The sequence below is a fragment of the Zingiber officinale genome, chromosome 5B (assembly GCF_018446385.1).
Source record: "Zingiber officinale cultivar Zhangliang chromosome 5B, Zo_v1.1, whole genome shotgun sequence".
In the NCBI taxonomy this organism is placed as follows: Eukaryota; Viridiplantae; Streptophyta; class Magnoliopsida; order Zingiberales; family Zingiberaceae; genus Zingiber; species Zingiber officinale.
The window spans coordinates 54,126,213-54,270,391 of record NC_055995.1 but is presented as its reverse complement, the minus strand read 5'-3'; the positions used below and the strand labels follow the sequence as shown (position 1 = coordinate 54,270,391).

The 144,179-nt window shown below is 37.3% G+C and overlaps 1 protein-coding gene and 1 long non-coding RNA gene across 2 annotated transcripts; one reads left to right on the top strand and one right to left on the bottom strand.

The window, feature by feature from the left end:
- Window positions 1-49,754: 49,754 nt before the first annotated feature.
- Window positions 49,755-94,170, top strand: LOC121984407 (enhancer of rudimentary homolog). The gene is made up of 4 exons (XM_042537321.1): window positions 49,755-49,905; window positions 92,288-92,381; window positions 93,585-93,705; window positions 93,777-94,170. Exons 1-4 carry the CDS (start codon window positions 49,816-49,818, stop codon window positions 93,868-93,870), a joined length of 399 nt encoding a protein of 132 aa, XP_042393255.1. The 5' UTR covers window positions 49,755-49,815; the 3' UTR covers window positions 93,871-94,170.
- Window positions 94,171-120,072: 25,902 nt separating this feature from the next.
- On the bottom strand, window positions 120,073-120,546 carry LOC121987406. Its single transcript, XR_006113565.1, has 3 exons — window positions 120,515-120,546; window positions 120,262-120,347; window positions 120,073-120,130 (listed from the first exon to the last, which is right to left on the bottom strand). It is a non-coding gene; the product is annotated as an uncharacterized LOC121987406 (long non-coding RNA).
- Between the last annotated feature and the right edge of the window lie 23,633 nt (window positions 120,547-144,179).

The window sequence follows — 144,179 nt, the reverse complement described above, 5'->3', positions numbered from 1 at the left end:
GCAAGGGAGCGCTTCCAAGGATGCCACGCTTCAAGGATAAGCACTCTCCTCTCTCTACTTCTTTGTATTGGGTTGTAGTTTGCTTCTTTCTTCATCTTTGGTTGTATTTCCTTTGCTATGGAGTAGATTTCTAGATCTAGGATATAGGAAGTAGTTGTGATGTGATTGGGATGTATGAACTATGTTTTTGGACATTTTTCTATGCAATGAAGTATTTATATCATCATCTATATGTGTTGTGCCCTGTATGTATTTGACGAAATGTGTGTGAGGTCAATTCATGTAGATGTAGGGTTTAGATCACAAGAAGAGCCTTGGAATGTAAGATCATAGGAGCTTGTGACAGAAGGTATCCCTTACTTTCTATGACATTTTCTTGAAACGGGGATCAACTCTCTACTAGAAAAACTAATTAGAGTTTAGAGGGTTCTCCCAAAATAATGTTAGGAAGTGATCTTTGTAATGTAGGAACGTAGGACAGTGGGCCCTTGTGACAGAAGGATGATCCCTATAATCGGACTTCCTAAATTACCTCTTCTACTTAATTGCATTAATCTACCATTAGGAAGTGATCTGTGTAATTTAGAAGCGTAGGACCGTGGACCCTTGTGTGAGAAGGATGATCCCTATAATCGGACTTCCTAAATTGCCTCTTCTACTTAATGGCAGTAGAACTTGGGTAAACTCTTCAGTGCGATCTTCGCTGGATAGTACCGAACTTTAGTTAGAACTCCTACACAAGTGTAAGCATGGAGTTAGGTGGATGAATAATGCATAAGGACATTAACTAGCATCACAACAAAATCGAAATCCTAGTATCTATCCATCCCCAAACCTAACTCTCCCTCTTTCTCTACTCTTTACATTCTCTCTTTTCTTCACTCTCTCTTTTCAAATTAACTTTTGATTGTCTAGATAATTCACCGTGCAAAGTTAACTAGTGCTTAATCAACAGTCCCTATGGATTCAATATCTTTTGCATTACTGATGATGTAATCATGCACTTGCGGTGACGTAACACTCTGCATATATATAGATATGTCTGTGAAGTCCTTATTACAGCACGAGTGCAAGTTTCCTTTGGCTTGAGGTATACAAGTCATCTTGGTCATAGAGAGTTATACTTTGACATCTTAAGCAAGTATCTCATTGAAGTATGGACCTGGGATGATTGGGTATAAGTTAAAGTGCCTGAAGGTGTTTGGATAGCCCACAAAGGAGTCACCGCTTCTTGCGAGGAGATGTATACCCTATGGTCACTCGTTAGGATTATTACTCAAAGTCTTTGGTCAAAGCATCACATGTTAAGAGTGCGAGACTCTTGTACACATGTATGAGTAATTTGAATCCATAGAACGAGGAAGTATTACTTAGGCTAAGTGTGATGTAGTCAGCCTAGTGAGGACAAGACACATAAATCATGTCCTGAACCAACTGGGTATAAGATGAGTGAAAAGAATAAGGCACGACTCACTGTAGCTGCGAAGGGTTTAGAATTAATTCTAATATCAACTATAATTTTCCGACTAATTGGAGATCATGATGTACTACTATGTGGCATTTATGATCATTCTATAATTAAGTAGTTAATTATGGATAGCCAAGATAAACCGGGAACCTATTGGGTCACACGAACTAATAAGTCTCTAAAAGACGTAAAATAAGTTAAAGAATAGGATTCTTAGATCAAGAGATAAATGTTTGGTTGGATCATACATAAGATAAATATGGAAATATTTGTCGCAATGGAAGCGCGGATGGGCCACATCTCTTATGAAAGAGTTGGACCATATTTGGTTTAATCATGAATTAGTCATGAACCAACTTAGTTTAGTTATGATCCAAACCAAGGGGTTAATAGGCTAATTTTTTGTTAAGGGATAATCGGTTGGATTTAGGCTTTCTAATCCAACTCATTAATGAGGGTTATATATTGATATGGTTGAAAGAAAATTATATACAATTTTTCATTAGTTAGCTTGATAAGGTTTAGAAACCTTAACCCAACTTTTCTCAACTCTCCCTTCTCTCTTCCCACCGCCAACAACAAGAGGAAACCCCTCTTATTGTCGTGACCACCATGTTGGTGCTACTCGAAATTCCGTTCTGTTTCCCTTGTCCAAAAATTTGTACAAGCACAGAACTTTTCCTAGCAACCCATGTGTTTTTCAAAAGTTAAACTTGGATTGCAAATAAAACTTAACATTATTAATCCAAGTTCAACCCATGTGTTCATCAAAAGTTAAACCATATTACAGAAGTTGATTAAATATCTATTTCAAGGATTGGCTTCCAGGTCGTTGGCGAGGCACTCAGCCTTCTTGGGTATAGGATCATCCACCACTTCCTAGTCAAAACCTTTCAAAAAAATTGAATATTTAAACTCCTTACAGTAAACCCTAGGTTAAACTATAGAGACCTTAATCAAAGCACGAGATCGCTAGCCTCTTGTGTTGGTAGTTCAGGATCCATACAAAGGAAAAATAAACTAGTACACAATGTAAACAATTAACTAGTTATACCTTTCTTCATAGCTTAAAGACCTCTTGATCTTCTGCTGTATTCCTCTCCTCCTCTTGGACGTCGTGTGGGCGACAATCTACCAAGACACAAAAACCACCCGATCCCTTCTTTCTTCCAAGACTTTCGGCCACCAAGGGATCAAAGCTAGAAACACTACCTCTTGTTCTTCTTTCTTCCTTACAACCCGCCGGCCACAAGATGGTTGAAGCCTCTTGATACCACTGGCCTTAGGTGAGAAAGCAAGGGGAGAATAAGAATATGAGGGGGTTGGCCACAAGGAGAATAGAAGAGGAATAGAAATTATGTAGATGATGCTTATTTCTAAGGCACCATCTATCCTCTTTTATAATCATTGGTAATGGCTAAAAAGGAAATATTTTAACAACAATTAAAATCTCTCTTTTAAATTTCCTATTGTGGATGGCTACAAAAGGAAAGTTTTAAAATTGAAAATCCCTCTTTCAAATATTGTAGATGATTACAAAAAGGAAAGATTTTTAAAATTAAAACCTCTCTTTTAAATCTTGGCTACAAAAAAGGAAAGTTTTAACAAAAATAAAATCTCTCTTTTAAACCATTGCAGATGGCTACAAAAAGGAAAGATTTTTAAAATTAAAACTCTCTTTTAAAACCATGTGGATGGCTTCAAAAAAGGAAAGTTTTTAAAATTTAAAATCTCTCTTTTAAAACATTGTAGATGGCTACAAAAAGAAAGATTTAAAAAATTAAAACCCCACTTTAAACCCATCTTGGTCGGCCCCTTGCTTAGCCACCAAGCAAGGGGTCGCCAACCCCTTGCTTGGGCACCAAGCAAGCATGTGGCCGGCCATAAGGATGACTTGGGTGGATGCGAGGCTTTATACATAGAGGCTACAACAGGGACCTAGAGGAGGAATTGATTTTGGCCTCCTAATGAGCTTGAGCTTCCTGTGTTCGACCCGAACACTCAACTGAAGTTCATCAATAATAACTCATACCACTAAAGAGTTATTATTGAACTACCGCACCAATCCCATATTACATTATGGGCTCCTTCTTATCATGAGTATGTTAATCTCCTTGTGTTTAAGATATCGAATGTTCATTAATTAAATGAGTTACTGACAACTCATTTAATTAACATCTAGCTCTAAGAGTAGCACCACTCAACTTCATTGTCATGTCGGAACTAAGTCCACCTGCAGGGTTTACATGACAATCCTTATGAGCTCCTTAAGGGGGCATTATCATCCTAATAAATAGGACATAGTTTTCTTCTATAATCAACAACACACCATATAAATAATATTATTTCCCAACTTATCGGCCCTATTAATTTAAGGAATAAATCTCACCCTTTGATAAATTAAAGAAATAAATACTAAGTATATGTGCTTGTTATTATATCGGGATTAAGAGTACGCACATCCATAATAACAGAGGTTCTGTTCTTTTATGCAGTCAGTATAAAAGGAACAACCTCAAATGGTCCTGCTCTATACACACATAGTGTACTAGTGTAATTTTATAGTCAAGATAAATTAGTACCAAATTACACTACAATCATTCCAATGGTTTGTCCCAATCCATCTTGGTTGTGAGTTTCTATTTATAATTTATAAGAAACTGATAACATGATCTTCTGTGTGACACCACACACCTTGTTATCTACAATATAAATTAAATGGATAACTGCATTTAACTAAATGCAGACATTTGACCAATGTGATTCTCAATTCAAAATAAATGTTTATACAAAAAGCTAGGCTTTTAGTAGACATTCTAACAATCTCCCACTTATACTAAAAGACTATGCTGTCATATATGCTGCCATACATCTTATCTCCATCCCCTCAACATGCCCATCAAAAGCTCTCGTCGGAAGGGCCTTAGTGAAAGTATCTGCTAGGTTATCTTCTGATGAAATCTTGGCGATAACAACTTCTCCTCGCTTTATGAAGTCTCGTATCAGGTGGTACTTGCGCTCAATGTGTTTACTTGCCTTATGGGCTCGTGGTTCCTTCGAGTTTGCTACTACACCACTATTATCACAATAAATTATGATAATTTTGGGCAAACTAGGATTCACATCTAAGTCCATCAAGAAGTTTCTGAGCTATACAGCTTCTTTGGCTGTCTCAGAGGCTGCCACATACTCAGCTTCCATGGTGGAGTCTGAAACGCATTTCTGTTTAACACTCCTCTATGCTATAGCTCTACCTCCCAAAGTAAACATATACCCTGAGGTCGACTTACTATTGTCCCTATCTGATTGGAAGTCTAAATTCGTGTAATCCACAGGGAGCAAATCATCTGCCTGGTAAACTAGTATATAATCTCTAGTCCTTTTCAGGTACTTCAATATATGCTTTACGGCAGTCCAAGGTTACTTTGATATCTGCTAATCATGCCTACGGCAAAATAGATATCCGGTCTCGTACATAGCATCGCATACATTAGGCTTCCTACAGCCGAAGCATAAGGAACTGCCTTCATGTCCCTTATTTCCTTTGATTTTTAGGAGACGTCTCTTTAGATAAAGGTACTCCATGTCGAAAAGGTACAAAATCTTTCTTGGAGTTTTGCATGCTAAAACGAGCTAGAATAGTATCGATGTATGAAGCTTGGAATAAGCACAGCATTCTTTTCTTGCGATCCCTTATTACTTTGATCCCAAGAATATGCCCACATTGTAACGCCCCGCCCCTTCCTGCTTAAGCTGACGGGGGTTACTTATCTTTTCTTCTTAAAACAGCGGAAGCCTTATCTATAGTATAATTTTTTTCTTTAAAACTTTTTCTTTACTTTTCAAACCATCATCACTAACTATCTATCATATGAGCCACATAACATACAACAACAACAACAACCAAGCCTTTTCCCACTAAGTGGGGTCGGCTGTATGAATCCTTTTACGCCATTGAGCTCTATCTCCTATTATATCATCATCTATATTTAAATAAATTTTATCTTGTTTTATTGTTGCTAACCAAGTCCCTAATGAGCATTTATTGGTCGTCTAAGTACATATCCGTACCATCTTAAACGTGTCTCTCTGAGTTTTTCCTCAATAGATGCAACTCCTACTTTCTCTCTAATGCTCTCATTTCTTATTTTGTCCATCCTCGTATGTCCACACATCCACCTTAACATCCTCATCTCTGCAACTCTCTATAGAACTTACCTTTAAGTAGAGGTACTACGTCACAAACACGGCCTCATTTCACCCATCCTTGTATTCTATGTAGACATCTCTAATCCCTCCATAAAATGATCCTAAATAGTCAAATCTCTCTAACAACTCGTCATCTCCTATCTAAACAATTGTTTCATTACTTCTAATATTGCTAAACTTAAATTCCATATATGTTGTCTTTAATCTACTAAGCCTAAAACCTTTCAATTCTAGTGTTTACCCCAGATTCTAGAGCATTTACCTTCACTGTCTCATCTACAATAAGACTTAGAGCTGATCCTGATGTAACCTATCTTTATTGAAAAGTTCAATATATGTTACCTACCTCTCTTTCTAAATTTCCTATAATTTCTCTTGGGACTCTATCTACCTTCTAAGTCAATGAATACCATGTGTAGATCTTGTTTTCTCGATATTTTTCAATTAATGAACCCAATTGATTTTACTATGGTCTCCTTCCTTAATCTTTTTCTATTACTTTTTCCCAAAGTTTCATAGTATGACTCATTAGTTTAATACCTATAGTTTGCAATTTTGTATTCTTATATAAGGAACTAAGTTATCCTCCATTGATCGACATTTTTCTTTCAATATCATGTTAAATAATTTGTAAGTCATTCAATACCTTGTTTAAGCACTTCCATACTCTATATATCGTCCAATTTCCATTGTTCTCATTTAAAGCTTGTTTTACTTTTTCTCAAATTAAAATTTCGATGCTCATTTGACCTAATTAAATTACCTGTTAAGTTGGTAAACCTTCATTAAAAGTTGATGAAAATACCTCTTCCAGCTCTTTATTTCTACTAATACCTATTACATTCATCTTTAATACATTTTATTTGGCTAAGATCTCTTGTTTTCTTTCTCTCTTTAGCTATTCTATAAATATCTTTTCCTTCTTTTTTGATATAAGCGTTCAAAAGTTTCATTTTTTGCTTCACTCACTACTTTCTTAGCTTCTTTCTTGGTTATTGTATATTTTTTTTAAGTTTTCTCGTTCTTACAAATATATAATTCCTTATAAGCTATTCGTTTTTCCTTCACTTTCTCTTGTACTTTCTCATTCCACCACCAAGATTCTTTACTTAGTGGTGCATGTCCCTTTGACTCACCGAGTACACTCTTAGCTACTATTTTCAACTTTGATACCATCTTATCCCATGTTGTATTAGAATCATCGTATATTTCACCTAATGCTTGTACTTCTACCTTCTCCTTAAATATATTTTGTTTCCCATCCTTTAACTTCCACCACTTAATTCTAGGAATTGTATATATTTTCTTTCTATTGATACTATGTTTGAGGCGTATATCCAACACTACTACCCTATATTGGGTAGTTAAGCTTTCTCCAGGGATGACTTTGCAATCTTTACAAATCTTTTTATCATTCTTCCTAACCATAAGAAAGTCAATTTGCGATTTATTATTCCCACTTTTGAATGTGACTAAGTGTTCTTCTCTTTTCTTAAAAAACGTATTAGCTAATATAAGGTCATATGCTATCGCAAAATCTAATATAGTTTTCCTTCCTCATTGCCAAACCCATAACTCCATGTACTCTCATATTCCTCATTTTTTACTCCGACATACCCATTTAGATCACCTCCTATTAAAATCCTTTCATTTGGTGGAATATTTTGTAATATTTCATCTAAGTCCTCCCAAAACCTTAATTTGGTAGCTTCATCTAATCCTACTTGTGGTGCATATACGCTAATTATGTTCATAGTTTCTTTCGCCACTATTATCTTAAGAGTTATAATTCTATCCCCTTTTCTAACTACTCCTACAACTTCATCCTTTAACAAACTATCTACAATAATACCCACTCCATTTCTTGTTTTACTTTTTCCAGTGTACCATAACTTAAAACCCGAGTTCTCTATCATCTTTGCCTTCTCACCTGTCCATTTTGTCTCTTGTACACATAAAATATTAATTTTTCTCCTAATCATCATATCTACTACCTCCATTGATTTACCAGTGAGAGTTCCTATATTCCATGTTCCAAATCTTAGATTATTAGTTTTCCTATCATATTTGTTCTTATCTAACCTATGGTGTGAGAACTCTTGCCTATTTAACACTACACCCAAGTTCTCATGGAGATGTAGCGGTCCTTGCTGAGACGTTACAGTCGGAATAGTTTAATGGATTCATTCATGAAATTTTGCCATAGTTTGGGACCGGCCATGACTGGTCATCATGGGCGGAGTTAGCCACATAACATGCTTAACATAAATTTAAATCATAATACTAAAGAGCATGATGAAATGTCATGGAGTCATAAAAGAACGACATAAACATAATTCTTATTAACTAGAAGCAGGTCTTTCTTTTTAGCCGAGTCACTACTACACACGTCCTTCTTGTCCCCTCCATTCTTTGCCCTTATCTGTGGTACAAGGAAAGTAAGCTGTGAGCACACAAGGCTCAATAAGATCCTTTCCTACTCACAAAAACCGTATAACATAACTAAATCTCCAAGGCATACAGCATAAAGACAACTCATCATATCATGTATAGAAGCATCATATCATAACATAATCGTAAGGTATCATGGCATATCATAACATGCATCCTAGCATAACATAATCATAATCATAGCATATCATAACATGATCATAAAGTTAATCCTAGCATAGCATAACATAATCATAAGCATTATGGCATATCATGATATAATCATAAAGTGCATCCTAGCATAACATAATCATGATCATAGCATATCATAACATAATCATAAAGTTCATCCTAACATAACATGTCATAATCATAAGCATCATGGTATATCATAACATAATCATAAAGTGTTATGCGAGATGATTTTCAAAAACATGATTCATGCAACAATATATACAACATGTCCTTTGAAAACTTATTACATACATACTTAAACATAATCATAACATGATTAGGGCCCCGGCTTGTACCACATACATAAATGCTAGGTCCAAGGTAGCAAGTCTTGAACCCTACAAGGCATACATACTAGGCTCGTTTCTTAGTCCATCGACCTAGGGGCACTTAGGAGCCCATCCCTAACGAGGCCCGTTTCTTAGTCCATCGACCCTGGGGCGCTTATGGAGCCCACCCTTGGTACAAGCCATATAAAGTAAAGTAGCATGTCATACATATCATGGTTCTTAATATTTCTTGTACATCTTATTTCTTATCATATCATACCATACAGAATTTGGGCACACAGCACATCATAAATATATGCATAGTTTGGGCACACAGCTCATCATAAATAGCATGCATAATTTGGGCACACAGCTCATCATAATAATACACAGCATAGCATAAGGATTACCATCGTACATAGGTCATAAGTGTACATAATTAAACATAGAAGCATAGCAAGCTCTTACCACATCATAAAACATTGCATGTGAGATACATGGGAATCATATTTAGATTTCTAACCCTAATGTCATATAGTGGCCGAAACATATAGTTGGGATTTAGGTAAAAACAACACATACAAGCATGTGAAGCCTAAACCAATATCATATCATATACCATAAGGAAACATCATGAGCATGTTTAGGTAGGGTTCTAGGTTTCTTAAGCTTATAAACTTATCATGGCCGAATCTTACCAAGCATTACATTGGGTTAAAATCATCATTCAATCATGTGAATCCCTAAACCAATTTCATAGCAAATATTACAAGGAACATCATGAGCATAATTAGGTTAGGTTCCAAGTTTCCTAAGCCCTTAAACTTGTTGTGGCCGAAACCCTTAAGGCTTGGAACTAGGTTCTAAGTGTCATAAAAGCATGGAAACCCTAAACCAATTTCAGAGCAATTATTATAAGGAACATCATGAGCATAATTAGGTTAGGTTCTAAGTTTCCTAGGCCTTTAAACATGTTGTGGCCGAAACTTGCAAGGCTTGAATCTAGGGTTTAAGTGTCATAAAAGCATGAGAACCCTAAACAAATTTCATAGTAATTATTTCAAGGAACAACATGAGCATAATTAGGTTAGATTCTAAGTTTCCTAGGCCCTTAAACATGTTGTGGCCGAGACATGTAAGACTTAAAGCTAGGGTTCAAGTGTCATAAAAGCATGGGAACCCTAAACAAATTCCATAGCAATTATTTCAAGGAACAACATGAGCATGATTAGGTTAGATTCTAAGTTTCCTAGGCCCTTAAACATGTTGTGGCCGAGACTTGTAAGACTTAAAGCTAGGGTTCAAGTGTCATAAAAGCATGGGAACCCTAAACAAATTGCATAGCAATTATTTCAAGGAACAACATGAGCATGTCATATAAATTTCATAACTTGTCTTAAGGAGGATCATGGCATGATTAGTTTAGGTTTAATAATTTTTCTAGGCCCCTAATCCTATCATGGCTGAATACATATAAGCATGGAATGAAGTTTAATCATCATATAGGCATGAGCATATCATGTTAACAACTTCCTCATCATGAGGCACATATCATAAAAAAAATAAGAAACATGCTTGGTTTAGGTCTTAACTTACCTATTTCCTTTATTCATGTTTGGCCGAGAGTCTAGGGGTATAACTCTAAGTTCTAACCAAACATTCTAGCATATGAACATTAGATAAATCCCTACCATAAGATATATGTTACAAGAAACATATTGAGCATGTCAAAATTTAGGTCTTTACATTTCCTAGGTCCTTTTTAGTCTTGTCTTGGCCGAAAATTTCATAAAGGTATCCTAGGTTTTTAGGCAACCAAATCTCATAAAAAAAAATACAAAAGCTATTGTACCACAGGTGAGGGAAACTTACATCCTTTCGCTTGTGGTTTTTCTTAAGGAAAAAGGTATCCTAAGTACCAAGGAAGAAGAGAGCTTCTTCTTCTTGTACCTCCTTTTGCTTCTCTTGCTTGGAAGGGAGGGATCTTGAAGGCTTCTTCTCTAAACTTAGTTTTCTTGGAGAGGAACTTAGCTTAGCTTTCGGAATAAGGAGAGGGAAGGGCTCTTGGTTTCGGTGAGAATGAAGAAGGAGAAGGAAGGAGGAAGAAAAAGATTTAATCTCTTGTTTTTTTTTTTCTTCTCCCAATCCAATTTATTCCTATGTAAATGAAGCATGTCTTCATTCATTCCCTCAACTCCTATTTTCCCTCACTCCTTTAATTCCCACGAAAATAGAGAGAGGAAGGGAAGTAGGCAATTCATCTTTTGCTTGCTTCTTTTCTTAACCAAGAGGAAGAGAAGGTAAGCAACTTGGTTTTCTCTTGCTCTTTTGCTTAGTTTTCTTTTATTTTCTTCTCATCTTTAACTAAATTTTCATCCCTTCCTATCCATATATTACTCATTATTCTAGTGGTCATCATACATCAATTTATCTCCATTATTTGTGGGAGGTTCAAGGTTCAATCCTTGACCTCACCTCTTCTTATTCTATTTTTTGTTTCTATTTTCCCTTTTTTCTCTATTCTTTTTATTTCTATGCTTCAAAAGAAAATGATACCCATATCCTTATCTTATAATTTCGTGGGTGTTACACACATTCTCCCAAATCCTTCATATCAAACTGCTTAGACAACTATACCCTTACGCTGACAACACTTTAACATTGTTGTCAATGAGTAAAATGTCATCTACGTATAGTACAAGAAATACCACCACATTTTCGTCACTCTTCTTGTATACACAAGACTCATCTAGACACTGAATAAATCCATAAGACTGGATCACTTCATCAAACCGGATGTTCCAAGATCTTGAAGCTTGCTTCAATCCATAGATAGACCGATTGAGCTTACATACAAGATGCTCTTTGCCCTTCGCAATGAATCCCTCTGGTTGCTTCATATGGATATTTTTTTCAAGACTTCCATTAAGGAAAGCTGTCTTGACATCTATTTGACAAATCTCATAATCCATATGAGTGGCAATAGATAAAAGAATTCGGATAGCTTAAGCATGGCTACCGGTGAAAAGGTTTCCTTATAATCGATTTCCTCTTTCTGAGTATACCCTTTTGCAACAAGCTTGCTTTGAAGGTTTCCACCTTCCCGGCTATCCCTCTTTTTCTTTTTTAGACTCATTTACATCCAATGGTTTTTACACCATTTGGTGGTTCTACAAGCTCCCAGACCTGATTAGAGTACATAGATTCTATTTCAGAGTTCATTGCACTTTGCCAAGATGCTGCATCTTTATCTTGGAGTGCTTCATCATATGTCCAGGGATCTGGTTCATGTTCACCAGGGATCAAGTCCGAAGATTCTTCCAAAAACATGAATTTATCAGGTTACTGAACAACCCTCCCACTACGACAAGGCACTACTTGTAATTGTGCATCATTTGTGACACGTGTTGCAGTTTCTTGTGGTATCTCATCTTGTACCATTGGTACTAAAGTAGACGTGTCTTCTCTTATTTCCTCAAGAATAATTTTACTCATGGGTTTGTGGTTAATTACATAATTCTCTTCTAAAAATCAAGCATTGGTGCTAACAATGATCTTCTGATCTTTAGGACTATAAAATAAACCACCTTTCGTTCCTTTAGGATAACCCACAAACAAGCGAACTTCTATACGTGATTCCAACTTATCAGTGTCTCCCTTCAACACATGTTTTGGACTACTCTAAATCTGAATATGTTTCAGACTAGGCTTACGCCCATTCCAGAATTTTGTGGGAGTAGAGGTTACTACTTAGAAGGTACCAAGTTCAGAATGTACACTACCATTTCCAGAGCATATTTCCAAAATGAATTTGGTAATTCTGAATAACTCATCATTAATCTAACCATTTCCATAAGAGTCATATTCCTTTATTTTACCACACCATTTTGTTGGGGTGTACCAGGTGCAGACAGTTGGGATTGAATCCCGGCCTCTGATAAGTAACTCCTAAACTCTCCTAAGAGGTACTCGTCATCATGATCAGACTGTAGTGTCTTGATACCTTTACCATGACATTTCTCCACATCAGCGTTCTATTTTTTGAACTTATCAAAGTACTCAGACTTGTGGCGCATCAAGTAAATGTACCCGTGTCTCAAATAGTCGTCTATAAAAGAGAAAATATTCAAAACCACCTCTTGCTTGGATAGTCATAGGTCCACACAAATCAAAATGAACTCATTCCAATACATCTTTGGCTCTATACCCCTTGGCCTTAAAAGGTCTCTTGGTTATTTTTCCTTCTAAACAAGATTCGCAGATTGAAAATTTTCCCACCACTAATGAACCCAAAGGTCCATCGGCTATTAGCCTTTGAATCCTACTCAAGTTAATATAACCAAGCCTTAGATGCCAAAAATATGTTTGGTTTATTTTCGAAGGTTGCTTTCTCTTATTAGAATTAGAAGATGTGTTATTAATTTCCATTTGTTGTATCATGGGAGTTATTGGATTTAGAGTATACAAATTGTCAACCATCGTACCAGAACAGATAACTACCCTATTTTTCTTGACAACTACTTTGTCATCAAAAGAAATAGAATATCCATCCGTAAATAGTTTAGAAACTGAAATTAAGTTCTTTCTAAAACATGGTACATAAAGACAATTTCTCAAAATCAATATTTTATTTCTATCAAAAGATAAATAAACTCTCCCACTACAACAGCCGCCACTTTTGTAGCATTGCCCATGTAGACGGTAATTTTCCCTTCATGTAGTCGTCGAGTTTCCTGGAACCCTTGTAATGAATTACAGATATGATCAGTGGCTCTCGTATCTACACACCAGGTACCGGTAGATAACACCACTAAACATGTTTCAACCACTAGAGAATAAGATATACCTTTATTGTTCTCTTTTCTGCAAGGACAGTCCACTTTCCAATGTCCAGACTACTTGCATGTGAAGCACTTGCCCTTTGGCTTCTTCACACCTGCATGCGGCCCAGTTCCTAGAGATCGATTCACTTTCTTTGCTGAACCAACTTGTTTCTTTGTCTTCTTTCTGTCTTTCGACTTAGAAGCAGAAACATTTTCAGCAATGTGAATTTGAAAACTTTGATGAAATAGCTCTTTTGCTGCTTGAAGTTCTGTCAAAAGTTCTGCTAACGAATAAACGCTTTTGTTCATGCTGTAGTTCAGGCGGAACTGCTTAAAACTTTTAGGCAGTGTTTGGAGAATGATATCGACCTGGGTTTTCCCATCGATTTCTGCTCCAAGGACTTCCATCTCATTCAAAAGAGCCATCATTTTGAGGATATGATTCCTTACGGGTGTCCCCTCAATCATGATGGTCATCATCAAGTTTCTCATAGCCTCCTGCCTAGCAGCCCGATTATGGTATTTGAGAGTTCCTTGAGATTGTGTATCATGTCATAAGCAATAGACATGGCCTGATGTTGATGTTGCAGCACATTTGACATAGAAGCTAAAATATAACACCACGCCATCTCATCTGCCCTGCCCCATTTCTTATGATACTCAATCTCCTCTTCACTAGAATCGCTATTGGCAGGCTTTGACAGATCTCAAAAAGTATGAACTTGTAACCTTCAGCAGTTAAGACAATGTCCAAGTTTCGTTTCCAATCAATGTAATTGGGACCAGTAAGTTTGTTTTCTTTCAATATAACAGCAAGAGGATTGAAAGTCATTTGAAATCCTAAGAATCACAAAATATTTGATCAAAACTTTAGAATTTAAAATAATATTGATTCCTCAAACAATATCATTTAAATTCACCAACACCTCAAAACATCGTGAATTTTGTATGTCACGATAGTGTGGACGTATACAAATTCAAACATTTGTAAGAGGGAGGTTTACCCATTAATTTTATTATCTTGTTAACCTGACTTTATGATAAATAAAATTAATAGTTGATTTTTCTTCGATCACACAAATAATAGCAGTAACTCCGATGGGGAGGATACTATTAAATGCGCCTAAGTGTATACCATTACTTGATACTTAGTCCATTAAATAGGATTGTGCCCCTTCAGATGGAGAAGATCACACAAACCTAAATAATTTCCTATAATCATCCATAAAGGGAGTTTGATCTAGTGATCCGCAAACAAACTCATCCGATGTGGAGGAAGACACTCAAAGCCAACGTGCAAGTTTGAATGCACCACTTACAAACCAGTAATGGAGACCGTGGAATTTAAATAATTCCTCTCTCACTTAGTTATTTAAAACAAGGAATTTTAACATGCACACACACACACACGGCACATATAAACAGCATAAAAGGCAATAAATCTGAAAATTAATTTTTCAACTATTATGGTCTCATCCATAGCTGTCCTCCGTGTGCCACTAACCCTAGCCACCGCCAACGGGTCATGTTGTCGCGTCTATCTTGCTTCCTTTTCCGTTGTGCCTCTGGTCCTCAAATAACACCACGTCTCGCAAGGATACGATCCGTGACAAAAATAAAATTTTATATTTATCGATCATATATTCCACAAGGGAATGTACATGTAATCTAAATTGAACAAAATGTAAAATCCTAAAACTAATATAGCTTCTGTTGTATTTAATATTTAATAATTACAATCATGCACACACATAAAATGCCCTCGACATGCCCGAGGGTCCAAATCACACACAAACACAATAGGGTCATAATAGTTGGAACTAGGATGCCTGCAACCACAAAGTTAATCTATTTGCATATCCTACTATTATCCTGCCTAAATTTATGTATGAAAAGTGCATAATTTAACTGAAAATCAAACACACAGAGGCAGAAAACTAGCTCTGATACCAATTGTTGGTGCTACTCGGAATTCTGTTCTGTTTCCCCTGTACAAAAATTTATACAAGCATAGAACTTTTCCTAGCAACCCATGTGTTTTTCGGAAGTTAAACTTGGATTGCAAACAAAACTTAACATTATTAATCCAAGTTCAACCCTGTGTTCATCAGAAGTTAAATCATATTACAGAAGTTGATTATATATCTATTTCAAGGATTGACTTCCAGGTAGTTGGCGAGGCACTCGACCTTCTTGGGTATGGGATTATCCACCACTTCCTAGTCAAAGCCTTTCAAAAAAAATTGAGTATTTAAACTCCTTACAGTAAACTCTAGGTTAAACTACAAAGACCTCAATCAAAGCATAAGATCGCTAGCCTCTTGTGTTGGTAGTTCAGGATCCATACAAAGGAAAAATAAACTAGTACACAATGTAAACAATTAACTAGTTATACCTTTATTCATAGCTTAAAGACCTCTTGATCTTCTGCTGTATTCCTCTCCTCCTCTTGGACGTCGTGTGGGCGACGATCTACCAAAACACAAAAACCACCCAAGCCCTTCTTTATTCCAAGACTTTCGGCCACCAAGGGATCAAAACTAGGAGCGCCACCTCTTGTTCTTCTTTCTTCCTTGCAACCCGCCAGCCACAAGATGGTTGAAGCCTCTTGATGCCACCGGCCTTAGGTGAGAAAGCAAGGGGAGAATAAGAATATGAGGGGGTCGGCCACAAGGAGAATAGAAGAGTAATAGAAATTGTGTAGATGATTCTTATTTCTAAGGCACCATCTATCCTCTTTTATAATCCTTGGTAATGGCTAAAAAGGAAATATTTTAACAACAATTAAAATCTCTCTTTTAAATTTCCTATTGTGGATAGCTACAAAAGGAAAGTTTTAAAATTAAAAATCCCTCTTTTAAACATTGTAGATGACTACAAAAAGGAAAGATTTTTAAAATTAAAACTCTCTTTTAAAACCATGTGGATGGCTTCAAAAAAGGAAAGTTTTTAAAATTTAAAATCTCTCTTTTAAAATATTGTAGATAGATACAAAAAGAAAGATTTAAAAAATTAAAAATCCACTTTTAAACTCATCTTGGTCGGCCCCTTGCTTGGGAACCAAGCAAAGGGTGGCCAGCCCCTTGCTTGGGCACCAAGCAAGGATATGGCCTACCATAAAGATGACTTGGGTGGATGTGAGGCTTTATACATAGAGGTTACAACAGGGACCTAGAGGAGGAATTGGTTTTGGCCTCCTGATGAGCTTGAGCTTCCTGTGTTTGACCCGAACACCCAACTCAAGTTCATCAATAATAACTCATATCACTAAAGAATTATTATTGAACTACCGCACCAATCCCATATTACATTATGAGCTCCTTCTTATCATGAGTGCATTAATCTCCCTATGTTTAAGATATCAAATATTCATTAATTAATGAGTTACTAACCACTTGATGGAGTCAAAGAAAGAGAGCAACAAGCTAACGATATGGATCATGGTCAACCCACTCTAGATGTTAATGATGATCCATTATGCATCAATGTAGGCCCAATTACAAGGGCTAAGACTAGAAAGATGAAGGAAGCACTTAATGTACTAATTGAAGATGTGAAAGCCAAAGCTATCATTGAAGAAGGTTTGACCAAGAGCAAGTCATTCGGCATAGTCAACCTAATTCAAGCCTTAGATGAGCTTAATTAGCACTCAAGTCTCATGTCTATGTAATAGGGATATGTAGGCTTAATTTAGACTCAATTTCTACTTTTATTTGGGTTATAATAAAACCATAAGCTTAAAATGGCTAAGTAGTCTACATAGGCCTTTACTAAATGGGCTTTCTTTTGACCTTTTAGGGTTTTTTGGTCACCTTATAGCTATAAATAAAGGGGGTGATGGCCACACATGTATCTGTGACATATTTTTCAATCTAAAATACGGTGAGGTTCTCGCTTGTTGGTTCTTCATTGAACTTGAACTTATCAAGGCCTCTCTCTGTGGCGTTCAAATACTTATCAACCTCAATCCCAAGGTTGTGGCGTCTTCCATCTCGTATACCAAGGTTCGTGCTTTTCTAAGCATTGGGTCGAGGTTTCTTCATCCATCTTATCATCTTTAGACCTTCCTTCTTTCTGTTTTAAATTCGTTGTGGGTTCTTGAGATATCTTTCTCGTTGGGTTCACATCATTTGGTATCAGAGCTTTGGTTTTTCTAAATCGATTTGGTTATCCTTTTGTTTTTGGTGCTTGAAACTTTATCTATTTGTTCAAAATTATCTGCTTATCATTATCATCTCGATCTTAGTGAGTTTTATTCATCTTGGTGCTATCAAATTATTTTCGGCAAAAAAAAAAAGAGGCCAAAATTCAAAAACAATATATATATATATATATATATATATAGTCAAAAAAAGGCCTAAATTAAAAAAAAAATAGAAAAAAAAGGTGAGTGTAGAGCATTGTTATTTCTATACTTACACTTTCTAATTCTGCATTTCCTTTAAAGTTTTGCCTATTATATTTGCACTTTCCAATTCCGCATTTCCTTTAAAATTTTGCCTAGTATATTTGCACTTTCCAATTCTGCATTTCCTATAAAATTTTGCCTAGTATATTTGCACTTTCCAATTCCGCATTTCCTTTAAAGTTTTGCCTAGTATACTATCACTTTCCAATTCCGCATTTCCTTTAAAGTTTTGTCTAGATTTAATTCTGCACCTGTCTAGATTAAGTTCTGGCAAATTCCTTTTTAGTTCTTATTTTAAATATCTTTATCTTTTAGTCCCGCATTTGTTAGTTAGAGCCCTAGAGCCAATCATTTGATGATTGTATGGACTCATGTATATCATATTCATGTATATATATTAAGGCATTTGGTTTTTGGTTATTATGCTTATTTGTATTAGTGCCAGATAAAATAAGTATAGTAACGTCCTAGAGTAGAAAGGTTCTTACCTATATCAATCGATTGGTTGAATCGATAGTGAGATGATATAGGGAACACTACTCTAAATCATTCCTAGTCGAGTATTAACATTCAGGGACAATGTTAATACAATAAGACTATAATGTAGGTCAGCTCGATGACTTGATCTCACAAGTCATGGATATAGAGATATCAAGCTGACACATGGGTATGCATTAGAGAATGTATACTGAATGACCCGCCATGAGAAAGTATCATGGATCGTTATATGAGTGTCATATACTTTCTCATGTGGCTATTAGTATGACTATTAGTCCTTTGACCTGAAGTCACCATGGATCCCTACATAAGGAGTTATGTACTTTGGTTTCGTCAAACGTCACCCGTAACAGGGTGGACTATAAAGGCGATTACTGGTATGTAATAAATTATGCAGAGGGATGTGAGTGATGTAGATGGGATCTATCCCTCCCATATGACAGGAGCGACATCAATATTCTTGATAGAGTTAGACCACGAAGTGCATGGCCATGCCCAAATGAGTCAACATGAGATGTTGAGCTCATTTGATCGAGTGAGTCTACTTGGAGTTCAAGATTTAGATTGATTAGAGGATAACACGGTCTATGCCTCACATTGATCAATCTAGATGTCAAGGATAGAAGGACATTTGTCACATATTTTGTGAGGAGTCACAATTGGTAGTCACAAGGTGATGTCGGATCTCGACATTCTTGTAACTTGGGTAGTAATGATGTGTTGCTAGATACCGCTCATTACTTATGCTCCTAAATGGGTTTAGGGCATTGCCAACGTTACAAGAACCTATAGGGTCACACACTAAGGACAATTAGATGGAGATTTGGTTCATATGATGAACCAAGAGGATTAGATTCATTTGATGAATCATATTGGATTAAGAGTAATCCAAATTGGGCTAATTGAGTTGGACTCAAGTTGATTCATGTATTCAATGAGTCTAATTTAGATTATGACTCATTAAATCAACTTAATTTAATGAATTAGATTCATTATATTAAGTTGGCTTGAATCATATGGTTGGATTAGATCAACCATGAGAGAGATTTGATCAAGTTTGACTTGATTTGAGAGGAAGAGAAAAAGTCATGTTTGACTTGACTTTTTGCCACATCACTAGTGAGTTGGCAAGATGTGGTCCAATAGGATTGCTCCACATCATCAATGTGTGCCACCTCATGGAGGTTACAAGCCTCCATAGCATTTAATGTGGCCGACCCACATTAAATGAGGAGGTTACACTTGTTGCCATGTCATTTAGTGAGGTGGCAAGATGTGGACCAATAGTGTTGATCCACATCATCCTAGAGTGCCACCTCATGGGGGTTACAACTCTTAATGGTCTCCACATTAATTGGAATTAATGTGGGGGTTTTACACCTCCTAGAGTGGCCGGCCACTTGATGGCTAAGGGGTTTTTTGATTTTCCTCTCATTGATTCATTCACTCTTCTTCTCCCTTGGGTGCTCACTCCTCTCCTTCTCCCATTCCTTGGCCGAACACTCCATTGGTGCTAGCACACCTTGTGTTTTGGTCATCTCCTTCTACTTGTGTCCGTGTGGATACATATAGAGGTTGTCTACTTTGACAACTAGAGATCCGGCGACATCTTGGACAAGCGGGAACGCGAAGGGCTTCGCTACAAGGGTAATGATCTTAACTTTAGTGTAGATCTAAAGTTTTTACAAACTCGTACAAGAAAAGGTTTTTTCGAAAATTTTGTTTACGAATCTTTGCACGAGATTCATGGCTTTGGGTGACTCGGGGTTTCCACGACGCGAAAAAGCGGTTTTCGCGGCCCGAAGAACCCAACAGCATTCTCATAAGTTTTGCCTAGATTAAATTCTGGCAAATTTCCTTTCTGAACTTAATTTAAGTTTTCAATTCTACAATTTGAATTCTTCTATCAATTCATTTCTTTTATCCTATACCTTTGGGATTTTCAATCAGTCAATGATCGTTTACAAGGAATTGTCATAATTCTAAGTTCTTTAAAGAGCTAACATTGGCGAGTTGAGTGATTGAGTGACAACAGATTACATTAATGGCGACAAGTGGAGAAGAAGCAAGACCTAGAGAAACACTTGAACAACGTGCCTTGAGACAACACTTGGAACGCATGGAAATCAGATTCAATCAAATCCTCGACAGATTTGAGAGACAAGATGTTGTAATTACTGAATTGTAAAATAGCCAAGCTGGTATAGTTCCTACACGAAGTTCGAGGCAATATAATCGTAAAGACAACAATGATGAAGATGATGGCATTTCTGAGGACATTGATGATAGAGCTTCTAGTGGCAAATCTCGTGGTATCAGAATTGGTGGTAGAAGGGGAAGGAGGAGTCATTATGTTGATAGAAACTTGGGAAATATCAAAATGAAGATTCCTTTTTTCAAGGCAAAGTGATCCAGACGCATATTTGGAGTGGGGAAAAGAAAGTAAAATTAGTATTTGATTATCACAACTACTCTAAAGAGAAGAAGGTAAAACTTGCTGCCATTGAATTTATTGATTATGCTATTATTTGGTGGGACCAAGTTATTCTAAACAGGAGAAGCAATAACGAGAGACCTGTTGGCACTTGGGAAGAGATGAAATCAATTATGAGAAAGAGGTTCATTCCATCACATTACTATCGAGATTTGTACCAACGGCTACAAAGTCTAACCCAAGGATCCAGGACTGTGGAGGAATACCATAAAGAGATGGAAATTGCCATGATTCAAGCCAATGTGGAGGAGGACCAAGAAGCAACCATGGCAAGATTTTTACAAGGTTTGAATTCAAAAATTGTAAATATAATAGAGTTGCAACATTATGTGGAGCTAGAAGATATGGTGCATATGTCCATGAAAGTTGAAAGACAACTCAAAAGGAAGGGCTCAATCAAGCATGGCCAAAGTTCTAATTCATCCACTTGGAAATCTAGTTGGAACAAAAGAGATGATAAAGTTGCATCAAAAAATAAGACTGAGTTTTTAAAGAATAAAGATGCTAATTCTCCATTGGTTAAAGGTAAAGAACCTATCCAATCTTCAAGAAATAGAGATATTAAATGCTTTAAGTGTTTGGGAAGAGGACATATTGCTTCACAATGTCCAAACAAAAGAAGTATGCTTTTGAAAGAAAATGGTGGTATTGAAACTGAGAGTGAGTCTGAAGATGATAATGCCTTGCCACCATTGATGGAAAGTGATGTAGAAGAGTATGTTGTTGAAGGGGAAGCCCTTGTCACTAGGCGTGCTCTAAATGTGCAAGTGAAGAAAGAAGATGAAGAACAACAAGACATCGTATTTCATACCCATTGCCACATCAAAGACAAGGTATATAGTATGATTATAGATGGAGGAAGTTGCACTAATGTTGCTAGTACTATCTTGGTTGAGAAATTATGCTTACCTACCACTAAACATCCTAGACCTTATAAACTACAATGGTTGAATGATTGCGGGGAGGTTAAGGTCACTAAGCAAGTGTTGGTTTCATTATCCATTTGTAGGTATCATGATGATGTTCTTTGTGATGTAGTACCAATGCATGCAAGTCATTTGCTTTTAGGTAGACTATGGCAATTTGATAGGAGGGTCATGCATGATGGGTTCACAAATAAATATTCTTTTAAGATGCATGGTAAACTTGTAACTCTTGTACCATTAACTCCTAAGCAAGTATATAAAGATCAATTGAGGATAAAAAATGAGAGTGAAAAAGAAAAGATTGTGCGAGGAAAAAAAATAGAAAAGAAAAGGAGTGTGAGAAAAGAAAAAGTGAGGATGAGAGGAGTAAAAAAATGAATGAAAAAGAAACAAAAAATCTAGAGAGTAAAAAAGGGAGCTTTTAAGCAAAAGAAAGAGAGGTTAAGAGAGTTTTTTATTCTCAACAGTCGATGATTGTACTTTTGTACAAAGAGGCTTATTTCAACACTAATAACCTTAACTCTTCTTTGCCTAGTGTTGTTAAATCTCTTTTGCAGGAATTTGATAATGTCTTTCCGGAAGAAGTTCCTAATGGATTGCCGCCACTTAGGGGAATAGAGCACCAGATTGACTTCATCCCAGGAGCAGTCGTTCCTAATCGACCAGCCTATAGGTGCAACCCTATGGAGATGAAGGAGCTTCAAAAGCAAGTTGAAGAGTTGATGTGAAAAGGGTATGTTCGAGAAAGTTTGAGTCCTTGTGCAGTTCCTGTTTTGATTGTGCCTAAGAAGGATGGAACTTGGAGAATGTGCGTTGATTGCAGGGCTATCAACAAAATTACGGTAAAGTATCATCATCCTATTCCTAGATTAGATGATATGCTAGATGAACTATATGGTTCTTGTATTTTCTCTAAAATTGATTTGAAGTCTGGCTATCATCAAATTCGTATGCGTGAGGGAGATGAATGGAAAACTGCTTTTAAGACTAGGTATGGTTTGTACGAATGGTTAGTCATGCCATTTGGGCTAACTAATGCACCTAGTACTTTCATGAGATTAATGAACTATATTTTGCGTGCTTATATTGGGAACTTTGTTGTAGTATATTTTGATGACATCTTGATTTATAGTAAGAATTTAGATGAGCATGTCAACTATTTACAAAAAGTTCTACATGTTTTGTGAAATGAAAAATTGTATGCTAACCTTCAAAAATGTTATTTTTGCACTAGTCAGACAGAGTTTCTTGGTTGTATTGTTAGTGCTAAGGGAATAGCAGTTGATGAAGAAAAGGTTAAGGCAATTCGTGAGTGGACAACACCAAAAATGATAACTGAGGTACGTAGCTTTCACGGGTTGGCAAGTTTCTACAGAAGGTTTGTTAAAAATTTTAGTTCTATAGCTGCACCCTTGACTGAAGTTATTAAAAAAGAATATTGGGTTCCGTTGGGATAGTGAACAAGTTACAACTTTCAACTTACTTAAGAGAAGCTAAGTTTGGCACCATTACTTGCATTACCTAACTTTGCTAAAACTTTTGAAATTGAGTGTGATGCATCAAGAATAGGTATTGGAGCTGTGCTAATACAAGGAGGTCGACCCCTTGCTTATTTTAGTGAGAAACTCAGCAGAGCATCTTTGAATTATCCAACTTATGACAAGGAGATGTATGCATTGGTGAGGGTTTTAGAGACTTGGCAGCATTACTTGTGGCCCAAAGAATTTGTTATTCACACTGATCATGAATCGTTGAAGCATTTGAAGAGCCAAAGTAAGTTGAATAGGTGTCATACAAAATGGGTAGAATTCATTGAATCATTCCCTTAAGTGATCAAGTATAAACAAGGTATGGAAAACATTGTTGTCGATGCTTTATCTCGAAAGTATACCTTGATCTCTACTTTAAACACTAAATTGTTAGGATTTGAATACATTAAAGATCTATATTATAATGATTTTGATTTTGGAAATGTGTTTGAAGTTTGTGAGCATGCTGCTTTTGGGAAGTTTTATAGGCATGAGGGGTTTCTTTTTAGAGTGAATAGGTTGTGTGTGCCTAATTATTCATTAAGGGAATTATTAATCCAAAAATCTCATGGTGGGGACTAATGGGATATTTTGGAGTAAGAAAAACTCTAGAAGTGTTGGTAGAGCATTTCTTTTGGTCACACATGAAACAAGATGTAGTAATTTTGTGAGAGGTGTATTACATGTAGGCAAGTAAAATCTAGATCTTTACCTCATGGACTATATACACCTTTACTAATTCCTAGTGAACCTTGGGTTGATATTTCTATGGACTTTGTTTTAGGACTACCAAGGTCCAAACGAGGTATGGATTCTATTTTTGTGGTTGTGGACAAATTTTCTAAAATGACTCATTTTATTCCTTATAGGAAAACAGATGATGATAACCATCTTGCTGATCTATTTTTTAGGGAGATCATGCGACTTCATGGAGTACCGAGGAGAATAATTTCAGAGAGTGATGCAAAGTTCCTAAGCTACTTTTGGAAGACACTATGGGGAAAATTGGGAACAAAGCTTTTGTTTTCTACAACTTGTCATCCACAAACAGATGGACAAACTGAGGTAGTAAATCGAACTTTATCTACTTTATTGAGAGCTATCATTCAAAAGAATTTAAAAGGTTGGCAAGATTGTTTACCACATGTTGAATTTGCTTATAATAGATCTGTGCATTCTACTACTAATTTTTCACCTTTTGAAGTGGTATATGGGTTCAACCCTTTAACTCCTTTAGATTTGTCACCTTTGCCTGTCTCTGAGAGTGCCAGGTTAGATGGTACCAGAAAAGATGAGTTTGTGAGGCAACTGTATGAAAAAGTTCGATTGCAAATTGAAAAGAGAACTGAACAATATGTTACGCAAGCCAACAGGGGACGAAAGAAAGTGATCTTTGAACCCGGAGATTGGGTTTGGGTTCATATGAGGAAGGAAAGATTCCCTACTAAACATCGTACTAAGTTGCATCCACACGGAGATGGTCCATTTCAAGTCATTTCTAGAATCAATGATAATGCATACAAGCTTGACTTACCAGGTGAGTATAATGTGAGTGTTACATTTAATGCTTCTGATCTTTCTTCCTTTGATGTGGGTGATCAAGATTCGAGGACGAATCCTTTTTGGGAAAGGGGGAATGATGGAGTCAAAGAAAGAGAGCAACAAGCTAACGATATGGATCATGGTCAACCCACTCTAGATGTTAATGATGATCCATTATGCATCAATGGAGGCCCAATTACAAGGGCTAAGACTAGAAAGATGAAGGAAGCACTTAATATACTAATTGAAGATGTGAAGGCCAAAGCTACCATTGAAGAAGGTTTGACCAAGAGCAAGTCATTTGGCATAGTCAAGCTAATTCAAGCCTTAGATGAGCTTAATTAGCACTTAAGTCTCATGTCTATGTAGTAGGGATATGTAGGCTTAATTTAGACTCAATTTCTACTTTTATTTGGGTTGTAATAAAGCCATAAGCTTAAAATGGCTAAGTAATCTACATATGTCTTTATTAAATGGGCTTTCTTTTGGCCTTTTAGGGTTTTTTGGTCACCTTATAGTTATAAATAAAGGGGGTGACAGTCACACATGTATCTTTGACATATTTTTCAATCTAAAGCACGCTTCATTGAACTTGAACTTATCAAGGCATCTCTTTGTGGCGTTCAAAGACTTATCAACCTCAATCCCAAGGTTGTGGCGTCTTCCATCTCGTATACCAAGGTTCATGCTTTTCTAAGCATTGGGTCGAGGTTTCTTTCATCCATCTTATCGTCTTTAGACCTTCCTTCTTTCTGTTTTCAATTCGTTGTGGGTTCTTGAGATATCTTTCTCATTAGGTTCACATCACAACTCACTTAATTAACATCTAGCTGCAAGAACCACTCAACTTCATTGTCATGTCGGAACTATGTCCACCTGCAGGGTTTACATGACAATTCTTATAAGCTCCTCAAGAGGACATCATCATCCTAATAAATAGGACACAATTTCCTTCTATAATCAATAACACACCATATAAATAATATTATTTCTCAACTTATCGACCCTATTGATTTAACAAATAAATCTCACCCTTTGATAAATTAAGGAAATCAATACTATATACATGTGCTTGTTATTATATCGGGATTAAGAGTACGTGCATCCATAATAACAGAAGTTTTATTCTTTTATGCAGTCAGTATAAAAGGAACAATCTCAAATGGTCCTGCTCTATATACACATAGTGTACTAGTGTAATTTTATAGTCAAGATAAATTAGTACCAAATTACACTACAACCATTCCAATGGTTTGTCCCAATCCATCTTGGTTGTGAGCTTCTATTTATAATCCATAGTGTGTCCCAATCCACACACTATGTTATCTACAATATAAATTAAATGGGCAACTACATTTAACTAAATGCAGACATTTGACCAATGTGATTCTCATTTCAAAATAAATATTTATACAAAAAGCTAGGCTTTTAGTATACATTCTAACACACTACAAGGGAGAAATCTCTTCCTTGTGTGCTTCTCTTCCTCTTCTTCTTGATCCTTCTTCTTCGCTCATGGCTAGTTACTTCCGAAGGAGAGGTTTATACTCAAGGAGTTGTCTTGAGGAGCTTGGCATAGATACTAATAGAGATGAGGTTCAATAACGTCGCTACGGTTGATGCCCTTCTCGTTACAAGTTATCCGTAAGATACACCTAGCATAAATTTACTTTCTATAAAAATTTAATTATGCCATCATGTTTGGCATGTTGTATCCTTGTATACGTGTGGTGCGTGTGATGTAATAATTTAGGAATTATTATTATTTTATTTTCCTCTATGTATGTTTATGAAACGTGTTTTAGCACACACCACATCGGGCATATCCCAACACGACTGACCCTTATCTGGTTGATCTAGTATAAAGAGGTTTATAAGGCTAAGTATCTTTAAACCCGCCCGATCTTTAACCACCCGATCTTTACCCGGCCGAATGTACACATAGAGCCTTATGTTTGACTGACCCTTATCCAACCAATCTAGTATAAATATTTTTAGAAGGCTTAAGTGTCTAAAGCTAGGTCAGTCTTTACTGCGGTTGGGCTCCTTTAAACCCGGCCAGCCATTTACTAACCGAGCATATTATTTCTTTAGTTTCAACGTAAAGTCCTAGCATCCTTATCCGATCGAGTTTGTAACTAGTCGGCCTTATCCGAGCATCCTGCTTTAGAGTCATGTGAGAATGACCCGAGAACTTTGAAGTTGGGTGATCAACAAAACCAAGCGCAGAATGTTCCTTTACCCTTACTTTGACCGCCACATCACCTTGATTTTGATCGCCATGTCATCTTCTAAATATGCTTGATATAACACGTATCATCATCCAATAGATTTTCCCTTCATTAATTTCATCTCGGTAATTCTTCATGTAATGGGAATCACATTTGGTATAGTTTCATGAATTATATTCTTATTGTGCATTACTATTAACCAATATTTTACAATGGTATATTTAAAAATAAGAAGCCTTATTTTCTGACTGGATACTTGAATCCCTAAAGTACAGGGATGGAAGGACTTTTTAACAGATTAGTTGCTTCGTCCTCTAAATTTGTGGTTGGGAAATATGAAACTGCTTTGTTATGTCTAAGCATGCCATAGTCATTTTGGCTATCCTAAGAAAGCTTTGGAGGTAATCTCTTTAAAGTCATCATCCTTTTCTTATTTAAACTTAATGTCATTACTTTTACTGGACATCATTCTTCTTATAACAAATGATTTGTTTATTTAACAACTTCCCAATATTGGTATTTTGCATCCAACTTTTTTCTCTATAAGCTTCTTTTTATGCTCAACATAAATATATTTCACTTGTGATTTTGAAAAATTGTTGATTTAGTGGATTCATTTTTTATTTCTGGGCTGCTATTTGAAACTATTATAATGGGTTAAAATGGTAAAAGGGTTATTACTGGTATTGATATTTAAGGGCATGTCTACTTGAGGGGAAGGGATCTCAGTAGAGGGAAAGGAAAGGGGAAAAGCGTCATCTCTCTTATCTACTCTACTAGAAGAAGACACGGTAAAAGCAAGGGAAGGGGGCGTTTGAAGCTTCTTTCCTCTCCATCTTAAAAAGGATGGAAGAAGGGAGGATGAGAGAAAAAGACTGGATTTAACTGTCTATGTCTTGGTGTTGATAAAATGAGAGAGGTTATTTTGTCAATTTTTATCTCATTTTCTCGTATTTCCTTTCTTTTCATGTAGACAAACCTTCTCCTTCTCTTTTCACCACCACTTTTCCTTTCTTTCCCTACTTTGTTCACTCAAGTAGACACACTTTATGATTGTCAATTTAGATTTGTGTAATATTTGTGTAGATTATGATTGGTCTATAACCCTTATTGCAGAGACATGCATATGTCACTGAGTTTAGATGCAAACTTGTTAACTGTTTGATGTGCATAACCAATGAAAACAAGTGTAAGGGGTCCATCATGCCACAACTTCAAAAGATTTGACCACATTAAGCCTTTAGCAATATATCCTTATAAAAAAATATTTGCATATATTTGGAATTGATATGGTGACCATAGGATATTTTTTTGTTCTTTGAAATGGATAAGAAGTATGACGTTATATAATATATATTTTTTTTTGTAGAATGGAAAGCCTTTCCAATCCTTTCTTAATAATTGAAATTTGACTTAAATTTATGACTTTGGATATCTATGAATTTTCTAGTTAAGATTTTCCTGAATTGTTCACTAAAGGATGGTTAATTCGTTGTCTTTGTATATCTCTGACCTTGAATTTGATTTCTTATTTCTCAAATGTTTATAGGCTTACTTTGGCCTTTTTGATAGCCATAGAGGTAAGAGAGCTGCTGAATTTGCTTTGGAAAAGATGAGAGAGTATATTGTAGGCGAAGTGTTGTCGAGCAATAGAGAAGGCTTCAACGATGTAGATTGAGCTATTTGGGATGGATACTTGAAAATTGATTCAGAGTTCCTGAAGGAAGGAATAGATGGGGGGCTTTCCTGTGTCACTGCTTTGCTTAGAGGTGGCATTTTGGTAGTGTCCAATGCTAGTGATTATTGTGTTATATTATACCGCTCTGGTAGAGTAGAGGCCCTTACATCTGATCATTGCCCTTCTCGTGAAGATGAAAGGCAACGAATTGCAAGCATCATAATACTATCTGTAAATTTTTGTTTAGATTTGTTCTTCTAGTTGTTTTATAATATCTTTAGAAAATACTTTTGAAGTAATTACTCAAAAGTAATATTGTATTAGCCTAAATTAGGAAGGTTATTCCAAACAACATTATTATAATAACAATCTGAATTCAAAGATAAGGGGCTTATGTATATTGTGAACTTGTATTTATTTTATTATCTATTGTTGAATTTCAATTCTTTCTCTCTAATATCCAACATTTAACACATTGACATTTGGCAAAATGGAAAAGACTAGTGTGTTAGTTTGACATTTTGTAGTATAATAAATTTTCTAAGACTCGTCATATCATTTGTAAATTGGCATTTACTTTTTTCTTCTTGGTGATAAATTGTACTGGTAGATCTATCCAGTTGGTAATAAATTATACTAGTAATAAACTTCTCGACTCATTGCCAATAGAAATTTAAGTTTTTCCCTTCAATTAGATCATGACAATGTTTCATTTTCCCTTCTTTGTGTAGGTTATGTATTTTTATATTACTAAAATTTCTATATTATTCTGGCAGTTAAGTTGAATAATATAGTGAGATACATGTGAAAAAAAAATATTTTTTTATATATTTATAATTCAGAGGATAACATATTTTGTGTATTAGTGCATAATAGATACAAAACTCATGATTACATATAATAAATATTATGAATAGTTGTTGCTTCTTAAGTTCCTTAGGTTGAAGCACGGTTAAAATAAAGAAGGGTCTCGATGTAGAGGAAGATCACTGGAGATTGGTATAGGCATTGACATGTACCATCAGTCTATTTTCAGTAAATATCTGCTTGCACTTAAAAATCCAAAAGATGAAGAGGATTTGTAAACTTGTAGGATTGTATATAATTGCGTGTGTGTGTGTGATACCAATATTTTTATGCTTCTTCTTAGAAGTTTCGTTGGAAGTAAATAACAGTAAATAGTAAATAGTAAATAGTAATAGTGAACACTAACGTAAAAAGTATAGTAGTAGTGAATTGCGGAATTACAATAAATGACAACAATAATGTAATAATGTAGTAACTGTAATGATGTTGTACTATTTTTACTCTCTTTTTTTTATGCTTACTCTACTTTCTGTTCTTGTTTGTTTTCCAGGGAGCCTCACCTGTTCAGGATCTCACCGTTTAATCAGTGCCCCGGCTTATGCGTAAGATTTTGGGTTAAGGATACCCTTCTTACTTAGTCCGCACAAGTCTTATATGATTTTGGTTATTCCTAATACAGTTATCGTTTACCTATTGGTTACTAGGATAAGGACTGCGGAAAAGAACCCAGAAAAGATAGGCAGAATATCTTATTTTTACTAAACTCAATTTGTCATCATAAAAGAAACCATAGATCTTATTTAGCGGAGAATTTTACAGGGAATTGCAAACAGAAAACTGAAAACAATTACATATTTTTACATAAAGACAACTTACAAAAGAAAACTTATAAACACACTTGAGCACACTTGAAGACTACTTGGGGAATTTGGACAGTTGAGATGGCAGTGGAAGGAGTGGATGCCCCGAAAGGAGAGGTTTGAGGGCCTTTTATAGGCAGAGGAGAGAGTGTTTGCTTGGGGAAGAAGAAAAACAGGGAGAGAAGAGAAGAGAGGGGCCGAGAAAGAAGAGGCTTGGTGGAGAACAGGTGGAAAGCAAAAGGAGGTTTAGTGGGGGACAGATGGTTGCATTTTGGTTGGGTGGACATGCTGTTGGAGGAATGGAAAAAAATGTCATGGATGACGTTTTTAGTAGATGTTGCTGTTGGTATTGTGTGAATGGGAAAAGATGTCATAGATGACGTCTTTAGGGGGAATGTTGTCATTTAAGTCTCCATTAGGTTGTCTAGGTTATTGCCACTTGTCAAGTCCAAAGAGGGAGTTTGTGAACTTCCGGCTAAGTCTGGCTGCATACTTCTGTAGAGTGCTGCTCTGTATGCTCTAGCAGAGAAGACTGAGTTGGCTAGTCGCTTCTATCAGTATCTTTCAGTTTTTCTTTGATAATGTTATAGCAAAGTTGTATGTTGTGTTTTAAAGGAGAAAGGGAAGAATCTGGTGCCCATATCTTTTGGCCAGTAGATTTTTTCAGTGTAAGTTTCTCTGACTAGGAAGTAATTGTCTGGATCTGTCAAACGGTCTCAAACCCAATTAGTTCCTTGTACTGATGCTCTCCAATGCTTTGGTTGATCTCCAATAGTAAGAGGAGCTTCCCAATTAAGATTTGGGCCAGAAGGATAATCTTCAAGTTATGTCTGAATACCTCCAACTTTATTTATGTCAATTTTAACCAGATGTTTAGCTGGTTCAATGTTAAGGTCAAGCCATTCAGGTGGAGAGCTGTCAAAAGTACATATAACAAATGTTTCCTCTTCTTCTAGAGCCAGAGAAATAATAGTACCAAACTTTTTAGGAAAATCTTTGACAAAATTTGGATCATGTATCCAAACTTTATAAAGCAGTCCATAATCCATTAGAAGAAAAGGAGAAGCCTTCCTTTGTAAGAGGTTTCTTTATACTTCTCATAGTTCAGGTTAATCTTACGGAAGGAATATAACAGCTGGCATGGACATCCATATTTAGCACAGTTTTCACAGGTTGGGCCAATATTTTTACATTTGAGTTTTGGGCCAAATTCTACTTCATAGACAATAGTTATCCCAGGAGGAGGATTTTTATGGAAGGCCTTTAAGGCTTCACATAATTCAATAAAGGTTTGTAATGTAGACTGTTCTGCTAAGTTTCGAATGTAAGAGTTGATGTCTTCTGGTATGGTATTGGGCAAGCTCAATATATGAGTTGCTGATGTTCTTTGAGCAAAGGTTGTAGCAACTTGTTCTTTTAATTGGGTCAGTGTTAAATAGTTAGGTCGTTGTGACTTTTTGTCTATTAATGCTGTAAAAGAGGAAGAAGACCTATGAGTTCCTTCAATAATTTGTGCATATATAGGAATCTCTTCAGTTTGTGAGCTGGTCGGGTTTGTCATCATGGTTATTGTTTTTAATAAACTACTAATAAAAATATTAGCACCAAGTTGGGCTCTGGCAGCATTAAAAGTCTCCTCAAGTGAATAGTACCCTTTAAAGAAAGAATGTTCTAGGCCTTGTATGGCCATATTTGTTTCTTCCCAGGTTGCATATACCCTAGCTTATGCTCCAGAAAAGGCAACAAAACAAGAGAATTTCTTACCTGTTGGCTTTTGTATGGTTGTTAGAAAATAGTTTGTTAAAGCATTTATAACTGCTATCTTATGTCCAGAGCTGCCAGGAATAGTCTGAATGTGTCAAATGTTATCATAAGACAGTGTTGTATGTGGTCTAATTTGTCTCTGAATATAGAGCAGGATTGATCCTCTTGTTGTGTGAACTGTTGTAATTATTGAGTTCCAAATCTTAATGTTTTAGTAGCAAATGATGTATGTACCTTCCTGGTCTATCCATTACCTGAAAAATTTTAATGGAGTAAATGAGATAAAGTATCAGCTAAAGAATTGTTAATTCCCTTTATATGTTCCTAGTGAATGCGTAGACCTTTATTAAGAATGGTATTTGTGAATTTTAACCATCTTTTAGTACTTAATCCTTTTCTTAATCCTTTAGTTTGTTGGCTATACTTGACTATAGTTTCACAGTCTGTTCTAATAGTAATTTCTTGCTTATTGCAAATGAATAGTCTGAAGGCTTCTAGACAGTAAATAACTGCTAATATTTCAAAATCTAGTGAAGTTAAATGTCATTTTTCTTGAAATTTTCCAAAGGCATACCTGCATAAGGTTTATGTAGTTTTAGGGTCATATTTAGAAGTTTTTCTAAATAAAATGTCTCCCCGTCCTGTTTTACATCCATCTGTTTCAATAACTAAATAGTCAGAATCAAGTGGGAGTGTTAGCATGGGGATTATTTTTACTAACTATTTAATTTGTTGTACAAGTACTATATCTTGTTGATTAAAATATTTTTGGCCAGTTAAAGAGGTTTTATTGTATAAGGGGTCGCTAATTTTTCCTATATCTTTTAAATAAGGTCTTGCATAATTTAGGAGTCCTAAAAAAGCTCTTAAAGTTTTAGTATTGCTCATTTTATCTGGAAAAGAAAGGATTTTAGCAGAGATATGAGGTTGAAGGGCTATTTGTCCCTGACCTATCTCTGCTACTAGGAAATCAATATGAGTAGTTGTTATTATCATTTTCTTTCGAGAAATAATCAGACCATGTTTCTCAAATAGGTCAAAAATAATATGAAGATGAGCATAATGTTCTTGTTTAGTTTTAGAAAAAACTAGAATATCATCTATATATACACAGGTGAAGAAAGAAACATCTCGAAAGATGTCATCCATTTTCTTTTGAAATATTTGAGGGGCTACCTTAAGGCCAAAAGGCATAACAAGCCACTCAAAATGTCTTTCAGGGTAGGAAAAGGATGTCCATTCAATGGACTCAGGGTGCATTTTGACTTGCCAAAATCCTGATTTCATGTTAAATTTAGAGTGCCATTTTGAGTTTTGGATTTTATTTAAGAGTTGATCTTTATCAGAGATTTTATAACTATCTTCTTGACAATTATCATTAAGTCTCTTGTAGTTAAATATCATTCTACATTGGCCACGTTTTTGTTCTGAACCTATATATATATATATATATATATATATTAATGGTTTATTGTATATATGTTTGTAAGAAATGATTATTTAAAATGGGATGATATATATATATATATATATATATATGACAATGGTTTATATATATATATATATATATATATATATATATATATATAAAACGATTTATTGTTCTTTAGAATGTTGAAAAACAACAACAGTTAAATGTTTAAAGTAATAATATTTCAATACAAATGACAACGGTTAAAAAAATATTGTCTAAGATCCCAAAAAAATCATGAGAAATTCATGCGTTGAAAAAGATAGGGTATTTAAAGATAGCGGGTACAATCCGTTATCTTTGCACTTGAAATTAAATAGTTTTAAACCATTATTAAAGACCCAAAAAAACTCATTGTAAATTGACGTATTGAGAAAGATAGGGGCGCTCAAAGACAATGGTTAAAAACTTTTGTCTCTTCATTTGAAACACAATAATTTTTTACCGTTGTGTTTCAAGTTGAACCGTCATGTTTCAGGTAAGAAAACAATGGTTATTTCCTAAAATGACAATGGTTTTTAGCCGTTGTGTTTAAAGTAAAAAAGACAACCATTTTTAACTGTTCTCTTTGAGTGCTCCTTATCTTTCTCAACGCATCAATTAACAATGATTTTTTTATCTTTCAGAACAGTTTTTAACTGTTGTCTATTAATAATTTTGTTGTAGTGACCTTTAGTTGGACTACCACTTGAGCCAAAGTCATTGTGTTTAAAGTAAAAAAGTTTAATTGCAAACAAAAGGGCGGAGGCCACTCATTTCATTGAGCATAGAGGACTTCTACTTAGGTCACACTCAAATTACTTTATTATCATGCTCATTAATAAACCTATCTAATAGAGTTAGATTGATTATGATGCACTATACCAACTCATGAGTATAGATTGCAGGTTTTTGCTTGAGGACAAGCAAAGACTTAAGTTTGGGGGCGTGATATGCATATATTATATATACTTTTATGCATTATTTGATGCACATTTAATTATTTTTCTTGAGCATGATTTACATTATCACTCCCTATTTCATCATTGTATTAGCATAATTACTTTTTTGTTTAAAGATATGTTTTTTCCTTATTTTCATCGATAGGATGTTTTGGAGCGAAAAAGGAGCAAAAATGAATATTAGAACAGCTTTACAGGAAAAATACCAAACATGGCCATGCCCCTTGGCACAATTGTGTTCTTCTAGCTGACATAGTAGTGTCTCATGTGACACGACTGTCTCCCAAGAGCCATCCCCAAAACATTTCCAGAAGCATACATGATACGACCATGCCCAAAGGCATGATCGTGTCTTGCTCCAATAGGGCCAATACCGAGGGTGTGTCTTTTAACATGGCTCGTGCCTCATTTTTAGAACATCTCATAGCTTGGTCAATGCGAAAAGGTATGGTCGTGTCTCCTACTATAGCCTTCCACGAGTAGGTCTGCCCAAAAGACACTATAGGATCGTTGCGTTAGAAGGGGTGAATAGCTCTTGTGAATTTCACGTTCGTTTTAAAACTCGAGAATAATGGCAGTGGAAATAAAGATAGAAAAAAAGAAAGAGACAACGCTAACACACCAAGAGTTACCTGGTTCAGAGCTTGTGACGACTTCTACTCCAAGGCCCACACGTGATAGTGCTTTCGATGGACAACCACTAATCAAATGGAAGATTTGCAAGTATAATTTCAACTTAAATATATGCTATTTGAAATGAAAATAATACCAATGACTTGAAGAATGAAATCTTTAGTATCATCATCATCAGAGCAGCTTTTGGGTGTCATAGAAGCTTTATTGGAGCAGCATGTAGAAGCAGAAGATACTTAGAATGTTGTATTTGAGGTGTTGGTCGAATCTTCCTTTTATAGCCCACTCCGAGCACTTGGAACCTCCCCTGGGCACACCCCCCCCCCCCCATAGGGCTGACGTGGTGTGCTCTCGTTGAAACTCAATCCAGTAAAACTTATCCACCTCTCGCCGCCTAGACCACCTCCGGGCGCCTAGATCGTGGCGTAGCTTGACCAACCCGAGTGCGCCAACTCACCACTGAAGGTGCCTAATCGATTCAATCCCTGGAGCCCAAACCACTCCAGGGCGCCCGGAGTTCGGGCGCCTAGACCACTTTTTCCATCAACTCTTGTCCTGCAAAATAGAGTTAGTCCAGACAAGTTTTCTTGCAAAAAAAGAGTTAGTCCAATATATATATATATATATATATAGAATGATTTTGACAACCTCTAGTATGTCCGGTCCTGACTTTGAGTTTTATTGAAACTTAGGCCAAATTGACACCTACTATTCCCTCTTTGGAGAATGCATCCTCACATATTCTTCTCAGGAGAAATTATCTTTTACCAGGTCGGTCCTCCAGACCTTTAAATTTTTTACTTAGCATCTGAGATGTCAGGACTTCATACTAGATATCTGATCCTCGATCCGTCCAATCTTCCACCTGGTGTCCGTGACCTCCAAGATTTTCACTTGGCATCCTCGACTCTAGGATTTCATCCAATGTTCTCAATCTGCCAAGAGTTTGCCCAATCCCCCGGATCAGGACTTTATTGCCTAACCGTAGCTAAGACTTTCCACCTATCTATCCTCAACTAGGACTTTTCCTTTGTCTAAGATCACTTTGGACTTTCTTGTAAACTCAGTCACACTTATTAAACCACAAGACATCTTAACTTTTGACCCCTTAACTATTATCAAAATACAAGTTCAATCATCTGGCGCTCCCTGCACCAACAATCTCTCCTTTTTTTATTATAGCAACCTAGTTCAAAAGTTAAGTAAAACAATATAGCATTTCAAGGAAAAAATGTAGTAATTTAATACTAAAGCAATTTAAACACAAAAAACTTTTTAAGAATAAGTTTGAGTGTTAAATTAACATTTAAAGAAGTAACTTTTAAAGGAAGAAAAACAATCTTTTCAATTTAGCTTCTCCATAATTTATCACTCCCCCTTAACTTTCTCTCCTCCTTAACTTTTGACCATTCTCTCCCTCTTTTCCATTTATCAAAAACATATTAGGGAGAAAAATAATTTCTTAATTTCATAATTAAACCTTTTAATTTTTCAAATACTTAGTTTTTGTGACAAAGTTTAAACTTAAAAAAATTTATTCTTTGAAAAATACTTTGAAACAACCTCTACTTTTAAGATAGTAGAATTTTACTTTTAAAAAACTTTGAGAAGGAGAGTAAAAATTTCATGTAGGAAGTTTAACTAGAGTACTTAGTTTTTGAAAAAAAAAAAACTTACTTGAATAAACTAATTGAGTTTCAAACAAAACTATCTTTTGAAAATACTTAATATTTTTATAAAAACCTTGAAAAAGAACTTGACTTTTGAAAATACTTTATTTTTAAAAGATATCATTTTAAAGAAACTTAGTTGATGAAAAGACTTAGTATCTATGAAAAGATACTTAAAGATTTTAAAAAAAAACAAGTTTTTTAAACACTTAAATAATTTAAAGTAGAACTTGATTTTGTTTAGCTTTTAAAAATTTTGTTAAAAAAAACTTAGCTCTAAAAAAACTTAACTTTTGAAAAACATCTTTTTTCTTTTGTCCAAAAATTAAAAAAATAGACAAGACTGCCAGTATAAACCTAGGATCAAAGCATGAGTAATAAAAAAATATCTATTTTCCTAATTTTCCATCTCACCCTTCTAAGTTATTAAACATGTTAAACTTATGAATTTATATAAGATGGAGTGAAGTTAATTTTAATATTTGAAGTTAATTGAAGTTGATTTTAAGTTTAAATTTTGAAAATTATTAAGTTTGAGTTTGAAAAATATTTAAGTTTAAATTTTAAATTTTGGGAAAATAATTAAGTTTGAATAATTAAATTTGAATTTTAGTTTGAATAACTAAATTTAACTCTAAAAATTTAAGTTTGCAATTTGAATTTAAATTTGAAAATTAAAGTTTGAATAACTAAATTTGACTCTAAAAATTTAAGTTTAAAATTTGAATTTGAATTTGAAATTTTAATTTTTAATAATTAAATTTGAATTTAAGTTTGAATAATTAAACTTAAATTTTATTTTTAAATTAAATAAAATTTAAAAATTAATTAATATTTAAAAATTAATTAATATTTAAAAATTAATTAATATTTAAAAATAATTAAGATTTTGAAATTAATTAAAATTTAAAAATTAATTATGATTGAAAATTTAATTAATATTTAAAAATAATTAAGATTTTAAAATTAATTAAAATTTAAAAATTTAGTATGATATCAAAATTAATTAGCATATGAAAATAATTAAGATTTTGAAATTAATTAAAATTTAAAAGTTAATTTCAGAAGATTAAATTAAGTTTAATTTAATTAGGTTTAAGTTTGGTTAAATCTCATTAAGTTTAGGTTAAGTTTGATTAATTTAAATTATATTTATTTTAATTTAAAGATTAAGTTAGGTTTAAGCTTTAATTAACTTAAATCATCTCACCCTTTTTCTAGTTTGTCAATTAGGAAACTTTATCTGTTTTATGAGATAGTTAATTTTATATTTAATTTTGATTAAAATCTAAGCATTAATTTACATTTGAGTTAGACTAGAGTTTAATAGTTAATCAATTAAACATTCATTTCAATAATTAGCTTCCAAACTGTAGCGAGACACGAGATCTTCTTGGGTATTGGAGCAATAGCTACTTCTAGATAAAGCTTTTTAAAAAAATTAAATATTTAATTTTCTTTCTAAAAATCTTTGGTCTAACTAAATAAGTGTTGATCAAGTCTAAGTTCTTATCTATTCTAATCTAAGCATGAATAAGAAAAACTAGTAAATCAAGCATCAAACTAAATAAGTGTTTATCAAGTCTAAGTTTTTATCTATTCTAATCTAAGCATGAATAAGAAAAAGTAGTAAATCAAGCATCAATCAGGTTTATCTAATGAAAATGATCTTTCTATTGTCTCCCTCTGATCATAGCCTCGATGAGGTCTATCACGATAGTGGGTTTTATCCTTGGAGATTCAATATTGATCAAGTCTAACTTGATTAATCAAGTTACACTTAGGGACTCATACTTGGACTATTTTTCTATTTGGTGATTCACTAAGGATAAGCATGATTTGAATCGACAGTTGGCCATATATTAGAGTCCAGAAAGGTTGTATACGGTCTTTTATTTTTCAAGGATCAAATTAAGATTCTTGGAATCCAAAGTGAACCGTTCCAATGACTCCCTAAGTTTCTTAAATTGACTTTTTAAGATGGAATTTTCTTTCTCAAGTTGTTGGACTTGAGTTAAAGTTTCAGCTTGAACAGATTCAGTCAAGGACCTAAGGTTAGTCACTTCCTTAAGAGATGTTACCTTCTTTTGGAGTGACTTAACCCGGATGTTGGATTTTGTCAGTTTTTTAGATAAGTAAGAAACTAAATTCTATAATCTAATTATTGACAGACTTATAGTGGAATCATCTTTTGAGCTGGATTTAAATTTTGATTCAACTCCAATTTTTAACTCGGACTTGGTTTCGGCAACATAAGCTTGTACTAGTAGAGCAAGAAAGCTCGCTTGCTTGTGTTCTTTGTCGGAGTCTTCCAATTATTCGAACCATGTTGCTTTCAAAGCCTTCCTTCTTCTTTGCTTCAGGTTTAAGCATTCCAGCTTGTAATGTCCCTTCTTGTTACAGCCATAGCAGGTAACTTCATACTTGACCTTTATGTTCGATTGAGTCACCTTCTTTATTTCTCACTCAATGAAGCCCTTCTTCTTCTTGTATAATTTTTGTGCCAGTTTTACGAGCTCAGTGGTGATTTCATTGTCATCTTTTGAGTTTGATTCATCTTCAGACTCGAATTCGATCCAACGCTTGGTTTGAGTCTGAGCTCAACAGTGCATTAGTCTATTCGTGAAGTTTAAATTTAGAAAACAACTTGTCTAATTTAATTAAGAAAAGGTCCTTAGATACCTTATAGGTATTTACCATTGATATCCATAATGCATTCCTTGGAAAAGTGTTTAGCGCGTACCTGATGACATCGTGGTTCTCCACTTTTTGTCCAATCGCGTGGAGGTCATTCAGTAGATCTTGGATGTGAGCGTGTAACTAGCTCACCGACTCATCTTCCTGTATTTTAATGTTATATAATTTATTAAGAATTAAATCTCTCTTACTTACCTTTGTGTCGGAGGTCCCCTCGTGCAATTCGATGAGTTTTTCCCACAATTCTTTTGCGCTTGAAAAAGGGTCGTCTCAATTTAATTCTTCTTTGGTTTGTCCGCATTGGAGAGTACATGTCACTTTTACATCCGCCTCGATCTTCCTCTTTGTTGGTGTGGCTCACTTCTCGCAGGGGATGAGTACTCCATCTTCGGTGAAAAATGTGAATTTAGTTTGAATTATGATCCACATTTCCACTTGCATCTTCAAGTGGTACTCCATTCATCATTTCTAGTATCCGAAGTCCTCGCTAGAGAAAAGGGGCGGGCGTGTGATACTGTAACCTTCTTGATGGGACATTTTAGTGAAGATCTTGTAACTACAAAAATAATAAAACTTATTCCAAGACTTAGTCTTGGATCAATAGTGCGGTATAAAAGAGAAAAGATGAAAAAAGTGGCTTGATTGGTGTTGCACCAATTTCAAAAAAATGACGAATAGACAAATTTATTAGGAGAGGTTATTAGACTAATTCTGACTTATGGCAAAAATTTGAAAATGAAAAAAAGGTGTAAAAATTTTTTTTACCAAAAAATGGATGAAAAAACAATAATAAAGAATGCTCGAATGATAGTTATACCAATTCAGATTAACCCCTCTCTGATATCAATTGTAGGATCGTTGCACTAAACATGAATAGTGCTTGTGGCTTTCACGTTTGTTTTAAAACTCGAGAATAATGGTAGCGGAAATAAAGATAGAAAGAAAGAACGAGACAACGCAAACACTCAAAGAGTTACTTGGTTCGGAGTCTATGGTGACTCATACTCCAAGACCCGCAGGTGAGAGTGCTTTCGATGGGCAATCACTAAACAAACAGAAGATTTACAAGTACAATTTTAACTTAAATATATATAATTTGAAATGAAAATAATACCAACGACTTGAAGAATCAAATCTTTAGTGTCACCGTTGTCGGAGCATAAAACTTATCCATCTCCGAGCACCTGGACCACCTCCGAACGCCTGGACCATGGAGTAGCTCGACCAACCAGAGTGTGCTAGCTCACCACTGAAGGTGCTTGTTCGATTCAATCCCGAGCACTTGGACCACTCTCGGGCACCTGAACCACTCTCGGGCACCTGAACCACTTTTTCCAACAACTCTTTTCCTGTAAAATAGAGTTAATCTAGGTAAGTTTTTTTCTGAAAAAAAAGTTAAGTCCAGACAATAAATAATATATATAAAGTATGATTTTGACAGCCTCTAGTCTGTCCCGTCTTAATTTGAATTTCACTGAAACTCTAGGTTGAACTGATGCCTACTGTTCCCTCTTTAGGGAACGCATCCTCACCTACTTCTCTCAAAAGAAATTACTTTTTGCCAAACTAGTTCTCCAGACCGTCTGGACTTTTGCTCAGTGTCCGAGACGTTAGGGCTTTATGTTATACGTCTGGTCCCTGACACGTCCAGTATTTCACCTAGTGTCTGCGACCTTCAGAATTTTTATCTAGCATCCTTGACTCTAGGATTCGCCCAACATCCTCGACCCACTAAGACTTTGCCTAATCCCCCGGACCAAGACTTTATTGCCTAATCACAACTGGGACTTTCCACCCGCCTAACCTCAACTAAGACTTTTCTTTTACTTAACATCACTTAGAACTTTTCTGCAAACTCAGTCACACTTGTTAGATCACAAGACAACTTAACTTTTAACTCATATGCCATTATCAAAACACAAGTTCGATCGTCTGGTGCTCCCTGCACCAATAAGCATGACCATGCCTTCATCTCAACAGTAAGTTCCACATTAAGGTTGCATCATTGGACATGATCGTGGTTTCCTTTTGTAGGTTCCCACAGGCTGGCCATGCCAAAAGGTATGGTCGTGCCAAAAAGTATAGTCGTACCTTCCATCCGGTGACTTTCACACCACGGTTGTATCTTTTGGGCACAACTATGCCTCATCTATAGATGAAATTGTGACCAAAATGATGTTAAAATTGATCCAAAGCCTCCCACATGGCCAGACTATACTAAAAAGCTCAACCATGTAAAAAAAATACAGCCTTTCTCTTATGTCCAAGCAAGGTCGTGCCTTTTAGGCACGGTCGTGTTGAATCCCAGACTATACTGCAAACTAATTTTGAAATGACCATAATTTTCTACTTGATACAAACCATACCACCTATCAAAATGAAGATAACTTCAAGATTTAAAACTTTGGTTCAGAGGTCAAATAGAGAAAATCAGATCTAATGGTCAAAAAATCTATTTTGGCAGAGTCCTATAAATATGACAGATTTGCCCTACCTGACTCAAACTGCATACAAAACTTCGAAGAGCCATAACTTTCAGCTTATTGGATCTAACAGTCGAACCATCTTTTAAAATATAGATACTTTCAAGTTCTATAAGTTTGCTTTAGGGTGTAATCTAAGAAAACTAGGTTTAAGGGGTGAAAATTTGATTTTGGCCAAGCCCAACAAATAGGGCAGATCTGGAAAGTTTGAGGAAAGTATAAAAGGGTCAAGAAAACCCCTAATTGTCTCATCTTGTAGGGTTTTCTCCTTTAGGGGAAATCCTAGAGTAATCATCTTCATCCATCTTAACGACCCATCCACCTCCAGATCAAAAACTTCATCCAAGAAAATTGACAACACATTGATAAACATTCCTCTCTTCTCTATTTTTTATTTTGGATTGTAGAATGTTATGCTTCTTGTCTCTTGGATATAATTCCTTTGCCATGGAATAGATCCTCTGAATTCTAAGATGTATGGAGTAATTATGACATGATATTGATGTGTGAACTGTGTATTTGATCATTTCCTTATTTTATGATATGCTTATGACTTGTTTTATTGTGTTATGCTTTATTTGTGTTAGATGAAATGTGTGTATGGTGAATGCAAATGGATATGAAGGATTGGTCACCATGTAGAGGAGATGCTTTGGATCGTGTAACCAGGGGACCTTTAGTGACTCTGTAGTGTTTGAAAATTTTACTACTAAATCGCATACTCTAGTATTACTGTTAGTAGTAGTATTATGAATTTTATTCCATTAACATATTATTTGGTTTATTTAAATTGTTTAATGACGAGTTCTTTTAGAATTTTAATTTTGATGATACAAGACTCAAAAGGAGAGGACGGGAACACCGAGGTAAGGGCTATTTTTATAAAATGTATTCTTTATCTTACTTTTCTCGCCTTAGGAAATTTTAAAAAGTAGTGGGGGGAAATTTTAAAGATTTTAGAGTTAATTTCACCAATTAGTGCATAGAAGGGGATTAATGGCTAGGCTTTTGGCTAGCACTCTTATAATGATCGTTTTGCAACTTTATACATATTGTAAAAAAACCCTAAAACCACTTAGTCTCCTCTTATATAAATCTAATTGATCGACCATATCACATATGTACACAAAATCAGCCCATTTCAAAAATAAAGGGGGAAGGAGCCAACCCTAGAACCCTTGGCTGCCACCCCCCTAGGTTTTCTCCTTCAATTTTCAAGCTTCAAATTCAGAGATTCAGTGGTGTTAGTGTGTTCCCCAGCCTCCTTTGTCGCCTCGTGACATCATGGTTGTAAGTTATTCAAGTGAAGGCAGTACAAAGTTTTCTTGATGCACCATTCAACTATATGTATTGCATGTCATGATATATGCTTTCATTCTTTATTTTAGTCATAATATGATATTAAAGTTGATGTTTTATGATATTCCTTTCATATCAAGGTTGCCTAGGGTCCCCAAAAATATGCTGGTTCGAAGGGAAGGGATGTTGGCCGAATGGGTGTTGGTCGAATGGAGACTAGGGCAATAGAGAGGTGTAAATCGAAGGAGTTTGGGGCTGGTCACGAGGTGTTTTGGTTGAGTTCATGGATCCAGTTGTATGGTCAAGTCCATAAGATAGCCCATCGATTTAGGGTCATGTGGGTTCAAACGGGGAGCAATTTTGATTAGAAGTAAATAAGTTATGAATTTTACGGTCAGAACATGTGTTGGTTTGTTGCTTGTGCATGACCAGTGGATTTCTTTGAGTCACACAAACTGTTCTTGTGGGTCTGTACAATTTAGAGTCAAGTCCAAAAGATAGCCCATCGAGTTAGGGTCGCGTGGGTTCAAACGGGGAGCGATTTGAATTAGAAGTGAATAAGTTATGAATTTTACGGTCAGAACATGCGCTGGTTTGCTGCCTGTGCATGGCCAGTGGGTTTGTTTGAGTCGCACAGGCTATTCTCGTGGGTATGTATAATTAGGGTCAAGTTTAGAAGATAGCCCTTTGATCTAGGGTCGTGTGGGTTTAAACGAGGAGTGATTTGGATTAGTAATGAATTAGTTATGAATTTTACGGTCAGACCGCTCAAACTACGTCTCATCGGATCAGATTTGAGCAAGTCTAGTTTTGGGTTCCTAGGGCATCCGATTGACTTGAAATGATTGTTTTGATATTTTTAAGCATATTTTATAATGTCCTAATAGTTATTTCAATTTTTTACATTTATTAATTTGCATGAATTTTTTGAGCGAAAGAAAAGAAGAATTTTTTTGAGGCAAGAAAAGAGTTCTGAGGTTTGAGGTAAGGAAAATATTTTGAATTAGGTGATTTGATTGTGGTTGCTCTTTGACGAATATGGGGCTGAGAGACATCTTGGTTGGCCATATCAAATTGACGCGTAGTCGACTTCGGATAAGCACCTAGGGGCCCTGCACTTGACGGGCATAGATTCTAGATAAGGACTGGGATGCCATACCAACCTAGTACTATGGTTGGAGTAGCCATAGTCCGGTAGCTGATTTCATAAGAAAATTATTTGAGCAAGTCCATTCATACCTTTTTGTTCATGAACATTTACTTGAGTGCACTTAAATCATGTGTTTGTATATTTGTACTTGCTATTTATGAATTTTGTACTTGTTGAGTCTTTGGATTCACTATGGTTGATTGGTGCAGGTGAGCATGAGTCAGACGCCAAGAGGCAGGATTCTTGAGCATAACAAAAGCACTCAACCCAGTGAACTTTATGTTTTCCGCATGATTTTATATTGAGGTGTTGAGGGATGATTAAAAATAATAATAGTAATGCTGAAATTATTTGGGTCGCGAAAAGATACTTTTAATTGTTTGGAATGACAAAAATTATTCTTATGGGTTGTCGCATTATTTCGAGTTTTGACTATTTCATCTCTTAAATTTGATATTTATTGATTCGATGTTGTATCTTATAAAATATTTAATTCCTTGGCATTAAATTTATGATGCGATGTAACTTAAAATTTCATTTTTATCTTATTCACTATTCATATAAATACTGACATGAAAAAAAAAAATTAGGTTTCATAGTTGGTATTAGAGAAAGGTCTTGGTTTGGGTTGTGCCTATAGCTGGTTATATATTTAGTACTTGCTATTTATGAATTTTGTACTTGTTGAGTCTTTGGACTCACTATGGTTGATTGGTGCAGGTAAGAATGAGCGAGAGGCGAAGGGGCAGGATTCTTGAGCGGACTGCATTATAGTAAAATCACTCGACCTAATGACCTTTACGTTTTCTGCATGATTTTATATGAAGGTGTTGAGGGAGGATTAAAATAATAATAATAATAATAATAATAATAATGTTGAAATTATTCGGGTCACGGAAAGATACATTTAATTGTTTGAAATGACGAAAATTATTCTTATGGGTGGTCGCATTATTTCGAGTTTGGACTATTTCGTCTCTTAAATTTGATATTTATTAATTCAATGTTTTATCTTATAAAATATGTAATTCATTGGCATTAAATTCATGATACGATGTAACTTAAAATTTTATTTTTTATCCGAGTCACTATTCGCATGAATAATGATGTGAGTTTGGACTATCCGAGTCACTATTCTCTTTAACCAGACTTTCTAAAGTATCGTTTTAAAATGATGATCAATTCTCTACAAGGAATTAACTAATTAGGGTTTAATTAATTTTCATCAATTTAATATTAGGAAATGACCTATGTAATATAGACTGTATAACTGGGGGCCCTCATATGACAGGGGATATCCCTATAACTAGACTTTCTTCTATTCTCTTATACTTAGTAAAATTGAAGCTCAATGGTGTAAACACTCTAGTGCAATTTTGTGGGGTCATGTCAGTATTTGGTTAAAATCCCTACAAGAGTATAAACATGGAGGTAAGGAGATGAGCAATATATAAGGACATTAACTAGCATCATAATAAAATCGAAATTTTAGAATCATTCTCCAAATCCAACTTTATCTTTCGATTACTTGCCTTCTCTTCATCTTCTCTGCTCTAAGCCTTCTCTTAAGCCTCTCTCTTGCTCTCTCAACTCTCTCTCTCTTAATCTTGGTTCTCAATCTTTCACACAGCTTTTAATTATTTAAATAACTTATTTTATGAATTCTATTAGTACTTAATCAACAGTCCATATACATTAATATTTTTATTATTTGACGATTTAATACGGTGAGACAACAACACCCCACATGGATACATTAAATAAATAATACATATATTATATATTTATAATTTTAATGTTTTTTCGAACATAATTATTCATCGAACCAATTGAATAGGGAATCGAGATGGTTAACAGCTAATTAAAATTTATTTTAAGATAACTAATCACTTTTTTTTACCTTAGTTGATATAATAAAACATAGGATCGATCCTATCATATACAAAATGCATCATAAATTACCTGACCCTTAATAAAGCGACAATTTACCAAAAGACGTAGCTTGTATATTGTATTTATCAAAAGGCGTAGGGTAGTTTTGTTTATACCAAAAGGCGCAGATAAAAAAAAATTTAATTCCTAGTTTACCCCTCTGGCAACCTACCAACCTCCTCTTTTCAATCACCATTTTCCAAGCATCCAAGTCACAAATTGAATTGAAAATTATTTTGTGATTTGGATGCACGTCCTCTCACCGTCTTTCTCCCTCCATCCCTCTGCCTGGTCTTATAAACACGAAAGAAATATAAACCTCCTTCGCTTGTCATTCCTTCTCATACTGGTTGGCGGGATTGCAAAAGACCAGTTAGAGTTTAGGGATATTGCCGTAAGAGTTTCAAGGGGAGTCTAAAGGACAACAACAGTTAAGAACGTCAACATTGAAGGATAAACTTCTAGCAAGAGGAAATTAGTAAAAGAATACAGTTAAATGTTTAGCGATGTATGTATAGATTTATTACTGTAAAATAGGGTAGTGATACAAAAAAAAAATTACAGTTTAGTTGCAAAGGGTGATGACAAAAATCGTGTTTATGGTTTCATTGGATGTGTGGGGAATACATATCAACAATACCTGCAATATGATGTACTCCAATACTTAATCGATTTGTAAGGTGCTCCACTATGATGCTAGATTTTAGCTAGACCTTGCTTATGCATGTTAGGTTAATATGGTAGGTATCAAGACGTTGGGCTTGATATGCGATCATATCAGACCCACATTCTACCTTGATCAAAAGTTTTGTTTGATACCATATCTACCTTTTCTCCTCGCTCAACCCTTCACAGTGATTGGGAGTTTGCATAAATCCAATTACCCTTGGTCCATCAATGTGTTTTTACCAAAAGCCACTTATGAACCTAAACTTGTTTGATTACACCCATTTAACGTGTTGTTAGTTTCTATGGTTGTAAGGAGTTAAATTATGCTAACCATTTTTTTTATTTAGGCCTCTCATTCTCTTAGTGGTGGTCCTAGTTTACGAGAATTTTCTGCTTCAATGCGGGCCTGATATTGGATGATATCAGGTCTAACGTGATCTTTGGTTAAAACTTTGCTTTTACATCATATAGAACTTTTCCTCGCTCAACCCTTCCTGGTGGTTGGAAATATGCAAAATTACAAAAACCCTAGGCCCATATCAGTCGGATTGTGTCACAACTACTGATAAATTATGAAAATCTAATACGTACACCATATACTTAGTCTTTGATAAATTTGTATGTACAACAACACTCGATTATGTAGTTGCAAATCTACTAAATTAGTTTATAATTTATTTATCAGGGGCGATCATATAACTGAAGAAATTCTCTCTGAGATATGGAATACGCTTGATACAAATTCTTGCATTGGACATAGAGATAATGTAGGAGAATTATTCAGAATAAATATTCCATCGTCTTCGGAGTATAGTGGTGTACAAGCAGTAATTTCACATTTAATCTAAATAAAGAAGCAAGTATTCAAGAAGATGAGATTTTGAATCCTTGTACAACACTTGGTAATTACTTTGAGCCTACTTGGAGAGAGGAGGAAGGGCTCCAAAAACCATGCTTGATTCACCATCACAAGTCTTAACTATTCATACATGTCCACAAAATATTGTTAAATTTAACATCAATTATAAACTTACTACCAAAAGACTAGCAAAGTCCTTTAGATAAGGGAGGTTGGTGTTAGAATTTATTATCCGAGTTGATGAAAATATGCCCCCAATCTTAGGTAATTGTGGAGTCATAAATTCATGAATGACTTCAACCTAGTTAAATATAGCATGATTCTCAAAATCATCTACTATATCTATAAGACATAAATGACCTTATATGTACTAGAAGAAAATAAGACACAAACAAATATATACAAAATATATAATTTGTAAAATAATAAAACATCATCTTCTCCTTCAACGTGATTGACATAAAATTTAAGGAACTCCTCAATTCTTGATCTAGTAGCTTCTTTTTTGTTTGAGAAGTATGTTAGAAAGAGGTCACTGAATACTTTAGTTGAATTGATCAAAATCGAATCTCCTCATTCTGCAATACCAAGCAGAATGAAACGTCTCTTCTTGTGAAGGTAATCGGAACACCTGACCAAGTTAAATGATTAGTTAACTTCTACGAACATATACATAAGTATTGGGCACACCGTGGGCCTGATATGATCATATCAAGCCCACGTTAGACCTGATATGGAATCGTATCAGGTCCATGTTGGGCTTGATATGATATCATATCAGGCCTACATTAGGCCTGATTTAGCATCGTATCAGGCCTACGTTGGGCCTGATATGAGATCATATCAAACTCTTGTTTGACATAAAATCCCACTATCAGTGCCATCAACCGACTAAAATATTCACCTTTTCAAAATATTTTATTTTACTATACAACTACTTCGTGATTAAAATAGAAAATTAAAAATTGTACCTGAGAATCTAAAGGTTTGAGTACTTGAATCCCAATTTTGAAATATATTGGACAAAATACCACGGATATGTTGCATATCTTGTATATCTAAAAAAATACTAAAGAATGACTGTTTGATCAACGCTATATGTCGATCATGTAAAATTACAGATCCATGATGTCTTCATTTTTTTGTGAATGCTTGAAAAAAACTTTTAAAGTGACTTAAGACACTGTTCCAATGTATTTTCTGTCCAACATCAGCTGAACTCTACAATTTAGAAAAATTAAAATTTTTTAATCATACTAGTTGAGTTTTTCAAAATCACAGAGTTTCTAAAGTGATACCTTTACAGATAATTGAAGTGGAGAGGATAATACGCCCGATCTACTTTTTTGCACCATTATGAAAGGAGATAATTGACGGAAACCCTAAAACCCTTCATTGGAGCCTCGCAAATACTGTGGATTTTTAGATCGAAAAACTTGATGCCGCTTGAGAGAGACACGAAGATACTTACGTAGGGTTTCACTAGGGGGACGATTTCATCATAAAATTGGAGCTGCAATCAGAGAATTATGAAAAACACCCAGGCATGCACGAGTTGAGAGAGGAAGGGAGAAAAATAATCGCACGATTATTTTTAAATCAAAATGTTTTTTGTTACTTTCATTTCAGATCGCATAATACATAAATTTCGGATCGCATAATACAGAAAGGTTCCGAATGACGTTTATCCAAAAAGTGACTCGCGATGATTATAACAGCTGGCTATCTTTGATGTATTAAAAATTTAAAATCACAACCGGCGAGGAATCGGTTAATTCCCAGAATGTCTCGCGAGTTCAACGCAACTTGCGAATAATTAGCCCTAAACCCAACCCAATGGAATGCTCCGCTTGCCACCAAAAGAAACCCCTCTTCACTCTCAACTTCTCTTCTCCGAAGCAAAACTCTCTGATCGATCCGACTCGGAAATGGTGAGCAATCGTCTCCTTTTACCCCTTCGATATCGCAAATCATTGGTCGGTTGCTTTGTGGCGCCCTAGATTAGGTTTCCAGTGGCCCTTAGAGTTCTTTTTTTTTTCCTTCACTTTTGTTCCCTTACGTTTTATGATAACTTTGTGTTCTGGAAGCGGCATGAGCGTCTGATTCTGTTTCTTTTCTTGTGTGTGGGCGAAAAGGAGGATCTTTGAGTCCTTTTCTTCTTCCATTTGTTCGCAAATAGTAACATCGATTGCCACGAAGGGTTAGCTTTAATGACTGAGAAAAAAGAACTCGTAGTTATTTTCCCAGGTTGCTCTAGAAGGCGTCTAGTTTGGAGGCAGTTGTTTTCCCTTTACTCTGTCTGTGCGTTATAGAAGATTCTACTTCACTGGTATTTTAGTAGATGGATCTGTCTAGTACGTGTTATCTATCTGCATATTCTGTCGACTGGGTAAATAAGTAGCTTATGTAAAACTAACGTTCCTGTTCTTGCCTTATGAAATTTAGTTTTACTCGAATCATCTTCGGCAAAAGTATTTGATTAGCACAGATAACATCATTGCAGCATCTTTTTTGTCTGTGTGGCACAGCCAAAATGATTTTGATCTCAGTGTATCATAACTGCAGTAGCTAAGTAACAGATATTCTCCTACCATGCACCCTGAAATCCTAATGATCAAAATTATATATTCTGTATCATTGCCCTCTGAGGCTTATTTCTCATTAGTATGCCTTTTGACTGCTACTCTGCTCGTTTCTGCAGCCAATATATTTCACTTCTTTATCCATGTAAATTGGTTGTCATAAAAAAATTTACAAATTCAAAGTTTGAATTTAAAATCTCAGTAGCAATACCATCCATATACATTCAAAATCTTGTTTAACTGGAAAGATGAAGTGTCTTATCAAGATATCCAAACGTAATCCATGTCATGTGTGATCATTCATTTTCATCCTTTAGCTTGAGAAACTTCTATGCAAATAATTCTGTTGATGGGAAGGTGAAGTATGTTTTCTGATTTTTTTACTGCTTCCAGTAATAGCAACTGTGACATTAATGTTGGCAATGGATGTGATCTTTATGGTTTTTTTTTTGTGACAAATTACATTGGGCTTGAGAAGCAAGTAAACCTTGGTGATTTCAAGGATCACTTGTTAATTTAGTACTTTTAGAAGAGTACATATGACTCTAAGTTTCTTTTTTTCATTATAATTTGATTTAGGAAAAGGATTAAAGAGCTTAGTTTTGATATACACCGCATAATTTATTCTCATCACCTTGCATTTCTTAATGAAAGACCCATAGGAATATCCTATTTTTCATTATTCATATTCCACAACCACTAAATGATAACTCAATTCACACATATAGATTTACCCGCCTTGTAATCTTTTAAACTGTGGGACTAACTTAAGTGTAGACCTAAGTTAAGAAAACTTCGATGGATTACATGGTAGAAGAACACGGTTGAAGAAAAGATAAGATAAGAGGAAGATCATTCAAAATTTATACAATGTAATAGTAAATAAAATTTCTTGAGGTCAGAAGGGATTCTTCTTCATGCATTTATAACTTTCCTTTGTACTTTTGCATGTACTAATACATAACTGAAAGAGATCTTACGTTTAGGATTAACTACTTGTCCAATTAGCTTATGCCTTTCTTTAATTTTGAAGGTATTTCAAATAGAACATTAAATCAAATTAAGTCTAATAACTCCATGGTGATGTTAACTTATTTGAACCTAGGGTTGTTAATTAAGATATTGTTTGTGAAAACTTTGATACTGGCTCGTTAAGAGCTTGATTATGTTTGCTCAATCTAAAGAACACACATGGAATAAACAAGTTTTGACACTAGTGAGTTTGCCTTGATAACATTTATAGTATTTCATAAAAAGGTTATTTACAAATTGGTTTAGAGTTTGATTATGATTTGTCTAAAGCATGATAATAATTTGTCTAAAGCTTTATTATGATTTTGTTTCTTTCATTTTTATTAGGATATGCTATGTGGGAATTATTATAATGTGATGATGTTTTACCGAATTTAGAGTTCCAATTATCTATAATATGTTAAAAATGAGTAAGCATAGGTTTTTATTTATTAAATCAATAAAGGGCAATTCGGTGCACGAAGTTCCTATCAATGTGGGGTCTCGGGGAAGGGTTGAACTAATGTGTGCCCGCAAGTATATGTGCATCGTCAAGTAATAAAAATATCGATCCCATAAGACTGGATATAAGCACTAGAATCTAAGCACGACGAACTAGCTAACTATTGAAAGATTTTAGATTGCAAACACAAATGTAAAGGGAAGTATGCAGGAGAAAAAGAAAAAGAGAAAGAGTGTTGAGGAACTTGGTTTGGGAAGTGTTCTAGGGGTTCAGTTTCATTGTGATGCTAATCAATGTATCATGGATCACCTATCGCCCATCCGCTATTCCTATGCATTTGTAGGAAGTTAGATTCATTATCGGCTCTTCCTCGCGGAGGTCAAGCTGGAATGCTATCTTAATCCATATCCTATGCTACTAACTGGAAGTAAATTCTTATGAAATCTGGTAACGGGATACCCTTGTCACTAGAGTTCCTCGGTCATACAACACAAAAACATACTAACACTTAATAACATAGAGATAGAAATAATAATTATGTCCAATTCCCTACTTCCTGGTGGAGAATTATTTTTTTACAAAGCAATATCCCAGATGTTCGGAAACGGGATGCCTTTGTCACCAGGGCCCTCGGCCATACGATCTAGGGCATTCCCTCTACGGGATTAGCAATTTTACACAAACATTCAATCAAACATGAAAATTAAGCTCAAGCACATTACACATACATAAGATAAAGTAGATACAAGGCATAGTAATGACATATAGATAGGAAATTGGCAAATTCCTGAGTTTTACATCAATTTACATCACAATTACTTTCTTAATCCTAGAACAAGAGATGTACTCCATAACTAGGAGGAGAGAATCCAAAGGCATAAAGATTAAAATGACCCAAACTCGAAAAGAGATAGGGGAGAAGGCTTATCCTATACGAAGAGTGGTCTTCGGATCTAATCTAAGCTTCTTGAGTGATGAAAATGCTAAATTCAGCTTTGAATAACCCAAGAGAGTGCTGAAGAAGTCGAGATCTCGTCCAAGTTGGATCTCCCCAATGGGAGACCCTTCCTCTCCTTGAAAAGGGGAAGAACTCCCCTTAAATAGAGCTGGGCATGGGCCTGGCACAGCTCGTGCCACGGTCGTGTGGAATCCACACAACCACAGTCTGCCTGGGCTCTCGTTCGGTGGCACGGCCGTGTGGATTTCACACGGCTACAATCTTCTTCGACTCTGGAATTTTGCCATGTGGATTCCACACGGCTTCTACTTCGTCTCTGTTTCATTGACACGACCGTATGGATTCCACATGGCCGGGGCTTGCTTCATTGCTGTTTTGTGGCATCGTCGTGTGAATTCACACGGCTAGTGCTTTCTCCTCTTCTAGTATATGGCACGACCATGAGGATTCCACACGAAAGACCCTTTTTCTTCGTTTGTTCTCAGAGTCGTTTACAAGTGTCGTTTTCACTCCAAAAGTGCATCTTGTTAACAAGAAAATACACAAAGAGCAGATCTCCGACAAAGAAGAGTAATTATGCTGAAAATATGATAAGAGGTGTAAAAATGTATAAATCAAGTACAAATAAAGTACGTGAATATGCGTCAAAACATGTATAAAAATGTATATAGTCCATGCATATCATACCCCAGATTTAAATCTTTACTTGTCCTCAAGCAAAATGTCGCAATCTAAATTCATGTGCTCCATAATCCTTAATGCACTTGCCTAACTCTATCAACTAGTTTCATTTGTGAGCATGATTGTGGAGTAATCTAAGTATGATATAGGTATGAGTCCTTGTGCACAATGCAATAGGTGACCCAAACTTTTCAAGTTTCAATATATCATAGTCAAGTTGTCATCCAATTGAGTTCCTTATGTTCTTAGTGATAGACACTTACCTGCCACATATTTGGTTCATATTTCTTAGACTATATAAGGTCTCAAAGGACAATTCGGAATCAAGAGAAATATAACATTTATTTCCCCATTAACTTAACTCGGTCTCAAAAGGGTAAATTGTTAGTTTCCACTCACGACAACTATTTTTTTTATCCATTATTCAAATGATTTTATTTTATTTTATTTTTTTTTTAGTGCTTTATAAGTGAAGCACTAATCACATATGCAAATATAATGTAAATGTAGGGATTTTGATTTTTCCAAATGAGTTGTCATGATCCGAGATCATTCAGTAACCAAACTGTAATCGAAGAAATCACCATGGGAACTTAAGTACTAAATAATTCAGGGGAATCCTGACTATCCCAAAGTTATCTATTATTCACGCTTAAGTGAAGTGAAGGTAAGATCCTTAAGGTTAGGTCAAAATTCAAGTTTATCTCCTTAGGCTCCGTTTGGTAGGGGTGATAAGATTAGGATTATGTTTTCAAAAAGTTATTAATATGCCGTTTGGTAGGATTGATTAGGGGTAGAATTAGGGTTGATTAGGAGTGAGATTCACAATCCCTAGGCATGGGGAGTGATTATTAATCCTACCCCAATCCTATCCTAATCAATCTAATTCTAATCCTATCACCCCTATCAAACGGAGCCTTACAACATTTAGCTCACTTCATGCTAGTAAAGATAAAGAAAAGATGTCCACTAAACATGCTAGCACTATCTCCACAATAAGATGAATGTAGAAATGAACGTGCTAACCACTTTGCTATTGGACAAGTCCACAATAATGTGAGGATTGATGTTTTCGACATGCCACAAAACGACAAGCAAGAAAACTAAAAAACTAATCATGAAAACAAGCAAAAATGTACAATAAAACTGAAGATGAAAACAAACAAAAATGCTGAAAATGCAAATAAAAGAAATGCACAGAAAGGAAATCAAACTATGTACAACGCCACCCAACTTAAACTTTTTATCGTCCCAATGAAATCAATATGGTGATGGAGATGGGGGGTGGACCTTGTCCTCGTCGGCTGGAAGAGAAACTAGACATACCAGGGAGCTGACCAATATACTCATGGTAGTGGTAAAGAGTATCACCTGATGTCTAGTGATATACACTTCCATAAACTCTCTCATCCTCGCCTGGTTAGCGCCGTAATCCTGAACAAATTCGGCCACCTGGCTTTGGAAATTCCTCTGAAACTTGTACCTCCTGGTACTGACTGACAGACAATCCGACGTGACCCTCCAACATCTGTTGTTAGGAGTCTTGCATCTCATGAAGTGATTCCAAAGAGCCATGAAAATTCTAGAAATTGAATCTAGAGGGACCCGTACCATAGGTAAAAGAATGCTTAGCATGTTCTGGACGTCTGGACGGCTGCGGATGTCTAGATGTCGGAGTTTCAAGGTTTTCCAAAGGGGGAGGAGTAACTTTGGGGGCTATAACAGTAATAACCTAGTTGGCGGGGTTGCAAACCGTAGTGCGCTCGGGGTATAAGGTAGAGGTAATGGAAATCCATTCCTCCTTATAAAAGCAAAGCCATTTTCATCTTGGCATATCATCTTCGTGGCAATACAAGTATCGATATCAATCTTTTGATTTCCATGAATAACCTCTAAATTACTAAGTTCGTAAGCTAAATCTACAGCTAGTTGGGTAATCAACCTGCTAAAAAATATTAACCCTTTGATTGCTTTCCTGGATTTTGCAAAGGTTTGTAGAAAATGGAAATCGGTATCAAAGTCACTTTATTAAGCATTGTCAAAAAGAGTAAAGTTTCACTTTTTTAACTGCCCCGTCACTCTCCCTTCTACTAAAGTTGGTTTTGCTCATTACACGGTAGAGGTATCTAAATACGGGATTTTGCACGTAAGAAATCTTAGTTCTAGAGGGCTCGTAAGGATCATTTAACCTGGTAATAGAAGTCCAAAAATCATTCCAACTAAAACTCGAATTAAACCTCCACTTCCTCGTTTGATCCTCTTCAAAAGGCTGGACATGATTGAAAATTCGGTTGGCGAAGATGAATATTGAGGAAGAAAGAAGAGAGATATTGTGAGAAGAGGTAGATCTTGAGAGATGAGGAAGCTTGAAGTTGAAGAAGAAGAAGAGGAATTCTTAGATTTAAGTTTAGATCTAAACCTAGATCTAGATCTTGAAGAGATGAGATCTATGAATCCTTGGTGAAGAAATTGGGAGGTGAATGAAGTAGAAGATGAGTGGAGATATGGAGGAAAAGAATTAGGGAGAAGAAGAGGTGGAGAAAGTGAGTTTGGGTGGGTTGAGCGATTCTTCACACGACCGTATCGATTGACATGACCTGGGTCTTCTTTGGCTCGGCTGGAGTCACATGGTTATGTCAAATGACACGGTCTCACCTAACTTCCTCTCGGGTTAAGTCACACGGTCGTGTCATTTGACATGACCGTCCTCTTCTTCTTTTCTGCTACAGCCATACGGCTGTGTGGATTCACACAACTTTAGTCTTCTTCTTCTCGGCTAGCCTCACACGGCCGTGTGAGGTCACATGACCGACTCCTTGAGGTGTGTGAGGGCTGAATTTTTTAATGACTTTTCTCCTCTTTAACTTTATTGGTGCCTCCACGCCCATGAGAGGATCATGGCCACTTCGTTGAGGCTATATGACACCTGAAAAGAAAATTAAAAGACGAATAAAATAACTAATAAAGAAAGAAGATTGCAACTAAACAGAATAAAACCCTTGGGTTGCTTTCCAAGAAGCGCTTGTTTTAGGTCATTAGCTTGATCTCGCTTCTGTTCATTATGGACTATACCCATGAAGGGGCGATTTTTTCTCTCCTAGGGTTGGTGCTTCAAGATCTTCCTTCATCCTTGCCCTTGGCGAGTAGACATATTTTTGATTTTTGTTTGGGGGCCTCCATTCCTCTATTGTCGGACTAGGAGTGACATTCGGCGGATGCTCATGAGGATGGAAATTCTATTCCTCAAGTTGGTGTGCATCTACTCTATTTTTGACAAGGTCAGAAGATCTCCTGCAGTGGCAAGGAATGGTTGTCCTCGTAACGACGTTAAATGTTATATGCGCAGTCCTCGTATCGACGTTAAAAACTTAATGTGTGCCCGTATACAGAATATAAGTAATAAAAAAATACCCACGGGGACTGGGTATAAGCACTAGAATCTAAGCTCGGAGAACTAGCTAAATTATTGAAAAATTTTAGATTGCAAACACAAATGTAAAGGGAAGTAGGAGAATGCGAGAGAGATAATATTGAGGAATTTGGGTTGGGAAGTGTTCTAGGGGTTCGGTTTCATCGTGATGCTAATCAACGTATCATGGATCACTTATCTCCTGTCCTCTATTCTTATGCACTTGTGGAAAGTTAGATTTATTACCGATTCTTCCCCGCAGAAGTCAAACCCGAATGCTATCTTAATTCATATCCTATGCTACTAATTGGAAGTGATTCTTATGAAGTTCGGTAATGGGATACCCCTGTCATTTGTGCCCCTCGACCATACAACAAAAAAACATACTAACACTTAATAACATAGAGATAGAAATAACAATTATGTTCAATTCGCTACTTGTGGAGAATTGCTTATCCTTTCAAGGCAATGCCCTCTGGAAACGGGATACCTTTGTCATTAGGATCCTTCGGTCATACGATCTAGAACATTCCCTCTACGAGATTAGTAATTCTACATAAACATTCGATCAAACATGGAAATTAAGCTCAAGCACATTACACACACATAAGATCAAGTAGATACAAGGCATAACAATGTTATATAGATAAGAAATTGGCAAATCCATGTGTTTTATATCAATTCACATTACAATTACTTCCTTAATCGTAGAACAAAAGATCTACTTCATAACTAGGAGAAGTGGATCCAAAGACAAAGATTTAAGCCAAAATCATCCAAAACTCGAGAAGAGATTGGGAAGAAGGATTATTCTATACGAAGAGTAGTCTTCAGATCCAATCCAAGCTTCCAAAGTGATGGAGATGCTAAATTCGACTTTGGATCACCCAAGAGAGTGTTGAAGAAGTCCATATCTCGTCCAAGTTGGATCTCCCCAAAGGGAGAACCTTCCTCTCCCTTGAAAAGGGGAAGAACTTCCCTTAAATAGAGCTAGGCACAGGTCTGGCATGGCTCGTGACACGGCCGTGCGGATTCCACACGACCACTGTCTGCCTGGGCTCTGGTCCAGTGGCATGGCCGTGTGGATTTCACACAGCCACAGTGTTCTTCGGCTCTAGAAATTCAACACGGCCGTGTGAATTCCACACGGCCATAGTCTACTTCTCTGTTTCATTGACACGACCGTGTGAATTCCACACGACCGGGGTTTGCTTCGTCTCTGTTTTGTGGCACTGGTCGTGTGAACCGGTGCCTTCTCCTCCTCTAGCATGTGGCACGACCATGTGGATTCCACACGGCAGGGTCCTTTTTCTTTGTTTGTTGTCCGAGTCATCTACAAGCACTGTTTTCATTCCAAAAACGCATCCTATCAACAAAAAAAATACAAAAAGAGCATATTTTCGATAAATAAGAGTAATTAAGCTAAAAATATGATAAGTGGTATAAAAATACATAGATCAAGCACAAATAAAGTACGTGAATATGCGTCAAAACATGTATAAAAATGTATATAGTTTACGCACATCACGAGCCACATTAGGTCTCTTGTACATAGCCTTATCATGTATTGCAAGAGATTTTCGCGACTCGAATCCATAATCATAAAGTTACATGACAATAACTTTATTATTACATCAAACTCCCCTTCTTTTATTTGATTAATGATTTAACTAAATTATAAGGACAACTATCTTGCTAGTTAAGCTCAGTAAAAGCTTAGCTTGTTAAACCTTTTAAGAAATAAGCTCAATAAGATAAACAAACAAGCTTGAAATGCCATCAAGCTTGGCTCAACTCAATTACAGCCTTTTTTGCCAATTGTGCTGATTGCTCATTTGGAAACTAGCTCAATCTTTATCCTAGTGCAACTTGATCTTAAATGGTCTTGGTTGGATTTAATTTACTATGAGTTAGTTATATTAAATAGGATTACAACTCATATTTAAACACAAGACTAGATATGCCTTGGATTAGGTTTCCTATTGCATTTGACATATTTATCAAACACACTCCTTCAAATTGGAGCATAATTATCTATTATTCCTGGCCTATTATACATCATAAATTTAGTGATAAAAGGATTGCTAAAGATGTCTATATTTTTTGTGTAGAGTGTATGGTGTGGTGATCTTCTTAGACATCTCTACATTGAGGACGAAGTGGAAATTCACTACAATGTGCTTAATGCATCCTTGAAAAATTAGATAGTTCAATTTAGAAGGCTGCTTGATTAAGAATATCCATATTCATTGGTTTATATAATGTGTGGATAATGTTGTTCCGTCATGAAATTCACTTGCTACACATCAGCCTTAGACAATGGTCCCTATCGTAATGATGATAGTGGGATGGGTATGGGGATGTGGATTGCTCAATTTCGAAGAAAGGGATCCCGTAGGCACAAGCCAGAGGATAGCTAAACAGAGATCGATCAACCGCAGCCTATACAAATCACCACTGCTTTGCGCACAACAAGTATACCCACTCTTGACGAGAAGCAAAGGTAAAGTTGTACAAGAGGATGTCCAACATGATGAGGGTAACATCTAGGGACATCTACTAGGCGATATGAGATTATTTCATCAGTGCAAGGGGGAAGAAGCAAGTCAATTCTGGATGGCCTAGGTTGTCTTAGGCTTGATGAAGATCGGCTCATGGAACATTCGAGGCCTCAACAAGAGCCTCAAGCAGAAAGGGGTAGAAGGCTTCTTTCGAAACCAGCTAAGAGTGTTAGGTGTGTTGGAGATGAAACTTTCGATATTGGGATTTCAAAAATTGAAGATGCAAAGATTTCAACATCTCTAAGTGGCAGAGAGGGACAATCTTGAAGGCAGAAGCAAGATTCTCTTAGTTTGGGACGACTAATAGGTCAATCTGGAGGTGTGTGAATGACATGATCAATATTCACACGGCTTGGTGACTTGCAAGATCTCTCACCGGGTATTTGCAATCTCGTTTGTTTATGGGTAATTATCTTTAGTTAGACGGAAGACATTATGGGAACGACTGCAGAACATAGCTACTAATATGGAACATCCTTGGCTTGTTTTGGGAGATTTTAACACTTTCCTTTTAACCGAAGACAAATATGGTGGTATTCTGGTCACACAGTATAACATAGCTGATTTTTGTTGTGTCCTTTATGGGTATGGAAGATCTGACCTACACAGGTTATAGGTATACATGGACAAATGGGTATATCTGCATCAAGTTAGATATGACTTTGATCAATAAACTTTAGTTGAAGATCGAGCTACGTAGCATTGCAAATTTTATACCACTAGGTTGTGCTGTCTGATCACTCGATAAACATAGTGCCTATTTTGGATAGTGACAACCATTTTCCTAAGCCATTCAAATTTTTAACATGTGGGCAAAACATGATACTTTTCCACAGCTCGTTGAAAGTAAATGAGCAGTGTACAATCAGTGAATCTATGATATTGCTCAATTTTTTCTTGAGCGGATCTTGAAGCTGTTGAAGGCTGATATGAGACAACTGAATGGAGAACACTTTCAGCGCATCACAGCAAAGGCACATCACAACAAAGGCAGTTGCTGCACTACAAAGGCTAATTGAGGTACAAGAGACTAGTTTGCCCCTTGGTACACTGCCCGAGGATTACAAAGAAATACAACACTCGACAGCTAGTTAGAATGTAGCAGAACATAGCTTTTTTATGCAGCGTGCAAAGCTGGTATATTTCAAGTAGGTGCACAATAATTCCTCTTATTTTCATCCTTGTAAAATGAACTAACAAGAGGAATGAGGTCACAATTGTGGAGAAGGTAGAGGACAGTCTTACAGAGTTCTTAGCATTTTCAAGATTTGCTAGGCATGCCCAGCACAAGATTAGTTCTCTTATGCATGTTTGCTATTTTGATAGAAACTTAGGGTTGATTATCAAGATATGATGGTTCACCTCCCAATAGTTGGAGAAATCAAGGTGATACGAACCCCACCAATAAATGTGATGGAACCCGAGACAAAAGTGGATAGAGCCCCAAGAACTAGATGACAAGAGTGTGAGTCTTGACCCGTAACCAAGAATTAGTACGAACCAAGCCTACGAAGGAAAGAAACGCCATACTCGAGGTGATAAGTTTCGATGGGTTGAACGCCACGAGAGTAAACTCGATAAGTTCAGAAAGTCCTTTTAAGAACTAAGAGAGCACACAATCTCACCAAAAATTAAGTTGCTTCATACTAAGATGCCCCTCCCTTATATAATGGGAGTGAACAAGGAAAAGTACAAGATAAGTGCATGCACAATTAGAGTTCCAATGTGGCATGCCTCATGCAAGGTTTCATTAAACAATCTAAAATACTTAAGTCTTCATGCATGAATGAGTTCCCATGCTTATTAGCGTTCTTCCGTTAAGCGCGACCGAGTCATGGATGGTTATGCCGATTACGTGGATTAGGTCATGACTAGCAGTTGGGATTATCTTGGTCTCTCCTTGCTCATAGTCCGCCCAATGTTCTTTGATTAACCCATTTAGTGCTTACTTGAAACACTTTGCCTGTAGTCTTGTAATTAGACTTCCGGAAGTGATAACTGATCTCTCCTAGCTTCAGCCCTTGGACATACATCATTCTCTCCTTCTTGAAAAGGATTTGTCCTCAAATCATCACCTGCATCAAACGGGGATAAGTCAGCAACATTAAAAGTATAATGTACGCTATACTCACCTAGTAGTTCAAGTTTGTAGGCATTATCATTGATGCACTCTAATACTTGAAATGGGTCATCCCCTCGAGGTAGAAGTTTAGAACGATGTTTGTCCGGAAATCTCTCCTTTCGGAGGTGCAACCAAACCCATTCTCCTGGTTCAAACATAATTTTCTTGCGCCCCTAGTTAGCTTGTTGCATGTATTGCTGAGTTTTTTTCTCAATATTTAGTTGTGCTTGTTCATGAATCTTCTTTACGGATTCGACCTTCTGCTTACCATCTAAGTTATATGCTCACTTACAGCTAAAGGAATCAAATCTATAAACAATTTCAAATGGAAAAAATTGAGTCGCAGAATGTATGCTCCTATTATAAGCAAATTCAATATGAGGTAGACAATCTTCCCATATACTCAAATTCTTATTAATGATCGCACGAAGTAAAAAGGACAAAGTTCGATTGACCAATTCAGTTTGCCCATCAGTTTGGGGGTGACACGTAGTAGAGAATAACAATTTAGTTCCTAATTTCCCTCGCAAAATCTTCCAAAAATAATTCAAAAACTTTGTATCCCTATCACAGACAATGGTCCTAGGCATGCCATGCAACCTAATAACCTCTTTAAAGAACAATTCAGTTATATGCGATGCATCATCGGTTTTATGACATGGAATGAAATGCGCCATTTTGGAGAATCTATCTACCACAACAAAAATTGAATCTCTCTCCCTCTTGGTATGGGGTAATCCTAAAATAAAGTCCATAGGTATAGACAAAGGAGTATAAAAGTCATGGGGTTTCAATTTAGATTTAGCTTGTTTGCAAGTGATGCACTTTTCACAAATTCTTTCCACGTCACGTTTCATATGAGGCCAAAAGAAATAATCCTGTAACCCCTAAAGTCTTAGTAACGCCAAAATTCCCTAGTGATCAATTCACGTAACGAACACATAGGCACACAATCTATTTCCACGAAATAAAAAACCATCATGCCTATAGAACTTACCAAATGCAACCTTATCGTATGCTTTGAATACATCAGAAAAATTAGTATAATTAGTATATAAATCCTTGATATATTCAAATCCAAGTAACTTCGTATCTAAAGTGTAAAGTAAAACATACCTTCGAGATAGTGCATCATCAACTACGTTCTCCTATCCTTGCTTGTATTTGATCATATAAGGAAATGTCTCAATGAATTCTACCCATTTAGCATGACGTCGGTTCAACTTATGTTGACTCTTCAAATGCTTTAGAGATTGATGATCTGTGTGAATCACGAATTCTTTTGGCCATAGGTAATGTTGCCACATCTCCAATGCTCTCACCAATGCATACATCTCCTTGTCATATGTGGGATAGTTGAGAGTGACTTCATTCAACTTCTCACTGAAGTAAGCAATGGGTCTCATCTCCTGCATAAGCACATCACTTATACCAACATCAGAAGCATCACATTCGATTTCAAAGGTTTTAGAAAATCTGGTAGGATTAGTAAAGGAGCAGAACTTAGCTTTTCTTTCAAAGTGTTGAAGACCCTCTCTTGCTCCTCTCCCCACTTGAATGACTCATTTTTCTCGATGACTTTAGTAAGAGGAGCTGCAATATTGTTAAAATCATGAACAAACCGTCGATAGAAGCTGGCTAAATCATGGAAACTCCTCACTTGGTTAATTGTTATTGGTGTTGACCACTCTTGGATTGCTTTCACCTTTTCCTCATCCATCTAAACGCCTTTAGTATTAACAACAAAACCAAGAAACACGACTTTCTCTGTATAAAAGGAGCATTTAACGAGGTTAGCAAAAAACTTTTCTTCTTTTAACACACTCAAAACTAACCTTAAATGTGTAACATGTTTTTCTAAGCTTTTGTTATAAATCAAAATGTCATCAAAATACACAACTACAAATTTTCCTAAGAAAGCAACAAAACATGATTCATCAAACACATAAAAGTGCTAGGAGCATTAGTTAAGCCAAAAGACATTACTAACCATTCATATAAGCAATGCTTAGTTTTAAAATCAGTTTTCCATTCATCACCTTTCTTCATCCTAATATGATGATATCCACTCCTAAGATCAATTTTTGTGAATACACAAGAACCATGCAATTCATCAAGTATATCATCAATTCTAGGAATTGGATGACGATACTTTACCATGATGTTGTTGATGGCTCGATAATCCACACACATCTTCCATGTTCCATCCTTCTTAGGAACTAGTAACACAGGCACGACGTAAAGGCTCATACTTTCTCGAACATACCCCTTTTCTAATAATTCATTAACTTGTCTCTAAAGTTCTTTTGCTTCCTCTGGATTGCTTCTATAGGCAGGTCGATTTGAAGTGGATGCACTAGGTATGAAGTCGATTTGGTGCTTAATTCCTCTAATTGGAGGTAAACCATGCGGAACCTCTTCCGGAAAGATCACCTCGAATTCCTGTAAGAGAGAAATAATAACAGTAGGAAAAGAACCGTTAAGGTCGTTAATGCTCAAGAGTGCCTCCTTATACAAAAGAATAAGGGGTAGCTGATTTGAAAACAAAGCTCGTTTGATCTCACTTTTTTTTTTTGCATAAAAATTATTTTTCTTTTTCTCTTCTTTTTTTTTTCCTTGCCCTCTCCTTTTGTCTCTTTCCTCTCATTTTATTTCCTCTCATTTTTCTTTTCCTCGACTTCTTTTCTCTCAATTTTTTTCTCTCAATTTCTTTTTCTTTCTTCTTTTCATTTGCTTTTTGTAATCTCAACTAGTCCTCCATAACTTGTCTTGGAGTCAATGGTACAAGAATAATAGGCTGTCTCTTCAGAGTAAAAGTATACATGTTTGTGAGGCCATTATGTGTTATCTTTCGATCGAATTGCCAAGGTCTCCTCAACAATAGATGACATGTATGCATGAGAACCACGTCATACAACACATCTTCATATTTGCCTATGGAAATTGCTACCAAGACTTGTTTTGTTACCTTGATTTCACCGCAATCGTTTAGCCACTGAAGTCGATAAAGACGCGAATGTTTCCGAGTTGGTAGTGACAATTTCTCCACCAAATCAGTACTTGCCACATTGTTGCAACTCTCCCATCAATAATAACATTGCAAACCTTGTTATTGACAAAGCAACGGGTATGAAACAAGTTCTCCCTTTGATTATCTTCTTCTTCCTTAGCTTGTATATTGAGAACTCGTCGGGCCACCAATAAGTCTCCAATAACAGCATGTTGTTCATCATCACTGTCCTCTTTTTGCGGCACTTCTTCAACTATTTCATCCTTATCTTCCGACTCAAGTTCACCTTGGGCGTTTATTACCATCACCCTTTTGTTTACACATTGACTAGCTATATGACCATGCCCTTGACATTTAAAACACTTGATATCACGAGTTTTGGAGGAAATGAGCTCACGATTACCTTGAGTAGTAGATGGTGTGAGTTTGGGCTTCTTGAAGGGTTCAAACTTTGGCTTATTTTGAGGTTGTTCCTCCTTTCTTGGAGTCGTCTGCCATGTGCCGTGAGTAGTCATTGGTTGTCCCTTCCTAGCCAATCCTCTCCTCTTGAATTGTTCTTTCACTTTTTGTGCTTGGTGGACTATGTCCGATAGCTCAACATAATGCTGCAATTCAATTTCTGGGTTTAAACCATGTAAAAACCTGGCCATGGTGGCTTCCTGATCTTCGTCGACATTAGCTCGGATCATGGACAACTCCATCTCCTTGAAATATTCATCTACACTTTTGGAGCCTTGAGATAACCTTTGAAGCCGCTGATATAAGCTTCTATAATAATGGCTGGGTACAAACCTCCTTATGAGCACTTTCATCTCCTCCTAAGTGGACACAGGTTGCTCTCTATTTCTTCTCCGAGTCATCACCACTTGATCCCACTAAACAATAGCGTAATCAGTGAATTCAATGGCAGTTAATTTCACCTTTTTAAACTCTGAGAATTCGTGATAGTCAAACACCATTTCCATCTTAGCTTCCCATTCCAAGTAAACTTCTGGGTCATTTCTCCCTTGGAAGGTTGGAATCTTCATCTTAATCCCTCCTAAATAATTATTTCTTCTAGTTCCGTTTTTATCTCCTCGATATCCAATCCTGCCCCGATTTTAGTTTTGCTCATCAAAGTCTTCCACAATAACCTCTTCATCTTCTTCGACATCAATCCCTTGGGCATGTCTTCGTTGTGGTCTAGTAATACGGTCTTGTTGATGTCTTCTTGGTGTCCCATCTTCCACCCGATCCAACCTCTCATGGATAGATTCTAATTCCGCCCTCTTCATTCGCTGCATCTCCCCCATCAATGCTTACAGTTGTAGGTTCGGAAGTGGCCTAGCCCCCTCATTTGCTCCATGCTCTTGGTTGTTGGACATGACTGCAAAATGAAAGAAAACCTCACAAGCACTCAACTCACGTTTGGGTGGTAAGCTCTCAATTGATGATATCTCTTAGTTCTTAATCAAACTCTAAAACAAATCGGAATATCATGTAGTAATTCAAAAGATACTACCGAAACTTATGATGACAGAATTTTAAGAGAAAATGAAAGAGTAGAAGTTTGAGAGTAAGGAAAACAAGAAAGGGATTGTTGAAGACAATTTACTTTGATTCACACAAGCAACCTTTTTTTTCAGCGCCTTTTTTTTTTTTTTTGTCTTTTCGTTGCGCTCTTTTTTTTTTTTTTTTGCTTTTGGCTGAACAACAAGTAAAAATAAATTTGCACTTACCTTTGAACCGAAGCTCTGATACCAGATGATACGAACCCCACCAACAAATGTGATGGAACCCGAGACAAAGGTGGATAGAATCCCAAGAACTAGATGACAAGAGTGTGAGTCTTGACCCGTAACTAAGAACTGGTACGAACCAAGCCTACGAAGGAAAGAAATGCCACACCCGGGGTGATAAGTTTCGATGGGTTGAACGCCATGAGAGTAAACTTGAAAAGTTCAGAAAGTCCTTTCAAGAACTAAGAGAGCACACAATCTCACAAAAAACTAAGTTGTTTCATACTAAGATGCCCCTCTTATATAATGGGAGTGAACAAGGAAAAATACAAGATAAGTGCATGCACAATTAGAGTTCCAATGAGGCATGCCTCATGCAAGCTATCTAGGAACCCAAAACAAAATAAATACATGCACAATTAGAGTCTCAAGTCGCATGCTTCGTTAAACAATTTAAAATACTTAAGTCTTCATGCATGAACGAGTTCCCATGCTTATTAGCGTTCTTCCGTTAAGCGCGGCCGAGTCATGGATGGCTATACCCGTTTGCGTGGATTAGGCCACGACTAGCAGTTGGAATTATCTTGGTCTCTCCTTGCTCATAGTCCGCCTAATGTTCTTTGATTAGCCCATTTAGTGCTTCCCTGAAACGCTTTGCCTGCAGTCTTGTAATTGGGCCTTCCGGAAGTGATAATTGATTTCTCCTAGCTTTAGCCCTTGGGCATACATCACAAGGCAACACTTTGATATAGAGGACTAGCGAGCACTAGGCTCGGATGACTATGGATCAAAATTTTTCAAACAAGCTTGGGACACTATTGTGGGGGGGGGGGGGGGGGGTTTACTGTTGCGGTCCTCAAATTTTTCAAGAGTAGTAAGCTACGTAAAAGATGGAACCATACTTTAATATTTCTTACCCTGAAGTTAACACAATCTCTTGTTGAACGATTTTCTACAAGATTATTTCTAAGATCTTAGCGAGTAGAATGCCCAGTGTTATGGATCAATGATGGATGAAAATTGCAAGACTGTCAAGTAATGAAAGATCAATCCTATAGGGACTCTAAATTGAGTACTAGTTAGAATCACGAAGCAGACTATCCAGACAATAAAAAATCGTGAGAATCATAAGAGAGAACGAATTAAGAAAGCAAAGAAAGTTTGTGGGAGAAAACTAATTTTAGAAAGCAATTCTAGGATTTTGATTTTGCTACTATGATCATTAACATCCTAAATATTATTCATTCTTACCTCAATGTTGATACACATCAAGGTAGTTTATCCAAAGGTAACCGGTATAAACTTTTGGAATTATATCAGTGTGCTTATCCAACGCGACGCCTACTTTCAAGGTAGTTTTACTTAAGCGACCGCTTTCGTAGGGAGGCTCTTGCTCTTGTAGGTGTTATTCTCTACTTCATGACGTCAAATCGGGATAAATCCATTAAGCTTTGTTTTAGCCAATGGTGCACTCGTGAGCTTTTGAACTACTTTTATGAACCTCTCAAGTCTCGATCCTTATGGGTCGAATAGTTGGGTTCACTTTTCAGTCCTTCCTCGCGTTGTGTGGAATATGAAGACGTAGAGTTAGTGCCATAATCATGTATGCATAATAAGACCCGATCATGATTTACACATCATATCATAAAAGAAAGATGAATAAATATAAAAGTAATGTTAATGTGTCGAGCTACTCCTTCATCCTAGAATTAAGAGATTTCCATGGAGATGGAGGTACAAGCAAAAATATGAAGGAAAACATTTTACAATTCAAATTAAAGATAAAAGAGAAGAAAAGCTTAGTCGTTGTGTTCATAGTGTTTGTGGTTGTTTTTGATTTGATCTCCAAACTCCTTGGTGGACGGAATCTCAACAGCTCATTGGAAATGTCTGTCTCCTAGGTTCGTCGTCACAAGGAAACCTCTCTTAGGGAAGGGGAGAACTCCTTGATCCCTAGATGTCTTAAACAAGTGCCCCGTTCCTTTATAGCATCCAAGGATACCAAAAACTAACAGTCTTTCCTAACAAATTGAGGGCACTTTTCTAGGATACAAAATCTCCATAAAACTAAGAGACTGCTACATGTCCATGAAAATAATATTTTGGGGCCTAAAACTTGGATGTTACAAGTTCCACTCTATACCAAACTGTATATCTTGGAACGACTTCAATTTGATAGGTCATAGACCCTGTGACTCAACTCGAGTCAAAAGTTATGCCTATTTGAAGTTTGATATATTGTTTTTGTCTTGGGATAACAACGAACACACCCGTGTCGGCCAACACAAGCAGTGTTCCCCGCTAGATGCTTTTTGGGTGCCTCTTCTTCCCTGATGATCCACGACCATGTTAGGCAGCATGGGAGCGTGGAACATGTTGTAATGCGTCTTCCTTCAGCTTTTCATCTCCAAATTCGCTCCAAACATCAATATCTTCACATCTTATCAATAAAAAACATACAAAGAGCATTTCTTTGAAAAAAAGGATAAAAATAATGCAAAAGTAATGAATGTATGTCGAATATGCTCATGTAATAAAATAAAATGCATACAAAACAATACCGAAAACTATATATGAAATACACACATCAATCAACTCTACCAATATTAGGCTGCATTTGTGGAAGGTCAACTCATCACGGACAATATTCATTTAGCTCAGGAGCTCTTTCGAAGATACTACAGGAAGTGGATTTCTTCGAGGTGCATCATGAAGATTGATCTTTACTTTTGACTCGCTGTATTGGAGTTTCCTATATGGGGCCCTTGTCGGGCTACACTTCCTGGATGGATTTGTTGCATGGATTATGGAGTGTGACTACCATATCCTTCTCAATAGCCATTAATGAGGGGACATTTGGATTTTTTTGAGATGCTAGAGGACTGAGACAAGAAGACCTTTTATCGCCATATCTTTTTGGTATTTGTGTGAAAATATTTGGGAGATAAATATAACAGAGTACCGGCTATCCTTGTTTTCACTATCACCCTTAGCGTGCTCGTCTCATACTAACTCACTTAGCCTATACAGATGATCTATTTTTCAACGGAGGTGATGCATATTCAGTGGATGTATTGACTACAACTTTACAAGAGTTTGGTGCGGCATCAGATTTTCAGATAAATAGACAAAAGTCAAGAGGGTTTCATGCTGTTTAGGTATTTTGGGATTCCTCTGGCAGTAGTGAAACTTCAGATTTTTTATTACAGCTCCCTGTTAGATTCGCTGGGTAGACGAATTGATGCTTGGCCTTGGAAAACTCTATCTTATACGGGTAAGACAACTTATTACCTTTGTGTTACAGGGAGTGGAGTGCTTCTAGCTAGCTATCTTGCCACTTCCTATAGGTATTAATGATCGTATCTATAGGTCATTCACGTGGATGTCTAAGCACCCGTCGGTGTCCCGGGCTAATTTGTGCAAACCAAAGGATGAAGGTGGCTTGGGGTTTCGTGATTGCTTGGAACTTAGCCCTCCTGGCTAAGGTATTATGATGGGTGCAGGCCAAGGAGAATGCACTTTGGATAAAGTGCGTGCATCACACTTAGTTGAGCTGCACTGATGCTTGGCCCTAGGAGATTGCTCATATGGACTCCCCGCTAATCAAGCAGTTGCTCAAGATACGAGATCTCCTTTTGACGGTTAGGGCACAAGAGGCTGCTAGATAGATGTTGACGGATTGATTTTATCAGGATGATGGTGTAATCCGGGCATTTGATTTCTTTAGGCACCCTAGTCCTAAGAAACCATGAGCTCAGATAGTGTGGAAGACCACCTATATTTAGCTAGGTCATGTAGTCACATTATGAATGTTGGCGCAACGACGTCTTCCCCATTAAAGATAGGCAAGAGTACTTGGAGGATTGACAATATACTTTTTGCTGTCAGAGTCACAGGAATATTTGTTCTTTGAATGCCACCTATTGCGGAGCTTTGGAGGAGGATCAGAAACTAGCTACATATGCGACAGTAGATGTCCACATAGAGGAGGATGATACGCGTCTTTGGTAGATACTACTTGACAAAGGTTCGTGACTTTGTCTTTTATGATTCACTATGTTTGACGAGTGATGAATACTAGTTTCTTGGGGGAGTGATAGTTAGATGTTGAGTGGGTATTCAGGAGTGTACAAAGACATGTATATCGATCACTAGGGATATACTCTGACGTTGTATCAGACATAAAGTGGTCCCTAGTGATGAGGGATGATTGATTATGATGGTTCGACTTGTCCAATCTTGGTTGTACATCATTGTCTTTGAATTTAATGTGCAATGATATGCAAAGAAAAAATCTCAAGGAAATATTCAGGGATAGACACAAATTCATGATCCACTATTTCACTTTTTGTGGGCCTCATCATGTTATGTGCCTATCCTTGAACATTTCCCTAATATTCTTTCTATGTGCATATATTTTTTCGAATTTAATATATTTTTATTTATAAAAAAAAATTGGTTCAATACAACTAAAATGGAGATCTTCTTGAGAAACCTTTATACACATTGTCTCATAAATTGTGTATACCATTGATCTATTTTGTTTTAGCACTAAATTGAGCTACCATACTTTGCATTTGGTTTTTCCACCTTACTAGGATGCTTAGCATATATAAGAACTCCTAATGTGGACCCTCTACACAATATAAAAGAAGCCACCAATATTTATTGCTTCTTATAAATTAAAACTTTCCTTACAGACTCTTTAATATATTTCATAGTTTTTCTAAATCTTTGATTACAAATTTGACTTCACAATAATTTTTATAATACCTTGCAGATCACTTCATGCTAGATGAATATCAACAAACATAGATTAGCAGTCATCAAAGTAACTTTCCAAAATTACCATCTCAATAACACTAGCGTATAAATAGTGAATCAGTTGCTTTGCTTAGCTTGATGCCAACTTGAGTAATTTTCTAAGACATCTTTTTAAATTACACATAAGGACTTCATTTAAGACCTAGCCTTTCAGTAAGCAATATATCCTAGAGATTGCTTTAAATAAACTTCTTTAGAAATTTTATATTGTAGAAAAGCATTTGATCAAATTTTAGTTCAATATGAGAGAAAAGCTAGAAGGGGAACTTTGGCACAACGGTAAAGTTGGTGCTTTGTAACCAAAAGGTTACGGGTTCGAATCTTGGAAAGTAAAAAGTAGGATAAGACTGTATACAATGGATCCTTCCCCGGGACCTCGCATAGCGGAAACTTCGTGCACCGAGTTGTCATTTTTTTTTTATGAGAGAATCTAGAAGGGGAGGTTTGACATAATGGTAGGAAATAACAAAGTAAGGTAAGGTTGTGTACAATAGACCCTTTTCTGGATCCGTATTGACGGGAGCTTCATCCCTTTTCATGATAAAAATTACACATAGTGAGTTTAGATGAGACGGGCAATTTCTCTAGATAATCCACATTACAAGTTTGAGTGTATTCCTTGGCAGTCAACCTTGTCTTATTGTTCATAATAATCCATTGGACCATTAAGAATATAGTTAACCATAAAGATTCATCAACAAGTACACCGTGGGGTAAAGGAGTAGGAATTAATATTCATCATGATGAGTGAATATTCATTCATGCTCGTGTGGTTCTCCAAGAGCTTTGTGATGTGACTGGAAATCTTCAAAGAGGACAAGGGCATGATCAACTTGTGAAAGGATGAACTCACAATTTTGAAGGAAACAAAGTTAATGATGGATAGTAAAAGAATGCCTTCCTTTATAAGAGCTATAGGTAAGTTTATGTTAGAGGATCTAATATTTAAGGATCTATTGGTGAAGTTGTTTGTAGAGGCTGAGAATTTAAAAGTATCTCCCTATATCGATGATATGCATGCAATGGAGAAGTGGTGGATGTCCTTTATGAAGAGGTGAATGAGATTGGTGTTGGAAGTGGTAAGATTTCTAAAGGTGATGATGAAGAGTGGAAGGATTATAGTATAGTGTTAACTTTTAAAGAATGTTGCATCAATACATAAATAAGAACGAAGAGACGTTGAATCATATCAGTTCTAGCCCTTTAGATGCAAGATTAGACGAGGAAGATGCATCATGTCCTCCATCGAAGTTTTCTAGTTAGTCACATGGTAGTGTAGTAGTTTCAATTAATTGTGAGTGGATGATATTGAATTATCTAGTTGAATAAGTATAATTTGAGGTTTTTGTGTTGACTCTTTAGCAATAGGATATATAGCTCTATCTCACGTAGAGTAGAGATATGTTCTTGTATTGATTAACCATTTTGCTTAATTCTAAAAATATCTCTATATATTTAATAAAGGTAGGCGATGATTCAATATATGAGATTACATATATTGAATATCATTCAGTAGTACTATTATTGGTTCTATATTGTTAAATTTTACTAATGCTAAAAGTAAGTGCTAGTATCAAATAGGAGCATCAAATTATGCAGCATCCTTATAAGATCAACCCTATAGTTTCTAAGACTTAATAATGATCCTAATGCATGTGATGCGGATATTTATTTTTTTACATGAACAATAATATATCTTGATTCATCCTTGGAAGTGGACTTATATTGACAACCACTATAATCAAGATCGATGCAACCATAGAATTGGTACAACCACAATATAAGGATACACATATATCCTTAAATTCTAATGTGATTGATGATTGTATGATGCATCAAAGGTATAATAAGAAGTTTGAGAGCACGATGCACCTCAATTAGAAAAATCTTCTCTTCTACATTTTTTTAATGATAATGAGCTTCATTTTATTGGTTCTTATATACATCGATACTAGCTCTTATTAGCTTTAGTACTATGATCATCATCATCTTGGGTTGTATGTGTATTATATCTTATTGCTTGCAACTAATCATCAATTCTTTATTTTCCTTTTCAATCTGATTTCTCATTCTCTTTACTAGAGATTGTAGGAGCTTTGTGGTTCCCTTTGTATCATGACCTTTGGTCACGTTTAGGGCTAAGATAGGTCAAGATCTAGACTGAAAGCTTCATCATTATCTTCTTTCTTAGGAACATTGATGCGGGAGCATCCTGGAATATGATCAGCCCGTGTTATCTGACGGGTGCATGCTCCCTCTTGTGCCTTGACAAAGAGTAACTGTGGCTGTCGTACCCCATCTGTGCTTTGACGAGGAGCAACAAAGGATGCTAGTAGAGAATATGGTCGACACGGTCATGTTCTATTTTGCACCTTAACAAGGAGTCATCAGGACCGCCAACAAAGAGCATGGCCATCTCGTGTTCTTTTGTCACAGGCATGCTCTAACATGTGCCCTGGAGGTGTAATCGAGGTTTTCAACAACAAACATGGCCATCCCATGTCACCTGACACGGGAATGCTTCATTTTGTACCTTAGTAAGGTATAAATGAGGTTTCCAACAACAAACACGGACGACTCGTGTCCTTGCACAAGTGTGCTTCATTCTGTGCCCTAGCGAGGTGAAGTTGAGCTTTCCAATAGCCAACACGGCAATGTTGCATTCTATTTCTTCATGAAGCGAAACACGTTCCCTGGCACGACCATGTGGCGCTACCAGATTTCAAGCGGACCGGGTTCGCCAAACGGCCTAATTTTGGTCTTTTAGGGTTTGTTTTGTTAGTTTTCTTTTTCAAGGTTTTTAGGTTATTTAAACACTTGTTTGGGTTGATGTTAGACATCTTGTTTTGGTTTAATATTTTTTTTTAAAAACTTAGAGGCAGGTCCTCTTCGTTTATCGAATTCTTTACGTCTTTCCTTGCAATTCCTCTGAGGAAACGATTCCGCAGAATAATCGCTATTATGTTATCAGAGCCTTTAGATCCCATGGATGGTCATCGTGGTCGTGGTCATGACAAATAGGTTCCGGCTGTGGAAGCCTTGCACCGTGATTGCAACATTCAAGACGAGATACTTGAAGATCTATAGAATTAACTTAGGGTCTAGCGATGTGAGATCTTAAAGGTCGGAAGTTCCCTTATCTTAATTTTGTTTCCATTTTTGAAAACTCCTATCACAATTACGAAAACCATGGTTGAATGGAGCGGTATGGAGATATTGGATTTCCCATTGATCTTCCCAAATTGTCTAGTACGCTACGGACCGTGGAATTCATTGATTGACTTAACGAAGTGGGGAGGATTTTTGATTATAAGGAATTACCCGATCGTGTGCAAGTAAATTGGCAGCCGTTAAACTCAGAGGCCAAACATCCATATGGTGGGAGCAATTGTGATGCTCACGAGACCGATAGGGCCTAGATTAGAGAGGATGAAAAAAAAAAAATAAAAGATCACTTTCTTCCCTTCAATTACCCTCAAACCTCGTTTCAGTGACTTCATGCATTGAGGCTAGATATAAGTTCCCAACGTGTCCTAATTGGTGAAAAATTGCAAAACAAGAAGCCAATGATCAAGAGCGACCAAAATAGTCGGCCAGTTCACCCTCAAGATCCACGCCTTATCCAGCGGTCACTGCATGCTAATTTTAAACTTCATATCATGTATTTTTGTTGTGGTAAATAGGATCAGCAACCAAAGGTTGGAAATTTGTTAGTTAGAAGGGCAACAATTTGTTTACTGAGGAAGATGAGACTGTATAGGACGAGGAAGAAGTTGATAAGCCACTGAAATTGAAGAGAACAAGTTGTTGTCATCACAGTTAGATGCAATTTGTTAGGAACAGGGTGCACTAAAAGAAAACCATACTTGGAAGAAGGAAAAATCTGCTTCTATTAGAGAAAGAGTAAATGTTACTTATAGGAAAAGAAAAGGACTTGTGCGACGAAGAGATGGCTTGAAGAAAGGGAATGGTAACATTGATGCAGCTACGGAACACAAAATTAAAGTTGCAAGGATTCCTAGATGTACAATTGGAGGTGCTACATCATGTGTAGGAATGGTTCTATATTTCATGTTGGGGCTTTCGAAGAAGCAGGAGTTAGAAGTTGCTGTTAAACAAGGATTTAGGAGTGCCTATAGAAGAAACTCTCTTTGGGAAGACCGTCTTTGTTCTTGGGTTTAGAGCTACTGGGAGTCGATCTAGCTTACGACCTTTTGGAGTGAAAATTCTTGCAACTAAAAGGAATTGGGCTTCAGTATCTATGCTTGCAAATGATGAAGTTGATTACTTGATTGATCAGAAAGAAACAATTGGCATTATCAAAGGAAGATTCCTTTCTTCCATAAAAGGGGATCCCTTCTAATCAATATTGATCAAAGACTTCTGGAATACGGTTCAATTTTATCGGCACCTTCATTATGGTCATCTCAGTGGCTTAGTTATGGATGCAACTTGTATCAACTCAAGGAACGAAAGATTAGATCTTATGAATTACGACAGAAAATCAATGACAATGTTTACACGTTGCGTCTCCCTAATCATTTGAAGACTTTTGATGTCCTCAATATGAAGCCCTTAAGTCCTTGCGCTATGGATCTTGATGAGTCTACTTTAAAGTCAAAGACAAGTTCTTTTCAATCCCGGGCGTTTGATGTAGGAGGATCTAAGAACATAACCAACTTGTGTATCTTACACGTGCATGCCCCTTCCCATACCTTGAAAAGGAGCAATTGAGGCTGTCGTACCCATTCTGCACTTTGACAAGGAGCAACCGAGGATGTCAGCAAAGAACACAACTAATCCATGCTCCCTGGCATGTTTATGTTCCCTTTTGTACCATGATGAGGAACCACCAGGATTGGCAAAAGAGAACACGACCAACTCATGTTCTTTTGTTACGAGCATGCTCCAATTTGTGCCCTGGAGAGGTGTAATCGAGGTTTTCAACAACACGGCCAGTTCGTATCCCCTGACATGGGTATGCTTTATTATGTACCTCTAACAGAATGAAGCACGCTCATGTCCCCTGACATGAGTGTGCTTAATTCTGTGCTCGGTGAAGTGAAATCGAGCTTTCTAGTAGCCAACACGGTCAGGCCGTGTCACGACCGTGTTGCATTTTGCTTCTTCACGAAGTGAAACGCGTTGTTCCATGGAACACGAATCGTGTTCCCTGGCATGGGTGTGTGGCGCCGCTGCCACAGTTCAAGCGAACTGGGTCGCCAAACGACCTAATTTTGGTCTTTTAGGCTTTGTTTTGTTTGTATCGTTTGTTTAGGATTTATAAGTTATTTAAACACTTGTTTGAGTTTATATTAGACATCTTGTTTTGATTTAATATAATTTCTTTTGGTTTAAACTTAGAGGTGACTCCTCTTTGTTTACTAAATTATCTACGTCTTTCTCTGCAATTCCTTTGAGGAAACGAATTTGTAAAATAATCACTATTCTCAAACATCTTCTCTAATTTGCACTTTTTCAATATGTTCGGTAAGGAATTACGATGAATATTTTCAATATGTCCGGTTAAGCGGGGGAAAGAAAACACGTGAAGAGAGTAAGCAAAATGCTAACTGGAATTAAGAACTTGAAGGTTTACAGACTAGTTTTCCCACTGACTCGAGTAAGGTTCAGGTTATGCCTGAATTCCTTGCAAGAGTTTCTTCTTATAGAGAACGCTGGGTGCTCATTGGGCCCCATCAACACGTTTTTCAAATAAGAAGATCAGAAGGAATCTTCATAGTGCTTAACAAAGCTACTTTAACAAAGCTACTTTAATAAAGCTACTTTAATAAAGTAAAGCTTGTATGGACGTTGAGTGGTCATTCGTTGGGTCCATCATGCTTCAGACTTTAAAATTACGCATGCGAGAGACACAGTCTTGCAGAAGATAAGATGCTTGTGTCAGTTGGTCGTCACACTGCTTTTATTGCACTCTTGTAACTTTAGTGAGTGGATGATTCGTAGTTGTTGGAGTGCGTTGACGGTTTGATTGCGGCTTTCTGTAATCGGTGAAAGAAAGCCATCTAACTCGTGATGGTTTGTGGTTTACTGTTTTCCCAAAGAAGCTGATTATAGCTTGACAATCTGTTCTTATGAGAAGTTCATCTTTATCAAGAAAATAAATCTTCAGAGACTCCATTGTATTTAATACGGCATGAATTTCAGCATCTATAGTTGATTTGGGAGGATTAAACTTCCCACTTGCGTATGCACAAATTTTCTCCGAAGATATAAAGTCAAATTTATTACGTTTGATATCTCTAGATCTGGAAGTTGTTGAACCTTTTCTTTAATTTGTTTTATCAAGTCCCAATCCTGCTGATTTAACTTCCTTTCTCCTTTGGGTGAAGTTTTAGCATATAAAGGTCCAAGCAATTTTCCGAGATTAGGAATGTAATTCCTGGCATAATTTAAAAGACCTAACCATGATCTCATACCTTTGGTGGTCTTGAGTTCATTGTCTTTAAAATCAGCAATCTTTGAAATAACATGTGGTTGTAATTTGATTCTGCAATTGCCAATAATTGCACCCAGGAATTCAATCTCAGTTACTGCAATCTTCATCTTGGTGGGACTTAATACAAGTCCATTTAATTGACAAATATTAAGCATCTGTTGGAGATGCTGCTCATGGCTCTTCTCATCTGGAGAGAAAACGAAGATGTCATCAATATAAACAGCAATAAAATCCTCTTCAACGAAAAATGGATCTCTATTTCAGAGGAACAGAGGATTTTATTGCTGTTTATATTGATGACATCTTAGTTTTCTCTCCAGATGAGAAGAGCCATGAGCAGCATCTCCAACAGATGCTTAATATTTGTCAATTAAATGGACTTGTATTAAGTCCCACCAAGATGAAGATTGAAGTAACTAAGATTGAATTCCTGGGTGCAATTATTGGCAATTGCAGAATCAAATTACAACCACATGTTATTTCAAAGATTGCTGATTTTAAAGACAATGAACTCAAGACCACTAAAGGTATGAGATCATGGTTAGGTCTTTTAAATTATGCCAGGAATTACATTCCTAATCTCGGAAAATTGCTTGGACCTTTATATGCTAAAACTTCACCCAAAGGAGAAAGGAAGTTAAATCAGCAGGATTGAGACTTGATAAAACAAATTAAAGAAAAGGTTCAACAACTTCCAGATCTAGAGATACCCTCTCCTGAATGCTATATTATTTTAGAAGTTGACGGTTGCATGGATGGTTGGGAAGGGATCTGTAAGTGGAAAAGAAATAAATTTGACTTTATATCTTCGGAGAAAATTTGTGCATACGCAAGTGGGAAGTTTAATCCTCCCAAATAAACTATAGATGCTGAAATTCATGCCGTATTAAATACAATGGAGTCTCTGAAGATTTATTTTCTTGATAAAGCTGAACTTCTCATAAGAACAGATTGTCAAGCTATAATCAGCTTCTTTGGGAAAACAGCAAACCACAAACCATCACGAGTCAGATGGCTTTCTTTCACCGATTACATTACTGGAGCAGGACCTTTGGTCAAATTTGAACATATTGATGGCAAAAATAATCAGGTAGCTGATTCTCTCTCTCGCCTAATATCAGTGTTAACTTTTTCAGAATGGCCGGAACAAGACCTTGGCAGGCTAGCTCTGGTTCCACAAGCACTCAAGGAGCTCGAGAGGAGACCCAACCAGGAGGCCCAGGAGATATTGATCAAGGCCCTGAAGGCCCTCTCAGCCTCGCTGAACAATACCAACGAGAATCAAGTAAACGGCATAATCAACCAGTCCTACTCAACATATTCGACCAAATCTCTGAAGATTTGCATCAACTTGAACAAAGAGCTGCAGTGCAAGCAATCAATGCACTCCATAAGTGCAGAGGAAAGGACAACTGGTGGAATGATTGGTATCCAGCTGTCAAGCAGTGTGACGACCAACTGACACAAGCATCTTATCTTCTGCAAGACTGTGTCTCTCGCATGCGTAATTTTAAAGTCTGAAGCATGATGGACCCAACGAATGACCACTCAACGTCCATACAAGCTTTACTTTATTAAAGTAGCTTTATTAAAGTAGCTTTGTTAAAGTAGCTTTGTTAAGCACTATGAAGATTCCTTCTGATCTTCTTATTTGAAAAACGTGTTGATGGGGCCCAATGAGCACCCAGCGTTCTCTATAAGAAGAAACTCTTGCAAGGAATTCAGGCATAACCTGAACCTTACTCGAGTCAGTGGGAAAACTAATCTGTAAACCTTCTAGTTCTTAATTCCAGTTAGCATTTTGCTTACTCTCTTCACGTGTTTTCTTTCCCCCGCTTCCGCCCCTTTTGGTATCAGAGCTTTATAAATTCTTTTTGTTTTGGCGTGTTGGCACTATGCAATTGTGAGAAACAAGAGGATAGATCCTAACTTGGTTGAAACGGCAGGAGGCCTAAAGAAAACCAAGGGCACATCTATATGAGATTCTCAGGAAAGGAACTACCCTCGCCAAGGCAACAGGAATCCCTGTAAGTACTGATCCCTTTTATGAATAATTATATCATTTCAAGAAACACTTCATCCTATAGAGAAGCAATTTCTGCAACTGATCCTATAGAATCACCCTCAACTGGTTTCGCTAAACCAAGTGATTACCAGGGTTCTACACCTAGTATTTCCACAATTATTAAGCAAAATAATACCCAAATCCAGCTACTTGTTCAAATTTCTGAAACATTAAAGGAAATTCAAGCCAGTCTGCAAAAACAAAATCCAACTCCTTTTCCATCAGACCTGATTACAAAATTGCAAAACCTTACTCTCTCCAAGCCTAAGGAAAAGCCTGGAAAACTGTATGTTTTCAAGGATCCTTATAAAATTCTAAAGGAAGAACAAGAAAAATTGAAAGGATCATGGCAACCACAAGGACAGAGCAGCAGCAAGTAACCACAACACCACTATTTGAAGATCAAATACGAGGTTATCGACGAAATCAACGACGATTGTTCAACGCACAACAAGCAGCAAGGCGTGTTGGGAAAGCTCTTATTGGTGGTACTTCGACAAGGCATACTCTTGAACAACAAATTGAGCCTAAAACTCAATTACAATTATCTATGCAAGAGCGAGCTTCCATAGTACCTGCTGAGGTACTTTACCACTCCCGAAGGGATGATGCACATCATCGAGTATATGTGCATAGATCTGAAGAAGCAATGCTTGTGACTGACAACCATCAAGCGGATAGAAGCTTTATACAAGAAGAGAGCTTCAATCAACTACGACGAAGTGGTATGCAATATATTCACCTTGGAGTCCTTCAGGTACGCATACAAATATTACATCGTCAACAGGAAGGAACGATGACACTTGTTGTCTTTCGAGATAATAGGTGGCAAGGTGATCAGGCAATTATAGCAACAATGGAGGTAGACCTTACTAAAGGAAGCCAGATGATCTATGTGATTCCAGAAATTATGATGACAATTGGCGATTTCTACCGAAATGTTCAAATATTCATCCTTACAAGAGGATATGAAGCCTGGCAGAATAGCGAAGCTAATTTGCTAATCACAAGAGGACTGGTAGGTAGACTTTCAAATACACCTAATGTTGGTTTTGCTTATGAAGTTCAAGGTGTTGTGGATTATCTTACTTCTCACGGAGTAAAAGCCTTACCTGGAAGAAGTTTTTCAACTCATCGGCTGCAAGGTCTAAATTGGACCATTAATCCTACTCAGATTACTATTCCTATGCAACCAGCAGAAGTAAATAGTCAAACAATGCTGGATGGATGCATATCATTAAGCTTCAACAATTATGCAGCAGCCCAAGTAGCAGAACCACCAAAATATAATGACAGAGATGAAGAAATTTTGGCGGTATTAATTGAAACACATCCTGGTGTTTTTACTTATTTTGACGGCACAGAATCAGAATATTTCGAAAATTATGGAGATTCTGATAATATTTATGACAAAGGAAAGCAAATAGCAGAGCAAGAAAATTACTCCCTAAGGTACTCTCCTAAAACTGAGCCTCATATTTTAGTAAATCGAATGTTTCCACAGGCAGTACTCCCAAAAAGAAAGACAGAGGGATCTGCTAGTCTCGATATAGCAGCAAGTCATGATGCTATTATTGAGCCATATGGACGAGAACTCGTACATACAGGCCTACGAATAGAGATCCCATATGGATATTATGGCCGTATAGTTTCACGTTCAGGCTTCGCATGGAAACATGGAATTGAGGTAGGAGCTGGAGTAATTGATTCAGACTATCGGGGTGAGGTACAAGTTCTTTTGTTTAATAGAACTAGCCTTCCTATACTTATTACTTCTCAGCAAGATATTGCACAATTAATCCTTGAGAAAATAGCTATGCCAGAAGTATATGAAGTTCCTCATCTGAGTTATACTGAACGAGGAGAGCAAGGCTTTGGATCTACAGATCAACATTCTGTCTTTTTACCAATTAATGAAGCCTCTTTCTCTCAAGAACCCCACAAACTTACAACGCAGGATATCTTTTCCTTACTAATGCCACAGGAAAAACTGGCAGTTTTGATGGAAAATGATTCTTCCCACATATGTTTTGGGGAAGCCCATGCAGCGACTACAAGCCCAGGGGCCTCTGTACCGTAGTCTATGGACACTACTCTAGACTATGAGGAGGAACCTGATTCCTACCTTGACTACATTCAGTATTTATCCTCACTCTCCAACACCAAACCAATTTGGGACACCTACTCAGATAACGAATGGACCAATCCATTCGCCAGTGAAGGTGGTGGGAGGAGAGAACATACTCTTGAATTACGATCAGATAATTAATGATTGTGGTGGATATACTGCTTTATTAAGTACTTAATTTTCAACCTCAATAATCCACAAATCCATCTTTGGATTATCCTCATTTTGGACGAATTTAAATAAAATGGGTCTATGTTACTAGACCTTTGTTCTTCTTTTCTATTATGATCATGAAGGAAAGGCATTATAGTGAACGTAGACCATTTGCTTCAAGCAACAATAAGAACTAATGTTCCAATTTCATATGAATGAGGGAGAAAGCGAATCCATATTGTAATAATTAAAATAGTGTTCTATATACATTGATAATGATTAATAATAAATTGTTTCATAGTTACCCACATCCTCTGCGCACGTGCGCGCGCAGGAAAATGACTTGGTTCTTGGTTGGGATATAACCTTGATTAAGTAGAGTCTATGATGTCCTTTCGGAATTCCCATTGCTTTCCTCTCCAATGGCACCAAAGCTAACTTGTCCTTTTTTTTATTCTTTATTCTAATTCTCCTTCACCTAGACTAGAATTCCAAAATAAATAAAAACAAGAAGAAAACACAGGAAAAAAGGCAATCACCAATGTCAAAACCACCACAGAGGTAGCACCCTTAACGAGAGGTATATATATATATATATATATATATATATATATATAGTTGAATAAAGATTTCCTTAATTGTAGGGACCGTGATTGGTTTAGATTAGCTTGCTTATAAGGATTAAGATTTGATTGTAATTAATGATTGATGAACATATCATAATTATAGAATCTTCTTTTCCTTCTTATATATATAAATACTTATATGTATTTATATTATTATATGGGAAATAGATTATTATTTTCTCTTTTACATGATATCTGAGCTCTGACCTAGTTTATTTTTGCCGCCACTTGTGTTGTTGCCTCCTGTTGCTATCGTCGTCTGTTGCCGCTGTCTAGTGTTGTTGCTTATATGTATTTATATTATTTTATGGGAAATAGATTATTATTTCCTCTTTTACATGATATCCGAGCTCTGACCTAGTTTTGTTTCGCCGCCACTAGTGTTGCTCCTGTTGCTATCGTCGTCTGTTGTTGCCGCTAGAGTTGTCAGACGGGCCAACCTATGGTGGGACGGGTCAGCCCGTGGCGGGCCAACCATTTGGCGGGGTGGGGTAGGCCAACCCGTCAACTTGGCGGGCTGGAAAATTTTCAACTCAATCCAATCCAAGGAGGGTTGCGGGTTTGACGGGTCAACCCGTGTGCCCTTCAAAATTTTTTAAAATATTAAAAAAATGTATCATATCTTCAAAGTTTTACTTCGGAAAGATTTCATCAATCAAATGTATCTATAAACATGTATTTTAAATATAAATTGACATAAATGAGTAATTTTGTTGGATGAAAACTACTATTTTTATTTTAAAATTATAACAAATAAAGATAATAAATTGGCATAAAATCTTACTTACATGTGTTTCTCAACCCGCGGGCCAACCCAAGCCCATCGCGGGCCGACCCGCGTGGGTCGCCGGCCTAGGCGGGTCGGCCCGCCGCGGGTTTGGGTTGATAAAATTCCAACCCAACCCGCTTAAATTATTTGGTGGGACGGGCCAACCCGACAGACCCAACCTAAATTGACGGCTCTAGTTGCCGCCGTCTAGTGTTGCTGCTTCTTGTTATTGCCGCTGTCTTCTACTGTCATTGCCTGCTGCGGGAACAACCAGTGCTGTCGCCTCCTGTTGTTGCTGCCACCTCCTTTTGCTGTTGCCACCTCTTGTTGTTATTGCCCTACCTCCTGCTGTTGTTACTGCGACTAGGATCTCTACTGTTGGATTGCTGAAGGAGAGGGTAACCAACGCTGCCCTAATATGCTACTAAGGTTCTGCCACTGTTTTCCTCTTATGATGAAGTCTTCAAATTCTAAACCCAATTTGGCTATTACTATTAAATTGAATGGGACCAAGTGGTCACGTTCGTTTGAACTATTCTTGGGTCTCACCCTCCTTACCCTAAAGATCTGAAATATTCAAATTGAGTTTCAAACTGTTCTGTTATGATTTGGCTTCTCAACAACATGGAGGAGTCTGTGAGCACTAATGCTATGTTCGTGAAAATTGTTAAGGAGATGTGGGATGCCTTACAAGGTTTGTATTTGAATAATAAGAACATTTCTCGTGTTTTCGAATTATATGAAAAACTTTTCGCTCTTCGCTAGGATGATTGTTTTGTTAGTAATTATTTTACTACTCTTTAAGGAGGTTGCCGGTGAAATTCTATTATACCATTCTCTCTCTTGTGACACAGTTTTGAAAGAATCTGTGGGAGGAATTATTGGTTGTGAAGTTTCTATTCGGTTTAGATTCCATACAACCGGTTCGGGATAATCTGCTAGTAAGTGATAACATTTCCACGTTATCAAATGCTCTGTCTTGCGTTCTTTGTGTGACCACTGGCCGTCTGGACACTGATTTTTCCTTATCTTTCGATAATTTGGCTATGGCTGCTCATCGTCGTGGGTTCTTTCGGGGTCGTAGTAGTAGTTGCGGTCGTGGTCATGGAACTGATACCCACTAGGAGTAATCGTTCGTGTGTTCACTGTGGCCGTTCCAACCATGTCTCCGAGAAGTGTTGGGCGAAGTTTGGTAAACTTGATTGGGCTAATAATGCATCTATCGAATTATCAACTCCATCACTAGACACTGACGATTATGATGATATGATCTCTATTTCTCGTACTGATTATGAGAAATTGCTTTGCTATTCTACTAGTATTCCCTCTTCCATTGATGTCTCATTCTCTCTAGGTGCATTTGTTGTGTCTTGTGATAAGTCTTGGATGTTAAATTCCGGTGTGTTTGCTCATATTACTAGTAACAAGTTTGTTTTCTCTTTCTTCTTTGTTTCCTCATTTTTATCCCCTCTGTCTAGCCAATAATTCATATTCTTCGATTATGGGAAGAGGTGTTGTCAGGACCATTGGAAATATTACTCTTACTAATGTTCTCTTTTTCACCTAAATTTTCTATTAGTTTATTGTTTATAAGCTAGCTAACAAAAGCTTACAATTATTTTGTATTTTTTTATATTCATCCTATTGTATTTTTCAGGAGTTGCACACGAAGAGGATGATTGGTAGAGGATATGAGAGTGATGGTCTATCTTATCTGGATTCGGTTACACCTATAAGTTCCCAAGCACTTTTAGCAACTGTCTCCTTATTAGCGACCTTGTCGTCTAGGTCACCCATCTTCTTCTGCTCTTAAAAGTTTAGTTCTTGTTTCGTCTACTGATTTCTAGTGCAAGTCAGTTGGCAAATATCATCGTACTTCTTTTCCTTCTAGAGTTAATAAACGTAGTTCTTTTGCATTTAAACTTATTCATTGTGATGTTTGGGGACCTAGTAGAGTTGAGTCGAGGGTTTCAATATTTTATAATTTTTCTTGATGATTATTCTCCCATGACTTAGGTTATATTTACTCAAAAGTAGGAGTGAGGTTCTTGAGTTATTACAACAACAACAACAACCAAGCTTTTTCCCACTAGGTGGGGTCGACTGTATGAATCCTTTTACGCCATTGGGCTCTATCTCCTATTATATTATCATCTATATTTAAATAAATTTTATCTTGTTTTATTGTTGCTAACCAAGTATTTTTTGGTCTTCCTCTTCCTCATTTGATATGCATGTTTATCATAGTTTCACATCGCCTAACTGGAGCATTTATTGGTCGTCTAAGTACATGTCCGTACCATCTTAAACGTGTCTCTCGGAGTTTTTCTTCAATAGATGCAACTCCGACTTTCTCTCTAATGCTCTCATTTCTACACATCCACCTTAACATCCTCATCTCTGCAATTCTCATCTTCTGCTCATGTGCTCGAGTCATAGCCCAACATTTAGCTCCATATAACATAGCAGGTTTAACTGCGGTTTTATAGAATTTACCTTTAAGTTTAAGAGGTACTTTACGGTCACATAAAACACTCGACGCTCCCCTCCATTTCACCCATCCTGCTTGTATTCTATGTAAGACATCTCTCTCAATCCCTTCGTCATTTTGTAAAAATGATCCTAAATATTTAAATCTCTCGATTCCGGGCAACTCGTCCTCTCCTATCTTAACAATTGTCTCATTACTTCTAATATTGCTAAACTTAAATTCCATATATTCTGTCTTTAATCTACTAAGCTTAAAACCTTTATCTTCTAGTGTTTCCCTCCAAGATTCTAGCTTAGCATTTACTCCTTCACGTGTCTCATTTACCAAAATAATATCATCTGCAAACAACATGCACCACGGTACTGTGTCTTGAATGGGCGCAGTGAGTTCGTCCATAATTAGTGTAAAAAGATAGGGACTTAGAGCTGATCCTTGATGTAACCCAATCTTTATTGGAAATGCTTCAGTTACTCCGCCTGAAGTCTTTACTCTGGTCGTTACATCCTCATACATATCCTTAATTAGTTCAATATATGTTACGTTAACACCTCTTTTTTCTAAAATTCTCCATATAATTTCTCTTGGGACTCTATCATAAGCTTTTTCTAAGTCAATAAATACTATGTGTAGATCTTGTTTTTGCTCCCAATATTTTTCAATTAATTGTCTAAGAAGATGTATAACTTTTATTGTCGCCCTTCCAAGCATGAACCCAAATTTCCAAGCATGAACCCAAATTGATTTTTTGTCACTGTGGTCTCCTTAATCTTTTTTTCTTTTACTTTTTCTCAAAGTTTCATAGTATGACTCATTAGTTTAATACCTCTATAGTTTGCACAATTTTATATGCCTCCCTTGTTCTTATATAAGGGAACTAGAGTACTTATCCTCCATTGATCAAACATTTTTTTTTGTTTTCAATATCATGTTAAATAATTTTGTAAGCCATTCAATACCTTGTTTCCCTAAGCACTTCCATACCTCTATCGGAATATCATCTGGTCCAACGACTTTTCCATTGTGCATCTCATTTAAAGTTTGTTTTACTTCTGAAGTTTGAATTCTACGATAAAAATTAAAATTTCTATGCTCATTTGACCTAATTAAATTATCTAAGTTAAGTTGGTCATCTAAACCTTCATTAAAATGTTGATGAAATTAACTAAATCTGTGATTCTAATGACATAATTCATTAAACCTCTTATTCATATAGTTCCCAAGAACATGAGTTGCTGAACTCAAACACTGTTATATTTTAGATATAGTTCGTATTCTTTTTTGTCACATGCATGTTTTTAAGTTTTGTGAGGTGATGCTGTTCTAGGATGTCGTCTACTACATTACATGGGGATAACCCCTTCTCTTGTCTTCATCCTGACAAATATCTTTTCTTTGTGCCTCGTATATTTGGTTGTGTTTGTTTTGTTCATAATTTTACTCTTCGCTTATAAATTTTCTCCTCGCTCTATTAAATGCATCATGCTTGGATATTCTCACAAAAAAAACATATCGTTGTCTTGACCCACTCACAAAATACAGCTACACCTGTGCTGATGCTATGCTTTTTTGAGTCCCAACCATACTTTTCCTTTGTGTAGCTCAGTCATGATACATTAGTATCGCCTCCATTACCTATCCCACCATCTGTGTCTTCCACTACAGATGTTCTATCTCCTAAACCATTACAGGTGTACACGAGGCATGCTCGGCCAGAACTAGATTCATTCCCCTCACATCCCTAAACCCTAAACTCTTAATGCTTCTTGCTCCTCTGATATTGATATGTCTGTTGCTCTTTGTAAAGGTATTCGGTCTTGCACTACTCATCCTTTGTAATTATATCTCGTTTGATTACTTTGGTCCAAGGACGAGACTTGATTACCTTGCACTTCTCATCTTTTGTATTCGATCTTGCACTACTCATCCTTTGTAATTATATCTCGTTTGATTACCTTGGTCCAAGGACTAGACTTGATTACCTTGCACTACTCATCTTTTGTATTCGGTCTTGCACTACTCATCCTTTGTAATTATATCTATAGCAAAAGCGCAGGTAAAATCATCAAAGAAACCAGTTTGCTTGGAATGAAGCCTGTTGATACGCCTATAGATATTAAGTCAAGTGTTTGAGATGATATTGGAGAGTTATTTGAGGATAAGGTAAAATACAGACGGCTTGTTGGGAAACTCATCTACTTAATAGTGGCGAGACTTGTCATCTCTTTGCTGTTGGAATAGTCAATTGTTTTATGGATAAATCGAAGCAAGTTCATTGGGATATGTCGATTCTTAAGTAGATTAAGAAATCTTCAGAAAAATGTTGTAGATAGTTCATTAAAAGATGAATTTATAGGAGTAGTTCGAAAAGGGGATATAATTATAGCCTTTAAGATAATAGTGGCGAAAAAATTATGTTTTTGGGACGACTTAGATGAAATATTATAAAATATTCTGCCAAATAAAATGATTTTAATAGGAGGTGATCTAAATGAGCATGTCGGAGTGAAAAATCAGGAATATGAGAGGGTATATGGGGGTTATGAGTTTGGAATGAAAAATAAGAAAAAATTATATTAGTTTTTGCGATAGTATATAACCTTATATTAGTTAATACGCTTTGTAAGAAAAGAGAACACTTAGTCACGTTTAAAAGTAAGAATAAATCGTAAATTAACTTTCTTATGGTTAGGAAGAAGAATAAGAAGATTTGTAAAGATTGCAAGGTCATCCTTGAAAAAACTTAACTACCCAACATAGGTTAGTAGTGTTGGATATATGTTTCAAACATTGTAAGAAAAGAGAACACTTAGTCACGTTTAAAAGTAAGAATAATAAATCGTAAATTAACTTTCTTATGGTTAGGAAGAAGAATAAGAAGATTTGTAAAGATTGCAAGATCATCCTTGAAAAAACTTAACTACCTAACATAGGTTAGTAGTGTTGGATATATGCTTCAAACATAGTATCAATAGAAAGAATATATATACAACTTCTAAAATTAAGTGGTGGAAGTTAAATGATGAGAAGTAAAATATATTTAAGGAGAAGGTAGAAGTACAAGTATTAGGCAAAATACACGGTGATTCTAATATGACATGGGATAGGATGATATCAAAGTTGAAAATAGTAACTAAGAGTGTATTTGGTGAGTCAAAGAAACATGCACCACTAAGTAAGGAATCTTGGTGGTGGAATGAGAAAGTACAAGAGAAAATGAAAAAAATGAATATTTTATAAGGAATTATATATTTGTAAAAATGAGGAAAACTTAAAAAAATATACAGAATAGCTAAAATGAGAAGCTAAGATAGTAGCAAATGAAGCAAATAATGAAATTTTTGAACGATTATATCAAATATTAGATACAAAAGAAGAAGAAAAAGACATTTACAGAATAGCTAAAATGAGATAAAGGAAGACAAGTGATTTTATATAAATAAAATATATTAAAGATGAATGTTATAAGGTACTAGTAAACTATAGAGAAATAAAAGAGCGGTGGAAGAGGTATTTTCATCAATTTTTTAATGAAGACTTATGTGACCAATTTAGGTAATTTAAGTAGGTCCAATGAGCATAGAAATTTAAATTTTTATCATAGGATTCAAACGTCAGAGTAGAACAAGCTTTAAATGAGATGTGCAATAGAAAAGCCGTTGGACCTGATGATATTCCGATAGAGATATGGAAGTGCTTAAGGAAATAAAGTATTGAATGACTTACAAAATTATTAAACATGATATTGAAAACGAAAAAAGTAGGATGAGTACTCTAGTTCCCTTATATAAGAATAAGGGAGACGTACAAAATTGTGCAAACTATAGGGGTATTAAACTAATGAGTAATAACATGAAACTTTGTAAAAAAGTAATAGAAAAATATTAAGGAGACCATGATGATTGAAAATCAATTTGGGTTCATACTTGGAAAGTTGACAATAAAAGCTATATATCTTCTTAAACAATTAATTAAAAAATATTGGGAGTAAAAATAAAATTTACACATGATATTCATTGACTTAGAAAAAATTTGTGATAGAGTCTTAAGAGAAATTATATGGAGAAATCTAGAAAAGAGAGGTGTTAGCGTAATATATATTGAATTAATTAAGGATATGTATAGGATATAACGACTAAAGTAAAAATTTTAAAGTAATTGAAGCATTTTTAATAAAGATAGAATTACATCAAGGGACAACTCTAAGTCCCTATTTTTTTACACTAATTATAGACGAACTCACTGCACACATTCAAGACAGTACCATGATGCATGTTATTTGCAGATGATATTGTTTTGGTAGATGAAATACGTGAAAGAGAAAATGCTAAACTAGAATTTTGGTGGGAAACACTAAAAGGGAAGGATTTAAGCTTAGTAGAATAAAGACAGAATATATGTAATTTAAGTTTAACAATATTAGACATAATGAGACAATTGTTAAGACAGGAGATGACTAGTTGTCCAGAACCGAGAGTTTTAAATATTTAGGATCATTTTTGTAAAATGATAGAGGGATTGAGAGAGATGTCTTACATAGAATACAAGTAGGATTGTTGAAATGGAAGAGTGTTTATGTGAAAGTAAAATACCTTTAAAACTTAAAGGAAAATTCTACAAAACTGCAGTTAGAATGTTGGGTTATGCTCGAGCATATGAGTAAAAGATGAGGATGTTAAGGTGGATATGTGGACATACGAGAATGGATAGAATAAGAAATGAGAGGATTAGAGAAAGTTGGAGTTGCATCTATTGAGGGAAAACTCCGAGAGACACGTTTAAGATGGTACGAGCATATACTTAGACGACCAATAAATGTTCCAGTTAGATGATGTGAAATTATGATACACGCATATCAAACGAGGAAGAGGAAGATCCAAAAAAGACTTGGTTAGCAACAATAAAACAAGTTAAAATTTATTTAAGTATAGATGATGTAGTAAGAGATAGAGCTTTGTAATATTGATCTATATAGTCGATTCTATCTAGTGGGATAAGATTTAGTTATTGTTGTATATGAATTTGTTACACTGTATAGCAAGCGCGCTGCAATCAATTATATATATATATATATATATATATATATATAGCAGTGGATGTATAATATAGCATATATTAATGTCTATATGCTATATACATAACTATATTTCTGCAATTAATTGCAAAATTGTGATCACAAACCTTATCAGACCTTTGTCGCCCCACCTTTCAAATCTCCTTGAAGAACTCACTAAATCCCCTATAGATTACCATGCCTATGTATCCATTGATGTGGTCTTCTCAACTTGTTGCCCTTAAACCAACCTTTGTTGGATGTGAGGTGTGCATTAGGTTTTACAGCTGCTCTTTTCCTCTTCTTGTGACCTTCACTACTTGATGCTTGATGAATTCCATTGATTACCTTCTGTGTTGATTGAGAAATAACAGACTGTTTGACCCTCGGCACGAGTGACATTGTTCCAACATGCGCTACACAGTGATTCAATCCTCTGTCAGTCCATGTCGTGTCTTGGTCTTTCCCTGGAACAAAATGTACTGGTCGGGTGACAACTCAATACCAACCCTGGTTAATTGTATTTGTTGCAGCTTGCAATAATTGTGGTCACATGTGTATGTGGCATTTGGGATATGAAATGGAACTATGTACACAAGGGTGGGTGTTTGAGTAATCTACCTGAATGATGTGGCGACTAGTGCCTAAGTAGCATACTAACAATGTGTTATTTAGGTCGAATGAATCACTGCTGAAGGCTTATGATAGCAGCGATTAAATTACATCTTAAAAATGTGGTTGTTTCTCTTATACATATTTGGAACAACTGGTAAGTATGCTTTGTATTTGGCACTTTCATCTTCTCAATCATATATATACTAGATGACATGAAACTTGAAAACTTTTCAAGGGTAATTCAGTCTGTTTAATTAACTTTTCCTCAATACAAATTCTTCTTTCCAAGTTTCTTCTCCATGTTCCATCTTTAGCTAGTATGTGATGAATCCTATGCACACCTTGATTAACCATATAACCACCAATGTTCCACTCAATACCCTCCTTTCTTGTATGTTTTAAATAGCTTCCTTTCAGAATGATATCTATGTTTCATAACCATGAACTTACAAATCTGAATTCGCAGCTATAAAACTAGCCCTAATACTTTCACTCATGTATGTCCTAGCACTCTTATTTCTCATGTTTTAGATGTTATTCTATATCATTTACTACAATTTAAATTTCAATTGTTATATTCAAATATCAGACTCATTATCTGTCGGCTATATATGCAGGCAAACAGGCACACTATAATTTTGATGCAGTCATCTCCAAACAGGGCAACTAGAACATTCATGGACTATGATTCCATTAGCCAGGCAATGGACGGTAACAAAACACCATCCTTTGTGCTTTATCGTGTTAGAATTTTCAGACTTGTTCACCAGAGGCTTCAGTGGCTAATGGATTGTTAATGTTTCTCTAGTCTTATAATATTCCAGCACAACTTTTTGGTTATGTAATTAGCGTATGCATGAGATATGCTTGTTTTCTTTTTTGTGTGGATTATGAATTGTTAATTTTGATCATTCACATTTAATTTACCTTCCATATTTTTGTGTAATTGATGGATCATGCATGCTTAAAGTATTGTTTATTTGGTGCACACAAAAAAAGGGTTTGCTTTTTGCTTATTTTGAGTGCCAAAAAACTAACAAGTGGAGTATGTATAAGCCAAATATGAAATCAAGTTTGTATTCAATGCAGCAGCGTGAGTTCAATAAGGTGGACCAAAAGTGTTGGTTTAATGGTATTTTTTTTTTTTTGATGAAATGGTTTAATGGTATTTCTTAATCCGCTGGAAAGAAGATTACACAGTGGAGAATTCCCTTTGAAGCATTCATCTGAACATTATTTGTCTTTATTTTCATCCATTTGTTACTTTACTCACTCTGGTCTTATTAAAAACATGAGCAATGATATGCTCAAGGAAAAAACTTAAGGAAAAGCTCAAGGATAGACACATAAAGTCATGGCCTACCATTTCATTTTATGTGGGTCCCATCACTTTATGTGTTTATCCTTGAGCTTTTCCTTGAATTTTTTTCCTTGAGCATATTATTTTTCTAAAAACATTTGGAATACTGTGAACCTCATTTGCTGTTTGAATCCTTGTGTGTCCTGAAAAGTTAGGTAGTCATAGGAATGGTTGATAATCTGGTACATCATAAGCTAAATTAAACTCTCAATGTAGTTCTCGTTTAACTGCTGAACCAAATTGATTGAGCTTCCATTTAAGTAAATTGTCATCCAAAAATTTAACATAGCAATAAGGTAGCCCCAAAAGGATGCCTCTCATTGAGTTTTCGTGATTATGTTGTGAATTGTATTCTCCATGCTTTATTGCTACAATTCTGTATGTATCAGCAAGTGTACCGCATACTTTGTTTTGTTCAAAACTGCACATTCCCTTGGTCTCCTAGTTTTAGTATGCCAACTGTTTTTTTCCCTGGTCGTTCAACAGTTTCTCTTTTCTTTATTTTTGTTTTGTCATCGGTAAATCTGTCTTCTCAAATTCTGTGGTATTCACAGGGATTTGCGGACTGTACGAAAGAAAACTTAAGGAGATAAATCCAACAGTCCAGAACATAACTTATGACATTTCAGACCTTTACAATTTTATCGATGGCCTGGCTGATCTTAGTGCATTGATGTTTGCATCATTTACAGTCCTTCCGCTTGCAATCAGTTTACTTCAACTAATTAGCTGTGCCTTTCTTGTAGCTTCGAGCACTCGATTCAGGCTTATCTCCCATATGACCGGGTTTGGATCAAGAATCGGATGTTTCATCACCTGAAGAAGCTGGCTTCGCATTGAATTCCTGTAATGTGACAATGTATGAGAACCATGACGAGTACATCGTGTCTAAATAGAAATAATCTTATGTTATAGCATTAGGTTTTGAAAATATGGAACAAGACAAGCACTTGAGCTGTTTTTTTTTTTTCACCCTGCTGAATATGCTTTACTAGTGATATACAAACTTCGTTGGCAAGGAACACAGGCCAGCCTCTCTTTGGGTTTTAACTGGTGGATGAATGAATGGGTACTGTGGCATTACATGTAAGGAGATTTTAATATTATTTAGAGGCAACTGCAATAGTTATGGTAGGAAAATTATGGCATTAACTAGTATTAAGTTTCATAGTTGGAATGGATTTTATCACATAACTAAACAAAATATTCAAAATATTTTGGATCATTGTACAACAATAAACCCTTGAATTTGATCGAACAATTAACACTAGTTGAATCAAATTCAGAATAAGAATGAACACTCAATTAGATTCGGAGGAATGCTCTAACTGCTAAAACAGTAGAACGCTGAAAACAAAAGGTAATATTTATCACAATTAAATTAAAGATAAAAACAACTCTTGACATAATAAAGTAGTACCACTACCTCCTATAGAACCATCGTAAAACAATATCAACATATCCAATACAAAATACACTGTAAAATTGTTGTGGCATGATAACTGCTACATCGACGTATACGATTTAATTCTCACCACAAGACATGCGTAGAACACGACGATTAAGCTGGAGTTCACCTATTTGAATAGGGATTGTTTTCACCCAGCTCAGCTCAGGTCAACACGACCTAACATCACAAACACATAACAAAGTGTGCCTTCCTCCATGTCTTATAATCTGTACTAATGATTAATAGTCATCCGTGTTTTATCTTCTCCGTGTTAACCTAGGGACATGTTGATGGAGGTGTTGGGATGACCTTTTGCCACATGAACACACAGCAAAGATAAAAAAAGGGAAAAAACTTATCAAGACTTTTACTCTTCACATAAAGGGGTAGCAATCTTCTTCTGCAACTATGGTAGCGACATAATTCAAGGGAGATGCATCTGCAACTCTCCAAAAGAATCTTCTCTTGTCATTCCTATTGCATTCTTCGGCCTGTAGTATCTTCTTTCACCTGAGTGTTCTCTGATGAGTCATTAGCAGCCGCCGAAGTTGAAGCACCCTTCATCTGTTGGCTTTGCGCCATGCTAACACCTTCCTGGAGAAGAGAGCAAAAGGAGTTCACTTTCGTCAGGATAGATTTTTCATCAGAAGCAAGCACCTGGAAATCACTGAAGACAGTGATGGATCCAAGAATTAAAGTATGAAGGGATGATTTTTATATAAAGGGGTAGTATCTTCTATTTCTATCGGTGGAATCCCATATTACTAGGAATTCCATTACCGATAAGAGGGGGCGATCGCCGATGCCGTCCCCCTCTGGATCCGTCCCTGACTGAAGAGGCACTGAACTAACTTTTCCAACATCACTGTCAGGTACAGCAGCACACGGTAAATGTGGATTGCCTGAACTGATCTGCTCAGAGATGCATTGCTTCAGCTGACTTACAAAGTCGCAACAGACATTGAAGGCTTGAATCCAGAAAGTTTCAACTGATCCCAAGAGTTCTGATTATTAGTGACTTCGGAGACAACTGCATTAACTCCTTTGATAAACCCAAATTTTATTACTGAAACAAAATATGGAATATTAGTAAAGCAATGGAATCTGTATGGCTAACAATATCATTGCATTTCGGATGATAACATAAATGTTATTTGAAACAACATAATTCTAAAGAAAGCAACGTGCATACAAAGTATGGTTATTAGAGTTGTAAATAAATCAAATATTCATGAATACATTTGATGTTTAATTTGATAAGAGTTTATTTATATTTATTCAATATTTACTAGATCAATTAAATAAATAAATTTACTTGAACGGTTCATTAAACTAAATGAACAATGAGCACATGTGCTTAGTTTTTTAATATTTATGAACAAAGATTAGAATTATTCGTGAATAAAATTCATGACCAAGATCCATTAACAAAATTTATGAAGCATGTTCAATAACAAAGCTCTTATAACTCTAAAAACAAACAAAAAAAAAATCATAATATCAAGCTTACCAAACAAGCTTTAAAATGTAAAAGTTTCAAATACTCAATTAACTTGAATTTAGAACTTAATAATATCTAAATGAACTTGGAAACAAGCTCAAGCTCATAAAATAAAATAAATCAAGCTTGAACAACTATTTCAATAGTTTAATTTATTTTAGGTTCAATTTAACATGGCTCGATTAGCTTATCAAACAAGTTTGAACACACCTTTGCTTGGATTTTGAGATATAAACAATGATTTAGTGAATAAATGGATAGAAAAGATTGAGCGAAAAATGTGAGGAAGAAAGTGACGTAAAGCATTTGATCCATATATCAATCAAGGAAAGCATGAAGTAACAAGAAACATGACACTTAAATGTAGATCTGCTACATTAACGACCCCCTAGTGTCGGCCCTACGGATATAGAGGGAGGTACATGGTGGGATAAATCTCAGGTCGTTAGTTCTTGAGAATCGACCCCTAACCATTATGCCAAAGATGTTATGCGCCCACCGTTTGTACTATGCCATGGGGTATAAACATGGCACTTAAACTTGCATGTGTGATTGAGAGAAATATGTTGGAATAAATTGTGAAGAAAACACTGGAAACAAATGAGACAAAACAAATAAGCATCAGATGACACATCCAAATTAATTGCAGGAATAATCACATTAGTAAATTGATCTTGTCTGAGATCTACGAAGATGAGCACTGACTTCAATGAACGATGATGACCTTCGATGAAGATGAACTCCGAAGATCTGAAGAGACTCCTCAACGCTCCTACGCACAGTGAGACGAGCCAACAAAGCGTTAGTGACCTAAGACCGGGGTAAGGTCCCCGGTTTGTTAGAGTTTGTTAGGAGATGAAATCATCTTCTATACTTCGTGCAATAATTCTTTAAGGAATCTTTTCTGTACCCCAGATGTGCCTGTTTTATCATTTATGACACATCATCATAATTGAAGAAGCTTCTAGAAGATATTTCTCGCCAAATATTTCATTAAGTATGTTTCAGCCGGTTGCTCAAGCTGGCCGCATATACTGTTTAAGAATACTTCCTGTTGGATATATCTTAGTCGGTCGTTCAAGCCAGTCATATATGCTATTAAGAATACTTCCTATTGAATATATCTCGGCCGGTCATTCAAGCTAGTCGTATATACTGTTAAAAATACCTTCTGTTAAATATGTCCCGGTCGATCGTTCAAGCCGGTCGTGTATACTGTTAAGAATACATTCTGTTGAATATGTCCCGGCCGGTTGTTCAAGCCGGTTGTATATACTGTTAAAAATACTTCCTGTTGAATATATCTCGGTCGGTCGTTCAAGCCAATGTTTGTACTATTAAGAATACCTTCTGTTGATCCTTTCTTTATACTCGGGTGAGCATTGCCCAGCCGAGCATATATGAGCGCGAGGGCGCTCACTCAGCCTGCTGTCGACCGATAAGATAATAAGAATATTATATAGGGCTAAATGTCTTTATACTCGGGCGGACTTTGCCCGATCGAGCATATATGAGCACGTGAGTGCTTGCTCGGCTTGCGATTGGCCGGTAAGATACTAAAAATATTATATAAGGCTAAATGCCTTTATGCTTGGGCGGGCTTTGCCTAACCGAGCATATATGAGCACGTGGATGCTCGCTCGGTCTGCGATTGGTCGGTAAGATACTGGAAATATTATATAAGGCTAAATACCTTTATGCTCGAGCGGACTTTGCCTGGTCGAGCATATATGAGCACGTGGGTGCTCGCTCGGTCTGCGATCCGCTGGTAAGATACTGAGAATATTATATAAGGCTAAATGCCTTTATGTTTGAGCGAGCTTTGCCCGATCAAGCATATATGAGCACTCGGATGCTCGCTCGGTCTGTGATCGGCTGATAAGATATTGAAAATATTATATAAGGCTAAATGTCTTTATGCTTGGGCGGGATTTGTCCGACCGAGCATATATGAGCACGTGGGTACTCGCTCGGCCTGCGATCGGCCGGTAAGATACTGAGAATATTATATAAGGATAAACACCTTTATGCTCAAGCAGACTTTGCCCGGTCGAACATATATGAGCACGGGGGGCGCTCACTCGGCCTGCGATCGGCCGTAATATATTGAGAATATTATATAAGGTTAAATGCCTTTATGCTCGAGCAGGCTTTGCCTGGTCGAGCATATATAAGTGCAAGGGCGCTCACTCGGCCTGCGGTCGATCGGTAATATACTGAGAATCTTATATAAGGCTAAATGCCTTTATGCTCGAGCGGGTTTTGGCTGGCCGAGCATATATGAGAGCGGAGGCTCTCGCTCGGCCTTTATTCGATCGACGATATACCTTTCCTATCTTTTTGGACTTAACCCCTCCTTCACTCACTCTACCGATCTATCATAACCCATATCACTAGCCTCCCATTCAAGTCTAGTCGAAGGAGGTGTAGCTGACTTACTAGACCTAAGTCTATTTCTTTCCTTTTGCTATTTTTTGTAGTGATCCCATGACAACCTCTACAGTGATCCCGTGACACCTCTACAGTGATCCCGTGACACCTTCAGCAAGTTAAATAGAGATGTGATCCTACCTTTTACACCATCAACCTTTGTTCTTTCTTGCTTTACTTTCCTCTAAAGATTTTATTGGGAATTATGACTTCAGATCTTCCCCTCTGGGATCAACTATTGTTCAAGAAGGAGAAGTCCTTAGCTGAGGCTATGCAAGCTTTAGATCTACATTATTCACTGCAAAGAGAGCTAGAGGTATGTTTGTTAGCAGCTCAGTCTCAAGTTCGGTCAGAAGTGACTTTAAGGGACAAAACTTATTTGGATTTGAAGCAAAAGATTGAGGAGTTGGATGATTTGAAAGTTCAACATGCTTCAGAGATAACCATTTTAACCAAGAAGGTTCATGTAGATGGTTTGTTGATATCACAACAACAAGACTTAAACCAGCAGAAGGCTAAGGTGCATTTTCTACAAGCTGAGTTGTATCAGATCAGATCAGAGATAGCTTCTCAGTCACAAGTCCCAGAGGGTGAGTCACACAAACGCAAGAGGACAGGACGAGCTTTTCCCTTTTGTCCCAGTTGTCATTATATTACACGCTCATACCTAGGATATGAAGAAAAATCTGGTGGTTCTAAATAAAAGTTAAATTTCGTTGGATGACAGATTTTCCCATCGACAATCATACCGGGCAAAATATTCCTGATCTTTAGAAAATTTGTTTTCATCTCACAGAACGTGACAATGAGTAGGCTTACCCATCCCCTACATTTCCAAAGTTTGTTCAGATTATCACTTTACCACACACCCCTACTTGAAATGGGCAGAATGATTCACTAACTTCAGACAACAAAATTAGTAGGAGTTTGTTTATTTACTATATTTGTTTATGGAAGTTTAAGAGTTATGATTGTAACATTACTAACGTTGATGTAAAGTTCTATGTTTGTATTTGATTACACTTTTTACCTTGCTAAGTGTTTCTTGCGGTTGGCTGTGTGAGGATTAGTCAGATGAGGGATCTTATGTGTATGTTCGACCGAATATGAGTTCGACCGGACTTCAGGGTTCTCTTCTGCACACACGGTCGGTCGGGCTTACAATCAATCAGGGCAGCTTCCTTATTTACAAGTTTTGTTTATTCATCTATATTTTAAGATTCGCGCAATTTTTTCCCGTAGTCTTATTGGTAATTGATCCTTCAATGGAAAGAGAATGTTCGAAGATATGGAAGTTCAGTATATGATTCGATTTGTTCTGTCTATCATAAATGCCCCTTCCTGGATGAGCGCCATGTATCCTTCTTTTTCCTTTCTCCAAGTAATCCTCGGTACGTTTCTCATTTATGTCTTATCACACATTCTCCTTGGCAAATCAACGACTCTTCTTTATCGAATCATTTTATTTCAATGACAATCCTTATATTACCCTAAAACCCTAAGCCATTTTAAACTTTTTTACTCTTTGTCTTCCTCCAGTTATTCCTTGGCGTTTTTCTTTCTAGACCTTTCTCCACAACTCGCACTTCTTCATCTTCTCCGATCTTCTTCCCCCTTAGGATTCAGTAACTCATTTGCTCTTTAAGTGTTTCAGTTTCTTGACATGGCTGAAGAATCTCTACTCCCTTGGTATGCTCAAATTTGTTCCTCCTTCACCGCCGCCAATCTAATTTCCATTCACTCTCAGTATGAAATCCTACAGAATACCTTATTAGGGTTCCGTCACCTGAAGCTCATCCTTGTCTTCCTCCTGACGATGTGTTACCTTTTTTAAAGACCAACTAGCCACAGGCTTACACTTTCCTATCCCTATCTTCTTGATAGACATAAGTTGATATTTTGGTATTCCTCTTCAACAATTTGCCCCAAACGCCTTTAGATACCTATGTGGATTGTACATGGTGTTCTGCCTTTTTAGTATACCTCCTACTTCTCAAATTTTTTTTTATGTTTTCTTAGCCCAAGAAATCGGAACCAGGGGTTTTCCTCTTTCAATCTCGTCTGAAAATAGTATTCTTTGAAGAAATACCTTCTTCTATCAAGGGTTGGAAATCTTATTTTTTCTTTGTCAAATTTCCCGATCCTGTCGGGTGGTCTACTAAATGGCAATCTGCTTTTCCCCCTCTCCTTGATGTAAGGGAACTTCATCAACAACCCATCTTCTCTGAAAACTCTAGTAAATTACTAGGTCATCGCTTTTATATTCATCAGTGGATACGTGATAACCTCTTATATCTTTTTGGTTTAAGCCCTGTTCAAAAGAGCCTGCAATACTCTTTTGGTAAGCTTCGAAATTCTTAGCCATCCCTCCTTTACTGACTAAAATACTTTTTTGTTTGTTGTAGTGGATACTGTGTATGGAGCTTTGGTTGATGATGTAGTCCGTCTAGAGGATGAGGAAGTGTTAGCTAAGGAGCGAGAGCTTAGATCGGAACTTAATGCCGCAGCTCAAGCATCTGATGCTCCTCTACCTGAGTCCTCTAGTCAACCAACTCTCGTTCCTAGCTCTTCAACTACTCTTGAGGAAGCATCCACCAACATATATTCAGAAGATACCTCTCAAGAGACACAAGAACAGGAACCTGAGGTTGTTCCTACAAGAAAACGCCCAGGGCGTTGCTTGACATTAACACCCCGACCAAAAAAATGAGTTGTTTCTACCTCTGGGGAAACACCTACAGGGGATATTCCCGTTCCCTCTCCATAGCCTACCCTCTCTTCTTTATATCCTATACTTATTTCTTCTACTTCTCAATTGCCGGAAGCTCCTCCACTTCCGAGCGTTATCCCTAATCCTGCATTTATGATGAATATTTCTGAGCCAATTTTCTTACCACCCTCAGTAACTGAGGGTTCTCCTGTTCTTATTCCCCCCCTCCTTCTCTCCATAGCTCCTTATCATCCTTCTCCATGTCCACCCCTACCTTCCCAATATTATTTGGGGGGGGGGGGGGGGGGTTCTCTAACAACAGCCTAGGCAGAGACTCGTAAAGAATTTGAGAAACCCACTCCTGCTGAATGGGCTGACCAATCTTCGTTTGAGGAAACTAAGGTAACATTCTCTTCATCCCTAGGCAGAGGCTCGTAAAGAAATTGAGAAACCCACTCCTGCTGAATGGGCTGACCAATCTTCGTTTGAGGAAACTAAGGTAACATTCTCTTCATCCCTTTGTTTTTATTAATGCATTCTAATAATAACTTTTGGACAGCGGTGGATCGCTAATATGAATATGACTCGACACATGTATGAGTTAACTCAAGAAGTGGCTAGGCTAAAACTGCAAGCTTTTGGAGCCTCCTCCTCTCAAGCCTCTGAGGAATTATCTCACCAGCTATAAGAAACTCGCCATCTTTTTGAGACAGAACTTGTAAATTCAATCAAATGGAAAGCCTCTTCAAAAGATTTTGAATCCAAGGTTAAGTCTGAGACCCTTCTTCACACTGAATTAGCGTCCAAAGTGCCAAGAATGCTCAATTGTTATCCCAACTACAAGAGTTGAAGGTGGAATTAGCTGCTAAGGATGCTGCTCTAGAATCTAAGAATTCTGAGCTAATTTCCCTAAGTTCATCCTTAGCTTCGATTAAAACAGAGCTAACCTCCAAGGAGCTTGAATCAAAATCTTCCTAAGATGCTTTAGTAGCCTATCAAGCAGGTGAAGTTGAGCGATTTGAAAAGAGGACAAGAGCCCTCCTTGAATCTTCTGAGTTTAATGCTCCTATTGCTACCTCCATTGCCAAAGCTTTCACTCATGGGGCTAAGGGAGGTATAAGGCAACTAAAAAGGAAAGGGCTTCTAGTTTTTAATTCTCCCGATAACTTTCTTGACCGTCGGGAACTACTCGCTACCATATCTCCAGACCTGTTCCCTAATTTGATCCCAGCATGTGTTTTCAGTATAGAACAATCCTAAATGTTAATTTTTTCCATATAATGTTATGACCATGGATCTCAGTATGTGTTTTCAGTATGTGCCTTTGTGGAGTTTTAGGAATTTCTCTCAGAGTTCTTTAGCTGACAAGTAGCTTTTTATGCGGTTGACTTCTTGAGGCAGCAACACACTCAATAGGTGATAATCTGCTTTGCTGTTGGCGATGAAATCGCTTTATTCCTTCTTCGTCCAAAGATACTCATCTTTCTCTATGCCTTGTTGATCTTTTGGAACTACAAAATTGTATTTAATAATTAAAAGAATTTCAAAATTGATTTATAGAAATACCTCCATTTGCCGTTTCTAGTGCGCGAACACCCCCCCTCCCCCTCCTCAAACTTTGGTGGGACAAGTCTTGGTCTGACCATTGATTTTGTTTCGGTCGACGATTAGTCCTTCTAAAGCAAACCTTGCTTTGATACCACATGTTGGACCCTTGGCGGGCAACAAGAGGGGGGTGAATTACCATGCAAATACAAAGACACATTTCTCAAACTTTATAGCATAATTAAAACTAACACTTGCATAAAAGAAATTAAGAAACTAATTAAGAAAAAGAGACACCAAATTTCCTTGGTTTGTAATCAGGGGATTGCTAATCTATGACCTTAAAAAGCGCACTAAGATTCTCCTCTGGGCAGAGTAGCCTTTTACAACGTTAAATCACACAATTACAAAGCTAAACAAGAAAAGAATTGATTACAAGTGTTCTCTCTTAGCTTCTGGAACCAGGCTTATATTTATAGCCCTGGGCGGGACGCCTTTCGGGGGGGGGATAAACTTTTATTGTTAGTTAGAGCCCTAGAGTCAATCATTTGATGATTGTATGGACTCATGTATATCATATTCTTGTTTATTAATAAAGGCATTTGTTTGGTTATTATACTTATTTATATTAGTGCCAAATAGACTAAGTATAATAGCGTCCTTGAGTAGAAGGTTCATACCTATATCAATCGATTAGTTGAATCGATAGTAAGATGATATAGGGAACACTACTCTAAATCATTCCTAGTCGAGTATTAGCATTCAGGGACAATGTTAATACAATAAGACTAGCATGTAGGTCAGCTCGATGACTTGATCTCACAAGTCATGGATATAGAGATATCAAGCTGACACATGGGTATGCATTAGAGAATGTATACTGAATGACCCGCCATGAGAAAGTATCATGGATCGTTATATGAGTGTCATATACTTTCTCATGTGGCTATTAGTATAACTATTAGTCCTTAGACCTGAAGTCACCATGGATCCCTACATAAGGAGTTATGTACTTTAGTTTCGTCAAACGTCACCCGTAACTGGGTGGACTATAAAGGCGATTACTGGGTATGTAACGAATTATGCAGAGGGATGTGAGTGATGTAGGTGGGATCTATCCCTCCCATATGACGGGAGCGACATCGCTATTCTTGATAGAGTGAGACCACTAAGCGCATGGCCATGCCCAAATGAGTCAACATTAGATGTTGAGCTCATTTGATCGAGTGAGTCTAACTTGGAGTTCAAGATTTAGATTGATTAGAGGATGACACGGTCTATGCCTCATATTGATCAATCTAGATGTCTAGGATAGAAGGACACTTGTCATTATTTTGTGAGCAGTCACAATTGGTAGTCACAAGGTGATGTCGGATCTCGACATTCTTGTAACTTGGGTAGTAATGATGTGTTGCTAGATACCGCTCATTACTTATGCTCCTAAATGGGTTTAGGGCATTGCCAACGTTACAAGAACCTATAGGGTCACACACTTAGGACAATTAGGTGGAGATTAGATTCATATGATGAACCAAGAGGATTAGATTCATTTGATGAATCAAATTGGATTAAGAGTAATCCTAATTGGGCTAACTTGAGTTCGACTCAAGTTGATTCATGTGTTAAATGAGTCTAATTTAGATTTTGACTCATTGAATCAATTTAATTTAATGAATTAGATTCATTATATTAAGTTGGCTCGAATCAAATGGTTGGATTAGATCCACCATGGTAGAGATTGAGTCAAGTTTGACTTGACTTGAGAAGGAAGACCAAAGGTCAATTTTGACTTGACCTTTTGCCACCTCATTGGTGAGTTGGCATTAGGTGGACCAATAATGATGTTCCACATCATCATGGGTGCCACCTCATGGAAGTTACAAAAGCCACTCTCTTAATGGTTTCATATTAATTGCAATTAATGCAATTAATGTGATTTTATGGTTTCATATTAATTGCAATTAATGCAATTAATGTGAAGTGGCCGGCCACTTTGTTTTTGGGTGAAGAAATTCATTTTTCATTCACTTGTGTGCCTCTTCCTCCTTCTCCCTCTCAAGCTCTCCCTCTCCCTCTCCTCCCTTGGCCGAACCACATAGGTGCTAGCAAACCTTGGTTTTTGGTCATCTCCATCTAGTGTGTCCGTGTGGATACTTCTAGAGGACCGGCGCTTTACGGTCTTGAGATCCGGCATCATTTGGACGAGCGGGAACGCGAAGGGCATCGCATCAAAGGTATAAATGGTTTATCCTTATGTAGATCTACTGTAGATTAAAGTTTTCAAACTCGTACTCGTATTTTCGTTCGGTTTTACCTTGCACGAGATCCGTGGCTTGGGCGATTCGGGGTTTCCGCGACGCGAAAAGCGGTTTTCGCGGCCCGAAAAACCCAACAGTGGTATCAGAGCCACGTGCAAGGCTTGTACGAGTTTGTTTTTATTTTTATGAAAAATAAAACCTTCTGTGATTTTCTGTAAAAATTAGTTTTTTATGATTTTATGGGTAATTTTTCCGTAGAAGCGAAGCACAAGTGTCTCGGCACTTGTAGGCTTCGGCTACCGGAAAGATCTTTCAAAACCGGCTTCGTTTTGCCCCAAATCCTTTTGGGACAGTGAGCTTGGGTGCCATTAGATCGCAAAGGAGCAACTCACGATGGTTAGATCGTGGGTAGGGGTACTGCCCCTAACCCCGCAAGGGGATTTGCTCCGCGATTGCACCCGAAATCTCTAAAAATGAACCCGCCGGGAAGATTTTTCCGAAACGGCAATGTCTCGACCCAAATCGTTTTGGGACAGCGGGTTTAGGCGCTGTTGGATCGCAAAGGAACCCTCGCGATGGTTAGATCGCGGGTAGGGGCGATGCCCCTGGGCCCCGCAAGGGGATCCGTTCCGCGATTGCGCCCGAAACCGCTAAACGGGACCGCCGGGAAATTTTATTCGTAAAATTGTAAAAATTAATTTTAAAATTATAGTAAATTATGAAAATATATAATTTTGAATTATATATATTAATTTGTGATAGTCATGGCCCAAATCCCAATATGATTGGTTGTGTTGTAATTCATAATACGGCCTGCGTGCCGTTATGTGTTTGCGAGTGTTGTATTATATTCGCGACCTGCGTGTCGTGCCTTCTCATATTTTCTTGTTGTAAATTAGATTTAGACTCGAATGTAACTCGAGTTTCAAATTGTAATGTACAAATTGGAGAGGTGGAGGGTCCACACGAGACGGAGTTCCGAGGCGGGCACGAGCAACACAAGGTGGTCAAAGGGAGGCGCTTGGAGAAGCTGTTGACCCTAGGTTGACCAATCGATCTTCTCATTGGCTTGAGAAGATCGTAGTAGGGCCATGACTAAATCACAAATAGATTAATTAATTAATTATTATGTATTTGATGCATGTTTAATAATTAATTAATTAATTAGTGCCTTAACGATTAGATTAGATCTAAGTCGTGCACATGATGCACCCTTGCGATTAGATTAGATCTAAGTCGTGCACAAGATGCATTCTTCTCGATTAGATTAGATCTAGATCGAACCAACTCTAAAATGCCTAACCGTGCCGTAATACCTATCACTACCTCGATCACATGTATTGTTGAATCTGCCAAAGCAGAGCAATACATATTATCTTGGTAGGGTACGGAGGGACAATTTTGGTCCCGTCTATCAACGCATGGGTGAATACAAACTCAATTAGATTGAGTATTCATAGTTACTCGGTTAGATCGAGTCAACTATAGGCATTCTTCCAATAGTTGGAAAGATAGGTCAATATCACATCTATATTAACTCTCGGGCGTATTAGCCAAAGCTAACTCGAGTTTTAATATAAATGCGGATATTGATTCTATAAACAAGAGTTGCATAGAGATGTAATTGGTAATCGTTACCTACCGATCATACTAAGCCTTGGGCGTATTAGACAAAGCTAACTCAAGGGTTAGTATGATGTGGATCTTGTCCCACAAGAATTATAGAATTCAGTGGGAGCATCGTTTAATTAAAGGCCTAATTAAATGATTTTTAAAGAATATGATATTTATTTCTGTAAATTTTCTGTTGTAGATAACCATGACGTCAAATACGAACATTTTCTCTCTGCGATCTGTCCTTAAGAAGGACAAGCTCAACGGAGCAAATTTCCTGGACTGGTACAGGAATCTGAGAATAGTTCTCACCCAAGAACGTAAACTGTACGTTCTGGAGCAGCCCATTCCGGAGGCCCCTCCTTCCACTGCCACGCGAGCAGACCGAGATGCTTACAAGAAGCATCGAGATGACGCATTAGATGTGTCTTGTCTTATGCTCGCAACCATGAACTTTGAGCTTCAGAAGCAACATGAGTTTATGAGCGCTTACGATATGGTTGAACATCTTTGTCACCTATATCAAGGACAAGCAAGGCACTGGAAGAGGAACTCCAAAGAATACCTGGAAGATCTTAAGAAGAAGAGAAATAAGATTTCTACTTCAGGTATAAATGTTATAGAAGTCAACCTCTCTATTTCTTCATCGTGGGTATTAGATACCGGATGTGCTTCGCACATTTGTACTAATGTACAAGCGCTGAGGAATAGCAGAGCATTGACGAAGGGTGAGATAGACCTACGAGTAGGCAATGGAGCACGAGTTGCTTCTGTTGTAGGAACTTATCATCTATCTCTGCCCTCTGGGCTAGTACTAGAATTAGACGATTGTTGTTATGTGCCTGCCTTGACAAAGAACATAATATCAGTTTCTTGTTTGGACAAGAGAGGATACTCGTTTATAATAAAGAACAAATGTTGTTCCATCTTTTTAAACGATATGTTCTATTGTAGTGCACCTCTGATAAACGGACTCTACATTCTAGACCTAGAGAGCCCTGTCTATAACATAAATACCAAGAGGATCAAGTCGAATGACTTGAACCAAACTTACCTCTGGCACTGTCGCTTAGGTCATATAAATGACAAGCGCTTATCCCAGCTCCATAAGGATGGTTTGCTGGACTCATTTGATTTTGAATCATATGAGATATGCGAGTCATGCCTACGAGGCAAGATGACCAAGACTCCCTTTAGTGGGCACGGCGAGAGAGCGACTGATTTGTTAGGACTCATACATAGTGATGTATGTGGCCCTTTCAATGTCGCTGCTAGAGGCGGTTATAGGTACTTCATCACATTTACTGATGATTTCAGTAGATACGGTTATGTGTACTTGATGACACATAAGTCTGAATCCTTTGAAAAGTTCAAAGAATTCAAGAATGAAGTACAGAACCAGCTTGGCAAGAGTATTAAGGTACTTCGATCAGATCGAGGTGGTGAATACTTAAGCCATGAATTTCGTGACTACTTAGCTGAGTGTGGGATTTTATCTCAACTCACTCCTCCTGGAACACCACAGTGGAATGGTGTATCCGAAAGGAGGAATCATACCTTATTAGATATGGTACGATCTATGATGAGTCACACAGATCTTCCGACATATCTATGGGGATATGCTCTAGACACGGCAGCTTTCATACTCAACCGAGTTCCATCAAAGGCCGTGATAAAGACACCATATAGGATATGGACTGGGAGAGATGCCCAGGTGTCTTTTATGAGGATTTGGGGTTGTGAGGCTTACGTACGACGTCAAGTCTCAGATAAATTAGGACCTAAATCCGACAAGTGCTATTTCATCGGATATCCCAAGGAAACTAAGGGATATTACTTCTACATTCTCAGTCAGCACAAGGTAGTTGTGGCAAAGACTGGGGTCTTTCTAGAAAGGGACTTTGTTTCTAGAAAGACTAGTGGGAGCACGTTCGATCTTGAAGAAGTTCAAGATGCGAACAATAGCACTGATGCCTCGATGGAAATTGAACTGGAACCACAAAGTGTTGTGGATGATGTTGTTCCACAAGGAGTTGAGGAACAACAACCAGTTCAAGTAGACATACCTCTTCGCAGGTCTGATAGGGTACGTCGTCAGCCTGAGAGATACTCATTTCTCTTGTCTGACCATGATGACGTTGTGCTCATAGAGGATGAGCCTACCACCTATCAGGAAGCTGTGATGAGACCAGATTCCGAGAAATGGCTAGAAGCCATGAGATCCGAAATGGATTCCATGTACACCAACCAAGTATGGACTTTGGTTGATCCACCTGAAGGGGTAAAACCCATTGGGTGTAAGTGGGTCTTTACGAGAAAGATTGACATGGATGGACTTATCTATAAGGGTCGCTTGGTAGCTAAAGGTTTCAAGCAAATTCATGGTATTGACTATGATGAAACCTTTTCTCCAGTAGCGATGTTTAAGTCTATTCGGATCATGCTTGCTATTGAAGCCTACCATGACTATGAGATATGGCAGATGGATGTCAAAACCGCGTTTCTGAATGGAAACCTACTCGAGGATGTGTACATGACACAACCTGAGGGTTTTGTAGATCCACAGCATACTAGTAGAGTATGCAAGCTACATAGGTCCATTTATGGACTAAAGCAAGCTTCTCGGAGCTGGAATCTTCGATTCGATGATGCGATCAAACAGTTTGGTTTCATCAAGAACGAAGATGAGCCTTGTGTCTACAAGAAGGTTGTTGGGGACATAGTTGTCTTCCTCATACTGTATGTGGATGACATACTACTCATTGGGAAGGACATCCCTATGCTTCAGTCTGTCAAGACATGGCTAGGGTGTTGCTTCTCAATGAAGGACTTAGGTGAGGCATCTCGCATTCTTGGGATACAGATCTATAGAGATAGATCTAAGAGATTGCTTGGCCTAAGTCAGAGTACATATATTGACAAGGTACTCCTTCGGTTTACCATGAAGAACTCTAAGAAGTGATTTCTACCTATGTCACATGGCGTGAGTCTTTCAAAGACTCAAGGTCCCTCTTCTAGAGAGGAGAGAGACCGCATGGATCAGATCCCTTATGCCTCAGCCATAGGATCGATCATGTACGCCATGCTGTGTACTCGACCTGATGTCTCGTATGCTTTGAGCATGACGAGCAGATCCAGGTGAAAGTCACTGGATAGCGGTCAAGAATATTCTTAAGTACTTACGAAGGACTAAAGAATATTTCTTGATATATGGAGGTAATGATGAGCTAACTGTAAAGGGTTACAGTGATGCCAGCTTTCAGACCGATCAGGATGATTATCGATCGCAGTCAGGGTTCGTATTTTGCATTAATGGTGGTGCTGTCAGCTGGAAGAGTTCGAAGCAGGATACAGTAGCTGATTCTACAATAGAAGCCGAGTATATTGATGCATCAAAGGCAGCAAAGGAGGCAGTTTGGATCCGCAAGTTCATCACTGAACTTGGGGTGGTTCCTAGCATCGCTGACCCAGTTGAGCTCTATTGTGACAACAATGGAGCTATAGCGCAGGCGAAGGAACCTCGCTCACACCAGCGGACCAAGCACATACTACGGCGCTTCCATCTCATTCGAGAGATTATCGATAGAGGAGATGTGAAGATTTGCAGAGTACCTACAGAGGCTAACATCGCAGATCCCTTGACCAAGGCTTTGGCACAGAGGAAGCATGATGGTCACACTAGGTCTTTAGGCCTTAGAGCCTATACTGATTGGCACTAGTGCTAGTAGGAGATTGTTAGTTAGAGCCCTAGAGCCAATCATTTGATTATTGTATGGACTCATGTATATCATATTCTTGTTTATTAATAAAGGCATTTGTTTGGTTATTATACTTATTTATATTAGTGCCAAATAGACTAAGTATAATAGCGTCCTTGAGTAGAAGGTTCATACCTATATCAATCGATTAGTTGAATCGATAGTGAGATGATATAGGGAATACTACTCTAAATCATTCCTAGTCGAGTATTAGCATTCAGGGACAATGTTAATACAATAAGACTAGCATGTAGGTCAGCTCGATGACTTGATCTCATAAGTAATGGATATAGAGATATCAAGCTGACACATGGGTATGCATTAGAGAATGTATACTGAATGACCCGCCATGAGAAAGTATCATGGATCGTTATATGAGTGTCATATACTTTCTCATGTGGCTATTAGTATGACTATTAGTCCTTAGACCTGAAGTCACCATGGATCCCTACATAAGGAGTTATGTACTTTAGTTTCGTCAAACGTCACCCGTAACTGGGTGGACTATAAAGGCGATTACTGGGTATGTAACGAATTATGCAGAGGGATGTGAGTGATGTAGATGGGATCTATCCCTCCCATATGACGGGAGCGACATCGCTATTCTTGATAGAGTGAGACCACTAAGCGCATGGCCATGCCCAAATGAGTCAACATTAGATGTTGAGCTCATTTGATCGAGTGAGTCTAACTTGGAGTTCAAGATTTAGATTGATTAGAGGATGACATGGTCTATGCCTCATATTGATCAATCTAGATGTCTAGGATAGAAGGACACTTGTCATTATTTTGTGAGCAGTCACAATTGGTAGTCACAAGGTGATGTCGGATCTCGACATTCTTGTAACTTGGGTAGTAATGATGTGTTGCTAGATACCGCTCATTACTTATGCTCCTAAATGGGTTTAGGGCATTGCCAACGTTACAAGAACCTATAGGGTCACACACTTAGGACAATTAGGTGGAGATTAGGTTCATATGATGAACCAAGAGGATTAGATTCATTTGATGAATCAAATTGGATTAAGAGTAATCCTAATTGGGCTAACTTGAGTTCGACTCAAATTGATTCATGTGTTAAATGAGTCTAATTTAGATTTTGACTCATTGAATCAATTTAATTTAATGAATTAGATTCATTATATTAAGTTGGCTCGAATCAAATGGTTGGATTAGATCCACCATGGTAGAGATTGAGTCAAGTTTGACTTGACTTGAGTAGGAAGACCAAAGGTCAATTTTGACTTGACCTTTTGCCACCTCATTGGTGAGTTGGCATTAAGTGGACCAATAATGATGTTCCACATCATCATGGGTGCCACCTCATGGAAGTTACAAAAGCCACTCTCTTAATGGTTTCATATTAATTGCAATTAATGCAATTAATGTGATTTTATGGTTTCATATTAATTGCAATTAATGCAATTAATGTGAAGTGGCCGGCCACTTTGTTTTTGGGTGAAGAAATTCATTTTTCATTCACTTGTGTGCCTCTTCCTCCTCCCTCTCAAGCTCTCCCTCTCCCTCTCCTCCCTTGGCCGAACCACATAGGTGCTAGCACACCTTGGTTTTTGGTCATCTCCATCTAGTGTGTCCGTGTGGATACTTCTAGAGGACCGGCGCTTTACGGTCTTGAGATCCGGCATCATTTGGACGAGCGGGAACGCGAAGGGCATCGCATCAAAGGTATAAATGGTTTATCCTTATGTAGATCTACTGTAGATTAAAGTTTTCAAACTCGTACTCGTATTTTCGTTCGGTTTTACCTTGCACGAGATCCGTGGCTTGGGCGATTCGGGGTTTTCGCGACGCGAAAAGCGGTTTTCGCGGCCCGAAAAACCCAACATTTATCCCCATCACAACGAAATGTACCATGTTGCATTCTGGATAAAATTTAGTTTCGGACGCTTGGAAGGGTTCTAGGTGCTCGGAGTCAAGGCACCCAGACAGGTCCGGCGCCTCGGACTAGCTCGAGGCACACCGGACCAAAAAGTCAGCATTTTATTGACTTTCGGTCCCTGTCTTCCGCTCCGGTTCCTCTCGCATTAGTTCGGGTCTTCCGCTATGGCTTCGCTCGCTTGGATGATCTCGGCTATCTGGAATAGGGTTCACTCGAACCCAACTTCTGGCCTTTGGGCAGTCTTCTGCTCTAGATTCTCGTCCCTTAAAAACGCTGCGCGCCTCCTTCTCATCCGCTCGCGTAATCTTCCGCAGCACCTCGTCCATCGGATGCACCGAGCCCGTTGACTATCTCTCATGTCGTTCTTCTCTCTAGACGCGTCTTTTGTTCGATTTCCTATACTTTTAAGTTCCTACACACTTAGACACATGAGTTAAATACCAACAGGATCTAACTTGACTTGGTTGATTACATCAAAACCACCACAGGGTACTTACAGAATGAACATAAAGCTCTCTATGAGCACCCAACCAGGTAAAGTCTGGGCAGGACATAGATACTTAACCTTATATATATCTGTTAATATATTGTCGGCCGAAAAGAGGTTGAATAAACATAAAGGTTCTTGTGAACACCCAATTGGGCAAAGTCCGAGCGAGCTTAAAGATACTTATCCATAGGAAACACTGCATATCCGCTCGGTCAGGCACATGTCGAATGGGTTTTAATTATTTAATGTAATTTTGTCTCTGAAATAAAGCTCTAACATACATAATCTGCCATATGATTTCTTGATTGAAGCTTTGACACATTGTGGACACTATATTAAAGCAACTCCTTGCAGTATTTAACATATGACAGGGTAGATTGATAAAATGGAAAATAATATGTCCAACCTTATGGACAAGCCGAGATACTATAATAGAATACAATGACAAGCAATATGGCTAGTCTTATGGACCGACCGAGATATATTCAGCAGCCAAACAACCAACAACATTTTAATAGCCTGACATAGTTGTTTGGGAATATTCCTTTAGAAACTCCTCCAGAGTCTATATAGTTTCTCATTGATGATTCATCTATAACGACATCTCCCTTTAATGACTTCATAAAGGGTTTAAGTTATAAATAAAAAAAAGGTACATCTGTGGGTACAAAAAAGATTCCTCGGAAGCTCTTCGGGGAACTACCTAACAAACTCTGACGCATGATGCCACCTCATGGTCACGGAGATCGTGAGAGGAGATATAAAAAAGGGAGGTCTTCTCTATTGGCGAGGTACGTAATTCTTGTATATGAAACTTTCATTCGCGTATTCACTATGGTTCTTCTTTTTTCTACTTGCTAGGAAACTGTATTGACTTGAGCATCTGAGGGCCTTGCCAGGGATCTCTTCCCTGGTCTTTGGTCACTAACACTTCGTTGGATTGGGTGATTGTGCGCACTCTCATTGAGGAGCTTCATCCTAGATCGAAGAGTTAATTATTCATAAACAAACCATCCACCCGAGCCAGCGTGTCATCTTTTCAACCTTCAGACATGATCAAATTTGGCACCGTCTGTGGGAATCTTCTCCTGGACTTGAAGCTAGATGGAGGAGGTTGAAAAACTCAACATCGTCACCTTAACACAAGAAGATCTAGAGTTACTCATCAATGCCAGAGCGCAAAAATTATTTTAACAGCAACAGCAAGCCAATACTGGTGGCACGCAACCACCACCAAATTTGGTAGTGTTAATGACTGCCCATCAAAGGAAGAGAGGAGTTCAAGAGGAAGGCCCTGAGTGCTTGCTTCATGCCCTCTGTCACCAACTTGGTGCCCTGAGTATTTTTTTGTACACCGTTTGAATAGGTGGGCCAAGAAAGAGCACTCCAGGAATCTTCTGGAGAAGCACTTGTGTGGGATAAGCACAAGGGAAAGGTCGTAGCTAGCGATAGCTCCCTGGAGCAGATCATCACCCCATTCTCTCAATGGGCATTGGATGATCCATTGCCAAAATATTATCAAAATCTGAACATAGGAGAGTATTCGGGGACAACCGACCCGGAAGATCATCTGCTCAAATTCAAGAATGTTGCCCTCCTTTAACAATTTATGAATGATGTTAAATGCTGAATGTTTCTCACCATATTCAGCGGAGCAACCCAATGATGGTTCAAAAGACTACTAGATAACTCTCTTCGTTATTTCAAAGACTTTCGTAAGGTATTTCTTCACTACTTCTCCAGCAACAGGTGGTATCACAAACCCCTTAGAGTTTTTTCTCACTTAAACAGGGGCCCAAAGAAACCATCTAAGCCTATATCAACAGGTTCAATCAGGTGGCTATGAATATTTTCATAGCCACCATAGAAATTTTAGTGATTGCATTTTCTCAGGGACTCACTAATAATGATTTCTTTTGAGATTTGATTAGGCAAACACCAGCTAATTTTGATTCGCTGATCGAGCGAGCAATGGAATTTATTAATGTTGAAGAAGCCCAGGCTGCTCCTGCTCTAGCCACTAAGCATCTGACATTACTTGCACCTCCATCCAAAGTACATCAGGCAGGTCCTCAATATCGTCATCAAGAATCGTGGCTCTAAGCCATACAACATGTGGAGGTCTCTTGGGAAGCTCCATGAAAGTGGTGCACATATCATCGAACAACCATTCACAATATGGAGTATTGTTATACTCTGTGGAATTAGCAAAATGACAAGCCCAGATATCGTTGGCGTTCACCTGCCCCAAATTGATTACCATATGAATGACAAAATAGCCCACTCAAGATTGAGTATAGGGTGACCAAGCTGCAGTAGGGATCAAGATTGTTATACTCTTGAGTTTAAAGTCGAGCTGGTGGAGTGTTTGACATGCAATAGTGACGTGTTTGCCTAGACGGCTAAAGAGGTAATAGGCATGTCTCCAACAATCATGGAGCATGTACTCCTTGTCTATCCTGATGCTCATACGATCAAACAAAGAAAGTGAGATTTTAGGGCCGACCAAAATAAAATCATTAAAGAAGAGGTGAACAAGTTATTGAATGCAGGCTACATCAGGGAAGTGCAGTTCCTGAGTTGCACTACAACAAAATCATTAAAAGACAACGGTTAAAAACCGTTGTCATAGGCCCTTCAAACCCGTTGTAACTGACACTGTTGTTAAATGTGCGGTAAAAGACAACGGTTTAAAACCATTGTCTTTGACCACATTAGACAACAGTCATGCAACGGATTTAAAGTGTTGTCTTTTAATACCAAAGACAACAGTTCTGCAACAGTATATAACCGTTGTAATTGTCAGTTTTGCAAAAATTTAATCGCAGATATACTTTTAACAACATATACACTGTTGTCTTTCTTCAAAATTTAGTTTAAAACCATTGTCTTAGAATACTTTTCACAACGGTTAAAAAATCGTTGTCTTTGTACATTCAGTTGCATGTCTATATATATGTACTTTTCACAACGGTTAAAACCATGGCTATTGCACACAAACTGGTACAACATTTATACATTCACAAAAATAGTTTTCAACATATATACATTCGATCAGTTGTCTTTAATTTATATATACATCTTGTCTCAACCAAAAACCGGTACATGTGTACATTCACTTAAGTTTATAAACAATTCTATACAATTACTACAAGCTATCCAAACATGACCACAAGTAGTATCCAATCATGACAACCACAAAAGATGAAACCACAAAATTAAGTTTATAAGACCACAACCATGTAAATTAAATTATCCTTTTTCTGAATAAATCAAGTCAGGATCGGATGTGCAATAATCTTCACGTACTGGTTCTTTTTCTGCATACCCAACTTGCAAACCCAACAATTTCTCCCTGTTATGAAAATAAAATATAGTTAAAGCCATAGAAAAAGAGTAGAAACATGCATGTATAAACTGATAATCATTGCAAACGTTAACTGATAATTAAAACGGATAATCTAATAAACCACTACAAACTAAAGTGATAATTGAAACAAACAAACCCCAAAAGTAGAAAACTTATCAATAGGTATAAACAATTATAAACTTCTTGCAGTTTTGCATCTTTTGCACAGTGGAAACCAAATTGTGAAGTACATAAATCTTGACCTTCTGAAATGTTGAAGTAAAAGAATGGTCAAATAAGCACGAGAAACGTTGCCGCTTCACATTTTCATGAGTAGTCAAGCAAGTGAGCATGAAAAAAGTTGATGAATATTATATAAACTTGACATTATATCTTGAACCATGTATTATGTGAAAGCAGCTAGAATAGCTAATAGCAGCAACAGAAAGATGAAATCATAGAGGATCGAAGTCATGTACCTTATGTCTCAACATTACAGCAGCAATACTCTAGTAAGATCTCAAAGCTTGAGGATGTACAATTTGCATAAAAACCACAAAAAATCTCAAAGCAATATACGAAACTAGTTTCAACATTATTTCTATAAAAAAGCCAGAACAAACTAATCCATTAAACCATCTAAACTGTTAATCACTTTATGCAATCCAGAATATGATTTTCTAAACTGATAATCACTACCACCTAAACTGAAACTCTTTACTGAAACTCTTCACTGAGACAAGACTTGAAATGAGGGTGCAATTATACAAGTAGAATTTCTTCCTTAAGAAATCAACTTGACTATATCTGCAGTTGGAGAAGGGAAGAGATGAAATCAGATTTGAAGATTGGTAATGGTACATAGCTTCACCAATGCAATAAGTGGCATATCTTGAGTTAGATCTCATCATCATGTTAATTCCAGACAGAATGGATCTTATTCCTCCATCAAACTCGATGCAAATCTATATCTTTGATAATATTAACAATGAACACCAATAAGGAGAATCAAACAGTTCGGGTTGGATCAAGCTAAGCTTAGACACACTATTCAGAGAACAGAAGCTTGACATAAATTGAACAAACTGTGATTTATATTGTGATTTGAAGATTGTTTGGGATTTCATGGACTCTAAAAACATTGTGATTTTTTTTTCGATTTGAAAAGAAGAACTATATAAAGAGAGAGAGAGAAGAAATACTGAAATGAGAATGAGTTTGCCTTGTAAGCATTATAACTTTACATACCTAGTCATAAATACTGAAATGTGTATTAGTCATTATATAACTTTACATACCTAGTCATAAATATAGTCTTGTATGCATTCTGCCCACTCGGAACGCACTTCATCAATTTCTTTTCTAGAGTACTGCGTTTTGATGAACTGTGAACAAAGACATAGATTAGATTAGTAAAAAACAATCAAAAGATGATATATAAATGTCTAATATCATGTTAAAAACAAATTATAAATGTCTAATATACATGTTTAATTGTTTATAATTTAATCATAAGTAGACATGCATACCTTTATTATTTCCCATGTAACTTGTTTTTTCCCTTTGTTTTCCTTGGTTGAATTAAACAATCTTATGCTCCTTTATACATCAATAAGAATGGACATATCAGAGTTTTACTAATTAATCATAAGTAGACATTAGCAAGGCAATCCACAACCTAACAAAGTTCATTCCTTGCATCAAAAACACCTGCATCTTAAACAATTCTCCTTTTATATCCCGTAGTCTCGAAGAATAACTGCATCTTCTTTGGTGAAGCACATCTGTGGCTTTATACCAAAAACATTATCCTGAAGGCCTCCTTTCCCGAGCAAAACTCCCAGATCTGTTTACAAGCAAGTTTGGCATAGTAACAAGAAGTTTGTTAAGAAAAAGTGGAGAAACATACCCTTGAGTTTTTCAAACAAGACTACTGTCTTTGCCTTGGTAGGCATCTTCTCCTTTCTATCGGTCACAAGTTCTACTCCCAACATCAACCCTTGCCCTCTAACATCACCGATGACTGAAATAAGACAACAAGCAGTGTGAATGAGAAAACCAACAATCCTAAGTGGAATTTTGAGTCGATTCTCGATTTTTGAACTCTCTTTTCAATCTTTTTTCAGAAAAACTTTAATAGTCAGAATTGTCTATGCAAAGTATCATCTCTCCAATCGTGCAAAGGACATTGGAGGAAAGCTGAATCAGATCACTTGTATCTAGCTGTATTCTACAATGAACTAAAATTTGAAAGGGTGTAGAAAGTTACTATGGTACCCAAAAAGTAAAATCAAACATGGAAATTTAAGTACAGTCAAGTTAGAACCTTCTATCGTTTCTAGCCAACAAGTACCAGCACTTAATACCTTAGGTTCCAGCAAGTCGATATAAGTGATGCAAACCTCCTCATCCTTTTGTATTGGCTTTATGCTCCTGACTAGTACTCTCGGACCAATATTAGAAAATCCTGAATGATTTGCCCATTTGGAGCGCACTTCGTCAATTTCTTTGTTAGAGTAAATTATTTTCATGAACTGCTAAGAAACCCCGATTATATTAGTAAAAAAATCAATAATGAAGAAGCAAAATCAAATAAAAGAAATTATTTAAGAAAATTGAGAATATGCCAAATATTACCATTGAGATAATTGAATCTTTCGCACGGGTAGCATTTCCTTCAATAATTTCTCTTATAAATTTCATCACATAAAATCCACATTGTTTCGCATGAGGTTGTCGAGGACCCTATGTTAACAAAAAATTGTCAATGAATAATACACATTAAAATATTTTTTAATTAATCACAAGTAAACATATGTGTGTGTATATAATATACAAACCTTTACAACTTCACACATAGGCTTCATTTTCCCTTTCCTTTCCTTGTTCGAATTGAACAATTTCAAACTTCTTCGTACAACAAGAGTTGACATATGAGTAATAAATTACATGCTTAATTAAAAAAAATATGTACTCATATCCACTACATATTTCTAGTCCTCATAACGATTATGATTGTTAAGTGAATCGAACAAATAAACCATCTCCACATAAGGGTCGATGACAGTCAAAATCCAATGACAACTGAAAATTAATTGTAAAAAAATTTCAACAATTACCAAGAGAAATGTTCATATTGATTGGATCGACTAAGTTAAAAAACAAACATAAGGTCATTTTTCATTGTTTATTCTCGAGTTGCATATGTCCATACAAATAACAATAACAACCAAACTTGTCCTACTAGGTGGGGTAGTTGTATATGTCCATGAAGTGAGAAATGATGTATAAGAATATTTTCCTTGGAAAAAGACATTGTCGATGACGTGGAGAAGTTTTAATAATATCTTAACTAGGAAACAGAAGTTTAGTAGCCATAGGCATTTGAAGAAAATAAATAAAAAATAATACAAATATAACTTACATGGTATGTAAAGTTGCTGAGAAATTTGACATGGTAACTCCTGGAATTTGTCCCTCAAGCCTGTTCCTGTCTAATCGTAACTCTACAAGATTCTTCAACTTACCAAGTTCTGGAGGTATCTTACCAGTCAAACCATTGGAATGAAGATCTCTAAAAAGAGATGAAAAAGGGAAGCCAATTAACGCAAATTAGCCACCAAATTCACTAGCATTCAAAATCCAAGCAGTGATTACTTCGTACAATTTTGTGACGGCAGTTAACTCTCCAAGCATAGGAGGTAGGACCAATGAGTCTATTTACACTCAAATCTAACAAAGTAAGGTTCTTCAGCATCCCTATTTCCATTAGAATTCCACCTAAAAGCAAGTTATTTCCCAAATACCTACAGAATGATAGCTAATCTTCAAAGGAAGGCACATAACACGAAGAACTAGGTCACAAGAAACAAAACCACAAACGGGCACAAATGGACTAATGTGGTGCTTAATTCCTCAAGATGATTGTAATTTCAAAGTTAACAAGGGAAATTTTTAACAAATATTAGTGCAGAACATGTAAAAGAATTATCACTGCAGGATATGACCAGTGAAAAATAGAAGAGTGAGTTGTGAAGTACCTTGTAATATGACCACTGAGTCTGATCTCCAACTTTGTAAGAAAGAGGATTATCACTGCAGAATGCAAGGTTAGCAGTAGAGAGGTACAAAACCCCCATTATGGGGCCAGATGATGTCGATAAATAACATGCATATGACTTCTTGAGTTTCTCTCCTGGAAGTTTCTCAAAAGTCTGATGAAATACCTTTTCATAGCCTCCTTCACTTATGACTTTAGTTGTCTGAGCAATCCTCCCCATGGCTGCATCGGTAATGCTAGGGCCAGTTTTCACTGATCAAGAAGGATTATTAGAGAAAACAAACAACATAGAAAGGTAAACATAAGCAGGCATAGCAATTGTCAGAGAAAGGATGATGATCACTGGAACAAGTGTTCATGAATGAGATCTGAGAAGATCAACTTTTCAGATCTCAGGGGAAAAAAAGTCTTTCACTTACAATGCTGCCAAAAGTTCCCGGCCAAATCCTCTTGCTGCGGAGGTGTGCTTTAAAAAGAGCCGCAAGTGAGAGAGTCCAGAACAACCCTTTTCTTGCTGGCTCGATGGAGAGGAAAAGGAAAAATAGCTAGGGTTCGGGAATGTGAAGGAGAAAACACATTGCCGAAAAGATATTCGGAGAGAGGGAAAGTAAAACTGTGCACGAGGGGGGAAAAGACCAAAATCAAATACAACGGTTTTATCAAAACTGTTGTCGTAGCCCCTAAAAACGCGCTTAAAGACAACGGTTTAGAAAACCGTTGTAAAAAGTGTTGTTGTTTTAAAAAAAAATCACTCAATGACAACAGTTTTCACAAAACCGTTGTCTTTTATATTTAATGGGAGTTCAAAGACAACGGTTTTGTCAAAAACCGTTGTCTTTGATCAAATTCACAACGGTTTCTCTTAAAACCGTTGTCTTTGGGGTGTTGTCTTTTAACGTTTTTGTTGTAGTGTTGGTTGGTTAATGTTGTCCTGATTTCCAAGCCTGGGAACAAGTGGCGGGTGTGTATTGACTTCAGAGATCTTAAAAAAGCTTGTCTGAAGGATTATTATCTACTATCCCACATCGATCAAGTTGTTGATTCTACCTTTGGCTGTGAATTCATCTGTATACTGGATGCCTATCAAAGATATCACCAAGTTCCACTCACCAAGGAGGACCATTCAAGGTGATACAAAAGCTTGCCTTTGGTTCTTATTATTTTGAAGATGCTGAGGGTCGGAGGCTGGATAGACCTTGGAGTGCCAATCATCTACAACCTTGTAGAGCTTAATAATTACGCTTGTAAAATACTCCTGTATTTTGTTCAACTTTTATCATTCAATAAAAAGTTCAAGTGGATTTATCTCAGTTAAACTTGATTTTAAACTCTACACAGTCGACAGTCCAACTACGATTTTAAACTCTATATGGTCGAACTTGACTTTAAACTTTACACAGTCAACAGTTAAATTATGACTTTAAACTCTATATAGTCGAACTTGACTTTAAACTCTACATAGACAACAGTCAAATTGTGACTTTAAACTCTATATAGTCGAACTCAACTTTAAACTCTATACAGTCGATAGTCAAACTGTGACTTTAAACTCCATCTAGAATAACTCAACTTTAAACTCTACACAGTCGACAATCTAGCTGTGACTTTAAACTCTATATACTCGAACTCGACTTTAAATTATACACAGTCGACAGTTAAACTGTGACTTTAAACTCTATATAGTCAAACTCAACTTTAAACTCTACACAGTCAATAGTGAAATTGTGACTTTAAATTTTATATAGTCGAACTTGACTTTAAACTCTACACAGTTAACAATTAAAATGCTACTTTAAATTCTATATAGTCAAACTTGACTTTAAACTCTACACAGTCGACAATCAAACTGTGACTTTAAACTCCATATAGTAGAACTCGACTTTAAACTCTATACTATCAATAGTCAAACTGCGACTTTAAACTCCATACAGTCGAACTGCGACTTTAAATGCTATAGGGTCGGATGATGACTTTAAACTCTATACAGTTGAACGATGACTTTAAACTCAGGTTATACACAACTATTCATTATGGATGGACTCTAATATCAAGGGTTTATAAATGCCCGACCTATTTATTTCGCTCGCCCTTATGTTCCCGCCCAGCTTATAATTCAGTCAGGGAATTCCTTATGAAAATTGCTTATAAATGTCTAGCCTGTTTATTTTGCTCGACCTTATGTTCCCACCTAGCTTATAATTTAGTCTAGGAATACCTTTTGAAAATTACTTATAAATGTCTGGCCTATTTGTTTCACTCGGCCTTATGTTCTCACCCAACTTAGAATTTAGTCCGGGAATTGTTTATGAAAATTGGTTATAAATGTCCGTGCTATTTATTTTGCTTAGCCTTATGTTTCCACCCATCTTATAATTCAGTCTTAGAATTTCTTATGAAAATTGCTTATAAATGTCTAGCTTGTTTACTTTGTCCGACCTTATGTTCTCACCTAGCTTATTACACAATCTGAGAATTTATTGGGAAAAGTGTTTACCAAAGTTCAATTGGTTTATTTCTTTTGGCACTATATATCTAATCGGCTCATTATTTCATCTAAGAATTCATTATGAAGATTGTTGGGTGATATATGTAAGTTAAATTATTTTACTCGGTGTTATGGTCACGCGTGACATTTTATGCGGATTAACATATACTGCACAAGTAACACACACGGGATATAATCTTACCAGCAACATTGGTAGTTCTGATGATACACAAGGAGACTAGGTAAAACCAATTGATACGGGTTATGGTGAGTGGGTTTAGGAGATGACGTGGAGGTCAAATCAAAATAAGGTGGCAATCAAAGTGGAGATAGAGTGGTATTTTTTATTTGGTTCTATTGGTCGCTTGGCCTCGGAATTCTTAAATCTCGCCTGTGTAGTTCCAAAGCAGAACGCTCGTATAGAGTCGATCGGTTGCAAGTCTAGTAAGATATAAGAACTCTAAGGCCCTATGATGAAAATAAGAAATAGGGCGTTGGGTTAGTTAATGGTTGGTCGGACTTAGAAGATTTGACCGGATGAAAGGTCGATCAGGCTCTATGTATTTAAGCCTTATATATATATATATTTATATGCAATCGACCAGGTAAAGGATGAACGAATATAAGGTTCTCTGTGAACACCTAGCCTGGCAAGGCCTGGGCAGACCCAGAGATACTTAATATTATATATATAACTCTCGATATGCGCTCGATTGGGTAAAGGATGAACGAACATAAGGTTCTCTGAGAACACTCGACTGAGCAAGGCTTGGGTAGATCCAAAGATACTTAACCTTATATATATAGCTCTCGATACGCATTCGAGCGGGTAAAGGTTGAATGAACATAAGGTTCTCTGAGAACGCCCAACCGGGCAAGGCCCAGGCTAACCCAGAGATACTTGACCTTATATATATAGCTCACGATACATGTTCGACTGGGTAAAGGCTGAATGGACATAAGGTTCTCTGTGAACACCCGACCGGGCAAGACCAAGGCAGACCTAGAGGTACTTAAGCTTATATATATAGCTCTCGATATGCATTCGATCGGATAAAGGTTGAACGAATATAAGGATCCCTTTTAACACCCAGTCGGGCAAGGCTTGGACAGACTTAATAACATTTCATCTCCTAAAACTCTTTATATATACACTATCCTTCGGATGAGGATAGATTGAACATATGACTCTCTATATATGCTTGGCCTATCAAAGGTTGGATGGGTTTAAATTATCTGAAGGTGTAGTACTCCTAAAATATAGTTCTAACATACATGCTTTATGACTCCTCAATTGAACTTATGGCATAATAAGGGTATTATATTAGTTTTTGAGCAAGTTTTTTGCAGTATTTAATGTATGGTTGTGTAGATTAATACAATAACAAGTAAGGTAGCTGGCCTGGTGGAGTGGTTAAGATGTGTTTACCAGGCCAATAGCAGATAACATTTTGATAGTCTGTCATAATTGTTGGAAAAATTCCCTTGAAATCTCCTATGAAAACTAATTGGTTTCCCATTAATGAGTTAGTTACAATAGCGTTCTCTTTCAACAACTTCAGTAATGATACAGAGCGTAAATGATAAAAAAGATACATCTGTGGGTAGAAAAAAGATTCCTTGGAACTATCGTAAAATGCCCAGGTTGTACTTTCTTCTATCACCTAACAAACTCTTATAAACTAGGGACCACCTTACAATCATGGAGGTTATGTGAGGTGGTATAAAAAGGGAAATCCACTGGCAAGGTGCACAAACATTTGCATCGGAAGTCCTACTTTCTTGCACTTTCGCTACTATTCTTCTTCCACTTTCAAGAGAGGAGACCGACTTGAGTGTCGGAAGGCCTAGCCAGGGATTTCCACCCCGATTTTAGGTCACTAACACTTTGTTGGCTCACCTGATTGTGCATAGGATCATTGAGGAGTTCCTTCAGATCTCTAGAAGCTCATTATTCTTTGACCAACCACCCATTGGAGCTAGCGTACCATTTCATAGGCTTCAGACAGGATCAAGTTTGACACAATATATGAGAATCTTCATCTGAATCAGAAGATTTGCAATAGAGGAGGCTGGAAAACTCAATACCATCACCTTAACGCAGGAAGATCTTGTTGGAACCCCAGGTTATTTTGATGTGATCAAACAAGTTAAGTTAGGTCCCGTGGTGTTTTAACCTTGTGTCTAAGTGTGTAGGATCTTAGGAGCACAGGAAGTTAAGCAGAAGACGCGGCTAGTGAGAAGGACGACATGAGAGAGAGTCGACGGGCTCGGTGTGTCTGAGGGACGAGGCGCCACAGAAGAGTACACCGGTGGACGAGAAGGAAGTGTGTGGTGTTTCCGGGGGGAGGAGAAGCCAGAGCGGAAGATTGCTCGAGGAGCAAGAGACACAGCTAGCGAGAAGATCGGCATGGGAGAGAGCCAACGGGCTCGTGCGTCCGAGGGACGAAGAGCTGCGGATGAGTACACTAGCGGATGAGAAGGAAGCATGTGACGATTCCGAAAGTTGGCTTTGGGTGAGCCCTATTTCGGATGGCCGAGATCACCTAAGTGAGCGGAGCCGGAGCGCAAGACCCGGACCGAGGCGAGCAAAATCGGAGTAGAGGGCCCAGACCAGAAAAAGTCAATCATGTTGACTTTAGAGGTCCGGGCTCCCGGACCTAATCCGAGTGCTCGGACCCAATCCGAGCGCCCGAACCCAATTCGGGAGCGATTCTTGGCACTCGAAATCTGACTTTGACCAAATCACATTTGGCTATGATTCGTTGTGAAGGGGATAAAGTTTTATCCCCTTCCAAGCTCCTGGAACCCTCCAGGTGCCTCAACCAAGGCTATAAATACAGCTTAGGTCCAGAAGCTTTTGAATCAATAAGCAATTAGCATTACAACACTTGTGAGCTCTTCTTTTAGTCTAAGCTTCTCATTTATGTTGTTTCACTGCTGTAAGAGGCTTCTCTTCCTGAAGGTGATACTTAGTGCGATCCATTTCTTGGATTAACAACCTCCCCGGTTGTAACAAAGTCAAATCCGTGAGCCTCATTTTTTAGTTTCTTTCTTTATTTAATTTACGCAAGTATTCTTTTAAAAGTTTGAGAAGGGTATTTGTTTTATATCGTGAAGGGCCATTCAACTCTTAGATAGTCGGCCACGAACGATCCCTATAAGTGGTGTCAGAGCCAGGATGCCTCAGAAAGACTAACCGTCGACTGAAGCAACGAGATGACCAGAGCTAACATCTATCCATCCACGTTCGAGGGGGAGTTCACTTTTTGGAAGCAACGAATGGAGGTATTTCTTGAAATAGATTTTAGTATTTTACTAATAATGAAATATGGTTATGAAGCACCAAAGAATGCGAATGGAGAAGAAATTGAAAAATGCCTTTGGACCAAAAAGCAGCGTGACGATTTCATGTCAAACGGTAAGGCTGAATATCATCTCATAAGTGTACTATCGGTGGAGGATCTCGACAGAATCGACAACTACCAAAGTGCAAAAGAACTCTGGGAAAAGTTCTTAAAGCTCCATGAAGAACTGATTGAAGCCGAATCTGACTCCTCGATGGGCACCGAGTCATCGTCAGAAGAATTCGAGTCTGAAGAAATTGTCGGGACAACCCTTATAGCCGAATTCCTTCCCGAGGACATAGAAAGCTCATCCCAGATGAACATCGATGAAGGAGGAGAGTCCTCGAAGGAAAGTAGTGTAGGGACCTTTGTGCCCGCTAGAGTGGGGGGGGGGGGGTGAATAGCGGTTCTCGCTCACGTCTTGCGTCATTTGCTTCGTCTTGATGATTTGCAGCGGAATACAACTCGAAGACAAACTATACAATGCTAACAAGTAGATTTACTTGGTATCCACCTCAAGAAGAGGTGACTAGTCCAAGGATCCACACACCCTCCACTATGAAAACACTCCTTTACGGTAACTAGCAAAGATGGAGAAGCCTTACAAGCTCACAATACAACAAGAATACAAAGAGAAGCAAATACAAGGGAGATCTTACAAGATTAGTACAATAAACACTAACCCTAGCTTCTTCCTCTTGTTGTAACTTGCCTCTTGACTTGGATGTGCCTCCAAGAACCTTCAAGAACTGGTGGTGAGAATCAAGGAATCACTGTGGAGCTTTGCTGTGAGCACTCGTAGAGAAGAAACGAAGAAGTGCCAAAGGAATCGCACGCCAACGGCTAAAACTTGAGCCAACGGTTGAATCCCAATCTATTGGATTGCTCCCAATCGATTAGGGAGGCTTTGGATCGATCGGCCGATCGATCCAGAGCACCTCTGTGCTCTCTGGAATCGCCCTGAATCGATTGCTCGATCGATTCAAGGCTTCTCGAGCGATTTCCAGCGCTCCAATCGATCAGCCGATCGATTGGAGATTTCAATCAATCAACTGATCGATTCATAAGCTTACTGTTCACTCAGAAACTCTGCCAATCGATTGACCAATCGATTGGGGAAGTTTTGATCGATTACCCAATCGATCCAGAGCTTTTCTGCATAAACTCGCGTCAACCAATCGATTGACCAATGATTGAACCCCACAATCGATTGGCCAATCAATTGAAACCTAGAAAACTGTTAGAGCTTGAAATTAGCTTCGTTTCGCATCCGAGATCACCTCATTCTGATATCCGAGTCAAAAGTTATGGCCTTCGAAAGTTTACTACGTCCGAACTTCCTAGTTCCATGCCATCTCCCTATTGGACTTACGACCGCTAAGAGTTCGGTCAACTTTTGACCCATCTGGACTTTCTCTTTACCAACTTCTCGTTGGACTTCTAATCACCAAGTATGGTCCTCCATGACCCACTTAGACTTTCACAAGATGTCCTGTCATCCTTGAACCATATGAATTTTCCGTGCCTGGCTTCTCACCAGGACTTCCCAATTGCCTGGTTCCTCACCAGGACTTTCTCCTTTGCCAAGATCACACTTGTGTTGGAATGTATACTAAAAGCCTAGCTTTTGAATCATATTTGGTCATTATCTACATTTATTTGTTAAATGTAATTGTTCAATTAATTTATATAGTAGATAACATGGAGTGTGGTGTCACACTCAGAAGATCATGTTATCGTTTCTTTATAAATTGTAAACAGTTGCTCACGACTAATATGGAAAGGAACAAACCATCGGAATAGTCATAGTGTAATTAAGTATTAGTTTATCTTGATTAAAAAATTACACTCGTACACTCTAAGTGTATTGAGTAGGACCATTTAGGTAAGTTCTTTTTGTACTGACTTAATAAAAGAACTAGACCTTAGTTATTATGGAAGTGTGTGCTCTTAATCCTAATATAATAACAAGCACATATATTTAATATTTATTTCTTTGACTTATCAAAGGGTGAGGTTTAGCTCGATAAATCAATATGCCCGATAAGTTGGGAAATAATATTACTTATAGTGTGTATTGTTAATTATAGAAGGAATCTATGTCCTAGTTATCTAGGTTGAGAATGTCCCCAAGAGGAGCTCATAAGGATTATCATGTTAAACCCTGCATGTGGATTTAGTCCGACATGACAATGAAGTTGAGTGGTACTACTCTTGGAGCTAGATACTAATTAAGTGAGTTGTCAGTAACTTACTTAATTAGTGGACATTCGTAATCTTAAACACAGGGAGACTAACACACTCATGATAAGGAGCCCATAATGTAATTTGGGATTGGTGCGGTAGTGCGATAATAACCCTCTAGTGGAATGAGTTATTATCGATGAACTTGAGTTGTGTGTTCGGGGCGAGCACGGGATACTCAAGCTCATCGGAAGGCCAAAACCAATTTCTCCTTTAGGTCCCTGTCGTAACCTCATTATAGCCTCAAGTCCATCCAAATGAAAGGCTCTTCTTGGTGTCCAAGAAGTGGGCCAGTCCAATGCTTGGTGACCAAGCAAGGGCCGGCCACATCCTCTTCTATAGGGGTCGGCCCTTTGCTTGGTGACCAAGCATGAAGGGGCCAGCCACAATATTCAAACAAGGAGGGTTGTTTTTGAATTTTTAAAATCTTCTCTTTGTAGAAAACTATATGTTTTAAAAGAGAGATTTTAATTTTAAAAACTTTTCTTATTTGAATTTGGCCACATGTTTTAATAGAGAGTTTTAAAAGTTTTAAAACTTTCCTTTTTTAACCATCCTCATGGTTTAGAAAAAAAAAAGGAAGATAAGTTTTAAAATTAAAATTTTCTATCATCATGTTAAAAAAGGAAATTTTATAAGAGAAGTTTTAAATTTTAGAACTTTCCTTTTTTAACTCCTACTTTAGGAAAGAGAGCTTGTAAATTTTATAAGAGGATTTCTTCTTGTAAAATTTTAAAAATATATTTTCCTTTTTTCTCTTGATGAGGTGGCCGGCCACCTTGCTTGGTGCCCAAGCAAGGGGCCGGCCATAATTAAAATTTAAAAATCATCACAAAATTAAAATTAGTGATTGATTCAATCAAGAGGAAAGAAAAGGAAAAATAAAAAGGGAAAAGGAAAAACTAGAGGATGATTTTAGTTTTCGTAAAAAGTTTTTCCTTATTTGCCTTGGGCAAGTAATATAAAAGAAGGGGTGAGGAGGCTTCATGAGACACAATTCTTATTCTCTTGCTTGGAGAACCTCAAGTGGACGACCCTCTCCCTCTCCCTTCTCTTTTCCCTTTTGCTCTCTTCTCCTTGGTGGTGGTTGGATTTTAGAAGAAGAGGAAGAAGCTTTTGGGTGGTGTTCATCTTGGAGGATCATCACCCACACGACATCCAAGGCGAGGCGAGGAATACGGTAGAAGATCTTGAGGTCATTAGCTTACAAAGAGAAGGTATAACTAGTAGTTTTCTTCTACATCATACTAGTTATTTTCTTTGTAAGAATTCTAAATACAAGAGGCAATTAGATCTAGTTTATCAAATTTATTTTTCGAGTTTGTGCTTTCTTCTTTTTCGAATTTGTGATTCGATTGTTCCTTTTGGTTAACCTAGAGTTATTTAAGGAAATTAAATATTAGCTTTTCTTAAAAGGCTTTGACTAGGCGGTGGTGGTTGCTCCCATATCCAAAAAGGCCATGTGCCTCACCATGCAGTCCTGGAAGCCAATTTTGGAAATTAATATTTAATGTAATCAATAACATAGGTGGATTTGAATTAATAGTGTTAAGTTCCGCTTACGATTCAAATCTAAATCATTAAAAATAGATAAGTTAAATTTGGAATCAATGATGTTAAGTTTCGTATGCGATTCCTAATTTAACTTCTAAAGAACACAATAGGTTATTTAAGGAAATGTTTGACACTTGTACAAAAATTTTTGTACAGTGGAACCGGTACGTTTTCCTAGGACTAACCAACAACTTGGACTTTTAGTTGCCTGGCTCCTCACCAGGACTTCCCAAATGCCTGGCTCCTCACCAGGACTTTCTCCTTTGCCAAGATCACACTTGGACTTTCCAATTTGCCTAACCTCCAGTTAGGACTTCCATACGCCTAACCTCCAGTTAGGACTTTCATACGCCTAACCTCAAGTTAGGACTTCCACCACTGCCTAAACTCCAGTTAGGACTTCACCATTGCCTAACCTCCAGTAAGGACTTCTCCAGTTAAGTCTCCTATCATCCCTGACCTACTTGACTTATCTTCTTATCAACCTGGTTAACCCTTTGACCATCTCCACAATCGGACGATTGCCCTAGCAATCTCCATATATTGTCAAACATCAAAACTCAAATCTCGACTCAAGCTTGACTCGACTCAAGCTTAGTTAAACTGGTCAACCTTGACCAAGGGAAATTGCTCCAACAATCTCCCCCTTTTTGATGTTTGACAATACTCTAAGTTAGGCTAAATTCCATAGCCTTAACTCCAACTTACTTAACTCCAACTTCATATCAAGGATAAATCCCATAGCCTTAACTCCAACTTCATATCATGGCTAAATCCCTTAGCCTTAATACCATTCTTCATAACAAGGCTAAATCCCATAGCCTTAACTCCATGACAAAGCATAATTGAAGGTTTCCTTCATTCTCTCCCTTTCCTAGAGGGCAAACTCCCCCTACTTGGGATGAAGTCCTAACTTAACCTTCCATTCTCCCCCTTTGTCACACATCAAAAACTGAAAATAAACTCTTCTCCATAAGAGTGAACTCCACAATGAAGATCACATACCCTTTATTGTCTCCAAAGTTCCCCCTTGAGCTCTACTTCACTTCACAATGCTCATCCTAGAGCAGTCCTTCATTTCGCCAATGAAAGTCTCATTCATTGTATCCAACGTTCCCCCTTAAGCAGTACTCTTCATTTTAATGCTCATCCAAGAGCATTTTTCACTTTACCAATGAAGGTACGATCCCCTTCATTAACCCAATGCTCACTCTTGAGCAGTAATCTACTCCACAATGCTCATCTGAGAGCATTTATTATCCTAGCAATGAAGATAACCAATCTTCCATTGCTCCCCAATACTCAACCCTGAGTATTAACTCATCACGAAGGTTTAACCCCCTTCCAAGGTCTTTGAAAATATTTTTATGTTTTCAAAGAGTAACTCCCCCTAAAAACATGGTCAAACTTCTATCATTGCACCAACAATGACTTGGGGTTCCTAAATAGTTAGAAATACTAAAATTTGATATTTTGAGGTTCAAAATGTAATAATAAAACTAAACCTCAACCTAAACTTCACCTGAATCTGCATTAACCAAACCATGCTTGCTTTTTTCATGAAAACTCACCCTAAGTGTATGCAAATATACTCCAAAGGGTTAGGAATGGTTAATGACCCTTAAAAATCAAAACTTGAAGTTTTAAGGTTCCAAAAGTCAGAATTGGAACTAAACCTTATCCTAAACTTGACTTTGGTTTCTCTTAACCAATCCATACTTGTTTTCAACAAGAAAACTCCCCTTAAGTGTCTACAAATGTATTCTAAGGGGTTTGGAATGGTTATTGGGACTCGAAGTGACTTAAAGTGATGAAATCAGGCTTTTCAGGCCAAAATCAGACTTCCCAATCGATTGAAGTTGGGACTCAATCGATTAAAATCACTTCAATCGATCCATTGATCGATTCCGCAAGCTACTACTCGTAGAAGTGCCCTCTGAATCGATCCAGCCTGGGTCAATTGATCGGTTTATCGATTCACTACCCTTTTGTTCACGGGAAATGACTTCCCAATCGATCGACTGATCGATCGAACCGATCCCAATCGATCGGCTGATCGATTGGGTTTCTGATTTCCTGAAATTCAATTTCAGCGAAATTCAGAAACTCCCCAAAAATTCTACAAAATTCTATAAATCATAAAAATTCATGTAGATATTATTTAGGATATACTTTATCAAGGAAAAATAGTTTTCTATGTAAATACTTCCTATTTTCAAAGATTGACACAACTTTGAAAACCCTTGAAAACTTCAACGTTTTCTTTTAGTTTGTGTCTAACTTTTCAATGATGATTACTATCAAAAGATAGTCTTCACCAAGGTTTTCCAAAAGCATTTTAAAATCATTTTCACAACCAATATCCTACCATGTTCTTTAGGCTTAATGCACATGACTTGTACATTAGCTTTCCCAATGATTGGAAGTCACATGACTATGTGCTTTGATGAACCTAAAACTCAACAAGATACACTAGATCAACATCTTGAGTTTTGTTCACCATCCTAGCATCTCACTTGTATCTAATGTGTACTAAAACACATACAAGTCACCTTATGATTCTTTATGAGATGTCTATTTGGTTTTTCCCTAAATTAAGGGATCATGCATATCTATCTAGGCATTATGAAATTTATGATCATCCACCTAGGATGTCACTTGGTATCATCCCACTTGTTGGGATATTTACCATTCTTAGTAAATGCCTTTTGTCTTTAATTACAAGGAAATTAACATAATGCATGATGTGTTATGACATACATCAAAATAAGTAATTTTCAAAACGAAAAGCAAGCTATAGTTACATGATGTATGTATGACATGACATGATATTTTTGTATTTTTCATAATAAAATATGAATGCTAAATATAAATATGATGTTATGACATATGATGGGCAAACAAAGCATGGCAAATTAACATAAATAAAATACCTAGATTACCTATCTAAGTGTCCTTAAACCTTAGCTAATCTTAAAATTAAATCCTAAATTGCTCATTTCTTGAAGAAATGCCAAAACCCAACTTGACATTTCTTTTATCCCTTTTTATTTGTGCCAATTGAGATTAAGAATTTAATTCTCAAATTTTTGTTTGACACAAATTACTCCTCTTAAGGATTAAACGTTGAGACTTAAGATTTAGATTTGCCTTTAACCTTCTAAGAAAATGCCAAAACCCCAACTTGACATTTCTTTTCCTTTTCTAAATGTGTCAATTTAAATTAAGTTCAAATCCTCAAAGATTGACACATATTACTCTTCAAGGCTTAATCACATTTGATTAAAGCATGGGGTTTCTTTTAATTCTTTAAGAAAGTATCAAAATTCTAACTTGATTTTTCTTATACTTTTCTTAAGTGTGCCAATTTAGATTAAGTTCAACTCTTCAAATTTTGTCACATATATTACTCTTTCAAAGAGTAACCCCATAATTCTTTTCATTTTTAAGGTTAACAATAACCTTGAAATGCTCTCAAGTGTCAACTTTAACAAGGTTGGGTTAACTACCCTTCCAATTTGAGTTGACATTCTCTAAACCCATCTAGGGTGTAGAGAATATGCTCTTAGGAACCCAAAACCTGTTGGTACTCCTTGGATACTCTATGTACTCACTAGGGATGACTTCCTTAGATACCTTCCTAAGGACCTTTCTAGGCTTCTTAGAAGCCTTGATCACTTCTACTAGGTCACTCCTAGGGAGAACTTCCCTTGTAACCTTCTTTGTAACTTTATTTGGCCTTTTTGGGGCCTTAGTCACCTTTACTAGGTCAACTCTAGAAATGACCTTCCTTGTGACCTTCTTTGTGACTTTGTTAAACTTCTTAGAAATCTTAGTCACATTGATCTTGTCAAAAGAGCCTTTAGGGATTCTTTCCCTAGTATCTTTGACTTGACCTCTAAACCTAGGGTTGGTCCTATAACTATATGGAACTCTATGAAAGGAAGTAACATCCTTCTTGGCTTTAGGTTTGTATCCCAAACCTCTATAGCCATTGGATGGCTCTTGTCTAGTTCTCCCTATATTTTGCTCATTTTGACCCTTAAGCATATTTTCCATTCTTGCTAGGGTCCTTTCTAAATTATCAAGTCTTGTTCTCAATACTTGATTTTCCGTCATTAAATCCATAGACTTGGATTTTTCTTGACCCCTATGAGCATTTCTATATCTAGGCATATATCTATAATCCTTAGAGTTATTGCCTAAATTGTTATCTACCTTCCTAGCCTTATGTGTGGTAGTTCTAGCATGAGGAGGAATGTATTTTCCCTTAACACTATCATGCTTCCTATTTTCATGATAATTTGTATTAAAATGATAAATATTATTTCTAACATGCATTTTATCATGACTAGGAGGAATTGCACTATTAAAAGTTACCTTGGGTTTGCTCTTAAAAGCTCCCCCTTGATTTGTGCTTCCACCTTTGACCTTGACCGACCTCTTCCCCTTTGGACATTGACTTCGATAATGTCCATTTTGATTACACAAGAAACACACAATGTGTTCCTTGCTCTTCTTTGTTGTGGGGATTGTCTCCTTGGACTTTTCCTTGCCCTTGGGTACTACTCGGCTCTTCTTTTTGGCCAACTTGGGACGCTTGCTCTTGTAGTGCCCATGCTCCCTACACTCAAAGCAAATTATATGATTGTTATTATTTACAATTGAATTTTCTATACCTTTGCTTGTAGGGATGATGCTTGATTCTCCATTTGATTTTTCTTGCAATGTAGAGATGACATCATCTTCTATTTCTTCCTCTTCACTTGAGGATGTGGACTCTTCCACTTCTTCATCTCTTGAGGGTGTGGAAGATCTCTCCTCTTCCACCTCTTCCTTCTCTTTCTCTTCCTCCTCTTCCTTTTCCTCCTCGAATGTTGACCTCTTGTCAACATCGGATTGATCCTTCTCTTCTTGGACCAATGAGCCATTCTCCTTGGGCTGTTCCACTCCTTAGATTTGTGTAGGGTCTTCATGATAGGCAATGATCTTTTTCCAAAGATCACTTGCATTTGTGGTTTCACCTACACTCAACAAAATATTAGAAGGTAGTAAATTATGCAAAATTCTCGTTACCTCCTTGCCCGCCTCCGATTGCTCTCGTTGCTCTTCGGTCCAATGCCGAGGTCGAAGGCATTTACCCTTCTTGTTCGTAGGAGCTTCAAATGGGTCACTCAAGACAACCCATTGGTTCTAATCCATTTGGAACCATGTCTCCAACCGCTTCCTCCAATAATTAAAGTCTTCTTTGTTGTACGGAGGTGGAATTCGGATATCCCATCCGAGCGATCCTTCGGACTCCATCTTCTTCTTCCTCTAGCTTCTTGCTCTCTTGGCGGTTAGTCTGTAGAAGAGCGACCTCGCTCTGATACCAATTGTTGGGACCTTTGTGCCCGCTAGAGGGGGGGGGGTGAATAGCGGTTCTCGCTCACGTCTTGCGTCGTTTGCTTCGTCTTGATGATTTGTAGCGGAATACAACTCGAAGATAAACTATACAATGCTAACAAGTAGATTTACTTGGTATCCACCTCAAGAAGAGGTGACTAATCCAAGAATTCACACACTCACGCACCCTCCACTATGAAAACACTCCTTTACAGTAACTAGTGAAGGGGGAGAAGCCTTACAAGCTTACAATACAATAATATTTACAAAGAGAAGCAAATACAAGGGAGATCTTACAAGATTAGTACAATAAACCCTAACCCTAGCTTCTTCCTCTTGTTGTAACTCGCCTCTTGACTTGGATGTGTCTTCAAGAACCTTCAAGAACTGGCGGTGAGAATCAAGGAATCGCTGTGGAGCTTTGCTGTGAGCACTCGTAGAGAAGAAACGAAGAAGTGCCGAAGGAATCGCACGCTAACGGCTAAAACCTGCGCCAACGGTCGAATCCCAATCGATTGAATTGCTCCCAATTGATTAGGGAGACTTTGGATCGATCGGCCGATCAATCCAGAGTGCCTCTGTGCTCTCTGGAATCGCCTTGAATCGATTGCCCGATCGATTCAAGGCTTCTCGAGTGATTTCCAGCGCTCCAATCGATCAGCCGATCGATTGGAGGTTTCAATCGATCAACTGATCAATTCATAAGCTTACTGTTCACTCAGGAACTCTCCCAATTGATTGACCAATTGATTGGGGAAGTTTTGATAGATTACCCAATCGATCCAGAGCTTTTCTGCATAAACTCACGTTAACCAATTGATTGAACCTTCCAATCAATTGGCCAATCGATTGAAACCTAGAAAACTATGTAGAGCTTGAAATTAGCTTCGTTTTGCATCTGAGATCACCTCATTCCGATATCTGAGTCAAAAGTTATGGTCTTCGGAAGTTTACTACGTCCGAACTTCTAGTTCCATGCCAACTCCCTATTGGACTTACGACCGCTAAGAGTTCGGTCAACTTTTGACCCATCTAGACTTTCTCTTTGCCATCTTCTCATTGGACTTCTAATCACCAAGTATGGTCCTCCATGACCCACTTAGACTTTCACAAGATGTCCTGTCATCCTTGAACCATCTGGATTTTCCGTGCCTAGCTTCTCACCAGGACTTCCCAATTGTCTGGGCTCCTCACCAGGACTTTCTCCTTTGCCAAGATCACACTTGGACTTTCAGTTGCCTGGCTCCTCACCAGGACTTCCCAAATGCCTGGCTCCTCACCAGGACTTTCTCCTTTGCCAAGATCACACTTGGACTTTCCAATTTGCCTAACCTCCAGTTAGGACTTCCATACGCCTAACCTCCAGTTAGGACTTTCATACGCCTAACCTCCAGTTAGGACTTCCACCACTGACTAAACTCCAGTTAGGATTTTACCACTGCCTAACCTCCAGTTAGGACTTCCCCAGTCAAGTCTCCTATCATCCCTGATCTACTTGACTTGTCTTTTTATCAACCTGGTCAACCCTTTGACCATCTCCACAACCGGATGATTGCCCTAGCAATCTCCATATATTGTCAAACATCAAAACTTAAATCCCGAATCAAGCTTGACTCAACTCAAGCTTAGTCAAACTGGTCAACCTTGACCAAGGGAAATTTCCCCAACAAGTAGCTCTACAGGGGGAGGATTAGAAATGACATGGTAAGTCAGGTACGGTCTCTACCACCTGACTAAATGTTTAAATTTGTTAAACTATTAACTAAAGATGGTTGCATGCTAGCAAAAGAAAGTAAAAAGTTGAAATTAATTTTAGATAAATCTTGTTTGTTAGAAGATTTTAAAAGATTAGAATTAGAAAATGATAAATTAAAATTTGAAAATGATAATTTGAAAATACAAGTAGATATTTTGAAAAATCATGCAAGTTCAAATAATCAACATATTAGAAAATTTTATGGATTAAATTGGTACCTTAGATACCATAAGAGATAAATTAGAAATATTTCAAAGAGATATGTCCCTAAAAAATTTCTAATTAATCCAGTAGGCTGGAACCTATATTAGGTTCCTAAGTCTTGTCTTACTTGAACCTTAATTTAGACTTAGCGCTTTCAGCAAGAAAATTAAACATTTAATTTTCTTATGAAGCTTTGTCTAGAAGTGGTTGATGATCCAATAACCAAGAAGGCCTAGTGCCTAGCTATAGCATGGAAGCCAAATATTAAAATAAAATGTTTAATTGATTAACTGATAAAGCATTAAATTAAAATTAGATAATGCTTTAAAGGGTTACTCAATTTTTTTCTCAAAAATATTTTTGCTTGTAAATTTCTTTTACTTAGAAAAATTTCACAAAAAAAAATTATAGTTTTGCTTTAAATAATTATTCAAACAATTTTTGGAAATTTCTCAAATTTTTTCAATGTTGTCTAACTTATAATTTTTTTTCTGCTTAAATTTTACTTAGTTTTTTTTTAAAATTATTGCAATTTCTTAGTGATATCAAAATAATTTTCAAAGTTTCAAAATTATTACCGCTAGATTTTTTTTAACCCCCTTTTTTCTGTGATCAAAGGGGGAGAAGAGAAAATATTAAGTCTAGGGGGAGGTAGATCAAATTTTTACACTTTCATGTAAAATTTATTACTCTTGATTTATGTTGGTTTACCCTAGCTTAACTTGGGTTGCTCACATCAAAAAGTGGGAGATTATTTGTTGGAACCCCAGGTTATTTTGATGTTATTAAACAAGTTAAGTTAGGTCCTATGATGTTTTAACCCTGTGTCTAAGTGTGCAGGAGCTTAGGAGCACAGGAAGTCGAGCAGAAGCACGGCTAGCGAGAAGGATGACACGGGAGAGAGCAGACGGGCTCAATGCGTTTGAGGGATGAGGCGTCACGGAAGAGTACACAAGTGGATGAGAAGGAAGCGTGCGATGTTTCCGAGGGACAAGAAGCCGGAGTAGAAGATTGCTCGAGGAGCAAGAGACACAACTAGCGAGAAGGTCGGCACGGGAGAGAGCCGACGGGCTCGGTATGTCCGAGGGACGAAGAGCTTCGGATGAGTACGCTGGCGGACGAGAAGAAAGCACGCGATAATTCTGAGGGACGAGAAGCCGCAACGGAAGCCTGCTCGAGAAGGTCGGAAGTTGGGTTCGGGTGAGCCCTATTCCGGATGGCCGAGATCACCCAAGTGAACGGAGCCGGAGAACAAGACCCGGACTGAGGCGAGCAAAATCGGAGTAGAGGGCATGGACCGAAAAAAGTCAACCATGTTGACTTTAGTGGTCCAGGCGCCCAAACCAGTCCAGGCGGCTGGAGTGATTCCGGTCACTCGGAAATCGACTTTGACCAGATCACGTTTGACCGTGATCCATTGCAAAGGGGATAAAGTTTTATCCCCTTCTAGGCACCTGGAACCCTCCAGGCGCCCCGACCAAGGCTATAAATACAGCCTTGGTCTAGAAGCTTTTGAATCAACAAGAAATTAGCATTACAACACTTGTGAGCTCTTCTTTTAGTCTAAGCTTCTCATTTCTGTGCTTTTACTACTGTAAGAGGCTTCTTCTCCTGAAGGAGATATTTAGGGCGATCCATTCCTTGGATTAACAACCTCCTCGGTTGTAACCAAGTCAAATCCGCGAGCCCCATCTTTTTAGTTTCTTTCTTTATTTAATTTACGCAAGTGTTCTTTTAAAAGTCTGTGAAGGGTATTTGTTTTTATATTGTGAAGGGTCATTCAACCCTCCAATAGCCGGCCACCAACGATCCCTATAGATCTGGAGTTGCTCATTAATGCCAGAGCGCAGAAATTACTTCAACAATAACAAGCCAACACTGGTGGTATGCTGCCACCACCAAATCTGGAAGCATCAACAACTGCTCATTAAAGGGAGAGAGGGGCTCAGGAGGAGGGCCCTGCTCAATTGCTCCTTATGCCTCTCACCAACCCAGGGCTCCTGAGCACTTTTTTATACGCCATTAGAATAGTTGGGTTAAGGAATAGTACCTCAGGAGTCTTCTGGAGAGGTACCTGTACGAGACAAGTGCAAAGGAAAAGTTGTAGCTAGTGATAGCTCCCCTGACTGAATTGTTACTCCATTGTCTCAAAGGGTATTGGATGATCCATTACCCAGGCGTTATCAGAATATGAACATAGGGGAATATTCAGGAATAACTGACCCGGAGGATCATCTCCTTAAATTTGAGCACGCCGCCCTTCTCCTACAATTTATGGATGGTGTAGAATGCTGGATGTTCCTTACTATATTTGGCAGAGCAACCCAATGATGGTTCACATGGTTGCTAGATAACTCTATTCATCTCTTCAGGGACTTCCGCAAGGTATTTCTTCACTATTTCTCCAACAACAGGCGATATCACAAAACCCCTTGGAGCCTCTTCTCATTTAAACAGGGGCCCAAGGAGACCATTCAAGCCTACATCAAGAGGTTCAATCAGGTGACTATGGATGTTCCCATGATCACCACAGAGATTTTAGTAAATACCTTTTCTCAAGGACTCAATGCTAATTATTTCTTTAAAGATTTGGTTAGAAAACCTCCAACCAATTTTGACCTGCTAATTGAATGGGCAACTGAATTCATTAATGTTGAAGAAGCTCAAGCTACTCGAAAGAAGGAGGGTGCTGCACCTGCTTCCACTCCAACCCATGAATGCCCAGTGGTACCTGCTCCTCCACCCAAAGGACTTCGTGTAGGTCCTTAGTATCGTCATCTGGAGTCGTGGCCTCAAGCCGTGCAACATGTGGGGGTTCCTCTAGAATTCACATGAAAGTGGCGCATGTATCATCAAACAACCACTCATAAAATGGAGGATTGTTACACTTTACGGAATCAATGAGAAGGCAACCCCATATATCGTCTATGTTCCCTAGCCTCAAATTGATGACTATATGCATAATGAAATAGTCTGCTTAAGATTGAGTACCGAGAGACCAAACCACAGTCAGGAACTTTACAACTCCCGACTGAGGAAACTCAAATGCCCGCCCGGGTGTTGCAAGAGCAACCATCCACCCGATAGGAAGAAAATCACAATAATGCCGCTCGGGCTAATATCAACATGATAGCCGGGGTCAACTAATGGTGACTCCAATCGAGCGAGGAAGTCACATGCTCGACATTTGGTCATCCATTAAGTCGGATGTAGTGCAAAGCAGGCTAATGGGCCTGAAATCAACTTTGGGCCTAGAGATCTAGAGGGAGTAGAAATACCCCATCATAATACATTAATAATTAAGGCTATGATAGCCAATTACAATTTTTCTTACACTTTTATTGACATAGGTAGCTCCGTTAACATCATCTTCAAACAAGCATTTGATTAGCTGAAAATCAACCCAAGCGAGCTTCAGCCCATGTTAACTCCTCTGTATGGATTTACAAGTAATAAAGGACAACCAATTGGCTAGATAAAGTTGGACATATCCTTAGGAGAGGAGCCCCTAATGAGGATGTGCCGATCGGTCTTTAAAGTGACGGGCATGCCCTTCGCATACAACATTATTATGAGTCAACCGACCCTAAATGAATTTCGGATGGTCGTTTTAACTTTTTGCTAGAAGATAAAATTTTCTGTGGACGATCAAGTCAGGGAGGTCTGAGGTCATCAACTAGTAGCACGTAAGTGCTACGTGGAGATAGTAAAGACAGAGGCTAATGCCGCTCATAAAGTTCAAAGGATGGAGGTCAACGTCATTCAAGAAAAGATGCCCGCCCTGGTGTATGAAGAGAAGGAGGAAGTACATATTTAGGTTAGCCGACCGGAGGCAACTACTCATATAGCCGTCAACCTATCTCCTGAGCTCAAGGCCGAGCTGTTGGAGTGTTTGACACACAACAGTGACATATTTGCATGGACACCTAGAGAAGTAATGGGAATGCCTCCAATAGTCATGGAGCATGCACTCCATGTATATCCTGATGCCCACCCGGTCAAGCAAAGGAAGCAAGATTTTTGAGCCGACCAGAATAAGATCATCAAAGAAGAGGTGGACAAATTATTGGAGGCAGGCTACATTTGGGAGGTGCAATTCCCAAGCTGGCTAGCTAATGTTGTCTTGGTGTCCAAACATGGAAACAAATGGCGAGTCTGCATCGATTTTCAAGATCTCAACAAGACTTGTCCGAAGGATTATTATCCTCTACCCCACATTGACCAAATGGTAGATTCTACTACCAACTGCAAATTTATTTATATGCTGGACGCTTACCAGGGGTACCACCAAGTCCCTTTGGCTAAATAATATCAAGAAAAGGTTAGCTTCATAACTACGGAGGGCACTTATTACTATAATGTTATGCCATTTGGACTAAAAAAATGCAGGAGCTACTTATCAAAGGCTTATGAACAGGTTTTTCAAAAGTAAATTGGAAGAAATATGGAGGTCTATGTGGATGATATTCTTATCAAATCTCTCAGAGTGCCAGATCTGTGTGCAGACATAGAAGAAACCTACAACCCTTGTAAATGTTTATTTGGAGATAAAAGTGATTTTTTTTTTGGTTTTATGGTGATCGAGCGGGGAATAGAAGTCAATCCTAGCAAAGTGTGGGCACTGCAAGATATGACTCCCCCATGTAATTTGAAGGACGTGCAGAGATTGACCGACCAAATTACTATCCTGTCTCGCTTCATCTCCCGGTCAGATGATCAGAGTCTCCCCTTCTTCAAGATAATACATTGTGCAACCAAATTCCAATGGGATGATGATTGCAACAAGACATTTGAGGAGTTGAAGAACTATCTATCTACTCTTCCTATATTAGCTAAACCAATAGTAGGTGAAGTTTTGTGGATTTATTTATCAGTTGATGAACATGCTATTGGTTCAGTATTGGTGAGGCAGGAGGGAAAAGAACAACAACATGCATATTTTTTGAGTCATTTATTAAAAGGAGCAGAATGCCGTTATACTGCATTCGAGAAGTTGGCGTATGGATTGGTCTTAGCTGCTTGAGTGTTTCATCCTTACTTTTTATCACATTCAATCATATTAACTAATAGTACCTTGAGCTGAGTACTCGTTAACCTAGAGGCATCTAGAAGATTGATCAAATGGACGATCGAACTTAGCGAATACGATATACAATACTAGCCTCAAGTAGCCATCAAAGCCTAGGCTCTAGCTGATTTCATAATAGAAGTGTAAGGTCCTAAAACCAAAGAAACCTAGAAAATATATGTTGATGGATCCTCCACCTGGCAGGGTAGTGGGATAGGTTTTCTTCTTATATATCCTAGGGAAGATCGAATGCAATTATCTGTTCAGTTAAATTATTAGGCTACCAACTATGAGAAAGAATATGTGGCCTTGATAGTAGTGTTAGTTAGAGCCCTAGAGCCAATCATTTTTGATGATTGTATGGACTCATGTATATCATATTCTTGTATATAAATAAAGGCATTTGTTTGGTTATTATACTTATTTGTATTAGTGCCAAATAGACTAAGTATAATAGCGTCCTTGAGTAGAAGGTTCATACCTATATCAATCGATTAGTTGAATCGATAGTGAGATGATATAGGGAACACTACTCTAAATCATTTCTAGTCGAGTATTAACATTCAGGGACAATGTTAATGCAATAAGACTAGCATGTAGGTCAGTTCGATGACTTGATCTCACAAGTCATGGATATAGAGATATCAAGCTGACACATGGGTATACATTGGAGAATATATACTGAATGACCCGCCATGAGAAAGTATCATGGATCGTTATATGAGTGTCATATACTTTCTCATGTGGCTATTAGTATGACTATTAGTCCTTGGACCTGAAGTCACCATGGATCCCTACATAAGGAGTTATGTACTTTGGTTTCGTCAAACGTCACCCGTAACTGGGTGGACTATAAAGGCGATTACTGGGTATGTAACGAATTATGCAGAGGGATGTGAGTGATGTAGATGAGATCTATCTCTCCCATATGACGGGAGCGACATCGCTATTCTTGATAGAGTGAGACCACTAAGTGCATGGCCATGCCCAAATGAGTCAACATTAGATGTTGAGCTCATTTGATCGAGTGAGTCTACTTGGAGTTCAAGATTTAGATTGATTAGAGGATAACACGGTCTATGCCTCACTTAATCAATCTAGATGTCTAGGATAGAAGGACAATGTCATATATTTTGTGAGGAGTCACAATTGGTAGTCACAAGGTGATGTCGGATCTCGACATTCTTGTAACTTGGGTAGTAATGATGTGTTGCTAGATACCGCTCATTACTTATGCTCCTAAATGGGTTTAGGGCATTGCCAACGTTACAAGAACCTATAGGGTCACACACTAAGGACAATTAGATGGAGATTTGCTTCATATGATGGACCAAGAGGATTAGATTTATTTGATGAATCATATTGGATTAAGAGTAATCCAAATTGGGCTAATTGAGTTGGACTCAAGTTGATTCATGTATTTAATGAGTCTAATTTAGATTATGACTCATTAAATCAACTTAATTTAATGAATTAGATTCATTATATTAAGTTGGCTTGAATCATATGGTTGGATTAGATCAACCATGAGAGAGATTTGATCAAGTTTGACTTGATTTGAGAGGAAGAGAAAAAGTCATGTTTGACTTGACTTTTTGCCACATCACTAGTGAGTTGGCAAGATGTGGACCAATAGGATTGCTCCACATCATCAATGTGTGCCACCTCATGGAGGTTACAAGCCTCCATAGAATTTAATGTGGCCGGCCCACATTAAATGAGGAGGTTACACTTGTTGCCATGTCATTTAGTGAGGTGGCAAGATGTGGACCAATAATGTTGATCCACATCATCCTAGAGTGCCACCTCATGGGGGTTACAACTCTTAATGGTCTCCAAATTAATTGGAATTAATGTGAGGAGTTACACCTCCAAGATGTGGCCGGCCACTCTAGTGGGGAATGAAAATATTCATTTTTCATTCAAGTGTGATTAAGTCATCTTCTTCCTCTAGAGCTCTCTCTTCTCCCTCTCCTCCTCTCTTGGCCGAACAAGACAAGGTGCTAGCACACCTTTGTTGGGTCTTCTCCATCAAGGATTG

Excerpts from the sequence above, each read along its gene's own strand:
- LOC121984407 (XM_042537321.1), top strand. The coding sequence starts at position 49,816 with ATGCTCCGCTTGCCACCAAAAGAAACCCCTCTTCACTCTCAACTTCTC. Across the intron at positions 49,906-92,287 it reads ATCGATCCGACTCGGAAATG|GCAAACAGGCACACTATAAT; the intron begins GTGAGCAATCGT and ends CTATATATGCAG. Across the intron at positions 93,706-93,776 it reads GCTGATCTTAGTGCATTGAT|CTTCGAGCACTCGATTCAGG; the intron begins GTTTGCATCATT and ends CCTTTCTTGTAG.